This window comes from Meleagris gallopavo, chromosome 1, assembly GCF_905368555.1.
Source record: "Meleagris gallopavo chromosome 1, MGAL_WU_HG_1.1, whole genome shotgun sequence".
NCBI lineage: Eukaryota > Metazoa > Chordata > Aves > Galliformes > Phasianidae > Meleagris > Meleagris gallopavo.
The window spans coordinates 53,128,493-53,260,518 of record NC_139404.1 but is presented as its reverse complement, the minus strand read 5'-3'; the positions used below and the strand labels follow the sequence as shown (position 1 = coordinate 53,260,518).

Here is a 132,026-nt window from a genome sequence, read left to right as displayed (position 1 = left end):
GCCGATTCTTTGAGAAATAAGCTGGCTGCATCACCTCAACCATCAGCACATCAAGCCATATGTGCACTGCTGGATCTCATCTGGGGTCATTGTGCCCACAGCCTGATCTCGCATGTGGGACGACATCAGCATCTCTTATGGCACACAGATTCTCCAAAGCAGCACCACAAGCAGTTGTCCCCCCAGCACCATTATCACAATGCCTCTGTCACCAACTTCCCCAGCACAGCAGTGCAGGTGGTGAAGCGAGTAAACCATCTCAGCCTCGCTTGTTGGTACTGCAACCCCAAGCTCAGACCACAGCGGTGCCTGTGGGTTGTGGCGGAAAAGGGTGGAGATGTGTGGCCAGGAGGCAGCTGAAACGGTGAAGGCGGAAGCAGTAAGCAAAATGCACCCACCCCAACTTGGGGGCATCCTGCAACCGGTCCCCAGCCCACGCAATAGGAGCCTTCACCCAGAGACATTTGTACAGGAACATAATGGAGAGACATGAACTTTTGCCATTTTGACCTCTTCGTCCTGGATGACTCATGGATGAGATGGGGCAGATACATCCCTCCAGGACTTTGGGATTTCCTGCCCAGTCTGATCGCCACTCGACAGATCCTATGAGAAGCGGCATTTTAGCTTCAGATGTGGCTTCTGTGTAGTGTTCTTTGCTCTGTGCCTGCGATGAGGAAAACCAAATGCATGTTTTGCACAAGATATTTGTTCTGATGTTGAGGTCTTGGGGGTCTGTGTCTGAATTGTAGATCTTTTCAAGCTGTTCTTAGATGCACAAATAGTTTTCTTGGAAACACGAGGGTAAGGCTAATAATGTGTGGAGTAAAAAAAATATAGATTTCTTTTTGTCTTTCAAATATATATATACATTTTAGATTGAAGAAGCTTAAGCATAAGATGTTATGCCAAAAGTAGCATCAGTTTTTGGATGATAGCACCTTTGGATGCACTCATCCGAACAAGCTTTCCCAAAGACTGGGATAATGACAGCAAATCCTTCCCTATTGCTGAAAATCAACCCCACAGCACCTAAAACATATCATTTGCTGTATTATGGGGGATGCATACCATACCTTCAGAAAGAACAGCATCTGTTGTATTCAGTTGATAACACATACCACATATTGGTTAATGTGTGTGCCTTCCCCAGGCAAAGCCTTTCCTCTTCCTTGAGATGTTTCAGATGGCAGCACAGAACTGCTGCCCTCACCACCATCTCCACACTAGGAACTCTGAGAAACCACCTCCCTGTCCTTTCATTCCTCAAAATTCCCACTGAAATACTGGAATTCAGCACTAGCCCTGCATCATGGCTCCCCTTCATAGCTGTGATTCTGTCCGTGTTTTTTTTTCACTGATAATTATTTTGTTAAAGTTGAGACAATACTAAATTAGAAAATACACTCTGTACAGGGGCTGCCAGCTTCCTTTGGTTTTATTTTGTTTACTTTTCATTTGTCTGCAGCCGCTTCCTGGCTTTGGACAACAGTGTTGTCTATGACTTGTAAATAAAATTAGGTCAAATAATAAAAGCCATTAATGGCAGACTAATCATTTTATGGTAAGCAATTACAAAGATGAAAGCAGAATATTACAACTTTAGGATGTGTACCAATGATATAACATGATTTCCACAGGAAAGGACATACCCAGAAATCTGGGGCAGCAAAGCACAGAGCACAGTTAAATTGAAAATGATTCTGTTCATGCAAGATGCCCAAGGATCTAATATGATCTTCCATTACATCTTTTTAAAAGCACATCCTTTATGTCTTTTCTAGCAGAGAGAGCTCTTTAAGTCAATAACAAATTGGCTAAGTGACAAACACGATCAAAGACTTATTCTGCATGAAAATTTCATTATGCTGACTAGGGAATTGCAAGGGGAGAGGTTTCATTGCTCCCTGTGCATCTTTTGTGCTTCCAAGGCTGTATAAAGGGAATAGCAAATGTCAAAATCCCCATGGCAAACAGGGGATGCCACCTTCCACGTCTTGTGCCTAGGAAGGCAGCAGTGACTCCAACACTATCCCTACCACTGAGCCTACACCAGGGCAGGCACAGAGCTGAGCTGGGCCCTCAGGGTGGGGAAGAGTTGTGCTTACTCTGCTGAGATGTCAGCAGTTTTTATATGGTGTTAGCTGCTCCACACAGCACCCTTCTCCAACACATCAGCTAGGGCACCAACAGCCAGAGTGAACAGCCCTAAGATGAGAGGTAATGGCCACAGTTCGTTTCAGATTGGGTATTGGGAAAAAAACTCTTCTCAGAAAGTGTGGATGTGCTGGAACAGGCTGCCCAGGGAGGTGGTGGAGTCACTGCCCCTGGAGGTGTTCCAGAACTGTGTGGATGTGGCACTGAGGGACATGGTCAGTGGGCATGGTAAGGGTGGGTTGGTGGCTGGACCAGGTGATCTTAGAAATCTTTTCCAACCTTAATGATTCTGTGATTCTAAGACAACACAAGTCTTAAGAGAACTACAGGAGGAATCCTACAGGAAGAATCAAAGCAACATGTGGATGCCACCATTTCTTCTACATCAATTCAAAGCACATGACATTCTAGCAAATGCTGATAGAAGGAAGAGCTACCTTCCCCAACACATCTATAGAGACTTGGAGAGATTCCTCTCTGTCTTCCATCAGCCATGGCGAACACTTGGCCCAGTGCCTAAAAACACTTCTAAGCTTCTGTCTCCTTATCTCTCCTGCAGAACTGGAATACTCTTTCCTGCCTCCCAAGAATTATACAAAAATAAATCTCCTCGGATCTGCAGAATGCTTTGCTGACATTAATTGTATTATAAGAAAGAAACAGATTTATTTTTAATGGAATAGGACACTTATTTCTAAAGAACATTCTTAAAGGCCTGTTACCAAGATGAAAAAAGCATCCGATTTTAATAAGAGGAGCAATGTGACCTCCGCATACTTCCCATTGCTTTAGCAAGGCCGGATGCTTCTCACTTTACCTCAGCTTGCACTAATCTCTGTGAGGGCTCCATGCACAGGAGGCTTTTCTGGCACTGAAGCCTACAGAGATTTCATACACCACTTCGACTGCTTGGAATCAACAGATGCTTCTGCAAAACCTCTGGAAATGATGGACCTTCTCCCTGCACACTCATCCCCCATCAGCACGATGACACCTGAATTCTACCTGCCTCTGCTCCCTTCCTACTGTGGGCAGATGCGTCAGCTTTGCTGTAGGCTTTCCGCCTTAGGACCTGGATTGGAAGCTTCAGAACGCACTGCCTCAGGGCCTCTCATCACCCTCCTGCTATTATTTGAAGGAAGATTTTTACCTTTCATCCCCTCGTGCCAGCTGACACCCACAGGGTGTGACAGAATTTTCCAGAGAACAGGGGTTGTTGGTGACCATCTCTTGCTGACTTTGTGCCAAGCAAAGGTGCATCCTCTGCTCCGAGAGCTCTTTTTGCGTGTGCAATCCAAAAGCTTTCTGTGAGCAATGCTGCCAAAGAAAACTAAACACTGGTGCTGGACCACTGGGGAAAGCAAGCAAACGGTGGCATGGAACAGGTTCATGTTCAGACAGGACAGTTCTCCTGCAGTGCCCCTGCAATGTTCAGCCCCACTGGCAATGTGTAGATCAAATACCTGACAGTTAGAAAAGATTTAAACTAGCATTTAATGGAGAAATGAGATAGCTAGATTTCTAAAGTTTCAACTTGAACAATGCAAAGGCAATACTTGTATTGGAGAAGTGAAGGGAAAAAGGGTGTTTCTCATCACTGCTTTATCTAACGATAGACGTCTCCCGATAGCATTCATTGAGAGAGAAGAAACCTGCTTTGCTTTTGAAAGCAGAGTAGCACTTTCTGTAGCACCACCCAGTGGCTGCAGAAAAATTCATCTGCAAAACAGAATCATCCAGCAGTGCTACCCAGAAACGCTTTTCAATTAGTTTTTAGTGGTAAATACAATTTTTGGCATGCAAACCTGGGTGTAAGCTGGGCTTAGCATCACTGAAGCTAGACAGAGTGTGGGTGAGGATAGTATTAGGCATACTGCACTCAAAGCAGTCATAAAGAGACAGACCAAACCTGAATGCTTATGTGTTGGTACTGTGGCTGCACTTTTGGGAGCGCAGCGAAAGACCCATCATTCCTGATGGCAGAGAGATACTGACAAAAACACACATTTTTGCATGAAAGGTAAAGCTCAAAGCAGCCTTTTCAGTCTGAGGCAAAGCTTTAAAGTCACATTTCAAGATCAACAGCTGCCAGAGGTGCTCTGGTGGGACACAACCTCCAATGTTTCAAGATACTGTGGAAGTCTAATGCACATATATTTACTTGAAGCTACAACAGCAGCAGACCATTGCAAGCAACCTCATGAGAGCAAAATAGGATTTTCAGAGAAGGAGATTATGCATGACTGCCACAGTGCTTGATGGGAGCAGTGGGTATGCAGCACTGCTCAAAAGAAGGCTACACTGACCATGAGGGAAAGGAGTCAAAATGCACACCAGTGTCTGATTTCCAAGAGATTGTTGTAATCAATAAAAACTGCATGTCTATGTGCACGGGTGAGTCTATGGTATAGCCAACAGCAGTGAACATACATATGAGTGTGTATATAAATAACAATATCTCCACGTATGCGTGTACATACGTGTGATTGCATTCCTTAAATGGCCACATAAGAAATCCTGTCAGCATTAAACATCCTCTTATACTTGCTTTGATGCCTGAGGGTCTGCAAACCATCCCCAAGCTGAAGGTGACAAGGAGCTGAAATATTGCTCACTGCTAGCTCCAAATGCAATCATGGCAGAGCGCGTCACTGTGCTCAAGCCGACGTCAAGCTGCCTGCTGTAATACAAAGCCATGCAGCCCACTGTAGTCCCAGCCATCTGCGTGTGTGCTATATTTAAAATGGAAAAAGGCCTCTGGGGAAACTGAACCAAATTCACCATGGGTACAAACAGACAGGGCACCTTTGATGTCTGTGAAATGCGTTTGCGTACACCAGCAATTTCATCCAGGGGCTTTGTTCTTTGTGAGACCTTGTTGCTCTCTGTGCTTATGCTAGTGTAACCCCACTCACTTTGGTAGAAATAATATTAATTTATGCCAGTGTAAGTCACGGGAAATTTTTATTTTTCTTTTTAAAACACAGGTACAAGATAACAACATCCATAGCTGGTTTCTTTTCCTGCTTTGTTCTAATTTTTCTGGAGGTGCAGTTTCTCGGATTTTCTACATTTACTTCAGATATAGTTCAGCCCAACAAGAAAGCAGGTGTGCCCTCAGTGCCCTCACCTGACACCTGCTCTGTAGCAGAGATGTTTTTCCCCATTGCACAGCCCATCAATGGTGTTAGGAATTGTCCTGTTCCCTTCACAGGCATTGTGCTCCCTCAGCCACTAACATCCAGGCTGGGAAGGGCTGCATCCTTCAGTCGTTCATCAGTGCTGCTTGCTAACTGCCCAAAGACTGGAGGCAGAGGGGTCATGCACATAGGGCATTCCTTTTCTTCCTTGTGAGTCGGCCGGACAGCCTAATTTTCCCCAAGAAAGTAGCTTGCCATTGGTAGCCCAGGCTGCATCAATAAAATCAGGTAGGAAATGAGAATGTGCAAAATAGCAGGTGCATTGTGGAGCATCAGAACCAACCAAAGGAATGAATATTTAGTGGTCTGGAGAGCAGACCAGAAGGAAGATACCCTTAGCTGCCCTGTGATACAGCCAGCAAGAAGCATACATGTGTCTCTGCCCCTTTTACTGTTGGACTCGGCCTTGCTGGACCCAGCTTTGCATTGAATTCCACCAAAAACAATTTTCCATTTTTTAAGTTTTGCATTCCTGAAAACCATTGCCAGAACAGGTAAAAACATTTCAACTGTCAGGTTTACACAGGCTTCTAAAAGAGGTCACAGCAGAAGAGGCTCCGTAATAACAATACCCAGGACGTGGTAGGAAAGGTTCGAGTCCCCACTGTCTTCCTCGGATAGCTGTCTCCCTACTGACTGATGCTGTTTTCCCCAGTGTCCCCAGCATTGCCCCCTCTTTGGCTGAAAGACAAGGCCCTGAGTTGAAGACACCCATACTGAAGATCAGGGCCCAACTTTGGAGGTGGTGCCAGGGCCGGCATCGATCCATCACTCTGCTCCACTGGGCAGCCAGAGGATTTGTTTGGATTTATATGGTTAGAATCTGGCACCAAGTTTAAAGGAGAAAAATGAAGATTTGCATTGAAAAGGAGCAGTGGCAAGCAGCATATAGAGGCTATATAGTCCCAAGTTTTGAAAGGAAAAGAAACATAAAGCTAATGGAAAATCTTTGTGGCTACTGAATGCATTTTATTCCTGAATGCCCTGTGGAACCACGTCTTATAAAAACAGACACAAAAAGTGCTAGTGTGAAGACTTTTTGCCTCACATTAAGGAGACTAATGGGAAGTTTATGGGCAGTGAAACCCAGAGGAGAAAGCAGGTTTACAGAAGCAAAGCTCAGCCCCACTAGAGCAGGACCATTGGCCAAGGGGATTTAAATCTACACCTCAAAAGCCTCACATGCCTGGTCATCCTTTATATTAACACTAGATGGCCTCTTGCTTGACTCAGTGGGTGGCTGCTCCTTCCACCCTCAGCATCCAATTTATTTCTTCAAGAGGCACAAAGAACCTGGTTAACAGCAGCCTGTCTCTCCATGCATCACTGAGGCAGCAAATGGGAAACTCTTCCCAGCTTGAGAATGTTACAGGATTTAGGGCAGCAGCAGACAGCAGATCAGTCAGCCCAGAAATGGGCACTACCAGATTTATTCTGCACAACACGTGAAGTAAGGCATATTTCTTGACAGATTATGGATTTATTTTTTTATAACATATACATTCACACTGCCAGGGTGATGAGGAAGGGCTCTCATGTTTCCACAAATGAAGCTGTTGGACAACCTATCCTAGAGACACTCAACACAACATCCCATCCTAAGGACACTGTGCTCCTCTTTTGCACGGGGGCAAGCAGGCACTGCTGCAGCTTTGTACCCAGCTGCTCCAGATGTGCTGTGTGGCCTCTCACACAGCTCCTTGCTCTTGATGTTTTACATCTTTAGACAGTCATAACAAAGTGCTGTTTTCCTCTTGCTAGCAGGTATGGGTGGGATAACAAATCTGCTTTAGTTTTGTCCTTGAAAAGAGTGAATTGAGTGAACTGCCTTGAAGGGCAGCATTTGCAACAAATACTCCCAAGGAAAGGAGCAGGAGGAGGCAGGGAATGAATAGATAGACCTTATACTTCCTTACTAGGTGCTTAATACAACAGTGTAAGATTCCCTATAACGTCAAGACTCAATAGTCATATTGAATAAACCTACTGGTAGAAGCCAATGTCTACCAACACACCCAACCCTTTTCTTTGTTAGCTGCAAAGGAGATTCAAAATGCAGCCAGCAAGAGAAATGTGCTTATGATGACTAAGACCAAAAGGCACAAAGAGAATTTCAGCTGCACTTTACCGTTAGTTTTGAAGGCAAGCTAACTGCTGGCCTTGAGTCTCTCACTGCTCTCCGGGGTTTTCCCCAGGAGTTTCCCTTCACTGCAACATGCTCTGCTTTACTTACTGAAGATAATGTGGAAAGAGGATTTCTCCTGCAGTAAAATCATTTCAGTAGGTGAATTAGTGAGGAATGCTCAGGACTTAAATGCAGGGAAACATATAAGCAGCAGCATGGAGCAGAGGGAGATGTAAGGGTGGAACCTCAAGAAAAAAAAAAAAGGAGGGCTCCAGTGGCAGTGACTGATGGTGAGCCTGTGCCCAAAGCTCTAGGTTGCATCCCACACATCACCTATTGAGGAGAGTTCCTCATTTGCAGTGGGGAATTCCTCTTTCCAGTAGGCCTGAATATCAAAGCCACCCCTACAAAGCACTGCAGCGTGTGTCTTGTCATTAGAGGGTACAGCCTTCAGAGGGGTGCAGGCCCTGTGAACTGAGTTGTTGGGAGGGACCTCTGAAGATCATCCAGTCCAGGCCCAGGCTAAAGCAGGTTCCCTACAGTAGGTTCCACAGGCAAGTGTCCAGGCAGGTTTTGAGTTTCTCCATACAAGGAGACTCCATCACTTCTCTGGGCAGCCTGTTCCACTGTCTGTCACCCTCACAGTAAAAAAGTTATGAGTTTCTATGGAGCTTTGTGTTCCAGTCTATGTCCCTTGTCCCGTGTTCTGTCACTGGGCACCACTGAAAAGAGCCTGGCCCAATCACCTGATTCCAACCCATGAGATATTTACAAGCATTGATAAGATTCTCTCTTACCCCCTATGTGCAACAAGTCACTCACCACACGCTCAAAAGAGACATTTCTTATTTATTTCAGGATTGCAAACCTGGGTGCTGGGTGGGTTCCCATAGATCACACACAAGCACAAAATGATCTGCACAATTGTTATACACCAAAGTTATAGAGTCTGTATTTTTCCAGTCTGTTCTCCACGTGATAATGGCTCAGCACTTTCCATACAATGACAATATTGCTGACTCTGTAATTCCGTGGCTACATACGCTCAGGGGAAAGGTCTGCATGTGGGCTGGGGGCCGTGTGACCTGCGGGTGTGATGATCTGTGACCTGGTTGAGATCTGTGGGTTAAAACCGGGGACCAGACAAACAAAGGACATCTGGTGGTTGGGATTTGCTATGGCCACCTAAACCAGGGGGAGCAGTTGAGGAGCCTTCTCTCATCTGCTACTTGAGGTGCCAAATCGCAGGGCTCATCCTGATGGGGAAAGAGCTCTCCAGCATAAGGAATTCCGCAGAGGAGGCAGGAAACCGCCATGGCTGAGCAAAGGCCTGTTGGTCAGTGACATCACCGAGCAACGGGCTGTGATGTCACCAAGTGATGTTCTGTGACTGCAGCACCCTCGCTGCTCAGCTTTGGGTGCAAGCAGAGCCTGGCACAGTCAGTCTTATGCCTGGACTCCTGCCAAGTGTGTGTGTGCGAGGCTTGGAGATGGAGCGAGCATTTGTCTTGGGTGCTGGGCTGTGCTGTGAGCACTGCTGGCAGTGGCTTTTGGTGCCCATCCCTACAGCCGTCACTCGCATTTCCCTGACCTGTCTGGCTCAGGCAGCTGGAGCCCCACGGAGTGCACGTGCAGCAGCAGAGGTGAGCTGGGTGGTGACACATTCCGAAGGGTGGCAATGGGGTGAGCGCTGGAACGCGGGGAGCTGCCAGTAATACATATAATGATTACACAGAATCACAGTCTTATGTGTTGAAAGGGATCTCTAAGGAACATCTAGTCCAATCCCCGGCTAAGTAAGATTCCCTATGGTAGGTTCCACTGGAAAGCATTTGTGGAATCCCCAAGCAAGGAAAATCCACAGGCTCTATGTGCAGTCTGGTCCAGTGCTCTGAGTTTTTCCTCATGTTTGTGCAGAACTTCCCACGTTCCAGTTTTTGCCCATTGCCCCTTGTCCCATTGCTGGACACTGTTCAAAAGAGCCTGTCCCCATGCACCTGACTCACTCCCATGAGATATTTATAAGCACTGATAAGATCCCCCCTCAGCCTTCTCCTGGCTGAGTAGTCCCAGGGCTCTCAGCCATTCCTCATAAGGGAGATGCTCCAGGCCCCTCATCATCTAAGTGGCCCTCCATTGGGCTCTCTCTAGAAGTTCCCTGTCTTTCTTAAACCCAGACCTGAACACAGCACTCCAGATGTGGCCTCTGCAGGGCAGAGGGATCATCTCCCTCAATCTGATGGCCACTCTCTGGCTTATGACCAACCTGTTGCCCACCAGGACACCCAGTTCCTTCTCTGTAGATCTTGGATGTGTCTTATTGCTCTTCAGGATCAGGGTAATTTTTTGTTACTGTGAGATGAGAGTACTTGAGAAGAACAACAAGCAACACTTAATAAAGGCTTTTTAACAGTTGTGCTTTTCTTTAAATACTTTCATTAATAGGGGTTTAGCCCTGTACCATCATTTGAAACAGTAGCTCTGTTACTGAATTAATTTCGTAGCTAAAGTGATTAACCAAATCTGTTCTAATAAATGCTAAATAGCAAGCCTACAGAAAAGCTTTATGTAAGCAAATAAAGGCAAACTAGGATCTAAACAAAAGCTAATGCAATGGGACTCTTGGATAGATGAAGCTTTTTCTGCAAGTTTAATGCTTGGATACAACTCCACATCCATAAGAGTTGCATTACCCAGACATGCCCAGCAGGCGGTCAGCACTTGTGCTTAGAGGCCCAGGGACCCTAGGCATTACCGCAACACACATATTTTTCTTCCAAAACTATTTGCAGAACTTCTACTAAAACAGCAAAGTTATATATGAGTAGTGATCCCCCAAACTGGATGAACAGATGAATGAAGCCTAAAAGCAAACCTCCAGCCAATCCTTGGTGATCTCTGTGGTGGACTTTGTGTGTGGACTTGGGTCTGATTCCTGAAAGTTCAAACACAAGATTTCTCTTACTGTGTAATGCAGCTGCCCAGCATTTCTGGAGCACTTCATTGCAATGCTTAAAGTCCTTGATCCTTGAATATGTCCTGAACCAAAAACTACTTTTGAGGATGATATTTATGAAATAATACTGGAGTTCCACTATCTACTGTCAACTGCATTTTTAAGTACTCCCTGTCCATACTGAGAGGCGAACTGAAGAAACAGAAGACTCTTTGTTTCGGAAAAAAAGTTAGAAACTAATAATAAAGCTCCCCAAACACTGGAAAATACATAGTGGGACTGGAGGCTGTAAAGCAGTAGTTATCCATCCTATTCAGCCCTTGCAAATTTTGCTTTGTCATTGAAGTCTTCACCTTTCTCTGTCCACTTCGTAGAACCATAGAATCATTAAAGTTGGAAAAGACCTCTATGATCACCTAGTGCAAATGCCAGCCCATCCCCACCATGCCCACTATGTCCCTCAATCCCACATTCACATGGTTCTGGAATGCCTCCAGGGATGGTGACTCCACCACTTCCCTGGGCAGCCTGTGCCACCAGTCCTTCTGAAAATAATTTTTTCACAATATCCTGCACCTCCAGAAAGTATGGAAATCAACAGAGAACAATTCCTCAATGTCCATGGGCCTTGGATCACGTTGCATGAGAGGTAAGACCCCAGAAAGGCAGGGAAGGGAAAGAATGGTAGTCTTCATCTTGAAAGCCTTAAGATACTTTATCCTTGCCTTGAGCAGAGGAGGCTGCCCTGCACCCAAATGGGATGTGAGCTGTCATGCTGCTACACCCTACAGCTGCTGTGGCTGCAAACACCCAACGGCCAAGGGTTGAGGAGGTCAGGACTTTCTCCAGTCCTGCTACCACCCTGCCTGCAGTCACTGGGAGGCTGCGACATAGTTCTGAGATGCTGTAATGATGCTTGAGCACTGAATGCACTCAAGTACAGAGGATTTCTCAAGGGTCTAGGAGGTTATTATCACCTCAATTAAGGGTCACTTCTCTTTAAGGATTCAGACTCCAGCAAATGTTAATTATCCTTTCATCAGTCTCATGTTCATGAAAGCTTAGTAAGGACTATCTGTACAACTATCTCCTTCCTGAATGGAAAAGCTGTTCTTCCTCTTGCATATCTTATTTTTAAATGTTAAGTACATTAGACAAAACTGAGTTTCTTTTCCTTCTCAGAAACCATCCCAAGAATGTACAATACTTAATGAAATCACTAAGAACAATACCATCTTCAGACCAGAATATATGATGTTAGAAATCTGGAATGAGGATGAGACTAAGACAATCATAGCAGGGTGCTTGAAGTCCATGTTTAATCCTACAAAATATGCTACTGAGAGAGCTGTTTGGTGCCCAGAGCATTCCAGCAGACAGGTGCCCCTAAATAAGCCTTCTCAACCAGGACTGTTGGGAGAGGGCCGAACCCTCTGGGGTGGGAGTAACAATAGCTCCATTCATTTGGGGCAATACCTGTGATGCCTCAGTGTCACTTTTGTTCCTACTAATGGGATCTCTGAACCCACAGCTGAGTGGTACCTGTGTAACATGCTCTGCTCACAGATCCAGGCAGCTGGTGAGATACTAGTACAGGCTGCCCAGGGAGGTGGTGGAGTCACCATCCCTGGAGGTGTTCCAGAACCATATGGATGTGGCACTGAGGGATGTGGTTAGTGGGCATGGTGGGGATGGACTAACGGACTAGATGGTCTTAGAAGTCTTTTCTAAGCTTAATAATTGTGTGATTCTGTGAAACAACAGTGAAGGAAAGGCTCACTCTCGGTGAGTTATTTACTCTGGAGTGTAATAATGAGCATTGGACCATCTCTATTTCTTATATTTGCAATCTTTTGAATACAGATAGTTAGTAAATGTGCCCTGGGGCCCAGTCTGCTTCCCTAAGAGCATAAGCCATATTTGTTTAAACCATAAATCATAGAAATCTGTATTCCACACTTTGATAATATTCTTCTGCGTTTATGTCCAGACACGGAGAAGCAGACTTCAGAAAGCAAAGCCTTGCTCAGTATGGAAAGTTCTGGTAACTATTAGGTATTTTGGTAAGCTGCTCTGACACACTTGTAGGGGAAGAAAGGATTTTTGGAGTTTTAGGTACTGGAAATCATTGCTGGGTTTATTACACATTTTCTGCATGGCTTTGGGCAAAGTGCTTTGGCCTTAATTTTATACCAGAGAAGGAAGAGGAATATAGCTATTGACTTCAGAGGGATCTGGATTGGGACCCTTGCCTCACCAGAACTTCTAAGTTTCTCATTTATATGTAGGAACTATAAAGGAGTGGTTTGCAAATCTTCATTGAAGACCTGCTATTTTCCATTTACAGACCTTGAGCAACAGGGTCATCCAGGTGAGGCATCTTGGGCTGTACAGCTCAGATACAGACTGATGTCCAGCCTAGGGGTCTGGCTCCCAGGCAGACCACTTGCAGGCTGGGTCCTGTTTCCTTTTGCAGAGCTTTTGGTGTTTCCAGGGCTGGGAAACTCTTGGCATGATTTTTTTTTTATTTTTTGCCTGAGTGACACCAAAATGAGAAATATCCTGGGAACTGCATTCTTTCCTTTTCATCTGCCATTAACAGCTGTCAATTCACTTGTTTAGATAATGCCTCTTGCAGTGCTCTCCATAAAGGTGTGGCTCTGTAGTGGCTGACATTTAAAGAGCTAATCCAGCTTGAAGCTTCAAATTATTACTGCAGAGCAAATAACATTTAAGCATTACATTCTGTATCTCTTGGCACATATATATTTATGGGAATTTTGGTTGAAAGGGAGAAAGGAAAAAAAAAAAAAACCACAAAATTATTAGAACCTTGTTTGAAAGCCAGAGCACTAAAAATTTGCAAGAGAGTTTCAAGGTAAGCCTGATTCTTTCTGTGCTTGTTATGTTTTCCATCCTTACTCATCACTGTAGGACTCCATCCCAGCCCCAGCCTAAGTAGTATTGACAGGAAAGGATTATCCACAGGAATCTGACATATTTACATCTAGAGAGTGCCAAGGGAAAGTCTTTCTGAGTGGAACAAAGCCGGCCTTATTTGAACCAGCTTCTTCCTCTGCAACAATGATGGACATCAGGGTGGGGCACAGGAGTTAACTGGCTGATAAATATTTCATACACTAATTTCTTCTCAAGAGGATATGTAAGAAAATGAGAAATTGCTTCTTTGGTTTTTATTCCTCTCAAAATGAAACTGAAATCACTTGACAAAAGATCTGTGGCAAAATGCTGAGCTGAGCTACTAGGCAACATCACTGCGGAATAGATTTTGGGATGCATCATTTGCAGTTCCTTATCAGCCAAAGGAACACCTGTTCCATATGTTCTCATACTTAAAAAACAGAGCTCTGGGATCTCTTTGTCTTAGGTCTAGCAGGCTAAAACTGTGATGTTGCATTAACTTCAAATACCTCTGGGTTTTAGCACTTGCATTATAAATGTCAGAATCATCAAATTCTGCTCTTATGAACAGATTCTTGAGTTTCCTCTCCCAGTGTGTGAGTGAGCTCCAACTACTGAAAAGACATTATTTTGGGAGCTTCCAAAATGATTTACACCAAAAGATTCTGGAGAGGTTTTGTTACGTGAGCCAACAGAAAATACACATGTTGCTTTGGTGTGCAGGATAGAATTATTCTGAGCATCTCTGGTCACCATTGGAGCAAAGGGACTGTTTGAAAAAGGAATGGATTTGCATGTTCTTTGAGCATTTCCTACCAGGATTTGGAAATAAATGTTGTGTAAATATTGTGACCCCACACCTCTGATGTCCGTGAACACCTGCTCACTGCTGGCAGAGGATGGCAAGGGCTAACATGCATGCAGGAAGGGCAGGATAGCAGCAACGCAGGGTACTTTGAGAACCAACAGGGATAAGCATCTTGCAGTGCTAAATATCATATTCTGGTTAACATTAAAAGCAAAATGACTACAGGTTTCCCATTCTGAAACACCTATCAACAAAGCAGCTGATGGCACAACAAACACATCAGGGACGTTATTAGCAAAATGGGCAGAATAAGTACCAGTGGAGAGAGAACTGCAGACCATAGGGGAAGAGAAACGCACTGCACATCTGCCCTGTGCTATTCCCAGCATGAGCCCTTAAAGTTGCAGCCTGGGAAGGTTCACCAGAAAGCGGTGATGGCCCTGCAGCTCTCTGCTGCCCCTGTAATGTCCTTATCTCTGCCTTGCTGCATTTCAGTCCCACCTCACCCTCTCCACAATAAGCAAACGGGTCCTTTCTTTCTTCAGAACTTTTTCTTACATATTTGAGAACTGTACTATTTGTTTCCTCCCTTTTTTTCCCCTTCAGCCCCTCCACTGTTTTCAAATTTAGATGAGCACAGCTGTTCAATCTCTTTTCACAAAACATTTTACCTCTGATCATCACTATCTTTCTCTGCCAGAGCCTCTCCAGCTGAGCCACACCTTTCCTCAGTCTCTGCACAGGAGAGAGGATATCCTTAGCAGTGCCGAGTACAGCAGAGGGCTTACACTACAAGTTTTTTAGGCAGTTCTGGTGTTTGCACATCTCAGTAAGCCTTTTTTTCCTGTAGTTGTTTAACTTTTCTACAACTTTGTTTATACTACCAGCTGAGTTATGTCAAATAAAATGGTGAAAAGATTAAACCACTAATCTGTGTTTCAACAAAACCTCTAACATACACATCCATGCCACCAGCAATTCTTTTTGCTGCTATAGGTTATTTCACTTGAGACAGTGGTCTAATCCCCACTGGGAGAAGTCCAAGCACCACTAAGTTCCACGTTTACCTCTACCCAGCTTGCCAGGCAGAATACAGGTAAGCCCTTTCAAGCGTAACCAAATCCTCAGTGCCCGGGTCTAATGGCTTCCCCATTTGTAAGATCAGAGATGAAAATAAAGATAAATGTTAGTGAGCCGACTTGATCAATAATACCTCATCAATCAGCTGGACAGTTTCAGCTGAAATTTGTTACTGAAACAGCAGTTTATACACGAACATCTATTAATGTAAAATAACATTGGCGACTGACTATGGATTGCTGGAGGCCGCCTTCTCTTTCATTGGAAAGTGTAAAAATGATGGTAAAAAGCAGTGCTAAGACTCACTGTGCTCTTTCAGCATTTATTAGGACATTAGTAAGTGTTTATGCTGTGTGAAGCTAAGTCAAATACAAAAGCTGGATGGGAGGTATGCAAAGGGATCTTTGCAGCTGTGCCTGCCTCCAGCCACATTATTATTTATGAACAGTTATTCTTACTGAGTGAAATAAATCATTTCAAAAGTTTGCCACAGAATTGAAGTTACTAGACATATAACTAGTTGTTTATCATTTAACCTCTGAGGTTCCATGTGGCCTGGCCATGTGGCTGGCTTTAAAGTGTCATTATGCTCCCTCATTATGAGGATACTACCCTTCAAAGCCATTACATGGACTTGAGTGCCTTCCTGTCAACAGGCTGTGCTGATTCTCCTTTAGCAGGAAGGGTTTGGGTGCTCCCGTTTTGTTGAACACACATGTAGTCTAATAACATGCATTACCAATCTCTGTGAAGTGGGCCTTGGGAACTATCAGGACATGATGATGCCCACACTGATAGAATCATCATGGAATCATTTGACTTGGAAAGGACCATTAAAAGCCATCTAGTCCAACTCCCCTGCAACGAATAGGGACACCCCCACAGGGAGATCAGGGTGATCAGAGCCTCTCCAGCCTGACCTTGGGTGTCTCCATAGATGGGGGATCCACCTCCTCACTGAGCAACCTATGCCAGTGCCTCACCAACTTGATTGTAAAAATCATCTCCCTTACGTCCAATCTAAATTTTCCCTCTTGTAGTTTGAAACTATTTTCCCTTGTCTTCTCACAACAGACCTTGCTAATCAGTCTGTCCCTTGCCTTCTTATAGCCCCCTTTTAGATATTCTCTCAGGCCACTCTCAGGTCTCCCTGGATCCTTCTTTTTTCTGGGCTGAACAGCCCCAGTTCTATCAGCCTTGTCCTCACAGGAGAGATGTTCCATCCCTCGGATCATTTTTGTGGCCCTCTGGATGGACACCCTCTGGATGTCCATGGCTCTCCCGTACTGAGGACTCCACATCTGAACGCAGTACTCCAGGCAAGGTCTCACCAGCACAGAGTTGAGGGGCAGGATCACCTCCCTCACTCTGCTGCCCATGCTTCCTTCGATGCTGCCAAGGATACAGTTGGCTTTCTGGGCTTTGAAGGCACATTACTGGCTCATGTCCAGCTTGCTGTCCACCAGCACCCACAAGCCTTTTCTGGCAGGGCTGCGATCAATCCTTTCATCCCCCAGCTCATACAGATAATGGGGGTTGCCATCACCCAGGTGCAGATCTTGCACTTGGATTTGTTGAACTTCATGAGGTTCTCCCCTGCCCCCTGTCAAGGTCTCTCTGAATGGCATTCCATCCCTCAGGCATGTCAATCATAGCACATAGCTTGGTGTCATCTGCAAATTTGTCTACTGCCAATGTCATTGATGAAGATACTAAAGAGCACTGGTTCCAGTGCTGACCCCTGAGAGACACCATCCGTCACTGGTCTCCGTCTGGACATTGAGCCATTGACCACTACTTTCCAGGTATGATTTTGCAACCAGATTCTTGTCCATCAAAAAGTCCACTTGTCAAATCCATGTCTTTTCATCCATGGAGAGAAGGATGCTATAGGTGAGACTATATCAAATGTCTTACTGAAGTCCAGACAGATGACATTAGTGGCTCTCCTCCTTTGTCCACTGGTGCAGTTACACCATCATAGGCCAAATTCTTTGCCAACACTGTAAGCAGAACTGGAGAAATAAGATTTGGCCCTTACCACAGCAAAGCTACTTACGCAGCAGGCTTGCATTCATCTTTAGGGTAATCAAAATTATATTCACCTTTCCTAAACTTCTTTAAGTCAGGCTCCCTTCATGGAGATGTTGTCAGCTTCAGACCTTGCAGTCCAGTGTTCAAAGCTACCCGCAAGGTGCAGCCATTTCACAAAGGTTATGCAGCTCCTTTCTGTACATTATTTCTGTTCTACATACTTTGGGCATTGAGAAAGTCTCACCAATGGCACTGCTGGTGGCATCCAGCCTCGTATGCATTCATTGCATTCATACCATACTTCTCACCTTGCAACTATCATCCTAAGCTCCTGAGCATTCTAGACAACGCTGCAGCACTGATGAGGCTCAAAATCCATCAAGAGTTCCTCTGTAAGCACAGCAGCTAAACTACCTCCAGTGAAAGCTGAAAAGTCAATGGCTGTGTCCCTCCTCAGTATAAAGCTCTGGTGCTTCCCTCAGGCTCTTTCCTCTACCCAATGGAAACCTCTTGGCAAACACTACATTAAGTAAGCAGCAAAAAAAAAAAAAAAAAAAAAAAAAAAGTGCAAAGAATATTCCAAACATTTATTATGCATTAAAAATACTGCAAACAAGCCATACAATTCATTTCACAGTAACCTAAACAACATTGTTCAAGAACTTGAGAACAGTGCAGTTCAAACAGTGACAACAGTTATCTTAATGCCATGGGTCCCTTTCTTTGCCAGCAGTTCTTTCCTGTTTACAGTGTGAACAACACAAGATATAGCTTGCTATCTTATTTAACTAAGAGAACTCCCTATCACCTGTGCTGTTCCCACAAACACACCACTTTAGAGAAGTGCTATTTCTAGGAATGATTTTCCTAATGTAGCCAAAGTGCAGGCTGAGGTGGGCACAATGCACAAAAGCCAGCGGTGGTCCCTATTTTCAAGATATCTATGTGCAGAACCCTGTACCAAATCTTCGGATTAAGTTCAAAAGTAAACTTGAAACAGAGGGATATCCTTTCAGGCAGAAAACCAAAAAAATTCAGTGTGAAAGTGATTTTGAAATGAACATAAACACCTGGAGCACTGTGACACATTTTCCTCTCTCTCAACCAGTTACAGGAAGAATCCTTCACTACTGGTGCCCCAGGCAGATACAAAGGGAAACAAGTCATAACGAATTGGCCCTAAGTTCAGGTCATTGTCAGTTGTGTGACAACTTGGAAATGTATACACCTTAGAAGCAATTCTACTGATTTCATGCTGATTTCCCCCCTTTTGTGTTGTGAAGTGTATTATTATTATCATGATTGCTATACAGAAAACATGACAGCTGCAATTTTAGTCCTTCTTCCTCATTTGTGATCATTTTTACAGAAAATTCTGTGTCATGGAGTCTTAGATCTCTATGAGAAAGAAACAGCCTTGTCATGTAAAAATAGCCCAAAAATACAACAGGAATTACTGTACCCACTTTGCATACATTCCTTCTGAGCACCAGTCTTCTGCACCAACAGCTAAAGTTGCCGGTACAGAAACCCACAAGCAATTGACCTCTCCAGCCATATGGTGGAGCACCTCTCTTAGATCTCATGCCCAAGCAATACCACTTCAAACCTCTCTTTACTGGAGGTCCAGCTTTCCCATTAGTTCCGTGTTTAAGGGCACAACAAAATGGACTGTAACTCAGCTGGTAGCTGGTAAACTGACCCCATGGCTGAGCCACAATTGCAGAAATGGGTGATTTGCTTCAGAGCTGATCAGGATGATAGGTCTCTTCATTTGACAGGGTGACAGGTTTGTTCATCTGCTTTTTAAACCACACTCACGAGTAAAATCCTCAGTGCATATGGCAGTACACTTTTCATACCAGAATAGCTGTGGTCCTTTGGTGTGGGATTTCTAATGTCATAGTGTGAAACCTTCATACCGTTAAATATGTGCCCACGCTGATGAGGCTGTAGTGCCTTAGTTACACCACTACAATTGCAGTGGTACAACTTTACAGAGAACAGAAGCGCTTAGAAACTCAACCCATAATTAGACTCATGCTTTCTCAAAATAAAACAGAAAAAAAAAAAAAAACAACTACACAAAAAGAGAAATAAAGGAAATAAGCAGAACTGTCTCTATTATTAAAGTATTCTCTTTGGAGGTATCAAATTGCTTTTAAAAAGAGTAAAAAACTGGGCATACAAAAGCTATTTTCTTTAATCCAATATATGCACAAGGAGCAATGCTGCCTAAACTTTTTCGTGTATTTTTTCAACTTTCACAAACAATCTTTCCAGATCATTCCTCAGGTCGTCTATGGAGCTCTTGACAGACTCCAAGTTGTTCTCATTATTCTCAATTTTCACAGAGTAGGAGACTAAACTATCCACTGCAGTTCTGATCATTTTCAAATCAGAATCAACCTGGCTGACAGAAGATCTCAGTTCATCCACAGAGCCTTCCACAGAATTAAATTTTTCAAGATATCCTTGAGAATGTGCTTGACCCATCTGAAGACTTCCTTGATCCAACAAAATACTAATTTGCTTCTGGACATCCTGAAGGACACCTGAGGATGGCAAGTCACTGATACTTCTTCTTAAGTCCTCTACATCATTGTACAGCGAAGTCTGTGATTCACCAAGATTTTTCAGAACATCTGAGACTGAAGTTATGTCCATATCTGTGATTCCCTGAAGACCACTCATGCTTTGTTCTAGAGTACTGAGCTTGTTGTCATACTCGGCCTCCTTAGAAAGGAATGATTGTAACTTTTCGTCATGCTGAGAAGCAACAGAACTTACAGACTTCAAGCTCTCCTCTATGTGCCTCAATCGAGACTCTAGTCCTTCGCTGTTACTTTCAAAAGTTTCTAATGCTTTTCTAAAGAGTTCATTTTCTTCCCATTTACTGAGCTCAGCTTTAATATGCAGTAAATCTTCATCAAGTCTTTTAATGTCATCAGGGAGCTGCATAATAGACTCCTCTGCTCTCAAAACTTTCTCTTGTAAAGCTTTTATTGAGAGGTGCTCAGTGTCTGCAGCCTCTTTGAATTTCTCATGCTCCTGTTTGAGATTGACTAACTCTTTCACTTCAGTATAAACATCAGACTCCATGGAGTTTATTGTATTCTTTAAGGTCTCTATGTCTTTTTCTTTGGTTTTCATGGATGCTTGCAACTCACCAAATGCATCCTTTAGCACCTTTATTTCATGCTTATATTCATCTGCTTTTTCTAGTGAATCAACTTTTGCTTTCATATTTTTTATTTCATCTTGGCTCCTTTGCTGGACTTCAGTGAATACAGCAATGTTATCATTGATAGACTTGGTTAGCTCCGTTAGTCTCTCTTCCACTGTGTTTTCCAGTGATGTAAAGTCTCGTTCCCTAGCATCCTTCACCATGTGGATGCCATCAGACAAGTCTTTCAAAATTTCATTTTGCAGCTTCTGAAGCACTTCACTGATCCGATTAATTTCGTTCTCCCCTTGCTTAACCGCCTTCTCAGTAACCTCCTGCTTCTGCTGAGCAATTTTCATCATGGATTCAAAATCTCCAAATGTGGCTTGAAGGGAACGCACCTAAAACAAAAATCCAGATGGTTAACACAATTTTATCTTTACCTGCATCCTTACTAAGATCCTGATGGCCCTTGCTCCCTCATGTATTCCTCTCATGCTCCCTACCTGAAATCAGCCTATGGCACATAGATCAGCATCTAGAGCCTTACAGATCTATATACATACCCTCCAGTGAGGACCCTTGACCTCACTGACCTGCCTTAGATTATCCAGGAAATGCATGGCAGTGAAAAATCAAGCTCAAGCCGAGAGAGTTTGCATCTGTAACCCTGAGCCACTCCAGCTCTATATAGATTCCTGTGGGCTGCAAGTCTTTACTAAGGAAAAAAACAAAACAAAGAACAAACACTATCCTGCATACTTCTGAATACAGAACAGCTGAGATTACACTCTACCAGGAGATTAAACCTGAGGTCAGCACCCAAACATGAAGTATAACTGGGAAAAACTAGGGGAAAAGGAGAGCTGGGAATGGCTGGGGAATGGAAGCATTAATCATGACATCCTGCTGTTCCTGAAGACCAGTTTTTCTTGATAACTAGTTTTTAACATAAAAACATAGAAAGGCTTCATTGTTCTAAATTACCAGTACCTGATTATGCATATACAAACATGCTGTTAGTGAGCAGGGATGCATGCACGCAAATGGGCTGAGAACAAAGCTGTAGCAGCAGTCAAAGGGACTGACTGACTTCTGTCTCAGGTTAACACAGGTTATTACCACTGGCTCAGGAGTGCTATGAAGCTTCTCAACTACAAAAACTATCTTTATTGATGTTCTAATGGCAGCAACAGGGAGAAGGGCAAGGGGTGAGTGGCCATCAAGCTCATCTGCTCTTGTATTTGCTCAGGCACACTAATGGAAATAATGTGTTACTTAATTTTGGGGCCAAATAGCATTCTGGTCTCAAGACTGCTGAGAAGTCTTTTTTTTTTTTGTGCATGTGTGGGTTGTACTTTTTTAAAGTTTGTAAAGTAGAGTAAGCACTCCCACTGGCTGCAACAGGAATTCATCATGAACAAAATACCTCAAGGCTTTGGCAGGATGGCAAGTGCTGAGTAATGTGTGCTGCCCTGCCTCATGCCTATGGCTGAAGGGCATATTAATCAGTCATGCCACATGTGCTGCCATGTTTACTGATTAGATACACAGCTGGAAAGGTGGTTTTATTTTATAAATAAGAGGAAATTTATTTTCTGTATTAGAAAGAAATACATGTATTAGAAAGAAAATTTTCTTTTCAACTGACAATGGCTCTAGCAGTTCCCAGTCAGCCTCTGAGCCTAGAAATTCATCTCAAAACACTTAATAGACTTACTAACAAGAAAATAAATTATTCATTTGTATTTTTGCAAAACTAAACCCCTGGCCAAGATTTTAAGGGAAGTCTGCACAAAGAAAGGACTGTAGGCTTCAGCCATGTAACCTACTCTTCCTCCACAGGATCCCTGACGTTTTAAGAACATCCATAAAGATTACTTCCTTTATCCTCTCTTCTGTAAAAACATTTGCAAGAACTTTACATTCCTTACGCTTGTACTGTCTCATGCTCATACATGAAACAAGAAATGAATGAAAGAGGGGGAAAAATGCAGGTGATACTGCCACACTTATTGCAGCTAGGCAAGAGCCATTCCTCTGACTCACCAACCTCGCTTTCATTATGTCCTGACTGTCATTCATTCTGACTTTTTTCCACACGGAGAGTGTTTTCCATATCACTATAGATGGAGTTCAGAAATCTGGGAGGAGAGCATACCGAAGTTCTCTTCTCCATCTTATGAGGGAATTTATTTTCTCTGACAAAGCCAAAGTGCCAAATTCATATTTTTAATTAACCATCTTCACACATCAGCCTGAGAAAAGCCATCAGAAACAGGTAGGGGAGGTCTCTCTGAAAACTGTTATATTAGTCCAGACTTCCACATCATTTCCTTTTTCCTCCTCCTGCTGATTTGTAAAGCAGATGAGTTTATATAACACTCCTGACAAAAGCTTTCTGCAGTAGAAGACTGAAGAGGAGATAGCTCCACCCAGCACCATCTAAGTACAGTGCGGGACCCCACACGTATGTATAATGGCAAAATAAAGCCTGGGCTCCTCTTCTTCAAGTACACTCTTCAGTAAACGCAGCACAAAGCCACAGAGCTTTCAAGGGTTACATCGAAACTGTGTGTTACCTCCGTCTCCCACCTCTTACTCTTGTATTAGTGTCTTATCTCAGCCATCTGTTATGAACAGGCAAGCGAAGTTTTGGTTCTCTTTCAAAGCAACTATTTATAAACCCACTCTATACACCTATCTCACAGAATATGCAAAAGATATCTGAAGTTATCTGCAACAATGCAGAGACAGAGGCAGCAAATAGCACCCTTTCGTGAACTTGATGGGCTTACTTACAGTCTGCTTCTGAAACACTGCTAAGGCCCTGCACTCTTACATCCCTTTCCCCCCTCACAGGAGTCTTCTGTTCCCTTTCTGTGACAGAGCTATGGCCAAGGCTCATCCTAAAAGTTCTTGGCCCACAAGGAGTCGGGCACCCGCAGGAGGCAGCTCCCAGCAGTTAAGCTCAGACAGGAATTTCCCCTGCCTTGATCTTGGCTCTAACTTCAAACACTGCCTGCAAGCCCACTGCACTACACCCCAGACAGAAGACTGATATATATTTTAATTTGATTATATGCTTTCACATTCACCGTGTTATTAAGGTTTTAACAACCCAGGGACATATCCAGATGGGCAGTGCATTTGTGAAGCTCTGGCTCGAGGGCTAGTAAGGCTCAAGAGAAAAAATTCAGGGGTGTTTCCTTTGCGTCCCTCGAGCCACACCCTTTGTCAACCACTCCACATCTCTGCTGCGATGCTGGCCATCCCAGCCCCGCTCTCCGGGCTGCAGACGGCAGGAGCCGGGCAGGCCCTGTAGCTGGAGCTGTGCTCGTGGCACGGCTCTGCAGCTCCACTGTCGACCTAGGTCTGTGCGCAGCATCACAGCAACTCCTGCCACGTCCACATCCACGCTCAGCCGTAGTACTGACACCTCCGCCTTGGCGCACATCGGACGCGTCCAGAAAGCTCCCTTTTAACTTCGCGATGGTGAAAATCCCGGCGGCACGGTCTGCTCTCCCACCACGTCAGCGTGCCGGCCGTTTTACATAAAATGGCTTCGCACCGAGCGAGCCCAGCGGGGCGGACTCCTCGGGAGGCCCGGCGGCCCACGACAGCATCCTCACGGACGCGGCCCGGCGGCGCACCCCCTTCCCGCACGTCCGCCTCGGGGCGCTCTCCCCCCGCCCGCCGCCCCCGCTACCTTCTGCACCACGGCGTCCAGCGTGGCGGCCAGCTCTTGCCGCTGCCGCCCCGAGGCCTCCCTCTCGCGGGCGCTCCGCCCGACCTCCTCCCGCAGCTGCCGCACGTACCAGCCGGCGGGCAACGCGGCGCCCAGCACCACGGCGGCGCCCAGCAGCAGCGCCCAGCCGCGCCGCGGGCCGGCTCCGGAGCGGCCCCCTCCGCCCCCCGCCCCGGATCGGCCGCCCCGGCCGTGAGACGTCGCCGCCGCCGCCGGCTTCTTGGCCGCCGCCTCCTCGGAGCCGCCCGGCTGCGCGCCCCGCTCGTTGGCGGCGGCGGCGGGCGGGCTGCCCCCCTTGGGGCCCCGGTGCTTGGCGGCCGACATGGCGGGACGGGGCCGACCCCGTGCGCCAAGCGGGAGCGGCGGGAGCGAAGGAGGCAGGAGGGGAGCGAAGGCGGGAGGAAAGGAGGGAGGGAGGAAAGGAAGGAGGGAAGCCGCCGCCGCCGCGCGATGGGGCGGGGGCGGCGGCCCGGGCAGCGCCCGCTCCCCGCCCCGCCCCGCGAAACCGCCACGCACGCGGGGCCGGGCCTGGGCCCCCGCGGGGCAGCCTGCCGCCACGCAGACGGGGACCGAGCCGTCCCCAGCCGCGAGGGGAACGCGGCGTTGCACCGCGCGGCACCAAAGCCCTGTGCGGACTATAGGACAGACCACGCTGCAGGAAAACGTACGCGTGTCAAAAACACGCCTTCAGTTCATCAGCATCGTACCTCTTTTTAATTTCTTTTGCACTGGTGGCAGCAGTTAGCATAGTGACTGTTGGCTGATAGGCACCCAACTTCTCTGCCAGCTCACTGAAAGATGTAAGGATGTTCTGTGCACAGACCCCTTAGTGAGTGATGGATTAAAGGATGGGGGATTGGTGACCTTTCAGGTAACAATGCCCCTTAACATAAAAGTGTCCACACATCAGGTTGTATATTAGGAAAAAAATTCTTCTCAGTAAGAGTGGTGCTGCACTGGCACAGGCTGGCCAGGGAGGTGGTGGAGTCACTGTCCCTGGAAGTGTTCCAGAAAAGAGAAGCTGTCATGCTGGGTTGCCTAAGGAGGCTGTGGATGCCCCATCCCTGGAGGCATTCAAGGCCAGGCTGGATGTGGCTCTGGGCAGCCTGGTCTGGTGGTTGGCGACCCTGCACATAGCAGGGGGGTTGAAACTAGGTGATCATTGTGGTCCTTTTCAACCCAGGCCATTCTATGATTCTGTGAGTGACATGGTCTAGAGCAGTCACAGACATGGGCTGATGGTTGGACTAGATGAGCTTAGTGGTCTTTCCAACCTTAATGATTCTATGATCACGCACAGTGCAAGGCAAAGGTGGTCACAGCATCTGACTTTTGTAACTGTGAGCTGTAGTTCTGGAAGTGAGTCCTAACTGACAAAAAGCAACTAAGGAATGCTTTCTTTTAACCTCAACATCCAGGCAGCAGCAATACAGACTTCTTCGTATATGCTGATGTAATACATTGCACTTGCAGTTGCTTGTCTTTCTTCAGTTCTTGAACCCCCTGTGCTGAACAGTACTTCACTTTTCCCTTTGAAAGTGGAAGCAAAGTTTATTCTGTCCACAGAATCACAGAATCATCTCAGTTGGAAGAGACCCCCAAAGGTCATCTAGTCCAACTCCCCTGCAATGAACCAGGACACCCACAGCTAGATCAGGGTGCTCAGAGCCCCTCCACTGACCTTAGATGTCTCCCGGGATGGGGATCCACCACCGCTCTGGGCAACTTGTGCCAGTGTCTCACCACTCTTACCAAAAAACTTTTTTTCTGTTTAGTGAGGTGCCTGAAAATTCAGAGCAAAATGCGTATTGGAAGATGCTATTACAGAGCTGGTTAGGGACAGTTTGCAGTCAGGCGGTGTCTGCATAAATCTGGCAGCTTCCAATCCTTGGAGCCAGGATTCTTGACTTGGAACAGTGTTGTGATAAAGCATCCAATATGACAGAGTTTGGAATTGGAGAATCCTAAATAGCAAAACATGCAAAAATGTCTTCTCTGCTGCTTTGTCCCAATGCTTACCTTTACTTCAGACAGAAATGAGGCCACTCAGTTCTTAATGCCTCCTTCTTTCTTCCTGATAGACATGCTGAGTAACTAGGTCACCAGGATGGACTCTCAAGGATTCTTTTTTATTTTATCATTTAATCACCAGATGGTGAACAATGTAAGCTGATTCTTTATTGCCCCTTTCTTTCACAGCTATTAGGGAAGAGGCTTACCTGGTAGACTTGTATCAATGCTTCTGCCTTGAGTTTTCTCAGGAGGTTCATAAGGAGTAACATGCAAAGCAGTCATGGAGTTAGACCTGGGCTAAGAGCAAACAACTATAAAACAGTAAGTAGTACTGGTGTTGATTTCAAAACAATTTGCTGGTTTGTTTTTAAAAGAATAATGCAACAAAAAGCTCTTGGCAGTTGGTTACTCCTTCAGATCTTGCTCTTTTTCCCTGCATTTTAATATGTATCTTTCTATGTAAAGCTAACTTTGAAAAAGTCTGTGTTCATGTCTGTATCTGTTATTTGCCTGTATTAAAGAAATGTGTGGGATGAAAGTGAAGAGCAATTCTGTGCAAGACATACATTCAATCAATGAAAATAACCCTTCAAAGCTCTACTCAGGCTTCTGGGCAGAGATCTTTCATACATAGTTTTGGTGTCTCAAAGACATAACAAAATGTTACAAGCAAGAAGTTTTTTCCAGTTCTGTACCTAGGCTGCTGAACTACTAGTGCGAATTTGATTTATTTCCTTCTTGTGCTTTTGTGTTATGCTGAAATGCATTTGTTTGCCAAGAATCATTCCATGAGTGGAAGTTCTTTACGCATACATGCAAGCCATAACTCCTTACAAGAGAAGAACTTGGGGTGCTAATGCATCTATTCCTCTATTTGATTACAGCAAGAAATTCGACCAAGTCTTGTCTTGGAAGACATTTTCTTGTTTGTTTGTTTTCACTTTGATTTCCAGAACATTCTTCTTTTTTTTTTTTTTAATAAAGTTTGGATTGAGCATTCCTCAGAGACGTGAATCCTAAACCTAGGCAGGATCACACAGCCCCAGATTTCAGACATCTGATCTTTATGTCAAGAATTTGTATGAACCAAAGTGCCCAGCCTGTACACGGTATTCCACTTAGTAACTTCTGGCATGGGTCATGAAAGGAAAACATAACAGTTAAATGTGTTGGGCATGTGTCACCATAATTCTGTCACATACACAGATATGAGGTCAAAAGCTTCTCCCTGGAAAGGATGCTGGAGTGACTACAGGTTACAGATACCACAACAGAACTTGGTTAGCTGACTGCCCTGACCCCAGCGAGGAACTAAGCACTCACACAAGGTCAGTTTTGCCAGTGTATTAAATTTGAATAGTTCAGTGGGAAAAAGCAGCAGTCCTGTTTCCTTCTCACAGGACTGACTTCTCCCTGGAACACCTAATTGAAGCGCAGGTGGAGATAGCATTTTTACACCTGTTTTGCAGACTTTCTGTCTTGCCCTTGAGCCTATTATGAAATGTGGGCCTGATGGTCTCAGGCAACTCAGAGTCTTAACATCCATCTGTTAGCAGTAAAGCCAGTCTCCCTGGCTCAGTTATTAGGATTAGGGCAAAATATCTTGTGACTTTAAGATATGTTCTCAACTTTGTTGTCATGAGCCCTGGTGTAAATAACAACACGCCTTGCCCTTTCCCTCTCCTCCCACTGTAGCCATCACTCAGTCTCACACTGGGACATTTCTGACCTGCAGAGCCAGATGCAGCTGCACTTATCATTCAGTAGTCATGTTGCCTTGGGCAGGATAAAACAGTGCATTAAATGTAAGCTTTATTGTCTCTGCCAGTTTTACTAATAAGGAAAAGTTATGAGCTAGCTTGCTGCAAAGACTGAGCACAAATTATTCTTCCATTTCAATTAACAGTGGTTCTCTAATGAAAGGCCAATAATTAAGGCCAACCTGAGATACCAGTCAAACTTAAATTGTGCCTGTATGTCCTATATGAGACATGGACATTGATCTTCTTAATTGACTAGAACAAATGTAAAGGCTGTACAATTATTTTCCTGGCTAACATTGCAGAAGAAACAGATGATGAGAAATGAGTGACATTTCTCCATGGTGAAAATCTCTACAGTAAATAATTTACCTCAAGATCTGCAGAGTGGACTATAGCTTCATGTTCTCTGGACAGTGAAGGAACTCAACTAAAAAGGTGGTTAACTGCTAAGTATTACAGTAGTACTGTAGGTACAGTAGTAAAGTAGGCCTGTACACTGGAATCTTCAAGCAAGAATTTGGTGCCTCATTGCCTTGGTCTCTCTAGAGAGAGCAATAAAGAAAGCTGGGTACTTTAGATAGCTTTCAATCAGCCAGTGTGCTATGGGGAAGGGCAGTGCTGTAAATAAAAAGAAAATACTGTTTTAAAGCCATCCCTTTCAGGAATACTTAGAAGCTAGTTTACTTGGTGGGGCATCCCTTTCCCCTGTCTAAGCTGGTCCTGAGCACCAGAGGCTTCTTCAGTTGCTTGCCTGTGCAGAAAACAACAAAATGGTCCCTGAGCCACTGGCCCTAGTGCTTGTTTCAAGCACTGTTTGTGCAAGTTTATATGATACAGCTGGTTAATTAACAAAGGGCAACAGCAGCCATCACAGCAAAGATCAGAGTTTGTGTTTTCTTCATTCCCATCCAAAATGGATGAAATATATAATAAATAAAGTATTTGTAAGTGAAAACAGTCCTGTACATGGCAGTCCAGCTGTAGCCTGTCAGTCTTCTCCAAAGCTCTTCTGAGCTTCTCTGAGATGATCGTCGCCATGCGTCATACAAAAACTAGGACAAAGTAGCGCAAACATTGTTATTTAAAATGCTGTCTTCTTTATGGAAGCAAGCGGATTAGGCTGTTGCACTTAATCTCATTTAATGTCTCCAAAGGCTGGACTGGAGTATCAGGGCTGACAGGTGCTTTGCTTCTCTGGGAGCCAGTATTGCTGCCTGAACAGAACCTCTGGCTCTTGCAAGGGCAAACTGTGCACCCTGCATTCATCAGAGGCTGCATTCGTAGAACCTACTGCAGGCTTTGGTCTTTGAGAATGCAACAACTGTCTGCATGGTTCTTGTCACGAGTGTCGCTGTCCACAGGAAGAGAAGCTCTCTGTCTCCCTAAGCAGCAGGGCTTGGTTTCACCTCTGAGGCAGCTACTAATGAATGCCAGCACTTGCCCTCCGTGCTTCCTGGGAGGCAAGGCGAGGGCAGCATGCAGCTCCTGTGGCAGGAAGCGATGGCAGCCCTGTCAGGTACAGCTGCCCAGCAGGTATGTGAGCCTGTCCGTTGGTAAGGCCACGCAGCAATGAGCAAGGCATCGGTAATAACAGTGCTTCAGCGCCGCGTTCCTCAGCAGGTGCTAACCGGGCCTCGTAATGCCACAGGTACTCAATGTCTCATACTTGCCCTGAGGCCAAGATGGCGGCGGGGGGCAGTGGGGGAGCCAAGATGGCGGCGGGGAGAGTCTCACCCCCATCACTGAGCAGGGAACCGGAGCTAGGACCATAATTAAAGCTTCCTCATCAGCAGAACAAACAAAAGACAAACCCGCCATCACGTGCTGCCCCTACCAACCTCATTCATCCCCATCCCCTCACCCGCAGGGGCCCACGCCCAGCCCTGGGGGCGGCTCGGGGGCGGGGCTTTGTGAGGAGGCCGCGCCCATCGCCGCGGATGGGGCGGGGTCAGCTCGGCTCGACGCCGCTCTTCCGTAAACACCACCCAGCCCTCTGGCCGGCCTTCCCTCGGCCGGGCCCATACCGCACGGGGGGGGCGCGACAGGGTTTTTCCTCTGTCGCCTCCTTTTGCTCCTCACCTAGTGCTTGGCTCCGGGAACACCGAGGGGACACACACTGTTTCTGTGGGGATGAGGAGGAGCTGACCTGAATCTCTCAGGATAGCTGACAGCTGACGGGCAGAAGCTACTTCCCCCCCACCCACCTCCCTGTTCCCGTCGGAGATGGGCGCGCCCGAGGAAGGCACTCATAGTCCGGGCTGCTACATAAACCCGGGGGGTGTTTAAAGCCCCGGCGAGCGCTGCATGGGGAGCTGGGCTGCTCGTGCTGCGGTAAGTGAGCGGGGACGGGCAGTTGTGCCGTGTGGTGACTACGGGGCGGGGGGCTGTGGGGCGAGTCCTGCTCCGAGGGTCGCTGCCCTCCGGTGTGGTGCGGGGGGGCGGCTGTCTCGCTGCCCGACGGGGGGTTTCCCCTCTCACGGGTATAGCCGCGGAGTTCCGTTGGCAGCGAGTAACGAGGGCACCTGGGGACGGACACTGAGGTCAGAACAGCCGGGCTGGCGGAGCGGCTCCCCCTTCCCCGTCTTTTCTCCCCCCCATCCGCCCCCGGGCCCGTCCTTGGTAACGCTGTTTGTTTTGGTCAGGCTGTGCCAAACTCTTAAAAAACATGGGGCCGGGGGAGGAGACAAGCCGGGGAGGAAGAGGAGGAGCCGGCGGCGGGAGGAGAGCTGCGGTCTGTGCGGGTCGGAGGGCTCTGTACGGCCCCGTGTGCGGCCCTCGGGATGAAGGGAAAGCTCCGCGGGCGGAGAGTCGAAACTGTCCGGAATAACGCTCAACAAAGGCGCTTTTCTGCTCCTTTGCCCTGCGGCAGAGGGCTGACAGGCAGCGAGAAGGGAAACCCGAGCCGATGCCGCCTCGCTGATAGGACATCAGCCCGGCGGAATGAGCGAGATAAAACCCGTGCAGCGGTCCAGCTGGACAGAGCTGGACTGAGAGGGGAGTGCATATGGATGAAGGGCTCTGTTGAACAAAGCAGCACTGTGGAAAGGCAGTCTGTGAAGCTGTTATCTGAAGGAAAAAAAGCTTTCTGAATTTTTTTTTCCTCAGGTGCCTCCTAAGATAACGGCTAAAGCAAGCCCTCGGGAATAAAAAGTGTGTGTTATTGAGAGCTAATCACACCTTGTGATCTTGGGCACATCCACAGCGGTCAGGTGGGGTGAAGGGTAACTGCAGGCGCACAGCTATACCATACCTTTGTACAGTGCACTTCTTTCCTGTATGGAGTAATCCAGAGCTGCCTCAACAGCAGGGCCATCTATGCTAGTTTGGTTATTCCGTGTTACTTTAGCTGGAAATTTGCAGGTAGAAAAATGAACTAAAGCTTTATACCTGTAGAAGGTATTTTTAACTTGACATCACATTTAGGGTTTATCTCTGTGGAAAACCTACTGTAGGGAACATGTTTTAGCAGTGGGTTGGGCAGGTGATCTCCAGAGTTTCTTTCCAACCTGTCAGATTGTGTGGGAAGAGGTAAGTAAAAGCAGCAAACAAAATGGGACTGATCAAAAGAAAGCACTCTATAATAATATCCAATGCCAAACATATCATACCTAGAGTGAAAGTGTTGTTTTTTAAAGCAGGAGGAGCAGAGCAGGTTGTAAGCACAGACAGAGCCTTTGATAGAAAGGTGGAATATCAATCTTTGTGTTAAAACAAGACCCTAATATGTAATGCTTAATGAACATTTTAAAAATTAGAAGATGGTGTTGTTTATTCAGGATAGACAGTTAAAAAGCTCCTGGAAGGCTTTTTGAAATATGTAGGTCACTCTGAAAGCAATGCCCTCTGTTTATTTCTAAGGAAACTACAACAGCTACAAAGAGCACAATAAAATCAGTGAACAGAGTACATTCTCAATAACGTGTTTGCTGTCATTAACTGTGTCTTCATCAGCAATAAACAAGCGTGCTGCATTTGTAATATTCTGCACCAGTAGAGGACGCACAGTATTTTACTACCCACTGCCTTACTGTGCTTGCATCCACTGTTTGGTTTCTGTAAACATTCAGCAAATGTTGATGAATGTTAGTGGGTGCCATTTCTGTGCATGGAGGAATTCGGTGACACACCTCTGTTTCGCACATACTTCTGTGTCAGGTGCTGTTCTGTCAGACTGCCCCTCTGCTGCCATCTGTCACATAGCAACAAAATGTAATGGAATATTAATGGGAAGGTTTGACCTCTAGTGCCATACCACCAACAGCCGCCTCTGGTGTTGTGAGCCAACATAAAACAGGAGGCGTTTCTTTCAGAGCAGCCCTTGTATTTCTTACTTGGAAACTGCATTAATATAAATTTAAAACTACTTGTGAACTTGGCCCTTAGTAACTTATGAGAAGCTCTGAACAAAAGCATTAGGACAAGAAGCTCTTTGCAGTATGTTATAAAGAATAGACCAGGTAGCTTGATCCTTTATTGTAACTAATTAAAAAAGCCCTTTTTGATTTGTATTTTAATGTTCTCAATGAATGTTCTTTCCTTTATCCTTTAGTTGTTGGGTAACATTAAAACCTAGATGACATTTATGGATCCTGCTTGCATATTCATTTGTTTTCTTTGATGTGCTTGTTGCCTTCTCTATCTTATAAACTTCAGGTTTAGCAGTAATGTTCTGAATGTGCAGAGTACACCCACTTTCTTCCTCACCACTTGAGGCGTTCTACTAGGGAATATACTTATTACAGCAAAAATTGCAGTGCTTTTTTTTTTTTTTGATGTGCCATCTCATGTTAGTTTGGGACTTAAGTCTTCTAAAACACTCTTAACAGCTTCTCTGCTGTGTGTGTGTTTGTAAGCATGAATTGTAGGAGCAGGTATGTTCTCAGTGCATCAAAATAAGTCATGGCTCTCTTTCAGATGCAACTATTTGTTGCTGAAAGATCCTTTACTTTGGAGTACTGTGTAAATACTTAATGTATATAGAAATCTAATTTTTGCCTTAACTGTTTGAATTATCTTGAGCATAAGGTTGTGATAGGAAATGGCCATGCTGTCTTGCTTCTTGTGGGTGGTTTGGTACTGCGTAATGTTAGAAATGCTTTGCAAGTCTGAATATTTGATTATTTGAATATGTTGTTAAAACTATCATATGGCTAAGAGGAAGTTCTTGAGGTATAAATGCTGTGATATTTAATTTCTTTCCTTTTTAATATCTGTTTGATCTCTTTCATGTTCTTTTAATACCAAGATTGAAGCAATAGACGCACTGTGAAGGCAGGAGATTTACAAGACCTCTTGGGCCAGTACACATCTAACAACGCACAGCAATTTCTTCCATGGACCACATGCAACATTGACCTTCTGGAGGTTAGTTATTTGAATATGAAAAAAGAGGCTTTAGGCATGATTCTAGCTAGGAAATTCAGTTCTGTGTTGATGCAGAAGCAATAGAAGGGTGAGTAACACATGCTTTGCAGGCTCAGAAGGGTTACTGTAAGCAAGCAGTTCCACATCAGTAACCTGCTGTGTATTTCTACAGTGGGGTTACTTGTCACAGCTAGTTTCTAGTCAGGTTTAGCTTTGAGATATGTAACACAAGTATAGTAGAGTTAATCTACTTCTGCATAACATGAATGAGTGACTCATTTCTAATTGTAACTTAAACGAATATCATTTCCACTGAAAATATTTCTGAGCCTTTTGGCTTGCCAAGTTTTCTTGCAGCTCGTTATTTTGCCTAGGCAGTACTATAAATATATATTTCAGTTTTGTTAGGTGTGATAAAATTACTGTTTTATTAAAGACTTCTAATATTATGTGCCACAGGTAGAGGCTCTGAAGTGACCTGATAGTGATATTTCAGTATCTAAAGGGGAGCTGCAGGAAAGAAGGGGGCAGACTCTTCAACGGGGTCTGTGGTGACAGAATAAGGGGAGATGGCCTCAAGCTTAAAGAGGGGAGATCTAGGTTATATATAAGGAAAAAAATCTTTTACAGTGAGGGTGGTGAGGCTCTACAGTAGAGTTGTGGTGAACGCCCTGTTGCTGGAAACTTTCAAGACAAGGCTGGGTCAGGCACTGGGCAGCCTGATTTATCTGTGGTGTCCCTGTTCAGGGAGTTGGACTTGATGGCCTTCAGAAGTCCCTTCCAATTCTAAGGATTCTATGATTGCATGAACTAGAGCTGAAAGCCTTGAACCTATGACCTTGTATACACTGATGTAAAGTCTCTTAGTGACTTCTCCAGTAAGTTAATAAACAGTTAAATGTCCTTGTTGATGTGATCCCCTTCAAAAAACAGAGCAGAAAGTCACTCATGCATCATCTTTCCTCTTGGGGGCGGAGGAGGAAACAAACACCAAACAACTATTAATCAACACAATTAACAGGGGAGTATTCATCAGTGGAATAACTCAAGTTGTAAAGGTCTGTTCAGCATGAGCTGGTACCTGAGAAATCACTCTAAGCTGTAATTAAGAGCTAACATAAGGAGATCATAGTCCTCGTCCTCTTTTGTCTACCTCACAACCCCACAATAATGGATTCGTATAACTAAATACAACGATCATCCTTTTGCTGCCATAAGTGGCTTTTTCCAGGTTCAGTGGAGTTGCAAAGTGCAGTATCCTTTGCCTGCTTATGCTGATGCTGCTTAATCGTAAGTGAAGTCATGTTAGTTGCTGGCTGTGTCTCTTCATAAAGTCTACTACAGAGTACTTTGTGGCCTTAGTCAATGATGGTCCGCTCCTTTTGGTATCTGGGCCAAATTCCTCTGGGAGTAGTTATGACAGACTTCCAATTTCTCATTTTAATGCGATGATTAACATATTTTTACTTCCTGACTTAGAACTATTAATCATCTTCATTGAACTATGCAACTGTCCAAGTTCTGTGTAGTTGCAGATTATCTGCCTGGGTGGCAGTTGCCTTACATAGACAGTACAATGAAGCATAAAAGTTCATAGGATGTTATTTGTCACGTACACTGAAAGTAGTGCTAGAGGCTTAGAGTTACTGTTTAAATTAAAGCGTAAAGACCTACCTGCCCTCTCACCCCTAGAGCAGTATTTTTGGGGTCTCTGCCATTTTCAGTCTATTTTGGGCAAAGTCTCGCACTAAAGCAGCAGGCTAGGCTTCTTGAGGCATCATGTCAGAAATTTAGCACTCTGAACTACTTGCCCATTCTTCCCCAGCAACTTCTCTGCTCGCTTCAGTTGTTGCTCTCAGTGTCAGTCTGTGGCAGGAAGCTAATTGCTAAACATCACTTGATGGTGAAGTCAGGTGGGGGATGGTAACACCCTGGTAAATGTCTTCATATTTTGAGATTGAGAGCTTCCAAAATTCTGACAGTGAGCAATCGGGGGAGCTGCTATCAGTAGTTTGTTGATTTTTTTTGTTTGTTTGTTTGTTTTTTTTAATTTAATCAATTTAAAGATTATGTTAGAGTTGGTAAAATATGGAATGGCAAAAGGGTATAAAAAGTTCATACAGGATAGATACATTTTACTAATAACTGCATGATATGTCAAGCCAGGTTGCTTTTGTAGCACTTTTGATAAGGAAGACATCTACTTGTTCCTTGTTCATACTGTAATCTGTATTCAACTTTGAAAACCAAAAAACATAGAAAGTGTGTTTGTCTTTTCAGATCTTGTTTAGTTCACCAGCTAAAGGGAAGCACAATGCCTCTCAACGATGACCAGAACAGTGATTCAGATTCTTCTCGCCTTTCTGAAAGCACAGCTTCTTCTAGCGACTCTGAATATTCAAGACAGAGCTTTAACAGCGATTCTTCAAGCAAACCCAGTTCCCCAGCTTGTAAGCCTATTTCAACCTTACCTGTGCTGTACATCAACACTTAAGGATAACCTATCCTCTGTCTCTTTCATGTAGTGGTTAGAGCCTGGGAGTTGGAATTTGTATTTAAGGGTATTAAATGTAATGTGTGACATTCTAATGGCCGTGGAGCAGCACATCTCTTTTTGTGTGGGGTATCACTGATAGCTGTGTCTGTGGGGGTGTCTCTGTTGGCTTCTTTCCTTTAGAAAATGCAAGTCAAGCGTGCCACTTGTATCCTAGTCTAGAGTTAATCTTGGTGTTGATAGCAATCTCTCACTCAACCAAACTCACTTTGCCCTTTATGTGCAAAGGGTGGATTTGGGGCCACACTGTTTGAAATTAAATCTTTTACAACATAAAATTAACTGAGTGTTACCTGAAGTTGTGTGAGTTTAACCTATGATTTTAATATTTATCTGGTAAACACTATGATTGAACACTCATTTGCACAAGGAAGATATTTCAGTACTGTGTCCAGGCCTGGAGCCCTCAGCACAAGAAAGATGCAGAGCTGTTGGAGCGGGTCCAGAGGAGGGCCACTAGGATGATCAGAGGGCTGGAACACCTCTCCTGTGAGGAAAGGTTGAGGGAACTGGGCTTGTTTAGCTTGGAGAAGAGAAGGCTCTGAGGAAACCTCATTGTGGCCTTCCAGTGCTTGAAGAGAGCATATAAACAGGAGAGGGAACAATTGTTTACAAGGGTGATAGTGATAGGACAAGGGGGAATGGTTCTAAACTGAGACGGGGAGGTGGGGAGGGTTAGGTTAGATACTAGGAGGAAATTTTTCACCCAGAGTGTGGTGACACACTGGAACAGGTTGCCCAAGGAGGCTGTGGATGCCCCATCCCTGGAGGCATTCAAGGCCAGGCTGGATGTGACTCTGGGCAGCCTGGTCTGGTGGTTGGTGACCCTGCACATAGCAGGGGGGTTGAAACTAGGTGATCATTGTGGTCCTTTTCAACCCAGGCCATTCTATGATATTTCCTGGATGAGTACTGATAAATAAAACCTTAATTAAATGTGCTTAGTGTTGGTATCTGTAAGCATTCTCAAACCATGCATACCTGGTTAGTGTCCAAATAAGTGAAATCTTGCATTAAAACAGGCTTGTTAGTGGAGCAATTAGCAATTAGCTCTAGACTCCTAACGAGTAGTAATGACAGAACAATAATCACAAATATTAAATGGGAGAACTTGGATCTTAGAAACACTCCTGCTTTCAAATATACTTTAGACATGTTTACATTCTTAATACATATTTGTTTAAGAAAGGGACTAACTTGTGATGCATTTGCTATGATTCTTAAGTAGGGGTTTATTAAATGGGTAATATTAAAACCTTCTCTGCAGGCAAGAAAAGCATTATTATGTGCTCCAGATTATAGTGCAAGTCTGGTATCTGTTATTGCCTGTGCTTTTCTTCTGGTGAATCCTATAGAACAACTGGCAGGAAGTCTGTGGACTATAAGGTCCCTTTTGAAGGAAAGAAAACTATCTCTGTTAAGATGCAAAAATATAGAACTGCTTTTAAAAATGTGATGTTACCCAGCCATCCACACACACAAACACACACACGCCCCCGATAAGCTGGGAGTTTCCTGAGTTAGTGTTTTAAGAAGATATAAAGGTCTGGTAATCCTACCTTCTTTCTTCTAAAGCACTGGAGTCCAATTAGCAAGAAGCAAAATTTCTTGCCTTACTTGTGTGCAAGGCTGCTAATTTTGAATAATACTTTGAATTGCACTTACCTACCATAGTGCTTTGTCTTGATTTTGTTTGATCCAGCAGCAAGTCCTCCCAAGATGGTTACATTTGATGAACTGATGGCAGCTGCGAGAAATTTATCCAACTTGACATTAGCTCATGAAATTGCTGTAAATGCAAATTTCTGTATAAAACACGAAGACCACCCACAGAACAGGTAAGGGCATGAATTTTGCACAAAGCAAGATTGAGACTAAGAAGAGAGGAGAAATACAGCAGCATTAAAGCACACAAGCAACACTACGTTTTGAAAGGCTATGGATGTTTCTAACACAACTCCAAGAGTCATTGTCAAAGCTAAGACAGCTCAGAGCAAGTATTGCCATCCAACTGGCTTGATACACGTAGAGCATCTTATGCTCTGTCTTACACATCATGTGGAAGGTAAAAGGCTGATGTCACGTGAATTCACATAGTTAAAATGATGAATATGGGTCTGTTCTGTGTTTAAGTCTTGTGGAGAAGATGAAATAGTGGGCTTCTGTGTAGCTGTTTGTATAGCAATTTGGTCTCATGATGATAAGGAATATGAGGCTCATCATTAATTTATCTCTAATTTTATACCAAAGGAGATGTAAAAAGATCTGGAGATCCAGAGGAAGTGAGAAATAGCTTCCTCATTGTAGGTGATTAAAATGTTCTTGATTACAGATGACTTTTTAAGTTTAAAAACCTCATCTCTTGAAAAAATAAACATGAAAGAAAAGTTTTTAGTTGCAGAAATCCCTTAAGTGATAATTATATGATGGATGCATTTTTAAGAAAGCTGAGCACATAACACACAAGGTTAGGACAGACAGTATAAATTTGGTAAGGAAAAAGCAAAGGCAGTATCTCTATAACTGCATTTGAATTACCAGCAGCACTTTTAATACAGTGTTTTGGGAAAGGCTTTTTGGCGTAGGTCGTGTTTTAGGAGCTGATAGTCCAGCACAAGAAAAATACTTTTTCAGGTCATGTGATAGCTGGCAATGTGTTGTATGTTTCCAGCAAGTCACTGGGTTAACCCTAAAACACTTCTAGCAAGAATGAAGGCTGTTTAGTAGTCTTTTTCTCTGTCTGTAATTGACTTCTTCCACAGCTTAGCAGGCACAGTGAAACAAATAGTACACAAGGCATTTTGGGATCACCTGGAATCGGAACTGAATGAAGACCCTCCCGAATATGAACATGCTATCAAGCTCTTTGAGGAAATTAAGGAGGTAACTCTTTTTTCCCTCTCCAGTAATTTTGTCAGGTCTGAGTCTAGTAATTCACTGAAGGTTCTATTAGTTCATAGTCAAACCAACGTTTTGAGTTCCTGCTTTTAAAATGAAGCCATGATTATACAGAATATTTATAATAAATGTATATTAATTGTGATTATGGCCACACACAGGTGTCTAATAAGCTTTCAGTGTAGGATGGTTAGCTGCAAGTCAAAACTCTTCTGAAAGCTTAACATTTCCACTGGTTTCTGTCTGATTACACAGCCTTTTTCTTGCTACCTTAGATTGTGTCCAGTCTTAATCTATCCTGTTACAGCTAAATACACTTGACACTAATACTGATCTTATTTTAACATGTTTACAAAGTACTTTTTTATTGATAAGCTTTTCTTTTTTTTTTTTTTCTCCCTACTTTAGATTCTTCTTTCCTTCCTGGCTCCAGGAGCAAACAGGATTCAAAATCAAATTTGTGAAGTTCTGGACACAGATCTTATAAGGCAGCAGGCAGAACACAATGCTGTTGATATTCATGGGCTAGCTAACTATATCATCAACACTATGGGAAAATTATGTGCTCCAATAAGAGACAACGATATAAAACAGTTAAAAGCAACTGAAAATATTGTAGAATTACTGAGGTTGGTATTTGGGTGGTTTTTACACAGGAAAAAAATATCTCTAATCTCATAGAGCATCTGGGCAGTGAAAGATGGTGGGGCAGGTCTTAAATAGCATTTTTAATTGTTCTCAAATTGTGAGAAAACTTGTGCAGCAGAAGCATTAAAGGCAAGAGGCAATTGCTGTAACGTTCTGTGACTGGAATGTAATGTCTATCCTAATGCACCGAATAGAGTGCCTGAATTAAAACTACTGACTGAGTAGTTAAACACTGAACAGCAACAACAACACCACTTGAAATATGTTTGAGACTGCTGTTTCAGTCTTGTTCATTCTTTCAAAATTCAGAGGGCATATTCATTCTACCTTGAACTTTTTATTGCATGCTTCAGTATTCAGACAAAAAAAAAAAGTAACATTGTGACTGCTACATTTAAATAACAAGGAAGGAGAATCCTTCACCAAAATGGGAATTAAAGTGCTAGTGAAGGTGTGCCTCACTTCTACTGATTAAAATCAATGGACTGTTGTAGCTGTCTTATTTCACAGTCTCTCTTATTTCAGGCAAATATTCCATGTCCTGGACCTGATGAAAATGGATGTAGCAAATTACACAATTCAGAGCCTTAGACCATACCTTCGGCGTAATTTGGTGGACTATGAAAGAACAAAGTTCCAGGAAATTCTTGAAGAAACACCAAGTAGGTGTTCTTGAAGCTGTATTTCATTTTGTATGTGTATTTCATAAACCTTTAAAATATATATATTTAAGGATGTGTTAGAGAATCTCTCAGTTGCGGTTAACTTAAAAGAAAGACTCCAGTAAGCAGATGCTGATTTATTGTTAAGCATCTTTTGTCTATTGAGTGTTTTCTGACTAATGTGTATTTGTCTAATTGAGTAGTATCTGAAAAACAAACAGTGACTCTTAGTGTCTTGAGGCAGAAGCCTGGTGTTATATATTGAAAGATGAGACTTGTTTTCTACCCAGCAAGTCTGTTAGTCTGAAGTACATGTGGAAAACCAGTTAATGTGCCTGAAAAGTCAGAGGGGCAGAAGTTTTGAAATTTTTTTAATGCAGACTTTGACAAGTTTCTTTTGGTCATCTTGATCCACTGGTACACATTTTCCTTAATGTTGCAAAGCAGCCTATAAAAGAATATTTTTAAAAGGAGAGGAAAAAAGTAAACTTGCATCTTAAGTATTGGCTTCTAAAATGGGAACCCTAAGCCATTGATACAGCCAGCTGTGTTTATAAATGCAGCCTGTCAAGTAACTTAAAAAGGATTCATTTGCTGTTCATGCAGTTTCTCCTTCCACCTCGTCTTTCCAATCCTGTGACCCAACTACTTAGTGGCCTCCCTGAAAGAGGAAAAAATGAATTGGGTCCTTTTGAGGGTTTTTATCATTAAAAATCTTGGCTGAAGTCCAACAGTTTCTTACTGGGTTTGTGCAAAGTAGTTAGAATATTAAGATGATCAGCTGAGATGGTCATGAAAAAAGCAAGGGAGAGATTGACTTCTCTGAAGGCATAGTGACCACCGTGTTTTCTCAGTTTTCAGAAGTACATATTAACCTTGCTTATGTTATATATCTTCAGCTCTCTTCCTCATGTTACTGCTTTGATGGAAGTATGCAATAAATCTGTGCTGATTTGCAATGCTTAGGTGCTCTGGATCTCACCACAGAATGGATAAAGGAATCGATAGAAGATGAATTGTCATCCATTTCCAATGAATCATCCTCATCCCCTGGTGCTGATCATAGTTCTAAATCAAGTATTAGTCCTACACTGGTGCTAAACAATGGCTACTTGAAACTATTACAGTGGGACTACCACAAAACAATTCCAGAGGTCAGTGTGTTCCAGTGTCTTCAGATTTCTAGCCGTATGAAAATATTGATGCAGTACGATAATCGTGCTATTAATGACAACAAATGAAACATTCCCTTGTGGTTCTTAATCTTCTGAGTAGTAAACTTGGAAATTGACTAGTCTTGTTTTCTGAACTGAGATGGGGCAAGTTCAACAACCAGAAAAGCTTGTTTTCTCTCTCCAGTCATAGCTCACCAGCTCCACCCTAAGAACAGTCATGCCCATGGTCAAAAGCTGGACCTTGTACTGATGATGCTTGGCTTTCTTTATATATGTATACTTTTTTTTTTTTTTTGAGAGAGAGAAATCTGTCTGTAGTACCTTGTTTTCAAAAACAAATGGCAGAAACAGGAATTGATGGGATTGGGTTGTGAATCTCTTACTCTATAACAGAATCATTAAGAAATTGAAGCTCACTATAGTGGATATTCATAGTTTCTCTGTGTGTAAACTATTGCTTAAGAATCACTGATATTTCCCTCCTGATTACTGATCTCTGCCACTTTAAATTAAGCCAGTGTGAAATTGTCTTATCAGTCAGGGATAAAATTAGCAACTGCAGCAAGCATCTTAGCTGCTATACTTAGTAGCTTGGCAGAGAATTCCTGGACTACACGGGGGTGCTCTTAGCGCTCCCAGTCAACAGCAGAAAAGGAAAATACCTTACCATTCTTCTACCAAGCTTGAATAAGAGCTCCACACAGGCATCTTCTGGTGAATCTAGACTGTTGAAGTATGAAATTACTATTAATCAGTTGAATATTAATGCCCAGCTTGTCAGTGGGGGAATTTGATTATTGTGAGCTTTTAAACTTAAAACTGATTTTAAAAAAAACTACATTTAGCTGTGGTAATCACATTCTTGGTGTGATCTGCTGGCTTTTTGCCTGCAGCGTTATAGGTGACTCACAGGACCTGCTCAGGTGGTTGAACTGATTCTTGTCGTGCACAGTTGTTGATCACTGCCCATCAACTGCAGATGATGGCACTTTTCAAAAGACAGACTGTTCTGTCTAATCCTAACCATTAGCGTCTTTTGGATCTCTGAAACATGCCACATCATGGTCTGAATTGTTGGCCGCAGATAACTGTCAGCAATGAAGAGAAATAAGATGCAGTTTCTTTGGTGTTCTTTTCACTGGAGGCCTCATCTTTCTTCCCTACCACAGTCTGACTTTGGTACTTGTGCCAATGCCATTTTGTGCAATACTGCATGTTCAGAATGTTTTAACTGCTGTCTCTTCTGACTTTGCATATTTGTTAGTTAAAAGCATTAATGTTTCATGGTTAAATCCTATTTATCCTCCTCCTTGCTTTTCTCCCTCTGTATCCCTAAACTGGTGTTACTGTTTTGTTTCTAGACTCTAATAACAGATGAAGTTCGTCTTCAGGAGTTGAGAGAAAAGCTGAATCAATTAAAAATCATAGCTTGTGTTTGTCTCATAACAAACAATATGGTGGGTGCAGCGATTGTAAACATGCCTGATTTTGCCAACCAACTGAAAAGAATCTCTGTTCCCCTTCTTGAAGGCATGAGCAAGAAGTAAGACCTTGTTTATCCCTCTTCATACTTTTTACTTTTTAACAGGGAATACCAAACGGGTCTAAAAACTCAGGGGAAAACAGTTCAAATGTTAAAGCCATTTGTTGATCGTGAATGGCAAAAGGAGGCATTGGATAATACTCTAATGCTTTAACTTCTGGTTAGTCCTAAAGTCAGGCAGGCAGTTGGGCTTTGGTGATTGTAGATCCTTTCAAACTGAAATGTTCTAATACTAGAAGGGCTGTAGCAGTTGATTTCCCCAAGTCATTTTTACCAGTTGATTCAAGTTTACTTTAGGTAACTTAAGTTACACAGCTTCTAATGTTGCTACAGCTTGTGCTACAAGCATGATGCAATCTCAGTGTCTCAAAAAAAAAAAAAAAAAAAAAACCCCAATAACTTCCATTTTACTTTCTCCTCATGAAATGCTATGAATTGAGCCCCAAGGAATGCATAAGCTCAGGTCAGTGTGAGTCGGTGTCATTGCTGCATGCTAAAAAATGATTTTTTTTTTCCAATTAGCATCCTTATCTTACAGATGCTAACTTGTCTTGTATCTGTAGAAGTGCAGAAATCTGCTGATAATGTTTTTATATTCTACCATTGCAGAGGGCAGGTTGAAAATGAAGGAGAAGAGAGTAAGTTCACTTGAAACTGTTGCAGAAACTGTAAATCTTGTTAATGCTTTTCTATTTTTTTTTTTTTCTTCCAGAACTTTTGATTTGAAAGAAGCTCTAAATGCTATTGGTGTTCAGATTTGCATCAAAGTGAATGAGTCTCTCACTGAAAGAGATCTTCCCACTCTTAATGCAGAAATGCAGAGTAATTTAATGGGTCAAATCGCAAGTATTGTTGAGGAGAATAACCCCGTCAGTTCCTTGATTGGTTAGTAAGAAAATACATCATTGTCTTACTGTATGTGTCTATCTAGAAGCTGTTAGATACATTTTAAAACTTCCAGCAAGCTTAATTAGCTGTTTTTAAAGCACTTTCTTACTGCAGTAAAATACTAGATTAGCCAAGAGTAAAGAAATGTTGCTTACCTGTAGTCTGTGCTCTGGGTATGCTGCAGGGTGTGATTTGGTGTAGTTGAGGAAACATTCTAAAAATGTCCTTAAAGGCCAAGAGGTAACAGAGCTTTGAAGGATGCTCAGTCTCTGTCATTTTTCAGTTTAAACTGAGAGGGTTTTCAGTTAGTATCTACTACCTTTTAGTTAAAGTACTTTGTTGCAACAGGGTAATGCTCTGTCTGCCTCTCAGGAGCCAGGTGCAAAAATCTTCTGGTATTGCTTCCCTCTGCAAGATGAGCTTGGGAAAATGTAGTTACCTCTATTACTGAATTTCTTGTACTGATGTACAGAGCACTTGGGAAGTGTGTCTTCATCTTGGATTTACATTGTTCTGAGCATGCTTGATATTATGTTTCAGATAAACGGATCCAGTTGTTCATGAAAAGCTTGCTTGCTCTTCCAAGTTTTCAAAAATGTATGCCTGCACTGCCAGGAGGCCTTTCTGTGATTCAGCCAGAGATGGAACTTGTTGGATCTCAATTTGCAAGCATTGTAGAATTTAATAAACAAGTGTATGGACCATTCTATGCAAACATACTTAAAAAACTACTTTTTCCTGAGGCAGCAATAGGGAAAGCAGGAATAGAAGTACCCAGTAACTGAAAAAGAAAAAAAAAAAAGAAAAAAAAAAAAGAAAAAAAAAAAAAAATCTGTTTCTGTACCCCTTTCTTTTACCTTTTGTCTTTTTTTTAATTGTGTTCTGGCTCCCCCACTAAGAACTCCAGTGACTATTACTGAGAGCAGTCTTGTAAATTGTGTATGGATAGTTTCTGAAATCCACTGGAAGAAAATGAATTTCTATTACATATATATTTTATTGAACTAAGTCTGCTTAATGGATTGTGGCACTTGTATTTCACCTTTTGAGACAAGCAATTATTTGTATTTGTGGTGGATAAGAGATGAAGTACTTACTGTTTTGCCACCATTAAAACATAATATTTTTTAAAATATATATTTACATATGCTATTTTGAGATGACAATAATTGTAGATAAAATGCACTATGCTTACATTGTATTTTTTAGAGCAGCATCTAATAAAAAAAAAAAATCATGATTCTGAAAAGACTTTGAAGTATAAAAAGAAATATAGCATAACTGCTTTTGTAACCAAATCCAGGTTTATAGTAGGCCAACTTCTGGTGCTCCTGCAAATACTGGAACTAAACTTAGCCCATGTTATGTTAAGGAATGCCAGTATTGCAAGTTGTTCTGGTATGGAAGTTGCAGAAGAAGCATTCATTATTTAAAATAAGAATCATTCAGTAGTTGTCAACTGGACAAGATAGAGAGATGAAACACTTCAGAAACGTGATGCCAGGCATGGGGTGGGAATGCAAATATCTGTATGATACCCATCTAGTGAATGTCATACAGATCCCAAGTCTAACCTCTAATATATATACTTATTGATCTTAATGGGTATTAAGTATTTTTGAGGTTGGGCTTTCTGACCTTTATTCTTGAAAGCACTTGACTTTGGGAGAGATCTTAAAGAGTACAACAGAGAGCCTTCACCTTCTGTAATCTGTTGGATAAGGCCTAGAATGTTCAAAATGTATTTTGGGTACTCTTGTGTCAGAAAGCAGATAACCAGACCCCTTGCAATGCTTGAAAATGTGATTACGCTCACTCTCAGTAGGTATCTGAGAGAAGTACATCTTCACTTTCAGATTTATATTGTTCTGAATTTGTTTTCTCAAAATCCCTGCAGATTCAGCCCCAATACTTGGTTCCCATTTAAGACAGCAAAAATCTTAGATACAGAAATAGAGTAGGCTTGGAACTGAGAGATATGGAAGTAAACTTCTGTAAGTTTACATGTTTTATTTTGCATATTTCAGATTACTGGGAATAGATACTGCTGCAATACTTGATATACATGTGTTCTTATCTATGAAAATAAATCATAATTTACTTGAAAATGATCCTTTAGTATATTATCATACAATGGTCCTTTTAAAGTGTCAGATATATATATAAATTCCATGTGGTACAAGTTAAATACCTTGTTTTTAATATTTTATACTACAGTCTATTCTTATTGATGTGAAGAGTTGCCCATAAAAGCTAAAGGTGCCACACATTGTATATATATATTACTATGTCTATCGTAACAAAACTGGGCATTATTACCACTGTGGTTTTGTAGTAAATTTTTACAGAATTGTGTACTCTTTTTAATAAGGGAAATGACTTCATGAGCTGTTCCTCAGTGTCTGAGGACTTTGGCCACACATACATGGTATGAAAATCATTTTTTGAAAGGCCTTTTAGAAAACAAATGGCTATAGTGCACTTCTGTTCTATCCTTTGTTTAAAAAAAACAAAACAAAAACATTTGTAAAAACTGAGTGTGTATTCTGAAGGGAACTTCTATGGAAGCCTGAAAAACCTGAGAAAGGAACTCTTAGAATACAGTAACTGTGCCAGGAGATGAAATGGATTTATTCAAACAGATATGGAACGTTGTCATGCAATTCAAAGTCAGCGAGAGAAGAATGCATTTCAGAAGCACTTATGGGAAATTAATTCTCTGTGATTTGCTACACCCTTGGAAATATCTTTTGGCTGAAACTCGAAGTATATGATTTTTTTTTTAATGGGTATTGGAAGAACATTTATAATGTGACTATGAACTTTATCATAATGCAATATATACATTCTACTGTTTAAAGAAAAAAAATTTTTGGTGACTTGAAAAGGGCATTTTATAGCATGGCCTATGTTTCAAGTGCTTGTTTAATGTATCTTAATTTTTATTTAATGTTTTAACCATCAGGATTGCATCTGTTTAATGTCATGTTACTGCATGCTGTTGATGCTACTCTGGCTGAAAAGCACTTGCCTCTGCTCTGAAACTGTCCTCATGAAACAAGATGCCATTCTGTTAGAGCTGATTTTGTTGAAATACAAATCTTTGAAGCTTTGTATGCGTTCAATTGTTTGTGATACCATTGTGCTGGAAAGTCTCTTATGCAAATTGTTTCTGAAATGTAATGGATCATGTTAAATGCTGAAGATAAAGGACTGCACTAATATGTTGTGGCTCTTTCCTTTTTCTGTAACTTTTCAGTTTCAGCTGGAGCATAGAGCAAAAGATATTACACATTTGGAACTGTCCTTGACATCTGGCTCTTGATGAAATTAATGTACTCTTTGTGTGATCATAGGTCACATTGAGGCCCTGGAGCATGTGTATCCAGAGATGGGTAATAGAGTTGTGAAGGGTCTGGAGCACAAGTCTTACAGGGAGCAGCTGAGGGAACTGGAGTTGTTCAGTCTGGAGGAGGGAGGCTCGGGACATTTCGTTGCTCTCTACAGTGACCTGAAAGGAGGTTGTATGGAGATGGGGGACAGCTTCTTCTCTCAGGTAACAGTGATAGGTTGAGAGGGATTGGCCTTCATTTGTACTGGGGGAGGTTTGATTGGATATCAAAAAAAATTTCTTCTCAGAAAGAGTGGTGCTGCAGGGGCAGAAGCTGCCCAGGGAGGTTGTGGAGTCACTGTCCCTGGAGGTGTTTGAAGAAATGTGTGAGTGTGGCACTGAGGTACATGATCATGAGGTACATTGGGGATGGGCTAACAGTTGGACTAAGTGATCTTAGCAGCATTTTCCCACCTTATTGATTCTGTAGCTACACTCTATGGGGAGTATGTTAATCGTAACAGGCTTCAGGACTGGTGGATGAGTGGGGATAATTAAAAGTTTGTTTTGATTGCTAAGGATTTGTATTAATGTAACGGGGGCTGGTGGAGTATTCATAAATGAAGTTTTTTATTAAAGGTGGTTAACGTATCAATATTGCTTTTTTCCCTTACCTCTATCTTGATCATCTGCCCATGTTGGCTAGTTTTGATGGACTTGAGGTATGGCCTGCGCACAGATACAATGTGCTGAGACTATGCTGAAAGCAGGATGGTTGTTGGATTCTCTTAATAATGCAAAAATAATTCCTGCCCCTCCGTCAGGGCTGCATTTGATGATTCCTATTCTTACATTTTGTAAGCCCAAATTCCGAGATAGTACGTTGTTGCACTTCTAATTCAGCGCTCCACTGCTTGTGTCTTTTTAATTAAGGATGAATGATAGTGGGCTTTTGCCCCATATTGCAATGCATACTAACCACACACTGCGGAATAAAGAGGCTCAACAGGCAGAATGGGGTTACATCAAGGTATGAAACAATTACTTGAAACCTTGAAGTACAGAGCATGGACTGAATATGGTTAAGGCCAGGCTGGGAGTTATTTCTACGTGTGCGGTGTGTGTGCTACGGTGGGGGAGGCTGTGAAGGGTGCAGTGAAGACTGGCAGCTCTACTGGTTTAAGGGTTTGTAAAAATGAAGCCTTTGGTTATTGATTTAATCCATTCCTCCCACCACTACTGGTGAGGAATTGGTTAAGAAGAAGAGAGAGAAGAACATTAAACTTCAGTTTGCTGCGTGGATTTGCTCAGATCCTGATTGCAAATATTTGTTGACAGAGCTTGTTGTGCCTCAGCTCTGTTCTGTGTAAAACCGAGACTCTGCGGAAAACTAAGGTTGGAGAATTGAGATGACGTTCATCCCCATGCTCCACACACAGAGAGCCCTCAGGATGCAGCCCTAGCAGCTCCTCATGTCCCAGCATTCATTGCCACCCTGGAGGACGTGTCCCCACCCAGTTCACTTCTGCTGCTGCACATGCACCCTGTGGGGCTCCAGCTGCCTGAGCCAGACAGGTCAGGGAAATGCAAGTGACGGCTGTAGGGATGGGCACCAAGAGCCACTGCCAGCAGTGCTCACAGCACAGCCCAGCACCCAAGACAAATACTCGCTCCATCTCCAAGCCTCGCACACACACACACTTGGCAGGAGTCCAGGCATAAGACTGACTGTGCCAGGCTCTGCTTGCACCCAAAGCTGAGCAGTGAGGGTGCTGCAGTCACAGAACATCACTTGGTGACATCATAGCCCGTTGCTCGGTGATGTCACTGACCAACAGGCCTTTGCTCAGCCATGGCGGTTTCCTGCCTCCTCTGCGGAATTCCTTATGCTGGAGAGCTCTTTCCCCATCAGGATGAGCCCTGCGATTTGGCACCTCAAGTAGCAGATGAGAGAAGGCTCCTCAACTGCTCCCCCTGGTTTAGGTGGCCATAGCAGATCCCAACCACCAGACGTCCTTTGTTTGTCTGGCCCCCGGTTTTAGCCCACAGATCTCAACCAGGTCACAGATCATCACACCCGCAGGTCACACAGCCCCCAGCCCACATGCAGACCTTTCCCCTGAGCGTGTGTAGCCACGGAATTACGGAGTCAGCAATATTGTCATTGTATGGAAAGTGCTGAGCCATTATCACGAGGAGAACAGACTGGAAAAATACAGACTCTATAACTTTGGTGTATAACAATTGTGCAGATCATTTTGTGCTTGTGTGTGATCTATGAGAACCCACCCAGCACCCAGGTTTGCAATCATGAAATAAAAATACAATATCTCCTCTGAGAGTGTGATGAGGGACTCGTTGCACACAGGGCGGCGAATGTGCTTTTAGGACAACAAAACTAGAAAAAAAAAAAACAAAAACAAAAACAAGCCGGAGGATTCAAGCAGAGCTTGAATTACTTGGGGCATTTGTGCGCTAGGAACAAAACAATCAGCCGGCCGAGGCCGGACCGCTTCGGAACTGCCCGTGCCCGGAACGTTCGGGCTCTGCGAGGAGGAGCAGGGACGCTTTTAGTCGCTACACCACGTCACGCTCCGCCGGGTCCGCCGGGTGGGATGGAGGCGCTGGCGGCGGAGTTGGGCGCCCTGACGGCGGAGCGGGCGGCGGCACCCGTGAGCGCGGTGGAGGTGAGGGCAGGAGGCGGGGGGAAGCCGCGGGTGGAGGGGCGAGGAGTGGCGATTCTTCTGCGGCAGTAGGGAGACCTGAGAGTGCTGCTGGCGCCTGGGTGTTGCCCCTAGTCGGTGTTGCGCAGCACGTGGGGCTGCTGAGGTGGTCCCAGTCATCCTCCGGGAGTTTCTGCTCTTCTGAGCTGACTTTGGGCCGTCTTTTGTTCTTTCGTAAGTGACGTGAAATGTAACTACTGTCAAAAAACATTACCAGCTGTCACACATGTTTGGTCACCCTTTGGAAACCAACTTTCCCACTGTGTGTTTTGGTTGCAGGAGAAATGGAGGCTCCTACCCGCGTTCCTGAAGGTCAGTGGATGCACCGCCCCAGGCGGGAACACCCCGAGCCCTTTGTGCTTCACAGTTCAGCCAGGGCAGTGCAGCTGTTTAGGCTCCCACTACACCCCAACGCCCTCCTCCTGGTCTTTATATCAGCTCCCTACAAACACTGCTGTTGGATCTGCAGTCGTCTTTGTTGCAGGGAAACCCGGATCTGCATTCTGCAGAGGCTGCAGTGTGCGGATATCTCTGCTCACAAATATCAGAGCTTGGTTGAGCTTGGAGATTGCTTGATTTCAGTGCTACTCTCATAATCTGGTATGAGGTAAAGGCACAGTTCTACTTAAAATGAATTGGCTGCAATAACAGGTAGTTGGCAGCTGGAAGTGAGAATGGAAGGGGGCAGTGTGGTGAAAGAACTGTGTGTGAAGGTGAAGCCTATGACATACACGGGTACCTCTGCAGAATAGCGGCCACCTCTGCACCTCTAATCAGTTTCTGGAAGTGTTGCCCCCTTCAACCAGGCATCTTTCAGCCTGATTTCGTTAATTCCCTTCCTTCTCAGTGTACAGTCCCTGCAACCTTTTTTTTTTTGTTGTTGTTGTGGCAGCGTGATCTTGCAGGAAAACAGGGTGCTGTTGGTTCTGTGATACTACATATGAGCAAGTGCTCTCTTTTCCTACCTACAAAGCAAATTCAGATTTATTATGAGAGTCTGTCTTGTCCTTGTGTGGCTGTTCCCTTCTTTATTAACTTCCTTAACAACCCACTTCTCTTCTCTCACTGACTCTGTCTCATTCTGGCAGCTGCCTTTCCCAGGATGCAGATCACTGCTTTCTCAAGTAACACGAATGGTTAGCTGTGCTACAAAAAGACAAAAGATTGACAAAATATTTTGACATGCAGTCCCTATCTTCCGTTATATAACTTCAAAATCTGCTAGGTGCTCGCTTTGTGCATTTTCTGAGTTACTTCTCTGTCTCAGCTCTGGTGTAGACTTGGAAACATATAGTGTGGAACCAGACAGATTGTTCAGGCAGCTCTAAGAAATTTGTCCACTGAAAAAATTTAACGATCCAAAAGCACTTATAAATTCTTATATTTCAATGTCTGCCTTATATGATCAGTGTTATTAAAGCTGATGCTATTTGCTGCATGCATGTATTTTTCAGGTGAAAGGACTTGTGAAGCAGCACATAGACTCATTCAACTATTTTATCAATGTGGAGGTATGTTTTCCTGGTGGGAAGGGACTGGCTGTTCGTAGTCAGAAAAAAAGAAATGGTTCAGTTCTTTTTCTTTTTTTCAGATTAAGAAAATCATGAAAGCCAATGAAAAAGTGACAAGTGATGCTGATCCAATGTGGTACTTGAAGTAAGCATAAAGCTGGTTTCCCTGTCAGGAGTAGCTTGCATAAAGTTACACGGGTTTATTATTGACTGTGAAGTGTTTACAAGCATCAGCCTGGGCATAAATGAAGCAAAGGTCTTGCGTACTTTCCTCTTACTTGGACCACATACACACAGATGCTTAAAGAATAATCCTGATAAATAGACTTAACTGTTGTTAACAATGTTTTATGTCACTATCTTTCCGTAACTTAGCAGTTTCAGATGATGGAGGGGAATCTCCATTTCCCTTCTTGCAAAGGTGGTGTGGGTTTATTTTTGTATGTGCAGTTTAAGTTTTAACTAACTATAACACTGTTCAAATACAGTGGGTTACTTTGGGAAGAATCATTGCTTATTGTTAATCAATCTACTTTCACATCAAAGCAAATTCATTTTCTACTTGTTGTAGAACTCCTTTTCCTTCAGGTTGCCTGGAAGACATTTGGCTCATTTTGAGATTGTTTTGTGTTACAGATACCTCAACATCTATGTGGGTACTCCAGATGTGGAAGAAAGTTTCAATGTGACACGACCTGTATCGCCTCATGAGGTACTGATATTTGTGTCTGTGAGGGGTTCTTGGTTTGACCTTGGTTTGACCTGCTGCATCTGATTTTACTTCAAGCACAGGCGTGCCACATTTTATGATACAACACATGCTACCATGCTTGTAAAAAGAAGCTTCATATTTAAACATCGCATAGTAAATCTTCCTTCTGTTATTGCCCTGACATGTGTGAATAGCTGTGTTCAGTGTTTCATGGCAGCTACGTTTTGCACTGTAGATCACTTCAGACCCAGTCGTCTTTGGAAGTACATCCCTTGCAGTTTTTAAGTCTCAGTCAGATAGAGAGCAAACACAGAAACTTTGAGCAGTTGGAAGTTGATAATAATATTACAAACTGCTGCAGACCATTAGTCTTATGGACTGCATATAAAGCTGTTTTCCCTGTTGTGAGAATGTAGCCTAACAGATAGATTGTGTGTGTCTGAAATAAAGACTCTTGAAGAACAAGTGATGCTGCTCTGGAATTAGAAAGTCTTCTGGTTTTGGTAGAAAGTAAGCTAGCTTCTTTACATATAAGGAAGAAGAAAAACAGAGCTTGGAACATGCATCTCTTTTTCCCATTTATCTACATGCAGCCTATTGTCAACCTGATAGATCAGTTGTCATTTTGGATGTTTTCTTTTTTATTGTATATATTTCACACTTGAAATTGGATCTTATTTATTTATTTATTATTATTATTATATGTGTATTTTTTTCTTCCATGTAATGTATGTGGTACACTTTAGGCTTTCACAGAGATGTTCTGCGGTTGGGAGATATTCTGTAAAAAAGCCCTCTACTGGTCGTTGCCTCTTGCGCATGGCCACGTTGCTGTATTCTACAATCTGGCTCAGCTCTCATTTAGCTCAATGGAACTGTTTTAAGTAAAGCCAATAACTCAGTATCAACATCAACAGTAAACTAAATGTAGTAGAGTCCAGCTCACGGTTCACAATTTTTTGCCAACGTTAAATCAGTACATTTGAACGTGCACAAAATGAGATGAGAAGGATTTTCTGTATGTGAATGAAATTGCATGTGAGAAATAGTAGCTAGCAACTCAGGCCTAAGAATAAGGTAATCAAAATCCTTGTCTGTTGTAAAGCGAGGTGATTGTACAAGCACAAGAAGGCAAAATAAATGCTTCAAGGAGCATGTTCACCCTGAATTTAGAATAACCAACTCTTGTATCTCAAGTATTCTCACTGATGCTTATTGCTAGATATTGTTTCTTTTTTCTTTCAATGGGTTATAGTGTGTTTTATGTGGACAAAGCACACGCAAAGAATACTGAAGCCTTGTTTTGCTCAGGTAATATTGATGAAGTGATCTAACTCTCCTTACACAGTTCTTACGTGAGTTTTGTCAACTGTTTGTACAGATGAATTTGAAGTAATTAGAAATGAATATGTTGTCAATTACTTTTAAATTCAACGAAGTTGCCAGGAGCACAGTGGGATCCAGTTTCCTACAAGTCACAATTTTATATCTGCTTGTACGCATCGGTATTTTATTACTAGAGAAATTGTTTACTTTTTTGTGTGGTGAGAAGGGGTAACCAGTTTGCAGTGATTCTTGAGGCATGTTTTACCTTACAGATGCATCCTCAGTGCGCAGTACAGTCTTAATTCCCTTATACTAATGCATAATCAATACTCAGAAAAGCCGTATAGAACCGTAAGTTTAACCATCTGGATCCTGATAAATCTGCAATTCTGGAGATCAGAGGTATAAAATGTGCAATGAGGTCACAAACGACCTTCTGTCAGTTGCTCTGTTGTGTTCTGCAGATGCGGTAAACCTTGTCCTGCATGAAGATACAGAAGTACTTAAGGGTTAGCAACAGTCACAGAGCAAATCTGAGGAGAGCAGACCAGAAGGATCAGTATAGCAGTGATTGAGTCTTGTGGAAGAGAGAGACAAAGAGAACATGAGAACGCTGTTCAGCCACCTAACCATAGGACTGTTCTGTTTTTAGTGCCGCCTGAGAGACATGACTTACTCTGCCCCGATTACAGTGGACATTGAATATACCCGAGGTAGCCAGAGGATCATCCGTAATGCATTACCTATTGGCAGGTAAGATATCAAACTTCTGGTACTCTTTTTTATTTGCTGCTGTGTTGGGAAAAGTTTGCGTTGCAAAATAAATGCAGGCTAACCTTGCTTCCTTCTTAAGAGACAATAGAGAAATCTTGATGAGTAGCTCTACACAGTATGGTTGATAGGCTCCATTACAAAATCTGATTTTTCAAAAGCTGTTGCAAATTGGTCTCCTTCCAAAGAAGGTTATTTATGAGAATTGGTATAAAGATGAATGTTGTCTATGTTTGTATTGATATAAAACTGGAGGAAACTGTGTGAAAGAATAGCAGAGCTGCAAATGATGTGTTTTGCAAAATGGGAATAATCATGTTTACTTGGTAGCCAAAGGTGTTTTGTTCACTCTTTCATACATAAAATGTAGAGATGTCTGTGGGAGCAGAGGGTGAAATGAGTAAAGCAGGCTCTGGTTCTCCCAGGTTAGACTAAACTCTACTTTAAAATCTATTTATTTTAGAGCCAAGGCAAAGTTTTTGGAGAAATGATGAGTATCTTTTACTGATAATATTTTCCTATCAACTGTCAAATGACTTAAGGGTATTAATATTGTGAAGAACATCTGGTTTCATAAAGAAATAATCACGTGCATGAGAAAGACAAGCTCTTAACCATACCAAAAAAGCAAAATAGCTGGCAGTTATAGCACAGCTCCACTTAAAGGCAACAAAGATGTCTTGTCTTTTGTAGACAAGATTTTTCAAGGCCAACCCAATGCCACTGGGTTACTGCCATTGTTTAATATGTGACTGTACCAAAGCTGGAATAGTGGCAGGAAAGAGAAGATAGGTGCTTAAGAAGTTACACTTCCTACAGTAAGTATCCATCCCATTTGTCAGTAGAACATGATACATGATAATGCAGTTAGAAAGAATCCTGTGCTTCTGTAGCTGTCGTAACGTTTATTGGTCTGAGTCATTTTTTAAAAGAACATCTAAATTTGAGTCTTTAAGTTATTTTGTGGTGTATTGCAATAGGTAACGGAAACTGCAAAAAAAGCATATATTCTCCATTAAAAAATAAAGTTATGTCATAAGTCTGTGAAATAAGGCTGGATTAAAGGAAAAAACTTGTTTGTATTTTGCTTATGTTTTAAGTACCTTAAGTGTGTTCTGTCTTATAACTGTGATTTTCTTGCAGAATGCCTATCATGCTGCGTAGCTCCAATTGTGTTCTTACTGGGAAAACTCCAGCAGAATTTGCAAAACTCAATGAATGTCCTTTAGACCCAGGTGCGTTTCCATTCAAGTTCTTTTTGAGCAGATGAATACCCCATTGCTATGGTTCTTACCACTGTGAAGCCGTCGTGGGAACTTCTTGAATATAAACCTGTAATTAAAAGAAATCATCAGGCTTTTGAAAGTAGCAGCAGGGGATGTTTGTGTTTGCAGACAGAGCTTTCAACCACAAAAACAACACTCTGCAAGTGTCAAGAAGTTGGGATGTGCATATAACATTGGACAGAGATGTATTATAAGGGAATAGCGATGGAGTTAGTTTATGGCATTGAAATAGATCAGGGAAGAGGGGAATAAAACAATATTCTCCAGAGCAGGAACCTTCATTTACTGCATTCTGTAAAGCGAGAATAAGGTGTTATATGATAACCTTTTATATGCAGAGAGGAGATGAAGGGTTCTAACAAGCAAGGTCTTGGCTTTTAATATACTGCTTTTGAAGCACATACTGGATTGTGCTTGTGCATGATGGGAAAATGCAGTGACATACTGTTCTGTGCTGGAGGAGCATTAATAGACAGCTACAATTTAAGACATCAAAGGAATCGAACATCACTTATGAGCGTATTCCTTAGATTGTCTTAGCTGCAACATTGAAATACATTTTTAAAGTAATACAAAATAAATTTCTTCCTGGAGTGCTGGAGAGTGCAAGTGAGTAAATTATGGGAGACTTATTCTTTTAATTTGATAACAAGTATCTGAAATGGCCAGCTCTCTTTTGATGTCCTTGTGATATACTCTTCTGGCAGGCAGTACTGTAAAATTAATAATTCTATAACATCCTTAAATAAACATGGTTACTTTAGAGGTTTGAGGGTTGGTTTTTTTCAACTTTACAGTGTTAAGTTTGACTGAGAGCTCTCTCTGGCCACTTTTATTCTGTCCAAGCACTTCCCAAACACATTCTTACATCTCGAAGACTGAATTTGAACCTAGCAAAAGTTCAATTTAATCTAATGGAATGTTTTCCTAGAAATCATAGCTTTTAGACAGTTTATTCTTTACTTTATTAAGAGAAAATTTGCTCTCCTGTTTTGTCCTTTAAATACTCACTGCTTGCTTTCTAATAATTTGTATTCAAAGGCGTACTGAAAGAGATGAGTAAGGTGCAGGGATACTGATACACAAAACCTTTCTTTTCTTTTGAATAGGTGGCTATTTCATTGTTAAAGGTGTAGAGAAAGTCATCCTTATCCAAGAGCAGTTATCCAAAAACAGAATAATTGTGGAAGCTGATAGAAAAGGCACAGTGGGTGCTTCTGTTACCAGGTATGGTAGATTCCTGCAATTACATAAAGAAGATAAAAATGACAATTTGAGCATTAGTTGTTGTAGTTGAAGTAGCTGAGTAGTTTTCTCTCTAAAATAGTTTAATGGAGAATAAGTGTAAGTGTTCAGTGCTCCTCTCTTGCTGCTATCATTTTGTATGGTTAGATGTCAGTCCCAGAATCTATTAGGAGAGCAGTCCTGTGAAAATCAGTGGGAGTTGCTCATATGCTTCAGTATTCATTCTAGACTAGGAAAAGTGGATTCAAATTTTTAATATAACAAGTTGAACCTTATAATTGATGATGTATGACCTCATTTCATAGCAAATAACATAAAGTCACTGCTGTGGAAATAGGGTATAACCTTTTGTCTGACTGTCTCAATCAAATTGGTGTTAAAACTTCTAAAAGCAATTGAGAAGGAAACAAAATGTTTTTATACTTCAGAAATTGTTGAAAATTGAAAAGTAGTCTAAGTCTGGCCTTTCCTCCTCAGCTGAGTTTTATTTATCTTTTTTGCCTTTTGGCTTTGTTTTAAGCTGCCTACTGGAACAGTATGGTGCTTGTCACTGTTTGATGTCAGGGCTATTTTGTCTTTTCCTCGAGGCCTCCCACATCTCCCCTAAATGATGCAAAAGTACAACTGAAAGTCTGTTTTCTTGTTACTGTTGATGTCACAGTATCTGTGCACAGACTGACTTTGCTGGTTACGTCTGATTCAGGGATAAAACCATATACAGATGCTCTTGAAAAGTGTGGGCTTGTGCATGAGTGAGCTGAATACTGGCCTTCCACATCACAGATGATAATAGCCCACTATCTTGGTGCTAAGGGATGGTATCTCACAGTTGTCATGTAATTTTTCAAAGAGAAAAACACAATGTTAGTTCAGCTAAATGATTTCTCAAGCTTGCTAAGTTTTATGCAGGAGATTCTTGGAGTGTCAGTGCAAACTTTGTTCCACATAATATGTTTGTTTTTTTTAACTTTAGTTCCACTCATGAGAAGAAGAGCAGAACAAACTTAGTTGTGAAACAAGGAAGATTTTACCTGAGGCATAACACTCTGTCAGAAGATATTCCTATTGCTATCATCTTTAAGGTAATACAACTCTTGGTTTGAAAAAATACGTATCCATACTGTAGTCAAAAATGAAGATAGACTGCAGCTCTCAAAAGTTAATATGTACAGAAGGACGTGGCATGGCTGAGAAAGAGGTTTTTTTCCCCTGGGATACTGTCTTGGTTGTCCAGCAAAAAGGAGAAAAGCACTGCTATTTTCAGTAAGAGAACATTGCTGTGCCAAGACAAACACTTCTTGCTTTGTAAAGTCTCTCTGCCTGTAGTCATGTTGCTGCAGAAAGTTGTAAAGGTTTTCTCTTTTTTTCTTGCTTTCTAATGAACTGTGTTGCAACTTATGTTAAGGGTTTCCATTTCTGGTTTTGTTCTCCCCAGAACTCATGAACTGCTGAGTAGTATAATATTTTTTAATTTCAGATGCAGTGACATGACATAGCCATGAACTGGACATATGTAACTTCCAGTCATAACCATAAAGACAACTGGTTGCTTTTGGGGAGGCCCTGCAGTTCTTAGACCTAGTCCTAAATCCTTTAAGATGACTAGAGTGGCTTTTATTTCTTGACAGGAGACTCATGGAATCTCACAGCCTTCAGAATCTCCAGTTCAGGCACGCTCTCTTCAGTGCAGTGAATGTAGACAGATATGATAGTTTTAAAGAGGTCCCTGGTGGGACCAATGAAAAGACTTGATCCAGTGGAAGAACTGGAGTGAATATGGAGTATTTGCCCTGCCAGTTGAGCTGGTGACAGTATCATGGCATGGCCCTCATTGCCTCTGAAACCACCGGAACTATCTTATTTTGCCCTCTGCTTTTCACTTTCATTTTGATTCACTCAAGGATACCTGCTGCTAGAGGGAAACTGAGGGCCTTCCCCCTGGGTTCACCAGCCAGCAGAAGTAACTTCTATACCTCTTTTACTGTCTTCACCTATAGTGCTTCCTAGCAAACAAGTGCTGGCAATGGGATAACTGCCAGAGGAAATATATTGCCAGCAGAGGTCAGCACTCGCTCACATCATCCATCAAGTTCCTGCCAGCAGTGCTGCGTGCTGAAGCTTGCAGCTACAGGCTTTGTGTTACCACAGCTCTGAGTTGTAGGAATCAGCTTCCTTGCAGGAAGTGCTTTGGGTTTGGTTCTAGAAAATACCTAGATAATTGGTTCTAGACATGGGAAGCAAATGTCTTATGTCTCTTGATGCTAATCACTTGAAACAGTTAGAGGAAATCATCTGGTCTCCATGACCAGTGTTGAAAGAGGCTGAGAGACCATTTGTGGGGAGAAATGCACATAAGAGTGTCAGAATTAAATTCATAACTTTTCTGTTACAGGAAAGTGTTAATGTAGCCCATAATCCATTTGCTCAAGCACCAAACAGCTGGGTTCCACCTTCACTAACAGACTTTTATTACATTTTGTCACGTCCTGCTGGTATAGATAAATACCTGACCACAGGCACAAGTAACTGCTCAGGGTTATTAAGTCTGAGGAGGTTATGCATTGGTTTGTGGGTTTTCTGTTTTCTTTTTAGCAGCATTATATGGTCTATTTGATCACATTCCAACAATCTGAGCTTAGTTATGTACCTGCCTTTATATACTTCTAAAATTCTAGATAAATGTTGCATATTTGTTTTATTTATTAAATAAGGGGTTGCAGTTGTTGGACACAGTCGTGCTTTTCACAGCCTTATATTGATTTGGTCCAGCAGAGAGTTAGATGCACCCCTTTTAACTGTTCTGACTGCCCCATTCTTGACTACTGCTTAATGGATTCATGAGTCATCATTCTCCTTACTTTTTCTTTTAATGGCATGTGAACTTGAGACATCTTCCTTCTACTGCTGATGGTTCTCCAGCTGGAAACTAAAAGTCCCAATAGATTTTTGAATTAATTATTAAGAAGATACCACCTTCTGATTTTTTTTTTTCTTGGTCACTATGGTAATGTGAATATAGCTTTTATTTAACTACTATGAAGACTCTAGCCCTGAAATTAGAAAATTTCTAACCAAAGGATCCCCTTGTAGCCTGAGCTCTCACACAGCTGTATTCTGCTCAGGACATTTGTTGGAAAAACAAGGAGAGTAATTCTTTTCAGTAGAAAGGGCACAGAGCATGGATCTTACTTGTTACTAGTAAGTATTCCTTCTGTAACGTAGAGGTTGTATCACAGTGTGTATCTGGAAGGGCTGAAGTTAAGTTGTATACACAGTCTTAGGTCTGAAGTTTTGATTTCCTGGGCCTCAGTTCCAAAGTGGAGGCAATAACATCCCTTAGGCATTTTCATCTCAAGAGCAAGGGCTGTGAAGTAGAGAGCATTACAGATACTAAAGAAGACCAACATAGCTGAGGCCTAAAGCTCAAAAAGTGCTTATTTTAACTAGAATCTAAGATCACTTTCCTGTTTCAGGCGTGACTCATGGTCACATCTTGACAACATTTTATGGCAAGGCCTGAACATATGATTGATGTTCAGACTGGATGATCTTTGTGGGCTTTTCCAACCTTAATGATTGTATGATTCTGTATGTTGTTCCCACCTTTTCTTTCTTGAGGAAGGAAGGAGCATGGGAATTGCTAACTCATGGATTGAACCAATGATGGAGTACCTGGTGAAGGGACACAGTGAGCCCTGGTAGCACAGGTGAAAGCAGTTCACCCGTGTGACCAGAAGGGATGGAACAAGCTTCCTTAAGCCTCAGTTAGAGGCTGGCTGCCAGAGGGAAATATTCTTTACCTAGAGATCTTTCTTTTTGAAGTATTTGGTGAGCCCTGACCTTTGGGATGGGTAAGCAGATCTTTCTTTCTTTAACTGGGTTGTGATCATCATCCTTTTTTGGGGTAATTTAGAACTGGTTATTTGTCATCACCTTTCTATGCAGAAGGAAATAGTAGTGTGGCTCTAAAGGTCCTTTAAGGTGGATAGGCAGGGGAACTGGCCTGTGTAGGGTCATCCTAGAAGGAGCATCTACCTTGCAGTTCATCCTTTACATAGTCTGTTCTAAACTGCAAGCCTGAATGAGTTCTTCTGCCATCCTGACCTGTAAGAATCTTTGTGATTGACATATTAGAAGAATCAGCAGCAAGTTGTGCTGAATGAGTACATGTAAGCCATGATTTTGTGAAGTTTAATGCATTGACCACAACTAAATGAAATATGATAAGTTGCAATAGACAAGTTCCTGAGAGTAGACTAGAACAAACTCGAAGTACCTACTCTTTGCTTTTTGGGCACTTAGTCCTTTGCTGCTGTGCTAACACAGATGTTTTTCCCTTTTTTTTTTTTTCTTGGAAGAGACAGAAGCATTTGTGCGGCACCTATATGTGTAAATGTAGTTTCTGGTTTGAAGTAGTATAAAGTGAACTATTTTGTTCCTAAAGTATGTATCTGCCAAGATTTTCAAACTCCTTGTAGTGGAAAGCATTAGACAAAAGTAACTTGCTTACTGAATAAGGTTGCTTTATTAGTTAATATACACATGTAACCAGAGCAATATTTACGGTGTTTGTTGTTCCTATTTTGAAAAACATCAGGCTACAGATGAGATGCTGCTGCCATTTTTGCATGGAATTAGAACTGTTTTAAGGTAAAGACTATCTTTGGTTTGGATGTATGGCCTGGATTGGGTAGGCTCTGAGGCTGAAGTAAACGAAGGTTGTGTGCTGCACTAAAACCAGCTGGAGAAGGAAGAGAGTTATATGTAGCCAAGGGCGGGCTTAAAAGCTAAATTTTATGTTACAAGTTCCTGGATGAATTATCTTGAGATTGTAAGGAGATGCTCTAAGACTTGCAGCAAAAGATGTAAACAGTAGGTTGAGTTTCATATTAAACAAAAATTGTGTTAGCCTTGGAGCTGTTAAGATGCAACCCTGGAGGAACAGCTGAGTGGTGGTCTTGCTGGACCCACAGAATTATGGGTTTCCATGGCTACAGTTTCATAGCTCGTATCTTTAGAATTATGAAAGCTCCAGACCAATTCTGTCTGTGATGTCAACCTTGAACTTCCCTGACATCTTTTTAATCCAGTCATCTGCCTGTCTCCGTTCTGTAATTTAGCCTGATGGACTGCAGAACTACATTCTAGGCAAGTGCCATGGAAACGCCTAGACATCATCATTAAGACACAAGCTGGGGGAGGAAGAACTGGGCTCTCACTCTTTCATGCACACTTTATCGTGTGTATGAGTGTGTGTATCCACACGTACACACACAGACTTTGTGCAACAGGATCCTCCCCAGTCCTAGGAAGCAGTTGACCCTAGTTGGAGCACTTTATCCCACTTGAACCCAGAATAATATGAGTATTGTTAATGTTTGCTTTGACTTCTATTGCATCCATTGACTGCTAGCCTTCCAACCACGCTCTTCATCAGCTTGCTGCCATCTCCTTTCTAATCCCTTCACTGCTCTTTCTAAGTCATCCCTTTGCAGCATGTCCCTTCCCTCTGTCCCCCACTTTCCTGTAAAATTATTCTTTTGCAGCATTGCCTTCCAAACAAAAACAAACAAGAGAACTTATGGCTAACTGTGCTTTAATGTTAATTCTCTTCCTATCAGCTTTGTCCTGGGATCAGTAGCACTTCACACATCCTTGGTGTTTGTCATGGTTTACCCTGTGACAGTGTTCCTGTAACACAAGTAGCAACCCAAGAATGTCATGTTACTATCCTAACAATATTATAAGTTAATTCTGGAGTGGGTTTTTGTCTGAGGGACTTGGGTTAGTTGGTGGTTTTTTCCTTCTGGTGGGGGGTGAGTGGGGAAGATAGGACAAGTGCAACGCAAGGGCTGAATTTACTAACAAAGAAAACATCTCATACCAGTATGTGCCCTTGTTTGCCCCATTCACGCTGCATGTAGGTGGATTTGTGTGTGCAGTTCTGACTGTTTTTTGAGAACGCAGAAGAGAATACATGGATTTATTTGTAGGCTACTACGTCAGCATATCTTTCTTAGTAATTTGCCTGAAATTGTAGTTATTACTACTCATGAATTAATTTCCCCAGTTTGTATTTCTGTAACAATGCAATCTACATTATGTTACAGCCTTTCCCACGTACAGCTTTTGAATTTTCAAGTGAGTTTTGCTGCTGCAAATTTGAACTAGAAAATCTGCAGTGGTATGATGGTATATCCTATTTTCATCTGTTTGTTGTCTGAATTTTAATCAGACTATTTGTCAAGTTAGAAGAAATGATCAACCTTTTCTAATTTACTGCGACTTTCTGTTTTTAAAGGGACAAAAGAACATAATAAAACTGGAGATTGATATCTTTGTTGGTTTTTTTCTTCCCTGCTTGTTCTGTTCACATTTCACATGATTCTTACTGTCTGGTTGCCTTCTTACCTTGAATCTGGTGGTGGGAAGAGGAGCAATGCTTTATCAACTTGTATTTGATGTGTTCTAGGTAAATGTGTTCCTGCTATGTGCCTGGAGTGATACGAAGAATTCCCTTCATAAAATGTTCTTCTTATTAAAACTAAATGTAACAATGGTGTCGGTCAAGTAGTGGTTCCTAAACTGATTTGCTGGTTAGCTTCTAAGTTCTAGAAGCATGGAAAATGACTATGGTAAAGCTTTCATGCTTTGATAGACTTTCATATGAGACTGACTCTCAACTTGTGATGGATTTTATTTACTTCTCTGCTGAGGGTTTTGTTTTGTTTTGTTTTGTATTTTTACTACTACTATGTGACCTTATTTGAAAGGATGAGTAGCATAGTTGTATCTGAAAAATAGTCACATAAGTTAACTACAGTCATATCACACAGGCAAATTCTGGTTCTGAGAAGTGCTTTGAGATCAGTGGTATGACTACCTAGTAGGAATGAACTGGGATGAACCACTCTTACCTGGCGCAGTTAACTGTCTTGATTTGGCACTCAAATTTGTCTGAGATAAAGGAATAGTGATCTGTGCTTCGCATCAAAACTGAACCATTCTCACAATTTTAATGGGTTGTGCTATTCTTGCGCTGCTTTTAATTTCTAATAAACCACCAGGTGAAGAGATTAAGTTCTAAGTTAAAAGAACTTCAGCCTCCTTGTTGAGAAAGAAAGAAGAAAAGAGAAAAAAGAAAAAGCTGGGTACTTCACAATTGGGGCAGCAGTTCTGCAAAGCGATAGCGTTAGGTAGGCATCAGGCAAAATAACACCCCATGAAGGCAAAAAGAAGGAAAGGTATTTGTGCATTTTTGAGGAAAATGTAGCTTTTTGGGACACTGCCAGTTTTTAATGAAAACCAGAATGCAGAGTCTACATAGGCCATTATTTACACCGGTCTTTGTGGCTGGCGGTTTGAAGAACAATATGAATGCAAACGTAACTTCCTCCCAAACTTCTGAGAAACGTATTATAAGTCAACCAGAAGAGGTTTAGTGAGATTATTCTGTTTCTTGATATGGCATAGCTCCAGACAAATGTGTGAAGGGGGAGCTTTAGCACCATCTGGAATCCACAAAGGCCTTCAGTGCTGGCTGCCACCTTGAAACACTTACTGATAGAGAGATTTTTTTAAACCTGTTAAGCGCTTTCTTAGTTTATTAAGCTTTTTCTGCGGTATAAAGCCTAACAAGGTGTCCAAGGATCACCGAAATAATAGAATGGCTTTCAAGTGGAACTGTGTAGTGAAGTCATCTTCTAAATGCAAAGGGCTGCGGAAGAGGTATTGTAAAAAAAATTCTCCAATAGGACGTGCTGTATCGTAGACAATTGCATTTGCGAAATTGCTTGTGGTAAGAGACCATGTGTAATCTTTTAAGTCATTTCACCTTCCTTTGTTGTAGATTCTGAATTGGTTTTGGTTTTACACATGTAGGGTTGTTACTTATTTTTCTCAAAAGAAGTGTGGAATTTAACTCCTGTCTAAAGAGTGTGTGTGTGTGTGTGTGTGTTCCTGCTGCTTATCAAGATTTCCATTTTGGGTTCTTCCATAGCTAAAATATGTACTGCCAGTGCCAGATGGCACAGTTTCTGAGGGAAGAACTAGCTCTTGCTTAGTAGTAATGCAGACAAACAATACCAAATTAGCATAAGCAAATGTCAGTGAGTAAACATAAAGCCTGTGCGGTTTCTGTCTTTTCTTCTTTTCCTAGGCCATGGGTGTTGAAAGTGACCAAGAGATTGTACAGATGATTGGCACAGAGGAACACGTGATGGCTGCATTTGCTCCTAGTCTGGAAGAATGCCAAAAAGCTCAAATTTTTACACAGATGCAGGTGCATCTTTTCTTTTTGCTAGTAGCTGTAAAATCTAAAGATGATGATATTGACCACTTTGCTCTGTCAGCAGTCCACATACACTTTGTTTTTTTGCAGAGATAGTTTAAGCCAGGGGCTTTTAAGCAGCAGGCCCTGTCGAAAGTTAGGCTTTGCTCTGAACTGCTCACCTGAAGCAAAGTCAATAAATTCTTTGTTTTCAGAAGCCTGGGGTTATGTTGTAATGCATGTGAAAAGTAGTGACATCTTTAAGTTCAGAGTGCACCTCACCGTTTTATACCTAGATGAAACTCAGCAAGTACACAAAAGAACTGGAGATGAAGAAGTCTAATGAGATAAACTAGATGTCTTTGGTATTTACAATCTTTTTTCTTATATCTACAATCCTCGTTGTAGTAATCATGATCTTTTAACACTTCCAATTCCAGATGTTATCAGCACAAGATAGGCAACACGTATACATGTATTATAATCATAATCATGTTCAGTTCTTGAGATTTTTTTATTAACTTCGCTTATGCAGTTTTGTATTTTGCAGCTTGCTTGAAGTTTGTATTGTCTGTAGCTTGTGGCTTTGCACTGTTTGATTAAGGAATGCAAAGATATGTGTGTTTTTATAGGTTACAGCTCTGATATTAACTAAAGTTAATTGCTTCACTTGACAGGCATTGAAGTACATTGGAAACAAAGTACGAAGGCAAAGGATGTGGGGAGGCCCAAAGAAAACAAAGATGGAAGAAGCACGAGAGCTGCTAGCATCAACTATTCTGACCCATGTTCTTGTATGTAGTGTTTTCTTTACCTGAAGTAGGTCTGTGTGGTTATTTTTAGAGATGTGGCAGTTTCTTTCTTCTAGTTTTATCCTGGTTAGTTTTGGGAATAAGACAGGTGGATTTCTGGAAAGTGTGATTTCAATCAAGGGAGAATTAAGTATTTGGTTTGTGTGGTCAAAATATGAAATAAGACAGCTGCAAATCTTCTCTGTGAGAGCAACATGCTAGAGTTTGAAAATGAGCAGTAAAAAAAAAGATCCTTATCACAGATTACCCAGATTTTGACTGTGAGAAGAAAAACTGTTCTATATGGAAAAATCAGTACAATTTGTGTGGAACAGCTTTGTTGACATGGAAGAAATGTCTTTGCTTTGTTGTTGAGATGAAGTAAATCATCCTCAAACAGAAGAAAAATATTTTAACTGAGTCAAAAGTAATCTGTCTGTTTATGAAATGCTGTACCATTGAATTATTTATTATCATATGACATTTTTCCACATAGCCAGACACTGTCAGCTGTTACTTCAGGTCCTTACCTGTACTACTTGCTCTGAAAGTAATGCCTCCTATTTATTTCCATGGAAACTACAACAAATACGAAGAGTACAATAACACTTTTTGATAGAGAACATTCTCAGCTACAGAATGCTATTTTGTAATTCTTTTGTCCAGCCAGATTCTCTTGTGTTTTAAATTGGTGTCTGAGTCAAAACTGAGGAATTGGTCCTGAAACATCAGTTTGTTCTTCATTTGTTTCATTACAGGTGAAGGAGTTCAATTTCCGTGCCAAATGCATTTATACAGCAGTAATGGTGCGCAGAGTAATTCTGGCTCAAGGAGAAAATAAAGTAGATGACAGAGACTACTATGGAAATAAACGCTTGGAGTTGGCAGGGCAGGTAGGTTTTTACTTCAGAGCTAAGGCTCTTTTGGGGTTTTGTTAGTACCTGTTTTTAATAGATTTATAATAAGGGGAATCCCTGCCTTCTAAATTGGAGCATTTTCCTCTGGTTTTATTTTCATTAGCTTTTCTGTTTTTACTCATAGATAGGTTGTTTGGACTAATAAACTGTATCCTGACTTCTGTTCTGCCCCTCCAACAAATGAAAAGGCAGAACAGTGTAAATACTGCATCAGTTTTACTTCCATTGTACCTTTGTCAGTGCCGAGGCTTCTGCAGTAAATCCATCCCCCCTTACAGAAGCATTGTGTTGAGAGAACCTATATATTAAGCCTGGGCTGAGCCACTATGGAGAACCCAGCTTCTGCAACAGCTAAGCAGAACACCTACTTGAGCCATCTGTAATTTGGAGAAGTCCCTATTATTACTTATTTATTATCAACTGCCCGTCTAGCCTCTAGAGTGACATGAATAGTATGTGGTTTAAAGCCTTACTAGATACTTCTTTTCTGGCAATAAGCTCTGTTATGAGCCTTCAAGAATGGAAGTGCAAACACTTGATTTGCTTCAGAAGCTCTTGCTGTCTTTTCTGGGTGCAGCTGTGTGCCTTCTAGTTCTGACAGAAAACGACTAGTGGGAAAAATCTTCAGCTAACTAAGGGCAGAACTAGGAGGGATTATTTGAAATATCTGAAAATAGTAGGTTAACATGACTGACTAATTAAAGTAGAGTGCGTGGGTTTCTCTGCTTGCTGAATTTATGCATGATTGGCACCATTCTTTTACAAAGAGGCTGGTGGCTTATGGCTGGCGCCAAATGAAGTTTAGAAAGTCATAGAATCTTTAAGGTTGGAAAAGACCACTAAAATCATTTAGTCCAATCATCAACCCACCATATTTCCCTAGAGCAGTAGGAATTTGCCTACTGGGTGAAGGAACAGCTTAATTACCCTGGCATGGATGTTTTCTTTAGATAACAATTGGATTTCATTGTTCTAATCTCTGTGAATTTAAATTGGAGTTATGGCAGTCAATATAATCTGTGATTATTGATCACGCATCAGAAATCCAAACAAGTATACATAATTTACCATGGGAAACTGCATTTCTGCTCCTCACGTCCTTTGCATTGGGGTTTCTGTTGCAGCACAAATAACAGTATCCATTAGTTTCTGTTCCAGTTTATGGGAATTCTCATCTTACTGTACTTTTATTTAGGAGTACAGTGCACGATGCCTCATATCCCTGTTTTCCTTCCCACTCACCCTTGTTCTCATCCACATGTGTGAACGCAAATACAGATTGCATGTGCACACAGAGTTTGCAGTCATTTCAGAATAAAAATGTACTTTGCTTCCTAGTTGTCAGCAGAACTAAGACGATGTTCTGAGTACAAATTAAACAATGAAAGCTCTTAACCGCATAGGAAAGGAATTCTTTTCTTCAAGTTAATATGTGATTGTCCATTAGGATTCTACTCTTGTAGCAAAGCAGAATAGTAAGGCATAAGTGCAATATTCTAGTGGGATAAATATTTCAATCTACAATGGATTTATTTGTTGGGTTTGTTGTTTTTTTTTGTTTGTTTTGTTTTAATTTTGCTGTAGCACTGTCGCTGCAGATCAATGTAATTACTGCTCTGCTATCATATTACTCTTACTTAACTGGACTGACAAGTAGTTATTTTTCTTGATAATTTAGAGGCAGAAAACAAAGCGGTAAGAAGTTTTTACAGGCTGTAAGTAAAAGGCTTCTGCTCACAGATGTTAACAACCAAAGTTGTTTTAAATTAACTGGGAAGGGGTCTTAAATGTAGAGGATCATCATAACAAAGGCAATGCATATTTTTTCTGCATCAAGGAGAGCTGCGCAGGGGGGAGGCTGTAACACTTGCTTAAGAGCAGTTATGGATCCCTTGTGATATTTTAAATGCTCATTTCAAGCTGAACACTTGAATTCCTCTCTGCCGTGTTATCAGTTTAATATTGTTGATTTGATTACTGACTAAGAAGTGTAGAAATCTTTTTTTGTCAGCTGCTAAATGTTTGTGTTTAGCTAAAGTTTGTGCAGATAAAATGAGCAGTGAGGGGGTTTTGTTGTTATTTTTTTCTTCTCATGCCAGCATGTTCCTGGAATAAAAATCCTGTTGATTTATAATTTGAATAAAGGAAAAAAAGAAAAGATTCCCATGTGAGGAGAAAAACATAGAGGTCTAAACAATGCAGAGACATAAAAGGCATTGTGTTTATAAAGATGTGTGAAAACAATAGCTGCTAATTTCACACCCCATGGGACAAGAGAGTACGAAATGTGCTTTAGCTTTAGATAACAGAGTTGTATCCACTAGCCAAGCTGGTTTACAGAGCTTTCTCTTAGTCTTTCTGCCACGAGAGGCTTGGCAGGCCAGGTGCCAGCTGAGGTGTTAGCAAAACCTACCGATTTCAGGCTTAATCTTTTCACCTACCTTTTCTGTTTCCTTAATGTGTTCATTATTTGCTAAGCATTACTCTGTTCTTTGTCCTCATTTTTTTTTTGTTTCTAATGCAGCTTGCTTTGTATGGGTGAGATATGGAACAGTACCAAAATCCGGCACCCTGGAAAGCAAGGGATTTCTACCCTGTGACAAAAGAATACCGCCTTGACTTCAGAGATTGCCTAATCCCAGCTGTTCTGATAATATAATTAAGGCTGCCTAATGTCTTTAATTTTGCAACCAGTTTGTGTGAAAGGGAGAATTTGGCACTCAAAAGGCTTAAACGTTAAATAGCAATCTCAAGGCGCCTAATTAGAATTCTCTGACATTAAGCTAATTGGTGAAACTGTATTTCAGCAGCTTAACTTCTTTATTAATTTTTCTTTGGATTTTCAGTGAAAATCAATTGATGAGCTGTCAGTATTTTTTTTTTTTCTGTAATATAATTTGCTCTTTAGTGATCCTGACTTAAGCAGGCTGAAAGGCCCTGGACTAACTATGAAATCCATTGAATATTATCACTGGCATTCCATCCTTTTTCTTTAATCACTCACTCTTGACCTAAATAATGTGGTTATTGTGAGACTCTGCCTTGCCAGATAGTCAGAGCTCTTACAAACTGAGAGTCCGTGAGTGAAATTAGCAAAGCATAACACTTTTCAGACTGGCGAATATTAGCAAGTTTGTGTACTTGGGGTTTGGCTTACTTTATTATTTCAGAGAGGAAGAAGGATGATGTTTATAATCCCTACAGCACATGAAACTAGAAGACTTTGTAAAGATTTTAAGATCAAGAAATCAAAAATGGAACTATTGTCTTTATATGTGACATGTTTTTGTTAAATGACCTGTGCAGAAACCTGTTGAGATTAAATGTATACCAGGATTGACTTCAAAAGAGTCTGTTTTGTGTTTAACAAGACTTTCAGACATCTTAAAACTGTGCACTTCCCTTTTCCCTCCATTTGAAACACATCTCTCATAATCTGATTTTTGGAGATGCCAGTGGGTTGTCCTTCCTAATATAAACTTCATGAAAGATGTTTTCCTTTCTTGTTGAATTTGGCTTTAAAAAAGCTGTGACACTGCAGTGAGTCGCAGGTGACTGGATTTCTTTTAACAGTAGTGAGAGGATGTTGCATTGTAAAATGGTACTACAAGGATCAGGATGGAAAAGGGTCTCCATCACCTTCCTCTTATAGCGAAACCAGGTTTAAAAAAAAAAAGTTTTTATTGAAGACTGTCTCTATTCTGAATGGAAATAGGGTTCTGTTTTTGTCAGGAGTTAACATGCAGCGTACATTATCACTGTTCTATATAAGGTTTTACAATTTAATGACTGCACAGTAAATGCTCTTTACATCTTCAGTGTAGACTGTCTTAGTCTACTCTTAATCTCTGTGAAAAGTAGTGACAATCTTCTAATGCCAAGTCATACATCTGTGTGAGTTCCTAGTAGATCTTGTTATACTTAAATGCACGTGATGCTAGTGAAAATGATGTTTTATAATCCATGTACCTGCTGTACACTGTCATTTGCCTAACACTTTGGTGAGTCCGGTTGTGACATATAAGTGGAGAAAAGCAAGTGAAATCTAATGGCCCATCGCACTGATAGAATGAAGAGTAGTTTGCATTCTTTTCAGAAGAGAAGGAGATAATAAGTCTATGTTAATGGATACAGTTATAATTCAGTTTTAATTCTTCACATACAAAAATTAAATTGTACAACTGACACCGGGACATCTTGGCTTGTGATGGCTGAATACCTAGCTTGTTCTGCCTTACAGTGCCTTCGACACTGGGAACTACCACTTCTGGGATTTGGTAGCTGCTGTGTTTTTAGTCCATTTGGAATTTAAATTGCAATGCTTCTTAAGAGATGTATTGCTGCTTGGTTTTTTTTTTTTCTGCCTGTTGGTGGGCGCATATGCAAAGATATTGTGAAGGTCAATGCAAAACAAAAAAAGATGAATAGATAAGCTTAGACTCTTCTTACTTTGCTTTCTATTTTGAAATTATTTAAGTGAAACATTTGAGAAGTTAAGGAAAAAAACTTATGAGAGTAATATCAGGTAAGAAACAAACGCTGCATTCCAGCTGACTAGAAGGGTAGAAATATCGAAACACCTGTGTTCTTCTATTTTTCCCAGACCTTAATCCAATTGTTTTGTATTTCCAGCTTCTTTCTCTTCTGTTTGAAGATTTGTTCAAAAAATTTAACTCTGAGCTGAAAAAGATTGCTGACCAGGTAATCCCCAAGCAACGTGCAGCTCAGTTTGATGTAGTGAAGCACATGCGTCAAGACCAAATCACCAATGGCATGGTCAATGCCATTTCCACAGTAAGTAATTCTGGTTTAATTCTAGTATACGAGATTTTTCCACTGTACTGAGTGCTGAAATAGTGTAAATTTTGTTCTGATGGCTCCACTGTCTTTGGTCAGATCTATCAAAAATTGCAAGCTTCTGTCATGGACATGGCTTTTGGAATTGGCTGAAAAATCGTTATTCTTCAAACCAATTTTTATTTCACCATTTAGTTAAAAGAGGTGTTTGAAGTATTTCTGATGGAACAGTAGAAACAGACAAATTTAAAATAGAGATTATTTATCCAACTTGCTGTCTTGTGCATTCTGCTTTATTATGTGGTTCGTGATATTTTTTTTTATTACCTAGTTAAGTTGAGGCTGTATCATATGTCCAAAATATGGTTGAAATATGACAGGAAAGGAACACATCGTGAAGGAAAGACAATTGCTAAAAAAGAGGTCTTTGAAGAGTGATGCCTTTTTAATTATACAAAATAGCTAGTAGAAGTAAATTTAGTGTGAGCAAATTTGTAGCTAGGAGCCAGTTTTTTTTTTTTGTTACGTCAATGATAACAATACTGAACTATTTAACTGGGAAAACTAGTAGACCAGATATTACTGTAAAATGGTTGGAATCAAGTCTAATTTGTCGTGGTTAGATTTTTGCTCATATCTGCCTTCTACTAGAGAGGATATCTTCGTTCATGCCAGTGGACAAGAGTAAAATGTAATTATTAACTTAGCTCACATATCTGCAAGAACAGTTTGTGTGATAATCCCTGAAATCTAGCTAGTAGCTTGTAAATGACTTTGAAATGCATGAATTTTTAAGAAATTAGATTAGTGAAAGTATTTTAGTTGCTGGTAGACTATGTGCAACTTGGTTCTTAATCTTTGGAACTCATGAGAGGGCTTTTCTGCCTAGTATGAAACTGAAGTTTTTCTTCATTTCTTGTAAATAAAATTAACTCCACAAATTGCATTTGAAACAACTACAGTCTGTTACTTACAAATCCCAGTGTTTAAAGCTTATCACTATTTAATTTTATGAGTGCCCCAAATGTAGTTAAATCTCTACAGTGCACGTACCCAAAACAGTTGACAGATTTGTTTCTCTAAATGCTTGTGCTTTTTTCTAGCTGGTGCCAGTTTTTCCATTTGGACTGACAGAGATAAATCTGCAAACTATTCAGTACATATTGTAAAATCTTCCTTCTTCCGCTATCTTACGACTTTTTTTTTTTTTGTTACTGTCACATAAGCAGTTAAACACCATCTGCTCTTAAGCATTGAAAATCATTTCTCAGGAACAATGCCCAGTGCATACTATTCAAGAGATTAAGCAAATACCATAAACATCGTTCTTGGAAACAGCAATCTCCAATCTCACCAGAATGCTTCAGTGATAGTCCCAAAGAGCATGAAATAACTCAACAGACTTGTAATTACACTAGTAGCATGCAGAATAATTCATAACACTGCTAAATCCTCTGTACACTGGTGTTCAGTGGTACTTAGTCTGTGTATCCTGGAAATACCAGAGGAGAGTAAGTGTGCAGAAATAGCACAGGCCTAACAGACATTTCAGAGTCTACAAAATCATCCAGTGCCATTGAAGAAGGAACTTTGATTTCACAGGAGTTTTCAGTAGGAAGTCCTCTGTCTTGCAGCAGCCCTGACCTGTTTGGGTTGTTTTCGATAGCTTTGAAGGAGTCACTCTGACACTTCCGAAGCATAAATAATTTTTTCACAATATTTCTTCAGGGAGTGTTTTACCTCCCTTTTCTGTTGCTGAGATTTCAATCATTTGGACAGTGCAGAAAAACTACGTGGTAGTTCAGGTTACAATCATTTCTAGCACGAGAATAAGCTACTGATTTATTGTATTCTTCATTCATATTCCATAATTTCCAGTCCTTTAACATTGTCATGGTGAGTGAGTGAGAAGGATGAACAAGTAGAAAGGTCTTTTGCTATTAGGTACTATGTCTTCCCCCTTTCTGCAACAAAGGAAAAAGGGAGGTTCTCATGACTACTTAACAGTCTCTGCAAGGTAGGCAAGTAAGAGAATAATTGGGATGGATAGTGGCTTCTTGCTGTTTATCAAAAGACCAGATTATACTGTTAATATATAAATAAAGAAACCTAGCCAAAAGATTTCGGTGCAGTATAGCAAGCAAACTCTAAATTCTTTGTTAGCTGTGCTGACATGAGTTTGTCAAAAGGTTACACGGATTAGCGGGTGGCAGTCCTAGAGAAAACATTCAGGCTCTTCGTTCCCTTTGGACTGACTAGTAGTGTTGTGACTAGGGCAAGTAGTAATAACTGGGACAAAAACGTGCTGTATCTACTGACTCCGGTACCAGGAACTCTCTATGCATGGAGTATGGATCTTGAAATCAAGATACATAGTATCTAAATTTAATAGCCTGCTGAAACATTAGCTTAGGTTGCAGTGAAATGCTGGATATTGGTAGAGATTATTATATCTACTTGCCATTTAAACATAATTGTATTCTAGAACTTTCTCTGAACTCCTCTGTTGTAGTTGAAACCACAAGTAACACTGGCCTTGACAGTCACAAAGCCTGAAGTCTTTGGTATATGAATGAATCTTGCATTTTCTAGTTGATGTGAACTCACTGGAGAAGTGTGGATAGACCTAAAACCTCCCACTCTTCTTTGAAGATAGGACACATGAATGAGTCTTTTTCCTCTGGATTCTAATACCCAAAGGTTTTGAAAAAGCGCACATGACTTTGATGTCAGATTGCTTCAGTATAAACATCTGTGTTTCCTACCAAAATAAATCACAAAAAAGACAGAACTGAAACAGGACCTACTGTAAAAGCATATTTCACATGCAAAAGAAGCACCCCTTTTGTTGACATACTCAAAAAGGTCAGAAAAGTTTTTAATTTTGTTAAATTTGAGCATTGATATACCTGTATGCACATGAAGATCAATCTCAATGTAATTGAAGATGTTATAGCAAAATCACCTGGAAGAGCAGTTCTTCTGTTTCAACTTCAGTTAGTAAGTGTGTCATAACCAGTAGTTTATATCCAGATGGGTACTTAGAAAGCTGTATTACATAAATGCCCAGGTTGGATGGGCCCTGGGCAGCCCCATCTAGGGAGCCCACTGCAGGGAGGTTGGACTGAATGAGTTTTAAGGTCCTGTCCAACACAAGCCATTCTGGGATTCTATGAAATGGGTAGTATTGGCTGTTTAAAGCTCCTGAGGTTGTTCAGTCTAAATCTCAAAAAAAGGAATATAATATTGAAAGACAGATAAACTGTGATGACTGTTTTTTAAATGCTCGTTGTGTTCTACAGGGAAATTGGTCTCTGAAGAGATTCAAAATGGACCGCCAAGGTGTGACTCAAGTATTGTCCCGCTTGTCTTACATATCTGCTCTGGGAATGATGACTAGAATCTCTTCTCAGTTTGAAAAAACAAGGAAAGTGAGTGGTCCTCGATCATTGCAGCCATCTCAGTGGGGGATGCTCTGCCCATCGGACACTCCTGAAGGAGAGGTAAGGGGCTTGTATGTTGCTGTCAGTATTTTTGTCCTCCTGAGCAGTGGTGGCACTGTTTGGTTTGAAGCAGTCCTCTGACAGAGGAAGAATTTTGCTGAGGAGGGTTCTGGATGAGAGAAATTATCCTTAGTCCAGTAGCACTGCTTGTTTGTCTTCTCACGTCCCATCAGTTTACGTCCTGGTCCTCTTTACTATACTGTTCTCCTTTCTGAAGGGAATGGCTAGAAGCTCTGTTCAGAAATCATTTGGTTGAATTATTTTTGCTCTCTTTGCTCTCTTTTGATCTGGACAGAGAAAGGAATCCTCAACTCTTATCCCTTTGTTCTAGAATGAGTATACTGTTTTGAAATTACAGTCAACCTACAATTTTTCTAGAATTGTATTAATTTTACAGAAACTGCTTTATCTTACTTTTAAATATGCAGCTATTTCAACCAAATTATTGATGCTGGTAGTCCTTCTTTGTACAGCTATCTTTTCATTTTCTATGTCCTGAATGGAAAGCCCTGTGAGAGCTCTGGACTTCTGGAGTAAATATGTAATCAATATGAGCTAGTCTTAAGCAGCTGAAGTGAAATTATGCTATTTAAGATACTTAAATGCTTTTTGTTACCTATTTGGCAAATTGATCTTGTATTGTTATTTTCAAGTCTTCACAAAGATGTAGTGGTAAAATTACATTAAAATTAAGAAGTTATGATGTATGGAGTTATAACAATCGATTCTAATAACTTAGAATTTATTAACCTAACTTTTTTTTAATTAACCTAAAACTGAGTTGTTTGTACTTCTTCATGTACTTTATCTTTAAAAATGGTGTACTATGACAATGAAGTGTCCAAATATTCTCATGCTGATGAATTTTATTTCCTTGATTTTTCTATGTAAATAATAAAGATGTTGCTTTAAAGAGAGAAAAATATAGAGTTATACATGTTTTGGATAACTTCATATCTACAAACTGTACTTTTTATTTTTAAATGCTAAAACATTACCTTTCTGTGCAATGTAGAAGGTGTTTACTTTTTTCTTTCCTAATTTTCAATGTACTTAATTTGTTTTGTGCTTTGAATTTCTTCTGTAGCTCAATGCAATGGCCTGAAAAGAGGCTGTTGCGAGGTGGGGTCTCCCTCTTCTCCTGTGTAACTAGCAATAGACTGAAGGGAATGGCCTAATGTTACATTACGGAAGGTTCAGGTTGGATAATAGGAACAATTTCTTCTTAGAAAGAGCGGTGCTGCAGTGGCACAGGCTGCCCAGGGAGGTGGTGGAGTCACCGTCCCTGGCGGTGTTCAAAAAACATTTAAATGTGGTATTAAGGGACATGGTTAATAGGGAAATATTGGTGGTAGGTGGAATGTTCGGACTGTATGATCTTAGAGGTCTTTTCCAACCTTAATGATTCTGTGATTCCATGAACGGATAAAAGATTAAATTGTTTTTTCTTACTTTAGGCTTGTGGTTTGGTTAAAAACCTTGCTCTGATGACTCACATTACTACGGATATGGAAGATGGCCCAATCATCAAACTAGCCAGTAATCTTGGAGTCGAAGATGTGAATTTGCTCTGTGGTGAAGAACTTTCATATCCTAATGTGTTCCTTGTTTTCCTGAATGGTATGTAACTCTTCAGCAGTCTGACTCTGATTTGTTGCCAATTTTGAGTTACTCTTCAGAAACGCTGCAGTATTTGGAGCGTGGCCAAACACAGATGTTGTATTCCCTATGAATTTCCCCCGTAATTTCATCAGCAAATATTTGATAGGGTTAAGCAGAGTACACAGGTCACATGATGGCATTTAGTTGTGTGTGAAGTTGTCCTCAGAACTCTGCAAATGGATATAGCTGGGATATTGAAGCTCTTTTGAGTTTCGGTACTGTTTGTATACAGGTTTGCATGAATGCATACAAATATACGTATACTCCATTACAGATTTTTTTTTGCTTGGTTGGTTTTCTAGTCATTCACCAATTAATCGACCTTCTTAAGGTACTTTTTAAAAAGAATAATGCTCTTAAAATGATAACTGTAATTTTATAAATCCAGAGCTTCATTCACAGAATTTATTTCTTTTTATTCTTCATATATTTTTGTATCTATTCATGCAACTGTGTTTAAAAACAGGAAGTCAGTATTAACTGTTTGCAATATTTAGCAATGCTGTTCTCTTTGAAACTGCCTTTTAAGCAGCAACTTGGTTTGCGAATGATCATAAAAAATGAGACTTAAACCAAGCTGCATTGCTTTCCTTTGTTAGAAGAATGATTTGGCACATGTGCTTTGCTTCTGCACGCTTAAGTTCCTTTTGCAACTGATCTTTCAGTATTTCTAATCAGCAGTTACTATAATACTAGATTTCAAAATAGTGACGTTTAAAAACTACAACTATGATTTTGTCAGCAGCATCCACTTCAGGGACTAGTATTTAAGGTCTGTCATCGTGAGTAAGTTCTCCGTTTACCTTCAAATTAAACAGCAGTTATTCTTCAATCCTGCCTTTTCTCAGTTACATGAAAGAAACACTTGACTAAACTGCATTCCTTAGCTCTGCTTTTCTTTAGCAATATGTTAAAGATAAGGTTCAGTGAAACCACATGCACTCCTCCTGTTTCACTTTATGGTCTAAAGGGGAGTGCTGAGCAGAAGGATTGGATTCTTCCTTCAGAGACTCCATCACAAGCAAGATCACTTATGTTCCAAAATGTAGATGATCTCGTACTAAAAGAAGCAAAACTGATCAGTATATTAGTTTCTTATTTTAATTCTAGAAGAATACTGTCTTGTGGTTGTCTGATTTGTTTCAAATTTAAATATGTGATGTAAGAGCACAGAAAGCCTTTCAAGTGCACATTCCTACATTTATATCAGGCTGTCTCCCTGTGTAAAGGGTTTTGTTCAATATGACACTGTACTAAGTTGTGTTCTATAAGTTAAGATAAACTTGGCTAGATGACTCTTTAAAAATGAGTTTTAGTCTTCTTTGCTCATCATGCATCAGAATACTTAGATATGTATTTTTAAATATGTATATAAATTGCAAGAAGTGGGGAGTACTTCTGTACATGTTAGACACGATCAGAATTTATAAGTAGAGCTTTGGATGTGCAAAGAGTGGACCATTAACTTGTTCCCTTTCTGAATAGGTAACATCCTTGGTGTTATACGTGATCATCAAAAGCTAGTCAACACATTTCGGATAATGCGACGAGCAGGTTATATCAATGAATTTGTTTCCATCTCTACAAATCTTTCTGACAGATGTGTCTACATATCCTCTGATGGAGGGAGATTGTGCAGGTAAGCATCCTATCAGAATTATCTAGTAAGCACTGTTCTTTGCACTGTAAGTATTCTGGGTGAAGGAAGTACAGGTTTAAACATAAAAACTGTTTTCAAATTCAGTGGAATTTGAGCATTTCGTTTCTCCTCATTCAAAGCAGATAGATAAGCAAAATCCACTATGTAGTCAATCGACTTCCCAAAAAAAGCCCAAATAGATTAGTTTTATCTTTAAAAAGAAGTTAGAGCAAAATATTGCTTCCAGCTTCTTAAAAAAAGGAGGAAGAAGAAATCAACTGGGTTGGCAACTGCAATGATATTCCACATCCTTGGATTGTTTCTTTACTTCTTGTGTTAAGATATCAGGGTACTTAAACAAGGTACAAGCAGCCACCTCTTGGACATGATACCACTTTGTAGAATGAGAGGCTACCCTTTGCCTTCAAGAGCCCTTACTTCTGGTACAAAGCTTCCTCAGGCATGCACGTGTTCGCTGTTGTAAAAGGAAAGTCTCAAAGTTTTGGTTTAGTTCACTGCTTACTGTTAACTAGGCAGGGAATTCATTAAATCTGTTAGGAAGGTCTCTGCCTTGAGTGCTTACACTCCTTATTGCACAGAGAGTGCCTTGATAACAGTCATATCACAAAAGCAAGCAAAAAGGAATTGATTGGTTAAAGAACAAAGTGTTACAGAACAAAAAAAGAGATTGGGAGCAGAATGACATAAGAACTATATACGTATGTTAGTTACAGTTGGCATTCCACCTTATTTGTTACTTGAAATTCAGAGCATAGTGAATGCTGTGTAAGGCATGGTAAAGACCCAGAAGTAGTACACATAAATATCAGCTAATCACACCCACTCAAGACATGCAGTGGTACTGGCATATATTCCATTAGCACAGAAATCACCTTACCAGTTAGGCTAATACAGGCTTGAAAAAGTTCTGATTTGATGTGGGGGTTTTTTATTTCCTTTTTTTTTTTTTTTTTAAGAGTGAGAAGTGAAATTGTGTATATTTCCAGGAATTAACCAAATTGCTTTGTGACATTCCCCACCCTGCAATTGTTCAGATCCCCTTATTAACCATTTAAAAGTGCTCCTTAGTCTTCAAACAGTTATTTAGACTTCAGAGTGGACTCCACAAGTATCTTGTAGCTATTTGCTGCTCTTTATAAGAGCAACTTGTCCAAATAGCAACAGCCCTTGATGTTTCATTCTTGCATGCCATCCTTTGTGCTAGGGTTTCCTTGCGGTAAGGAAGCCTTCAGAAGCCCATGTGTGGTTGAAATTTATGGATTCATGTGATGCAACCAATAGCACAGGGCAGCACTTTGTAAGTATCAGCAAAATACATTCTGCATGTGGGCATTTAAGCACAAACCGATGACTCTTTTTAAACAAAAACTACATGGAGTCCCTGAAATATCCGTAGAACTTAATGCTGTTCTTAGCTTTGTGGAGTAAGAAGGTTTAAATCTCTTAAAGCCATCGACAAAATACGTAGGTGGAACTTAGAAAATGTTAGTTTAAGGGTTTAGAGGAGAAAAAAAATGGCTTCTTTGTCAAAATTCTTTTTTTTTTGGTGCAATTTTTTGCTACTTAAAGGACAAACAGCCAGTTCAGGACACCTGTGTTTCAAACCAAGGTCTGAATAATTGTTGATTGTTTTTATTTGGCTGCATCAATTCATAAAATGGGTGATTCAGTGTACTGAAAGTACAAACTGTTACCCAAGTATTTGCTATTTTAATCCTTTCTTTTCTTTTTACTTGTAGACCCTATATAATTGTAAAGAAGCAAAAACCTGCAGTAACAAACAAGCATATGGAAGAACTGGCTCAGGGTTACAGGTACTCAGTTCAAGCACATTATTTTCATAATCTTCACATCTTTTTGTAAATACTATGTGGAAATTTTTTAGACAGTCCATCATTTCACGGTGTTGGTTAGCTGTTTAGAGGAGAGTGTTCTTCTATATGTAAGTTATGTGTATAAATCAGTGTTTTGAAGGTTTTCTGTTCAAAGTAAGTGTAGTTGTCTGGGTGTCTTTTTCTTTTTTTTTTCCTTTTTCCTTTTTTTCCTTTTTCCTTTTTTTCCTTTTTCCTTTTTTTCCTTTTTCCTTTTTCTTTTTTCCTTGGTATGAAATTTGGCAGTAAAATCTCTCAGAGCCTCCTTTTCCCAGAAGTGGAAGTCCCGGGGAGATTTCTATCTTCCTCTTGATTGAAAATGAAGCACTGCAAAAGAATATTGATCTGATCACCCTAGAGCAAGCATGTTCAGAATTAGTTATAAACTAAAATTTGAAAGTAGTTTCATATGTTTAAGAGCACTGTATTTGCACCAAAAAAACCCCACATTACATTCTTTCAATATATGCATTTTGTAATTCAATTTTTGCGGAAACATAAGAAAAGTCCATACTTCCAACGTAATTTTTTAATTTAACTACAGGAATTTTGAAGACTTTTTGCACGAAGGCCTTGTTGAATATTTGGATGTGAATGAAGAAAATGACTGCAACATTGCACTGTATGAACATACAATTAATAAGTAAGTATGCATTCAGACTAAGCACTGGTGCATAAAAAAATTTCATAGGGTGACTCTCCAAAATGCAAGAATATTAATTATGTTATTATTTTTATACATGTACACTGCTCCCTTGTTAATGATTGAAACAATTCCAGATAGAAGGTATCAGTTTCCAGACATCCTTAATTATCTGTGGGTGGGATAGTTACAAAAACTGGTTTACCTTTTGTCTTTTTTTGCAAAATCTATCCCAGCTTCTAATTCTCCATAGTATGGAATACTTAAAGGTATATAATTCATTTCTCTGGAGGTAGTTTAGATTATTTTTTTTAATCATTGAGCTGCTCATCATAAGTAGTTTTATACATTAGGATGCCAGAAGGGAAACGGTTCCATTCATTGAACAATGATATTAAGATTTTGTGATTGTCCTTTGGAAAAGTTTATTTGTCTTGATATAGGGGGATACTAGACAACCAGGTTGCATTAAATGCCTGAAGTGTCAGGAGGAGACATTCCATTTGACTTTTTGATGTACAATAGGCCCCAATGAAAATGTCTGTATCATTATAAGTATCTCTATCATATGTTAAAACCCATTCCTGGCATGTAGTTTTTGTTTAAAAAGATTCATTGATGATTTTGTGTGTGTGTGTGTTTTCTGCATACATAAAGGACCTTCTAGCTTGTGAGTGTGATTTGAAACTCCACATAAAAGGAACGTTTCTTTAAAATTTTTAAGTCCTCATATCTTTCTACTTCAGCGTTGCTCTGACAACATTCTGTCAAGTAAGGCTACACATAGGAAGATATTGGTTACTTCCATGAAATATTTGATCAGTAGGTTTATGCAGAAAATGCGTTTTCTAACTGTTCTGTCCTTGTCAAGTGCTCATGGAAGCTACTAGAAATATATCATTGGTTTCAGTGGAGCTGGATGAGACCTTCAATTGTCTGTACTGTTTGCCAGATGAAATGCATTAACTCTGCTTATTAAGTTGCATTGCTCATGCCCAGGCCTTGGAAGACTTCATCACTTCAAGAAATTACTCTTGCATGCTCTTTCTGGCTTCTGTATACATGAGCAAAGAAGAGTACATACAACTGCTGTCTTCTGTGCCAAAATTAAACAACCTCCTTACAGTGTCAGAGCTGAAAAATTTAAGTTACCCTACAGCTGACTCATCTGGGAAGGTTAATGGGAACATATCATCTGAAATTATTGATTACTCAAAAATAGGAGGAGCCTATGAGCTTCCAATGGAGAGTGTGAAGAAATGAGTCCAAGATAGCTGCCGAAAGTTTGGAAGATTCTTGTCCATCAACTTGCTTTGAGTTTAGCATAATTCCTTGTAATTAATAGGGTCATAAGTATCTGAGCATGCACCATTTAGGCACGTTGCTCCTTGGTTTTAGTAATAACATTCCCTACATCTTGAGTACCCCCTGCCCCCAACATCATCTTGCATTTTAAATGGTACAACCATGTTGGTACAACTTGTTTTGATAATACAACGGATACAATCCACTATTGTGAAGTATCCCATTAACATTCCTGCTTTTGTAATGGAGGCTTCTTTTAGTTACGGTATCTTCTCTTTGCCTTTCCAATCCAATTAAGGTTTTTTTCTATTTAGTGTGTTCAATTTCTTCCTTACTCATTTGTAACTCTTATTTTCAAGCTGACAAGTTTGCCTTCCTTTCTTGGTTCGATTTCTCGCAGAGGCATTTTGACTTGCAGAAATTGAACTCTTCTAAACTTTAAATTGTTATGAAATGCATCCTTGGACCTAGCATCTTCTGTGGATGAAATGAGGTTGACCTCCATAGAAAAATATTTGTGTTGAACTTTACCCTATCTGAAAATCTGTATGTAAATCCGCGCATTAGTATCCTCTCAAGAAATTTGGTAACTTCCTCGTCAGTACATTCTTAAGCCCCTTGTTTTATTGTTTGAGAAGCCAGTAGTTCTGTGAAGTTGCACAGAATAGGAGAGCAATCCGTGCTTGAAGTTAACTGCTGGCTCTTAAGACTACTTTACAATTCCTTGACTGCAGTTGGCATTCTACCATTCGTGTTTTTTTAAGGCAGGCTTCAATAAACATTTATATGTTTTATCAAGTGAGAAAAATAGCATCTACCCTCTGGCCAGCAGGTGATTTTTTTGGCTGCTGAAACAGATTTGTGATTTATACAGGTGCCTGGGACTGTCAGGTGTTTTCACTTGGCTTGGTCCTTAGGGTTTCCAATTCTTTCAGATTCAACTTTCCAGTGGTTTGTGTGTTGTTTCTGTAAGTTCCTGCTAGTCTTTCTCTTAAATATGCACTACCAGGTTGTGCCTCAGCCTTCTTGAGCTTGTAGTGCTTTACCTCTTTATAATGTCATTATAATAAATATTTTTCCAGTTGTTTCATTTGCAGGGTCTTAAAGTTAAGTGATCAAATTCATGTGTTCAATTCAAAAAAATTTCCAAGAGACTTTCCAGATAAGTCAGATATTAAATATGAGATTTGCAGAGTGCAGTGGATTTAGATGTGTGAGACAAGCAATGTATATATACCTATACATATGCTGTGCTTAATATCTCCAGAAATCATGAAAGATGTGCCTTGGACAGGTTTAGTTATAATTATCTTTATTTTAAAATAAAGTGTTTCCTAGTTGCTTATGTTGATTTAAAAAACACACTTGCTTCACCCAAGCTTTATTGTATACTCCATCCTCAGTTATTAGTCACTCTGTGTGCATCCTCACATACGCTAATTTAATTGTCTTCATGGAGCGTGGAATTTCTTAAGCTCATGCCAGGTAGAATGGATTTTTTTCTTTTTTCTCAGCCTTTGTACGCCGTGTCTCTGTCTTTTTATTCCTCATCAGTCGTGCCGTATAGCAACATAATTAATATCAAAATATTTGCAGAGCTTTTCAAATAGTGTTTTATTATGGCGTATCATCCATGGTACTGGATCTGGTTTGGAAGCAGATGTTTTCTTTCTAACTGATATTATATAACTGATCTTGGAAAACTAAAACTGTGCTTTGGGGTTTTCTTCAATACCTGAATCTGTCTTGCGTCTCCTTCCTCCACATCCCCTGTAGATTTTTAGATCTCTAGAATGGTAACTTGATGCAGAGGACTCTTGTTACATGAGATGACATTCCTTAAGGCATTTTGGGACTTGCTGTATAAGCTGATGTTTTATTGTCTTGCTGAGCTCCTTCAGGTTGTTGTTACCTAGAGGCTTTTTCTCTCCTTGATGAAACTTTATTCTCCTTTAATTCATTTCATGTGGAAACAGTTAAAATTAGGAAGAAAAAAAAAAAAAGCTAAAAAAAAAAATCCCACATTGAATCCATATTTTGAAGTCTTACTGGCTTACATTTTCCTGAGCAAAATTGAATTAAAGAGTTATGAGATACTACTAAATTAAATAACTGATATGTATATGTTTGTTCACAAGCCTTCTCTAACTGATACCCTTTTTTTTTTTTTTATTTTAAAGGGATACAACACATTTGGAGATTGAGCCTTTCACGCTGCTTGGTGTCTGTGCCGGTCTCATTCCATATCCTCACCACAACCAGTCCCCACGAAACACTTACCAGTGTGCCATGGGGAAACAAGCAATGGGTGAGATTATTTGATTTTTACTCCACTTTGGAATATTATGTAGTTTTTGAGGCTGTGTAGAGAAAGTGACAAAACAGAGAAATTCTTTCCTTCTCAACATTAAAGTTTCGCTAGGAAGGGAATACTTCCTTGCTGAGATGAAGTAAGGAAAAGTTACTTCTAAAAAGTTGGAAAAAATAGAAGGAAAAAAAAAACAGTTATGCTGAATGGAGAGCATATCTGCAAGTCTTAATAATTACATTTGGAGAAAATGGGTGCACTATTGCTTTTTTTGGGGGGAGGGGGGTAAATCATAATGACTTTGAAGTTTTCAACATAACGGGAGGATTGGCACTCAGGTTTTCTTTTCTCTTTCTGCTGTAATGTGCTATGGGTTTCCAGACAAAAAGAGTTTTTTTTTTTTAAAAAAAAAAGCATTCTCACAAAGAGAGACAGTGCAAAGAGAAGTGGTGAAGAGACTTTTCCTCAGTAGCTGAGCAGTTGTCTTTCAAAAGAAAAGTTACACTGACATTATAGAAATGCAACGAGCAAATTACTAAAGAGCACACTTAGTTACTTGCCCACTTCCCACAGCAGCAGTTTAGATTTGGGGCTCTTTTTTTCTTTTTAAATGAAAAAGGCAATATAATAATGACTTCCCAGGAAATGATTGGAACAAAATTAATTTCTGATCTGTTAATTATTCTTTTTACAAACGTGGCAGCTGATCATTAAATAAAAACCAAACCATTTTCTAAATATGCCATGGTGAGCAATTAACACAAGGTAAGCTCTCATTCTTCCATTCTTACATAGCTAAGCTAGCATTAAAGCATTGCAGTCATATAGGCTGTGATCAAACCAGAGTGAGTGCCGACAAGAATCTGAGCTGCAGTGCATCAGCTCAGACAGCTGCACTCAGACTTGTGCTGTACATGTGCTTGTATTGATGGTGCCTTGGAAGCTGAGTTACTGTAGAACAAAAGCACACCGCTCCTGTTAATGCTGCTCATCTGAACCTCGGCACCTTTAGTGAGGCTTCTCCAGCAGAAATAATATACTAACTGCCTGATACTGAACTGTTGTGGTCAGCCACCAAAATAGCAGAAAAAAAATGCAGATGTGTGTTATCCCCTTTAAATAAAATTTAAAAAAGAGAGAGGGGCGATGCAATCTTTTTTCTTACAGTTCTCCCCATCCCATTATCTTTCCTCCCACCCCCGAGTCTCTATTTTATGACTATTAGTCTCAGAAGGTTTGGTTAGTTACCACACACAGTTAAGCAGGATCAGTGTGTACAGAAAGCCAATTCAGTATCTGTGGAGTTCTTTTGTAGTTTTCTGTGTGAAGGTTTTTTTCCCCGTTTTGTTTTGAGTGTCATTTGCAATTCATTGTCTGTGTTTTCTGAGGTTGGTGTATTCAGCTGCTTTGACCCTAGGTCTTGCACATTTAGCTCCTTGGATACAATCCTCTGACGTTTCTGCTGACGCTAGGAACACAAAAGCCATTGAATATCTTGAGCAATAAAAAAAGCTTTTGTTTCAGTTTGTTATGACAAAACACCTGACTTTAAGAATAAGAAGCTAGATAAAAGTACATTCTAAATGTTGGCACGTGACCTGAGCTTTGTTTTGCTCTGCCTGAAGTATCTGCGAGCACCCGAACTTTTCTTTAATTACTGCTTTCTAAAAAATACACCCTCAGTGGTAGTATGTAGGGGCAGAAACTATTTTTCTATGCAGCTGTAGCTCAAATGAGATCTAAAGGATAATCCTGAAACAGGTTACACGTAGTTCAGAGTTTACTTATGAGGGCATGTAATGCTGCACTACAAACCCCAAGCTTCTCTGCAGTTCTCCACCCTTTTTTCTTTCCCCATCTCACAATTGCAGACTGGCTCCAAGGTCCATGTTACCATGTGGAGACTCACATCCAAGTGCATGGTGTCACTCCTGTCTGTCTGAAATTGGGGGGCACAACGGGAGCCCTGTGCTCAGAAGGAGGGCCCTGTGCGCTTGGTCAGCCTTGACCTTTTTTAGAAATATCAGACATAGAGAAAGATGTGGAAGCACAGATAAAGGGAGGGTGCCCGTCAGGTTAGTCAGTGAGGTCTGCAATCCAGCATCCTTGGTGAGCGTTAGGTGTTAAAATACGACCGTCTAAAACATTGAAAAATACCTCTCTTTCTGAGTGGGTCATTTTGTTGGAGGACTGGGGCTGCACTCGGTGTAGTGAGCAAAGTGGATTTCAGTGAGATGATACTGAAATGAAATCGCTGTCATAGACGATGCACCATGTGCTGTACTGCTCTGTCAGTTGTACTGTGAGACTGAGGGGAAGTTGTGCTGGCAAATACAGGAGCAGCTGCGAGGGCCTCAGTGGAAGGCTGACATTTCAGCGCAGAAGTAACAGTAACAGTAGAAGCTTAAAATCTGAGGAATATTTAGGACTAAAATACAAGAATCTGTACTGTTTGAATTCCATGTGTTAGTACAGTAACGTTTAAAATAATCAAAGGTGCCAAAGATTAGATGTGTAATTTTAAATGCGGTTTCTCTGTCACTTCAACTTGCAGGAAATGGGTCGGTTTTATATGCTGTACCTGTGTTACTGAGAAGCGTTACACAAAAGCCTAATGTAAGAAATGAGAACACCCATAGTCCTGCCAGCAGCCCACTGTATTGCACAGGCCTATCTGTGAGGGTGGCTTTACAAGTCTGCAAAGTTGTGTGTGGTGGTTCCAACCCATATGTTTGACATGAGTCTGAGCAAGGAAGGAAGGCTCTGGGTGTCAATGGTAGCTCCAGCCTGTGAAAGAACAGAGAATATTTGAGGGCAAGTTCAGGGAATGGGCAAGAACACTGATGCAACTTCTGTCGATGGGCTGAGAGCTGAAGTGCTCCCAGGTTCTGTATGGCCGGCCTGTTGGCAGGGACTAAGCCAACAACAAAGCAACACCAGCTTGTGCTGTTCTTCTGGGCTTGCTGCTCTGTGGACAGATCCAGTTCTGGAGCACTTGGGCCCTGTGAGGCAGCCCCTGTCTGGAGCTTCACTCCCTGGCACCTCTTGGGGCAGTAACAAGCCAGATTTCCCCCATAATCTTTGGGACCAATTTTTTAATCTTTCTATCATGAGGAGAATATTTCAGATGCTGAGTGTTCAGATCAGTTAACACATGTAATGTGGAAGAAAATCTGTGAGCTGAGGTGGAGTTTCTCTACAGGGTTCACTGCAGCCTTTAAAATGATTCACCTATTCTCTGTTGGTTTGTGCTCATATAAAGGACAGAGTAATAGAAAATCCATGGTGAAACTAAGGGAAGTACAGAAGTATGGAAGTTCCTGTCTGGACTCGTGCAGTAATATATCCCTTTGTGCTCATATCTCAAGTAGATTAATTTATGTATCTATGTTAATTTTGGTTGTTAAATTTAATCTTGCTTTAAGTAACACACCAGAGGATTGGATAAATGTGTATTCTAGCTGGCTATATGTTCTATCCATTTGATCATTCTCTTGCCCCTCATCTGGATGTGCTCCTACAGGTCCATGCCTCTCCTGTACTGAAGACTCCATACCTGGACACAGTGGTCCTAGTAAGGCTTCACCAGTGCAGAGCAGAGGGGCAGGATCACATCCCTTGTATTGCTGGCCACACTTCTTTTGATGTAGCCCCGAATACAGTTGGCTTTCTGAGCTGTGAGGACACATTGCTGGCTCCTGTCCAGCTTGCCATTGACTAGCACCCCCAGGTCTTTTTTGGGAGGGCTGTGCTCAATCCTTTCATCCCCCATCCTTATATGGATAGTGGGGGGTTGCACCTGGGTTGAGGCCCAGGTGTAAGTCCTTACATTTGGATTTGTTAAACCTCATGAGATTCACCTGGGCCCACTGCTCAAGCCTGTCTAGGTCCCTCTGAGTGGCATCCCATCCCTCAGGTGTTTGATCATTTTACTTGTGTTCTTGAATCATTCTCTACTAACGTTTCTTTCCTGCTAGGATATCCACTACTTGGTCTACATGTACATTTTTCATTTGATATGCTACAACATTCAGCTCTGAGAATTACCTGAATACTTTATTACCGAGGCTCAAAATCTCAGTAATGTCAGTTCTGGTCTGAGAAAGCAGTAACAGTTAGCTGAGCCTTTGAAACACATGAAGCATTGTTACTTTGGCACAGATATAATTTGAATTTGAATTACCTGAAATATGTGAGTGTGTCATCTGTAAACCCTTAGATATAAGGGGTTACTCAGATTGTTCCTAGAGTATAAAAGAAGAAATTTAGCTAAGATCCGACACGCCAGACTTCATCTTGTCTTAGCATCCCTAACCAGTGAACCGTAGTGTGGCATGTATAAGCATCCCAGAGGAGAAAAAAATTGCAAGCATTTCAAAAGAGAAAGTTGAGAAAGCTGGTGTGGCATACTCAGGAGAATATTTCTCTGAACAACAGGGAAATGTACCAGTCTAAAACTTTTAAGATGAGATGTGCAGCAGATAGCCTATCCTGAAAGCACACAGATTATTCATTCTAGGTGCAGAGAAAAAGAGTGGTCTAAAGCTCCATTTTGTTTGGCAGTAGAAATGAAAACATTGTCTTATTCTTAGGCTAGAGTAATATCAGAAGTAAGAGAACAGGTGTTGAGCCTTATTCGGGGATGACTGGGAGAGTCTTCAATGTTAGAAATTCCAGGCCCTGTGAGCTTGCTTCTTGCTGCGTGCAGAAAATACTGCTCTGGGATGAGCTATTTCTTCTTCTAAGAAAAAGACAGGAAAACAGCTGTTCAGAAGCAAGGGATGGATAAAGCCTGTCAAGCATTCTAAATTGTCCCAGGTGTTTAAGAGCATTGTGCTTGTGGCTTCACGTTTACTTCCTAGATCCAAGAAAAGTCTAGGCCTGCAAGATGGTTTATAAGATGTTTGTTTTTGATATTATTTGTTGAGGTATCTCCCTGTTCTCATCCCTGAGAATGGTGGTTCAGAACAGTGAGCCTAGCAGTAGCAGCCCAGTAGGCCTTTGGAACTGCCCGTGATGCTGCCTGCATTTAAATAATTGATATTCTAGGTGTTTAATTTAAATGCAGACAATTGGAAATTGCAAGTATCTGCATATAAAACATAAAGCCCTTAAGAGCAGCTTTGTGTTCAGCTATGTTATATGCTGGCCATGTGAAGTCTTCATTATAGTCAGGCTGCTTTGACCTTTCTTTGAAAAAAGCCACTCTTTGAAATTGCAGGAGAAATTGGAAAGGTTCTGAAAGACTTAGTTCTTCAGCACATGTACTGCAGAATATTTAGTACTTCAGCTTTTCAGGCTATAATTTCTTAATTGCTTAGAGACATAGCATAGTCCTGGTACAGCAAACTAATAACATACGATTGCCTTAACTTTTGTTCTGCTACACAACAGTTTATGTTTCCCTGCTGGGTGTTAATTATTTTTTCCTCAGATTTCAGGAGACACTCTGGCAGTCAGATGGGACAGGGCCAAAAATTTCAGTCTCAAGCTGGGAGGTCTATACAAAGGATTGAATTCTGAACTGTAAATTTAAAATTAATTTCATGTAGAAAGACAAATATATTGTGGGTGAACTTCTACTGTAGTCTTTCTAGCAACGGCGTCTCTAATTTCAGAAAGTAAATCAGTCTTGGCTGCTGCTAGCTGTATGCTTTGTTTGTGCTTTGTGATACTGTAGCACAGGCTGCTGTTAAACTAATTATTGCCAAGAAAAAGGAAGAAAATACAAAGTAGAAGACACAGAGATCGATCCAGAGTTCCCCTTGAACTCAATGGGAGTCTTTCTGTTGGTTCTGATATGACTTTTGGATCACGGCTTCAGCTCTTAAAAATTCTGTGGCTATTGCGACAGTAACAACAAACTTAATACTTGTGCTGTTATTCAGTGTCATGGTTTTAAAAGAATCTTATTTGCATTAGGTCACAAAAGACAATAGTTTGATTTCTTTTGTTGTTCTTTTTGCCTTGATGCTTAGGTTTTTCAACAAAAAAAAATAATCTTTCAGTAAGTTTAAAATAACAAAACCTCTTGGAGCTTTATCTGAGTGTAATAATGGGAAGTTGTTTTGCTTCAGTCTCTTATATGATTTTTTTTCATGAGGAATTCATCTTACTATATGAAATTTTTCAGTTTGTCAGTTTGTTTCGTTTCTATGCATGTTGGTAATTTTTTGCTAAGAAACACTTTTTTCTAGGAAACCCACTGACGTTCAGACTGTTGTTTTTCTTTTACATACAGGTACTATTGGATACAATCAAAGAAACAGGATAGATACTCTTATGTATCTTCTTGCCTATCCACAAAAGCCAATGGTAAAAACAAAAACAATTGAACTTATAGATTTTGAGAAACTGCCTGCTGGACAGAATGCCACAGTTGCTGTCATGAGCTACAGTGGTTACGATATTGAAGATGCTCTTGTCCTAAACAAAGCTTCTTTGGACAGAGGTAAGAACCACCAATTCTTCTCCACTGTGTGCTGCAATACGTATTTTAATAACCTTGTTGTCTCATGGTGTTATCATATAATACATTTTATTGCTCTTACAAACAGTTAGAAACAGTCTTCAAAACCATTTTGGGTGCTTTTGTTTTCTGCGTATACAGTGACTGTAATTCCATGGTTGTAATAGTTGGGTGAAGTTGCCAACATGTGAATAAACTCTTGAGTGTGAATATTATAAGAACCTATGACTGACTTTTGACTTCAAGTAAAAAAGGAGAAATGGTCTCTTTGGAAATATTTAGCTTGCCAAAAAAAAAAAAAAAAAAAGCATTGTATAAAATGTCTGTGGTACTTGCTTTCTAGATGGTTGCCTAAGACTTTCATCAGTGCTAACAGAGGTCTCATTTTTGTCAATAATGAAAGCAATATATAAAAATAGATTTTTGAATGTATTCAGAAAGTGTGTGTAACGCGTGGTGTTTTGTGTCACTGTGACCTTGATGCTCTGAGGGCACAGTAACAGTATTGCTTTCTGTGGAAAATAATAGTATTGCCTAAAACAAAATAATATTTATTCTGAGATAAGTTAATTTCTTCTTTCTTTAAAAATACGAAATTAAAACCAATGCACTGCATGTGTCTTTCAATGTACATAAGCACCAAATAGGAGCTAACAAAATGAAATCTGTATTTGTGCTATTCTGGCCTGTGTCATCCTCTCCACAGATCTCAGAGTTTTATGTTAATGCTGCTGGGGATAGGGCAGAGTTCCCTGAAAACTTGGTGTCTCTTCTCTCTCTCCTCAATAAATTCCCTTAAGAGGAGACGTAATGCAGTGTGATCAAATCGGTTTATTTTTGGGTGGCCAAAATCAGTTTCTTCCATGACTTTATTCCAACCCCTTACACCCTTCCTCCCTGTTGCTAGGCAGCAATAATAGTGTTCCTAGACATGTATCTTTGGCATTAATGTCTGATGCATTTAATTTATGCCTCCTTTTCTAAAACAACAACAGGCATGATTTAAAAGTGAATGTTTTCTTTTCTGGTAGACTGGTAGCATTTACAGAGCGAGCTGTGGTGCCTGTCAGGAGTTACTTGACATAATCTAACAATATAGATGTACTGTATGTGGCCACAGCCATCTTTCAAATTGACTAAAATGATGTAGGATTGTTAGAAAGCACCACTCCTGGCTGTCTATAACTCTAAGTGTGATGGAAGTTTAGTAGTATGGCTAGTTGCTGCACCTAGAGAGAAACATCCAAAGGTGCTGCTTCTCTCATCTAGATGAGCTAACTCTACATGTAATTATATTCATATACGCGTATATGTATGTGTGTGTGTACCTATAAATCTCATGTAATTCATACTTCTTGGAACTGGAAGAAAATGGACTGATAGTATGAAACACTCACTAATCGCTTTCCTGGTAAGCTAGGCTTTCTCAGCAACAAGCATGAGTAAAAGTTTGGGTCCTTTAGAACCACCAAAAGGAAGAGGGGCTGTTCTCATCCTGTTTAAACATCTCCTCTATGGTACGTCTGTGTGTGGACCACCAAAGATAAGAAAAATGGTGTATGTGTGTACAGGACTATAGGAGGGGTTGACAGAACTTCAGAATTGGTGTGCAGTCCTGTGTTTAAAAAGTAATAGCATACATGATCTGATTTTAAATTGTGAGCTACTAGGTGCCTTTGTGCAGTGGCAGGTACGCATATTCACAATGATGAATAATCTGTTAAAAATACGTTATATTTCATAGCTTAGCGTGTGTTTCAGCATTCTTTTTTGTTTTGTTCTGATAACATGTTATAAAGAATTTTTGAACTCCTGTGCAAAAGAGTTTGTGTTACGTTTTAGGTTTTGGAAGGTGTCTCGTGTACAAGAATGCCAAATGTACACTGAAGCGTTATACAAACCAGACATTTGACAAAGTGATGGGTCCGATGTTGGATGCAGCTACTCGCAAACCAATCTGGCGCCATGAAATCTTAGATGCTGATGGTATCTGCTCTCCTGGTATGTCAGACTGCATGTTTAGGCATAGCACCTACTGAATCTGAAGTAGACATGAATGTTCTGTTACAATTTCTTGTGCGCTTTGTTTTGTTCTTAGTGTATTTTTTTTCTTGTTGTGGACAGTGTTATAGTGGAAAATGTTTAAATGTTGCCTTGTGAAAGCAACATGGTACCTGATACTGTGGGTGTGTTGGTTGGTTTTTTGATGGGTAGGCATGGGAAAGAGAGGTGCTTAAGTAGAAAATTTATACTGTGAGTCCTAACCTTTTCACTGATTCACTGTTATGAAGTAGTACTCTTCTTACATCCCCAAAATGGCAGACTTCCAATATTGCAGTTTTTTACTGTTTCCATCTATCGTGTTTTTTTGTCGTTGACTTTTAAGGAGAGATTTTTAATTATTTTTCATTATTAAAATCTCCTAGCATATTGTCAGCTAATGCAACTGCCTGAGGAAGTAAGACTTTGTCATTTTAACACTTCAGAAATATATTTTGAGGGAGAGAGGAAAACAAATATGATGGGAAATGCGATTGGGCAGGGAAGGAGAGACTAAAAGTGCTCTTGCACAACTCGTTGTGGATGTTATGTAATGTCCAGACATTTAGGGGGAAATTCTAAAATTAGTTACAGTGTTGCTTGTTAATTTTCTCCTTATGGCAAATGACCTTAGATGCCTTTTCATATTTATATTTATATTTAGACCTTGGGTATATTCGACAGCTCTTTTCAGAGTGCCCTCAACACACAACTATTCTGTTTTGATTACCAAAAAAGCTGGTTTGATGATTCCCTTACCATGGGATATTCAATAGTATAACATGACCTACTTCTTGGATGTGTTCCTTACAATTTGTCTTCCAGTACTCCTTATTTTATAGCTTTGAATGTATTTCTAATATAGGTAGCCAGATGCATTTTATTTTCTGTTTGATGTAGGTGAAAAAGTAGAAAATAAACAAGTCCTTGTGAACAAATCAATGCCGACAGTGACCCAGACACCTCTGGAAGGAAGCAGTGTGCCACAGCAACCACAGTACAAAGACGTGCCAGTAACGTATGTTGCATCTTGACTTTCTACCTGGGGAAGGTAGCATAGAGGAAAGGTCCCACTGTACAAGGAACACTTCTGAAAATATGTGTATAGAGAGGAATCATTAAGAGAGTTTCCCAGGAGAATCCAAGAAAAAAGTGATGACACTGTGAGCAAGGAGTGGTGTCATACATAGCTTAAGCAATGGAGAAAAAGGAGAGAAGCAGAACAAGTGGGAGGGCAGAGAACATATGTGTGCTCAGTGAGGGGCTGCATCTCCTCCATGCAGACTCTCAGAAAACACTGACTGCTGCTCAGCCCTCATTTTTCCAGGTAGGAGTCCAGAAGATGGAGGCCTTCCTATCTTAGAGGCTGATGGTGACTGATGGTCAGCTTGTTCTGGCCACTCCAAGCAGATGTTCTTTACCAAAGCACCAAATGAATAAGAAAAGACAATTAAAAAGACTTTTTCCCTTAGCGTCCTGAAAGATCAGAAGGATTCTGAGATGAAAACTTTGAAGTAAAATACATAAATTAGAAAGCATGAAGAGTTTTTCACTATTTAGTCGGCAATAGCTTTGGCATGTTGATAAACTACTGGAGAGCAAGACAAAAATTAGCGTCTAGATCAGAAAAGCAGATATAGCCATGCTGCATTTCTCTGTGATTCAGAACCAATAGGAAGCTGAAGATTATTCCTACAAGATACTGCAAAGTTCTTCTCTTTCTGTATCCCATACTGTGTTCTGCCCATCATTCGTTTCTATACCAGTACATGATATTATGCCTTCATTCTGTTCTTAAATTATTTTAGAATATTTCTTAAGCTCCTTTCTTCAGTTATAATCCTGGCTCCATTAAGGCTGCATTTCAGCCAGAAACTTAACAATAAGCAGGTACTTGTTTTTAACTTCTTTTGTTTATAAATGTAAAATTCATGTTCTGTCTTCTTTTGCTAGTTATAAAGGTGCTACTGATTCCTATATTGAAAAAGTAATGATTTCATCAAATGCAGAGGATGCTTTCTTGATCAAAATGTTGTTGAGGCAAACAAGGCGCCCAGAAATTGGAGATAAATTTAGCAGTCGTCATGGGCAGAAAGGTAAGCTATGTATTTAATAAAAATAAATACATGTTGAGTATTCCCATCACATATGTGCATCATGCATGATTCAGATATTTTACGACTGCAGTGGTAGAAGTATTCCTTATTGGTTGAGTTTGCCTAATGTAGCAATTATGTTTCTGGAAAGTGAAGGAGGAATCAGCAAACCAAACTGTTGATATATGAACCTAGAAAGTAGGGTAGGTGTCCTTTTAAAATAAGAACAGGATTTTGTTTTTCTAAGTGTGAATTTGATTTTAGATAGATTTATCAATGAATAATCAAGAAAGGTGTTGAAGGAAAGAGTGAGAGGACCTGTTCTGAATGAACAGAAAAGACTAGAGATGGAATGTGATCTGGGGCACCTCTTGATCTTCAAACCAAGAGCTGTAAAATAGCTTCCTACTAGGAAGCTGCTCAGTGGCATGGTGATCTCCAGTGTTAAATATTAATTGTAAAATGAAAGTTAGAAACTTGTTTCCCTATCTTTTGAAGATAGTAATGAACTCCCTTTGGCATGAATGGCAATAAAACATGGCATGGAATATTCTTCTCTGAATCTCAAAGTGTTGGAGGTGCATGGGAGGAGTGTCATGAAAGAAGTGACTGAAAACAGTCTGACTGTAAATGATTTACAAACATACTTTGTTCCCTGTGGTCTCAGTATGGAACTGGATTTGACTGTTAGTCACTTTTTCATCTTTGCACGTGGAAAATCTAGAAATTTAAAAATCTAGCATGACCTTTTCCTGCATTATATGTGCTGTACTAAACCTGTGACCTGAATGTTGTATTCCTAGCATGTATTTAGATCCTACTTTGGTTTCAAATCATTGCTTAGTCTCACTGAGGGCAATGCATCTGACATGAGACTAAGCAATGGGGAAGGAAAGAAGCACATACTTTTTTTACTGGGCAAATGTGATACCACCTTAAAAACTACTGGACCAGCAACAACAGTAACAAAATCTATACTTCCCTAGTTTGATTTCTGAGGAACTGGAACCTCAGCATTCAGTGTTAGCACACCAACTTCTTCTATCTGATGACACAAGTATCTGTGAGGTCTGCGTGGAGCGAAGAGAGAGGAAACTGAGTAAACAGTAGAGAACACTCTTTAGATTTGAAACACACATACTTAAAACTAGTTGTAGTTAATGAACATTGTAGTAATAGCTCCGCTTAAAACATGGGCTGCCATCTTGAAATTAAACTGATCTTTTGCCCTTTTTCTACTATTGTTAAGAAATGGAGATGAACCCCTCTGATGAACGTTGAAATGTTTTTCCCAGTTCTGTTTTCGAGGTGACTTTTAATCTAAAAACAGAAGTGATTCCCACTGTTTCCCCAAGTGTCTGGGAAAAAATACCTATGGAACGCTTCAAAAAAGTAAAGAAGAAAGAGTGCATTCTTGACTTTCCCTTTAAAATCCAGTCCAGTTCTTCCACAACAACCATATAGGATAGTTTCTGTAAGTGAGGAGGAAGATCATTAGCTTAAGAGAGAAATAGAAAGACTTGAGCAGTTGGGATAGTTCAGCTGCTCCATTCCTTTTTTCTCTTTCATGAAGATTTCCTGTAGAATTTGTTTGAAATAATTTTACAACCTAAGACACAAAGGAGATGTGAAGTATGTTAAGCTTGAGACTGTTTTTATAGCAAAGCCCATTTCTTCATACTTTCTTAAACTTTATCTAATCAGTTCTTCTTTCAGGCGTAATGCAGCATTTTAGCCGCGTGTGACAATTTTTCTTACTGCAATTAAAAAAGTATACATTATAGTTAAGAAGCTATTATCTTAATCATGACAAATATTTATCTTGCATGAAAAATGTAAGCACGTACGGTTGTCTTCTGATTTGGGCTATGGATGTACATCAATTGAAATAGCTGGACAGCATTAAAATGGAACTGTTTCCCATACTGCTCCAAAAACCAAGACAAATTCTCCACAAATTGAGATTCAGAGAAGAGGGAGAAGTGGAAGAATGACAGGAGGAAGCAGAAGTGTCGGGCAAACTGCAATATAGCTTTAGGTGGCGGAGGGCCTTCTGTACCACTAAATGTACATAAGGCATCTCCCATTATAGGGAGCTTTTTTTAGAAGTCTTGAAGGACAGACATCTCACTGGATATTCTTGCTCCTTGTCAAGCTCTGATATCTGTGGTCAAATGCAGACACAATAATCTTGTTAGTGGTTTCATGGTATTTTCTTTAATATCCAGAAAACCTGAAAGTGTTAATAATATTTTTTTCCCCAAAGTAAAATACCTGTGTAAGTCCCATTGTAGTGAGCAACAACATCCTAAATGCTGTAGGGGGATTTGAGAGCATCCACAGTTATGCCTGACATCATATCAGGTTAGAATGACTGATGCCCACTCCATCCCTTCTTTGGACCTGTGATGATGATAAGCCAACGTCAATTATTCAGAATGCCAAATGTCCCTTTCCACTTGCTGAGGGGCATAAGAGTGGGAACATTGCAACAGTTGTGTTACAGATTTTGCAGGCATGTGCTCGTTAGCTGTCCAGTACACCAATCTGTAATAATCTCTTGTGATCTAGGGAGCTGACATGTTCTAAATATTATATCCTACTGGGATTTATGCCCTTACTGGTAGCAGGCTTTTCAGTTTATTGTCTTGTAGTACTTCAGAAGAAAAAATGTTAGGAGGAGTGGTGGAAGGGAGAAATGTGCTTGGGGAGAAGATAAATACATCAGATACGTAGAAATAAATACTGACAAGAACACTGGAGGTTACTGTTTTGTGACTTCAGCATACAGTGAAGAACTGGATACTGACAGTAATGTTAGATTACAGGCAAAACAAAAGCTTTGAAAAGGAAGGGGAAAATCTCCTGTGCTAGCTGTTTAAACATATTGCTAATGTCATCTTTCTCTGACGTCAAATCAGAGAAGGATCTGTTGTAGCAGAAGAATATAGGCAACTGTGAAACAGAAATCACAGTACCAATGGTTTAACATTTTCTATTGAGAGAATTTTTAATTAGCCTTGAATTTGTTCTCTCTTTGTCTGAATGCAGCTGATTACCTCTTCAAGTTTAATTTGTGAGTGTTAGTTTTAAGCCCATCATAGAGCCATTTAAACAAGTACCTCAATTTAGTAAGAAGGAGAGAAAGCAAATTACTGTCCTTTCTCTATTGTCAGTATTTTTTATTTTTTGGAGGGAGTGTATGAAGATGAGATTTGATTTCATGATATTGTGGTCACAGTTTTAAACTAATTAAATGTGTATTAAATACAAGATTGCACAAAGCTTTTTTCATGTTTGTTTTTTTTTCCATGTATTCCAAATTGATTTGTATTCTGAAGGTATACTTTGTCACTGGGGCAGAAGGAGGCAGAGTAACAGAATTGGAAAGTGTCCGGGATACAACAGATTAAATCTCACAAACCAGCTTTAGCCTTTTGTTACAGAAGAGCCTTTCATTAAATACGCATGTAGATTTGGTAGGCCCCTGTAATAATTTAGATCTATGCCACTGCATCTGTATTTGCTACTTTCTTTGTGTCCTCTCCCATGTCAACACTGTATGGGCAAAGGGTCACCACTTCCTGGCCCGTCCACTCTTTTCATGCAAGTCCATGCTGTAAGTGCACTTCTTCCAAACTGCCTGGAAAGCCCTCGCCTTCCCTTTGAAACTTGTCAACAAAGTACACGAGAAGAAGGAAAGCTAGGCCATCACGTTGTGTTCTGAAACCCACCGGTTAGTATTTTGTGCTATCTCAGTGTTCATCTTCAAACAGGATGTCACAATAAGATCTTGGGAATAGGGCTGTCCCTTTAGTTTGTAAAGTCCTTAAGCTTCTAATGTTTCAGGACTAAATATATGTGTACCAGAGAGGACTTATCTTAAGCTGTAGGTCTTTGCTTTAACTATGTCATATCATACATTTTCCAGAAATATAAAGAAACTTTTTTGGTGTATTGTTTTGTTTTCTAATCTTGCATTCTTCAAGTAAATTCACTTTCAAAGCACAGAAGGCTAAAGGATTGTTAAGCTAAAGAAGCTTCATCTGAGTTCCATACAAACTAAATTATTATATTTCCAGATTTCCTCTTGCTTTGCTACAAGTCACAATGAGGAAAAAGTTGGGCTCCTTTGATGTGAAAAAAAGCAATATATCACTTCTCTGAAAGAACATTTCTCAGTCTCTCATGTGAAAAAGGATTAACACCTCCAACAAAGGTCCTGTAGATCACAGAACTAAGCAGCAATACTGAACAGTATTCCTGAGGAGTGGAAAAACTGTATTTAAGCAAGAGATTGTTTGAACTGGCAAACAGAAGCTTTTTAATAGCTGAAGATCTAAGATAAAGGATTAAACCTTTCTGAAGTATCTGCACTTAAACAACTCTAAAGACAAGGAAGTGAGTTTAAATTCATGAAAGATGCTCTTTGTTTTCCTAAATGAACCGTGTTCTTTATTGTCAAAACAAAATCCATTCCACGGCATTGTCAACTACATAAATTTCATTACAATGCCATTTATATACCAAATTCTGACCTTGCTTACTTTCTAAAATTTTTACTAGTTTGAGCATCTGCCTCGTGCTTGCCTGAGTTCATAGCTAAGAACAACTTATCTTTGCCCTCTCGGTGGCTGCTTTTGCACTACACGTAGACAGTGTGTGTAAACTGAGATGCTAGCTTTAAATCGTTACTGGTGTCATTTTCCCACATTATAAATCAGACTTAGTGCATTATCTCTAACCCACATAGGTGGGTTTATAGGAATTAAATGGTTGAAGTAGTATTAAAAAGAATTTGCTGTTATTGACTGTAGGAATGCGAGATAATTAGCGTTTATTGGACGTCAGGGAAGGCAGGAATTTCTTACCTTATTTTTATCTTCAGAAGTTGGTTATGAGAAAAGGATATGTCAGAATGTTGTTAAAACTTCCCTTGCAGGCTTTGTTTGTTTATTTTTCACAATACCGCTGCTTGGCGTGCTTGCTTAAGAAGAAAATCACGGCATTTTTTTAATCTCAAACAGGTAACCTTCTGACCTCTTCAGTAAATCCTCAACTGAACCTCTGAAATTAGGGTGATTTAGCATTTTATGGCACAGAATAAAAATCTCTAATTCTGTTTCCAAATAGTGTATCCTGAACACACATTTTATTAAGCTCTTGACTCATTCAGCCATGTGTATTTTGTAAAGTTCCTATGGTTATTGTTTTACAATAGCTGCTTCCAGAAGCATTGTAAGGGTTTCAATTAATCAGCTCTTTGTGTGCTTCAGACTATGCAAATTTATCACATCAGACCATTCAGCAGCTCATGGGAAAGCAGTGTACAAACTGTATTGTCTTCTAGCACCTCCTCTCATTTAGAGTGATGTTTTTAATAAGAAAACTAATCAAGTTTACTTATGCATTATTTATCTGTTAATTTTAATTCTGTTCTTATGTCAAATGGGATCTAGGAAGTGATACGATAGATCAACGAATGATTTGATATTGAACAAAGCTCATGTGATGTGGCACTTTTCTCTCCTGGAGTTGTTTTGTGCTTAGTTAGCCATGGCAGTGTGCAGTCAGAGTTCTGATGCAGATGTACTTTTTTGCTTAACCTTATTCATAATTGCCCATCAGTTGGTCCTTTGCCCGAAATATACAGTGCTGTGTTGTAGGTACCCTTCTTCTTCATTACATGGCCTAGTCTTTTTTCTCAGGGGTATTTCCAAACTCTGTCAAACCTGGCAAATCTAAGTAGACACTTTTCAGTTAGTTCGAGCTCTTTTGCCGTTCTATCATTGGAATAAACAAACAGGGACAACTCAGTAATGCAGTTCTTTTTGTCTGGCTGATAGGAGCTGGTATTACTGCTGCTTCCATTCACTTTGTCTCCTTTGCTTGCTAATGTCCCTCCTGCTGCTAGTAATTAGTTTTCTATATTAGGTTGTTTTGACTTATTTATTATTTTTTTTTTCATTTGGCATGTGTGCATAGAGGGCACCTGACAGAGCTGGTGACAAACTTTCCCATACCATCACTGGGACCCTGCCCCCTCCCAGCACCCCCGGCCCCTCGTGGCTGTCAGCAGGGTGCAGGGCAGACACCAGTTGTGGAAATGGGAATATCTCCCATCGAGGAATGGAGCAAAAAGGTGGGAGAGCTCTGTGTCCTGTAGGGCCGTGTGGAGGCACAGGGTGCTGGGATGCAGACAGCTGTATGTAAGATGGGGCCATCGGGACTGATGAGGGCTGGCATTTACTGGCTGGCATACAACAGCACGGCGTTTGTTTTGTCTAGAAAAGTAATTGCTGCCTTTTCTGGTTGTTAGAGTTTGATTCTGGTCCTAGACAAGAACTTCACAGTGTTACGGGTGAGAAGAGATTCAGGCCCATCAGAATGCAGCATGTAGGCTAAAACCATATTGCCGGATTTCACATGCACGTGAAAATGCGTGCTGGGGAGGGGGGGAGAATGAAACCAAGTAATTTTGTGTGTTCCACAAAATTGTTTGTGTGAAAGCTGGGGAGCAGTTTTCATGTGATGTCTGAATGAATGACAGTCAGGAAATCCTAAAAACCTGTAGTAAGTTAAGTACGGGTTTGAGCATGTCCTGTTTATGGATATTGCATAAGGAACAGCCGGGCAGCTTGGCTGTGAAATGCAGTTGGTGTTGCACGGGACAGTGTTCGGAACTTGAGGCTGTCTTAAATCCAGCTTCTGCCTTTTCTCCTTTACTGTTTTATGAGCCAGTTTCAAGTGATTATTCTACTTCTAATGGATTAATTCACTCAGTCACCTTTTTGCAGCTGCCTGGCAGTGCAAAACCAGCATTTTGTTGCCCTGCTGCAAACCCTGATACAGCAATCGGGGCTGAAAGGGAGAAGCGGAGTCAGGAACTCTCAGAGCAGACCTGCAGGCATTAGCTGATCTCTGAAAGAGCCTCTGACAGAGAGGGACTACAAAATGAATCAAGTTCACATTTTGGAGTGAGTTGCAGCTGCTTGCTTTTAGAAGTTGTGTTGTATGCAGGAAGGTGCCTTTCAGGTTTGTAAATTTCTCCTTAGGAGAAAAAAATAAACTTTCGTAAAACATGGAGAGGTAGAAGCTGCTCTCCATCCCGTTCTCTGTATACAGTTGAACATGCTGTACATCTGCTACCTAAACTCAGCAACTTCTTAAAATACAAACGCTCGGGACTGAGGTTTCCCTTTCTTTCTTTCTTTCTTTTTTTTTTTTTTTTTTTTCTGGGCTATAACAGAAACTTTATAAATGGCCTAGCGAGCTTCCCATTGCTGGATTCTAAATATTTTGTTTTTAACTTCTAAGCTCATTATGCTGTCTTTGTGTTAACTTGTATTAAAATCTGTCAGCTATGACTGGTCTCATAACCACAGCCAGCGGACCAGAATAAGTTAATTATTTACTTGTGTCACTAGTGCTCTTCATCTAATGAAATGCACAGCTGTGTTAGATCTGCAGTTGGGTGTGTAGGTCCCATTGTTCCGCAAGTCAGCGGAGGGTAGAAGCCGCTATGATGGAGAGCCCTCAGTTCTTTCTGCTGTTCTGCCTTTCTGTGTCGATTTCATGGATCTTTTATCATTCACTTTCACACAAAACAAACAACACAGTGGCTGTCTGCTATGGGAACCAGCGTGGCATATAAAAGGTTTTCAGAGCCTAAAGTAATTTTAAGTTAGCTAAGATTTAATTTTTGGCTTACAGGTGCCCCGAAGTCCAGATGTAGCCTAATGCTTTCTTAGAAGTAAACAGGAATAAGGCACAACACAAGTGCCATAATATGCCTACAGTAAAGTATTTATGTGTATGAATGTAGGATAAAGAACTTGTGCTCACAAGAAAGAGTGGGTTTTGTTTTTGTTTTTTTTTTTTTTTCATTTTCAGCAAGTGGTTGCTTCTTGGTGGGGAGGGTAGAAAGGTGCTACCGCTTTATCATAATGGAACAGTAAAAATTAATTTCAGTAAGTTAAAAACTAAATGCCACCCCACCCCCCAGACGCTCTCATCCTTCCCCACCCTCCCCCCATACTTACCATTCCCACTCCGTTGACTGCTGTTGGTGCACCTCTCCCTGCCTTGCTGCTCCCTCCTGAGCTGCCGCCGCCATCCCCCTGTGTGCTGGCGGCCAGGGCTGCCTGCTTGGGGATGTGCCCAGCACCCCCAGCCCTCAGTAGCCTCCACTGCGGGGCCCTTCTCAGAGTGTGGCGGCCTCATCTCAGACAGCTTGTTGGCTTTTCCAGTTGTAAGGGCTTCTGGAAGAAATTGGCCGCTCAAACAGTAGCATTGGCTTGAAGGAGTATGGGGTTAAGCAGCTGCATTTTAGCACCTGAAGTTGTGTGTTAGATCTCTTGGTCGTTTATCACTGCAGTGTTCTGATCTGCAGCATTCGGCTGTAAGAATGGAAAGGAAAACGTCACGATGCGTGATAGACTTTTAAGTGAGTTTTTGTGCTTCTGCTTAACACGTCACAAGTAATTTTAGAGTTTGGTGTTTTGTTCTTTTGTTTTGACCCAGCGAGACAAAAAAGAAAACTTCCAAAAGTTATGATGTGCGTTCAGGGGCAGACAAAATATAAAGTACAACCCCTCCTTATACTGCCTGTAATTCGTCAAGAGCAGTCTTTGCTCAGCAAATGAACACTACCTGAAAAAATGTTGGGTTTTTGTATTTTCCCTTAATTTGCCCCCCAGCTCGTATCAAATGCTGACGTTAGTGAAGATGCATGTGATAAAGGGATTCTGAATCAGTATTAATTTTGTGTGTCCGAGGAGGTGATGCAAGAGACCTGATTTCTTCTTTTCTTTTTTTTTTTTTTTTCTTCCTCACAGACAATTATAGTATCAGCTCTAAAAAATAGGTTTCACTTGAGATGTTCCAGACTGATGGTCAAAAGCTTCTGGTTGCATCTGAAAACTGTATCTGAAGCTTTCTTCCCTAATTGCTAGCTGACACGTCACAGGGAGCATTATGCAGGGCTATGCTAATGCAGCCAGTCTGTCACAAGGGCTCTCTTCCAGTCTGCAGGTCCGAGCAGCGGTCACGGTAATGAATCTGGGTAAAAAGTGATCCATGAGAAAGAGAGGAGGAGAAAAACAGCGAAGAAAATCTGGTGATGAGGCGTCAGCCCCGCTGGTGGTTTGCTGTTGGTGAATTGAAATGTTCTCTCTTCTACAGGGGTGTGTGGACTGATTGTTCCTCAGGAGGACATGCCATTTTGTGATACAGGGATTTGTCCAGATATCATAATGAACCCTCATGGCTTCCCATCGCGTATGACGGTTAGTGGCTATGTTGTCATTAAAGAGGCAGCGTCCTTCAATAGGAAGTGAAGTTGTTAAGCTGGAAAAACAAAACTGTGTATGTGAGAGCCATACAGTTGCAGCGAGAACATTCTCCAGTCCTCGTGCCACATGCTTGCCCTCTTATGAACCTTCCTTCAGCCATCTGTTTTGAAACATCCTTCTGTAAAAGGAGTTGGGATGTGGGCTTTTTGTGTATCACAATCATTTTGTTCTGCATCAAACTATTAGAAGAGCAACCAGGTACTTCATTTAAAGCCTTTCCCTCCCAAGTGACTGTGCCCAGTAAGTCAGCTGGGCAAAAGTGAGGGGAAGAGCAGAGTTTCAGTAATAGTTCTAGGCCTTATATCACTGACATCTCCATGGAATTCATGCAAGCCTTGTTGTGGACCTGTACCACATACCTCAGAACCTGACCTTTATATGGAACCCCTACTGATTACTTTGTACACCACTGATGTTTTTCCTTTGTTAGCTGCCTTCCTCCTGTTCCCAGTGCTGCACTGTAAAGTGTCAAACTCTGCAGCAGTCTCCCACAGCAGAAAGCCACACTGGTTCGTGCTCACTTTTCAGACAAGCAGAAAAAAAAAAGGGAATGTCTGACTCTGGTACTCAAGGGATCCCAGACCCTGCCTGCTTTTCATCCCTCACTACAGGAATACCTCCTTGTTCTCCTTGGGTTTTTCCCACTGTTTCTATTGCACACAGTAACGCAGGTTGCCATCTCAGGCCCGTCACAGAATGGTTTGTGTTGGAAGGGGCCTTTGAGATCTAGTTCCATCCCCCCTGCTGTAGGCAGGGACACCTCCCACTAGACATCTGCCTTACTAACACTGTGATTGATCCAGATAGGTTCTAGCATGTGCTGGTCAGCAGGCTGTTAACTCTGCTTTTCCTTGTGCAGGTAGGAAAGTTAATTGAACTCCTGGCTGGGAAGGCTGGGGTCCTGGATGGCAGATTTCACTATGGAACAGCTTTTGGAGGCAGTAAAGTGAAGGATGTGTGTGAAGATCTCATTCGCCATGGTTATAACTACCTAGGGAAAGACTATGTAACATCTGGTATCACTGGGTAAGAATTTGCTGCGTAATTTAGCTGTCTGGGGGGAGTGGGGAAATGCTGTAATGTGACCGGCTATTGTAGGAGACATGAAAATCTTCTGAGTTCTTCTGTATGGCAAAAAAGTTAAAATCAAGGTTTTCCTTCTGAGGGATTGGAAACAATTTCAGGTTTCTTTTAGCAGCAGTTCTTGTATGTACTTGGAATCAGATGAGCATTTTCATAGTGATTCTAATAGTACTGTAAAATGTAGATTTGGAAGCAGGTGTCTGTTCCTTGGGAATATTTTTTGTGTGCTTTATTTTATTTTTCCTTTCACTTACACAATGATTCAGTCTGGCATTGCACTCTAATCTGCAACCTTCCTGCTGTGCCGATGGGACTGGCTTCTGAGGCATGGAGTTCAAAGAACACAAGATAGTTTAGGAACAGGAAAAGGCCATATGGTTCCACATGCCTGCCTTCCAAAATGTATCTTAATCCCACCTTCCTGCTAGTTTTATTGTTCTCCCAGTCCCCTTCTTCTCAAGGAATAAGTTTGGATCTCTCCTGTAAGTTGTTTTGTTTTTAAATGCTATTCTTACCAATTTATTCCATGTGTTGTTTGTCTTTTGTTTCAAGACCAAGGATTTTTTTTACACCTTACATTCTTTGTGAAGTACTTGAATGTTTGAAACACTTTTTGTTGATAACTCATGATAATTTTTAACAAACATGCCTAATCTTGTTTCCCACTGAGAATATTCTTGCCCTAGAATTCTCCTGCTCCTAAACTTCAGCTTTGTACTGATTTTTGTCCTATTTAGAAACTTTTCTTTAGGTTACTGGTATTCTCACAGGCAAAATTTCATGTGCTTCATCTATTTTATTTTATTTTTTTAATTTGGAAGCAAATATGTGTGAAAATTCCAAATACGTATGCAAATTCCAAATGTCTAGTTGCATATTACTACTGGCTTAAATGGGTGGCTTTTGGATTAACACTCTATCATGTCAGTAGGGACTGTGACTGGAAGGTTGTCTGCTGTTTGATTTTGCATCACATGCATGTTTCTAGAAAGAAGTGGTTGGCAGTGTGCTGAGTTTTTGTGTTAAATCTGGCTGCTAGTGAGTGCTGAAGGTGGTAACTGGAAATGACCAAGTGTTCTCAGCTGTTGCTTTCTGATCTCTAGTTGTTTGTGCTGTTCTTACAGTTGGGGGTATTTTAAAGACAGAAATCTTCACCTATTATTCCAGCTCCCAGAAATAAGTAACACCTTCTGTGCTGCTTCCAAATGTTCCTGAGTGGATGCAAAACTCTGCATCTTAAGTGCAGCTCTGAATGGCCCTTTTACTCTCCTTGTCTGAGCTCTCAGTGCCTGCCCAGGCAGAGTGTTGTGCTGGGGGCACGGCTGCTGAGCAGGCCCCCACTTGCTGCAGATAAAGCAGCATGTGGCAGGAGCTGAGGAGCTTGTTCCTTGCTTGTCCCTTGATGCAGCAGTACGTGGTTCTACTCTCCTGTTCAGTGCACTGCTCTTCTGTTCAGAGGGGTTCTCTGGAGCATTTTCAGACCTGGAAGCCCAAACACATTTTTCAAGAACTCGTGATTCCCGGGTTGTTTTAAGTTCTTCTTGTCTGTGGCACGCTTATCTCTCTTAAAGTAATTTGTGCTAACTGTGAACGTTGTGTTTTTTCTTAATTCATTCAGGGAGCCTCTGGAAGCGTACATCTATTTTGGCCCTGTGTATTACCAGAAGCTGAAGCACATGGTGTTGGATAAAATGCATGCAAGAGCTCGAGGACCCAGAGCAGTGCTTACCAGGTACTGTTCAAGGCTGGGTGCAGAATTCCTGACCTGCGCTCAAAAATATGCTCATCCAACAGATGCTTGTAAAGCAATTTCTTCACCTCTTGATGCTTGATGAAAGATGCTATCACCTATTGATACACTTCTACAGAGTGGAGCTCTCACAGTGCACTATGGTAGGAGGTTGTTCTGAATATCCAGGTGTGCTCTGTGCTGTACAAAAACTGAGTGCTTCTCAGACTTCTGTTAGCAATTGGTTAAAAAGCACCATGCTCTGATTCTCAGGGCGGGCTTTGGCCCTTCCCTGCTGGACTTCTTATCATAGGCATTTTGGGAGGACCGGTTTTCCCCTTTAACAACTGTACTTTTACAAAATAGGATACGAGTAGAAAGAAGAAGTTAATTTAGATATTTCAACAGTCTGTGATACTGAGCAGGTTAATACTGATGTTGCCCAACTGTAGCACAAACCAGCATTAGCATATCATGCATCCCCAGTACATTGCACTTGGCCTTGCAAAACTTCCATTCGACTCTAAAACTTAATTTAGAGTTTTATGTGGTGATCCACAGTTTTTCTACAATACTGTGCAGGAGAACTGTGCTTTCACACTAATAAATTGCAAAGTTTACAGAGACAACAACAATAAATCTCCATTTTTATTTGCCCAGTTTAAATATGTCTTCAGTTTCTGTGGAGCTGTGTTGATTGCTCCGAGCCTGAATTTGGTTTTCTCTCCAACAAAAATGTTGATTACTGCACTGATGTCCTCTTGGGTAAATTTTGAAGATACACACTGGGGTAAATGTAATAATAACACCTGGAGGTGGGCTTACATTCTCTGCACCTTTGGGGAGCTGACAGCATTCTGCTTTCATTGGTGCTACTCACCTTTTCTCCCTGGAGGCAAACAAGCTTTTTGGCTTCAGCTCGAAGGTTGCTTGTGCTCATGTGCTATATTGCTGACATCCCTGTCTCACAGAAGGTGGCTCAGTGGCACAGTCTTTGTTTTGAGGAGGCTTCTAGTGAATCCCTTAGTCTAACTCTGTCCATCACAGAGGATTATCAGCTAAATCTTGCCAGACAGCTTGCCCTGTCTGCCTGCACACCGTGTTAGCCACTCCATCCTCTTAACAGGTGCAGCTTTTGCCTCTCAAACACTGTTACAGAGTGGAGGTGCAGGTCTCTGCTCTACCTAATAAAGAAGCATCTTTCTCTATTGCTTTTTGCTGCATGTTTCCCATGCATTTTGGCTCTCTGACCTCTTTCTCTGAGGCAAATTGAAGTTGTCTCACACATTCCATACAGAAAACAATATCAATGATTAAACTGGGAGAGAAAACATGAAAAACTTTTATTTCCTTAAACTTTTTATTTCTAATAGTTTTGCTGCACTTTCCTTCTTCATTTTTGTGTCATAGCTCCTTGCCAGTATGATTTGGACAAATTGGATGATGTTTTGTATAGTGGGAGTGATATTCCCAATGGTTGGTCTGTCTGCCTCATTTTCTGTGTTAGTCATACTGTTGTCCCTTCATACAAAAATGAAAACTTAGTCTCAGCTAGAGGTGCACACAGTTGTTTCACTAGAGCTCCTAGCTTATCCAAATCCCTTCATCAGCTTTCATATTGTCTCCCCCAGCTTTCTCAGCTTTTTAGAGATACTGAATTTAAATGAAACCTAAATCCCAAGTCAAGGTAATACTTGTATGTAAAAATGAATGTGCTGTGATTTCCCCCACCCCTTGCTTTGAATCCTTTGTTCCAGTCAGTAACATCATACTATGCAGCTAGGTCTCTTTATTTGACTTTGAGGAAAGCTAGTGGATGTTCAATTTATGCTGCCACTTGACTAGCCCTTTAGGAATTTTCTTTTTTCTCCTCAACTAATTAAACTGTCCTTACTGCCATTGCCTCTGCTGAGAGAGCCTGCTCTGCCAGCTTTCGTATTCACTATTGTTTTTTCATCCATTGCACTTCCTGTTAGATTGCCTCTAACATTATTGGTTTTTTTTTTTTGCCTTTTAAGGTAATCTTGTAACAGCTTCCAACATGGAATTTAGCAGTCATCATCTTGAAATACGTTTTATTATATATCAAGTGTGCCTTGACTGATGGAGTTACATTTCCATCTGAAATAAGGCAGAAGACTTGAGTTCCCTGAACGTCACTAATGCTAAGTACTGCTCAGATTTAAACAGGACTTTGTGAAATTGCAAAGCAGCACTCTGTCAACATGATCAAAAACCACCAGGATGTTACCCTCTGAGTTGGTGTTCGCTAAATGAAATGCAAGACTTAACAATTTTTTTTCCCATAAGTAGTTAACAATTAATTTAAAACTTAGTTTTATAGAGGGTGTTGTGCAGATGCCCAGTCTTGCTAAATCTCTAATAGATAAACGGGCTTTAGTTTTGTTTATGAGAGAACAATGTAAGCTTTCTGCAGGCATGGTTATTTTGATGGGCAGTCAGAGCTGTCATCTGCACGTCCTTTGAACTTATCAGATATTGCCAGTTCCTATTGTACTGCGGAGCCATAATGTGAGAGTGGTAAGAGTTCCTCTCTGGAGAGCACGGTGCTTCCACCTCCTGTTGGGCTCTGTTTTTTTTAGGTAGTGCAACACTTCTGGGAGATCAGCGTTTCAGCCATGAGCTCTGGTGCAGGCAAGGAGTTGAGGTGAGACCCAGGAGGTGTCCTCTTACTCGTGGGAGTAGGTCACAGTTCCCTCCGCTGCCATTGAAACAAGGAATGGCACCATGAAGCTGAACCTGCTGCTCTTCCAGAAAATGTAGTTAGTACCAATAAATCCTTAATGTGATTAAACCGCTGAACTTAATTGTTTCATGGTTTTTTTTTTTCTAAATGCAACAGTTGAGTAGTATGAAGACCGCTTGGCCTGATCATTAGTTCTTTTAATTGGAAAAAATCCATTCATTTGACATAAGATTTAGGAGTTTTAAGATCTCTTAATCCTGTTTTCTTTAAAATATGAAAGATGTAATTTTTTTGTGTATTCCTCATCTTATCTTTTGAGTGTCTGCTTTGTCTTCAGAATGTTATATTCAGAATAAATAACAGCAGCAGTTACCGGAGCAACAGCTGCAGTGTATGCGTGTAGAGAAGGGGAAGCACAAATGCTTCCTAAAAACTGTCTGAATACTTTAAACAACCCTTAGTGTGAAAAATTTTCCAACTTGTGTGAGCTGAAAAAACTGTGATAAACTTAAGGAGCCAAAGACAGACTCTTTTCAGAGGCCCAATCTCGATATTGAAAGTTTTGGTACTTTAGAATTAGACCACCCTTCTCTGAAAGGGAGGGATTTATTTGTTTTATTTTGTTTTTAGTGAGATAATTCTGACATTCAGTGGGAGTGAAACGTTTAAGAGCTTAATATTGAAGTTGAAATTTTTGTTTGTGTGTGCGTGGGTTTTTTTAATGGGATTTCAGCTGCCTTAAAAATCTTTGTCCTGCATCTCTTCAAGGGCTGGAATCAAGACCCCTTGATTTTTCAAGTTTTTTCAAGTGGTTTTATCCTCCCTTAATTGGATTGTGACTTTATTTGGGGTGTGGGAGGTTGGGGGGGTCACGTTTATAAAGCTCTGTTGGCATTTTATCCTGTGGACCAACACCTGGTGAAATTCTTGAAAGTAGGCTTCCAAGTTAAACTATTAATGTACAAGTCAGTTGGTAGAAGAAAACTCGGGCACTTCTAGTGTAGTGCTGCAACAAATGTCTGTGATCAACTGGAGGCCTCAACTGCTTTTAAACCTGCCTCAAAGCACTTCACAAAACTGCATTCCCACAGGGTTAGGCCTCTAAAACTGTGTCTGAACAGTGATGGTGCCATCGCCCGAGTGGGGGGGGCTCGGGAGTTTAATCAGGATGTAAACAGCTTCTATCCATTCTCCCAACAGCAGGGAAAAATAGAAGGTTATGTGAATGAAAAGGGCAATTTGAATTACAAGCAGATTAGTCTTAAAGTTGCACTGTGGTCAGAGTAAAGGGAGCTACTTCCCCCGAAAAACAAACACAGCTTGCATCTTTGGAAGGTCAGTTTGGTCTTAGCTATACATTATTTTTTTTTTTAAACTTGAAAATAATTATTAGATGTTGAAGTCTTTTAGAAATCCTTTTCCCCAAGTTGGCAAAAACTTATTTTAAATCTATCTAATTAACATATTTAACATATTCAGTAGATTGAAATAATATTAACTAAATATACTCCAAAAGTTATGTACACATTGGATATTTTATATGTTTTACAGTGCTCTAGCAGAAAGGAACAGCACATAAACACTGGCTTTCACTGACCAACAAAGCCTCCTGTGATTGCCGATAGCAATTTTTATTCCTTCTCTTTGCTGTTGTGCTTCGGTGAATATACTAAGATTGAAGTATTTAATGACATACATGCAATATATTAGTGCTTCAGGAAGTTAAGATTGTTTTTGCTTTGTAGTTCACTCTTAATATTTGCAACCCAAGTGCTACTGCGTGTGCTAATATAGGAGAGCAGAACTAAACTGCAGCACGACAAATGAATATTGAAAATTCTGGCCCCGACCAACCAAAAATACATACATACATACATACATGCACACACACACACACACACACACACACACATATATATATACTGTTAAGTAATAGATTTTCTCTTGCTTTTTTATCTCAAAATTTTCAATGTCTGTTTCCATTGATTTGGGAGTTGGTCTTGATGATCCCCAGAGGTCACTTCCAACCCCTACGATTCTGTGATTTGTTAAAACTTCCTTCCTTCTGGCACCATGAGGATGAAGAAATCTTTCCAAACAAGTAGTGAGACTTCAATTTGCGTTGAGGAGCTAGAGAGCCCATACAGCACTGAAATTAGTTTGTTAACTATCAGATGTGAAAAAGTAAATGAGATCATTGTTACTGAAATTCCACACCTTTCTTTTTTTTAAGTAATGAGTTAGTAATAGCACACAGCAGAAGGGAGTAGTTGGTCATGCTTTTTGCTGCTTTGTTTTAATACTTTTGATTAGAACTGATCTTATTTTAACAATTTAGCCTCATTTAGTTGTAGTTCAGCTTGATGACTCATTCATTAGCTGCTGAATTTTATAGTTTTTATATATAGTTTATATAGTTTTTATATGTTTTATAGTCATTTAAATGACTATAAAATACAATAACCGTTTCAGTAAAAAAAGAGTATCTGAATCCAGGTTTGTGGTTGCTAGAGACAGAGTTTTCTTCTTGGATACTGTTTTGGTCTTGCTTGCTCAGCTGCATTCAGTGAGATAAAGACGTGGCCTGACACTGCCATTGCTGCTCACAGAACTACATCACGTTGCCAGTGCAGAAGCAAAGATGAAATTCTTCAATTTGAATAACATTTGTGAGGTCAGCAGCACTGGTTTGTAGAATGTTGTTATCTGATGCTACTATACCATTCCTGCAGTTTGAAAGCAGGTATTCTTAGAGTGGTGGAACCTGTGTTCTGGAATTCTTACTGTGTTTTTCTAATATTTATTTCCAAGGCAACCCACTGAAGGTCGATCCCGTGATGGTGGTTTACGTCTTGGAGAAATGGAACGGGATTGTCTGATAGGTTATGGAGCCAGCATGCTGTTATTGGAGAGACTGATGATTTCAAGTGATGCCTTTGAAGTGGATGTTTGTGGGCAGTGTGGCTTGCTGGGATACTCTGGCTGGTAAGTTGTCTAACTGCAGTGGTTATGACCTTTTGTAGGTCATGGTGTCCCTTCTTCACTTTGTGCATGCGGTGTCTTTCTTATGTGTTCCTGTTTTCAAGATAGCCCTCAACTCTAAGGTACATAAATCAGCATGTTATAGAGAGAGTAAATGTGCCTCTGTGTGACAGAACTTTGCCCTTGGGCAGGAGTTCCATGACTAAGGGAAGAAAATATCAACTGTGTGTGCTCAAGTTGCAAGTTACTTCAGTGCTTATTTGTTGGGAAAGATGAGGAGTTAGGGGAGGAGGATTCATTTCTAAATATTTCCTAATAACATTGGAAGTTTGTGGCATCTTGGATATCAATATCAATTAGGAAAGGCAGGACGTTGGGCTTTATTTACTTTGGTTCTCGGAGAGTAATTTTTCTGTGATATATAAGAAAGTAAGGCATGTTTTCAGTTTATAGATATAGAAGTGACAGCTACCCTTTCTTGTTGTGGTCAAATCTTTCTTCAGAAGTGTGTCTGGCCAGAAAGAAATCATCATGTTTGCTAATACCAGTAGCAGTTCAGCTCCCTATGGAGCAGATGTACAGACAAAGCCTTCTCTTTGTACGGCCTGTCTTGGTTGGTGATATTTAGTTGGACATTGCCCTACTGGCTTTTGTGCAATAAACATTTTTAGGCTCTTGTTTTTCTTGAGTGTGTATGCACTGTATGTAACAAGTGAGCCCTCTTTCTGATCCAGGTCTTTTAAAACTGCTGCAGCACAGGTAAGAGTTGAAGGCATTTGCCTGGAAAGAAGGGCATGCATGAATTCAAACAACCACTTCTCACTGTGTAATGTATTGCCTTAAAAATACCGTCATGCAGATGTAGTACAATTGAAGATTGAATTTCAGAGACTGGATTCAATGAAAGCACCTTGAAGAAATTGGGAATTTGAACATTGGAGATAGTGTTAAACTTTGTTTTTAAAGGATTGCTAATCCAAATGCTTTCTGTTTTGAAGTTTGTAACGTAACAAAGTTTAATAAGTTTTTAAAATAACTGAAAGAAACTCTCAGACAGAACGAGACATTCTTGCAGTTGAGTTCTGTGAAAAGCTGTCTGGAGTGCAGGAGAAATCAAAAAGAGGTAGATTCTGCTATGCAATACACTGTACCTACCAGTAGCCAAAGCAAGTGGCCCTATAATGAGCATCAGAGAAGAGATGGTCATTAGGAGAAACTCACGTCTTCCAAACTGGCTTTGTCATTGATGCCAGCATTAATCAGACACTGCTGTGAGAAACCTTGTAGAAACATTGTTTGGTAGATGCCATTAAGGACAATTGTCTGCAGGAAGATATGCTCTCCTCCCAGACAAGGACTAGCAGTTGGGTATGTCTTTCTGCAGCACAGTAACAGTGCATTGGTGCTGGGGTCTGAACTGGTACTTTTTGTAGGGGAAGGAGACTGTTGTGGCAGTGACATAATTTGTCTCTGTAAAAGGTACAGGCAGAAGCTTACTGTGACAAAACCAGCTGCATGCAAATCCTTCAGCTTTGCTGTGCTACAGAGTTATGTACTGAATTCCTTGAATGACATTTGGTCCTTTTTTGATGATGATAAGTTATTCTATTCCGTAGAGCCTGGGCATTTTAAAATCTTCAGATCAGCGTTGGCACTATTGCTTTTTCCTGTTCAATGTAGCATCAATCCTAATATCAAATGGTCTCTTGGATACTTAATTTCTATGACCTGTGTTTGACAGTAATTTACAATTTGGGCACACTGTATCTTGTAACCTTTCTGGATGATCTCTATGCACATACAAAACAGACCCAGGAGGGTCTAGCTTCAAGGTAGACAGTGAGTAGTCTGGACTCCTCAGCTCTTAGCTGCTGTTATCAAGCACTAGACTTCTGCTGGTAAACAGAAACCTTGTGACTCATCAAGCTTCCAGGGCTTGCAAAGTATCTTTTTTTTTTTTTTTTTTTTTTTTTTTTGAGTGCAATTGTTTGCTATTTGCTGTCATCAAAAATTGCTTCTGTTTTTGCTGCTTCACCCTCCATAAAAACACAGCTATCGCTATAAATTTGGACCAAGTTAATAGTTATGAACCTGTAATTGATGTCCGTTTTGATTTAAGGCATCATAAACTAGAGAAATGTAATTAAATCTTCTATACCATTAGTTGTCAAAACTTAGATGATTTTCAAGAGGAAAAAAAAAAAAAAAGAAATACCCCAATTATGGAGCATGAGGAGGTCAATTTTTCAGAATATCTCTTGGGGATGTTCTTTTAAGTATATCCATAAAAGAGAAGTAGCACTGTCAAGGAAGAGCAACTGTGAAAGAACTAATGGTGAGTTTCATAACCAAGAACCTTGCTTAACATCAATCAGCCTTATTAGGCCTGGCTGCAGTGACTCCCTCAGGCTCTAGATCAAGGTCACTGATAACAGAAACAAGTGACTAAGCATTGGCTTTACTGCAGATGTTGATTCTTAGACTCATTCTGTACCACAGAAGCATGTAGCTGCTTGGAACTTTAGACTGTCTTGACTTTTTGCCGAGAATACAAACATGAAACATATAAGCAGAAGGAGAGTTTTGATAGGCCATTAGGAAAGTGCTGGGACACACTGTGCCTGGCTTCATGAACTTTCCAAAGCCAGAAGATGGAGAATACAAGAGAATGAGGAAATACTGAGATAAGAAACAGAATAAAAAGGAAATATTCTCTCCCAGATTTTAATATCATTGTTTGAGTAAAGAGTGCAAAGACTATGTGTTAAAGCAGTTTTACCAGATCTCCATCTCTTCAAAAGATTTTGCTGTTTCTACTGAGGGTCCTAAGGAGAGAGATGCTCCTTTTCTGAGCTAGGAATGTGGATTGGTTTGAGGCAGCTTAGAGTAACATTATGAATAAAGGAAAAAAAAAATCCCAACTAAATGTGATCTTTCGTTCTTCCTGCCTCTTTTCTGTGACTGTCTGTAAGATGGAAACTGAATCATGAATCATGTTTCAGAAATACTTTGTTCTGTTCACCTTCTTTCTCATTATGTAATGCTGAATATTTGTTGGCAGTTGTGCAAGTGGTGAAGAAGTAGAAGTCAGTCCTGTTAATTGCTAAGCACTGTGATTCTTGTCCAAGAAAAGTGCAGGTTTAACATGAAGCTCTTGTTGACTTCAGTCAGATTTATTTAAGAGCCTGAAGTTGTGATTTCCTTAAGTGCTAATGCATCTCAAGCACTCACCTCCTTCTGGGACTGAAGGCATTGTTTAAATGCAGGTGGACAAAGAAAATGGTGGATAGTGGCAACTGCTCTTTTCTGCAGGGCTTTGTTTGTGCATAAACTCTGACTTTCTTTTTGCTTGTTTCCATAGGTGCCATTACTGCAAATCATCATGTCACGTGTCTTCTCTGCGGATACCTTATGCCTGTAAACTCTTATTCCAAGAACTGCAGTCGATGAACATCATACCTAGGCTAAAACTAGCTAAGTACAACGAATGAACAAGAAAAAGAAGGGAAAAAGTACTTTGTATAAATTGAAATCCAGCGTATCTAACTGAAAGACTTTTTGGTGTACAGGAATAATTCTACAACCTAAGTGGGCAGAAGGAGGTGCAAGCCAGTTGTAGGAAATTTTTCATGTGTATTCTACTTGTTTTAAGTTGACAGAAGACACTTCATCAGTAACATCCACTAGGAGTAGTTCTGAAAGCATTGATGTGTTGTAGTGAACAAGGCACGTGGGAATGGTGGAATGAAGTCATGGTCCAGCAAGGCACATACATCCCTTTCAAAGATGTAGCAACCCCGTACTTTGTTCTGAAAAATGTCTTGCTGGACTAGGGCATGAGCTGCCCTCAAGGCACATCCTATTCAGAGAGGTTAAAAACACATTTTACAGACTAGTGGAATATGAAAGGCTAATAAATGTTTGAAATAATTGTGCCCGAATTTGTGGTGCTGTGTTGTGTAAGGATGGTGAAGCCTTCTCATAATGTCTGAAACATTTTACTATTCCTAAAGCATGTTGTTAAAGCATTAATTAGTCAGTCTTAGAGATATGAAAGAACAGCACCTGAGAATTTGAAATAGTCATTTTTAGGTGCAATTTTTTTTTATGAGATACAAGGTCTAAAGAGAACTAAAGCAGCAGATGAACTAAGAGTTCACTTAAAACCCTAAACTCTCCTGAGTCCTTTCTTAGGAAAGCACATTTACCTTTTTAACTGAAGTCAGGAGGAAGTGTGAGCATGTTTAGGTGCTTGAGAGAAATATACCGCACTAGATCAGTCAGAATGCAGAACATTGACTGTGAAAGTCCTGAGGTGCCCTCTGCCTCTTCATACAGCTAAATTGTGGTGTTGATCCTGACATGACTATGCCGGTCATGTTGCAGCTGTTCTCTTAGCCACATAAGAAGCACAAACGAGTACCAGCTTGAATGGACTTCCTAAGCTGCTAACAAAATACGTAAACTAGCAGTTTTGTGTCTTAGGTTACAAACAAAATCTGAACGGGGAGACTTTATTCTCCTTTTTTTTTTTTTTTCAGTAGGACTGATGGCAGTGCAGATCTCAGCACAGCACATTTGGACTGGAAAAGCTCTTGAAGCACCTCTACTGAGATCTGAACAGCTCTGGGTTACTTATGATGATTTATAGCAGAATGACGTAAACCAAAAATTAATCATTTGCAAACTACTAGAAGAAGAGGTTAACCAACAGCCCCAACCATATTAACAAAGTTGTTTTGCTCCATGATTGCCAAACTGAGGCTCGGGTGCACCACCAGAGGGAGTGAGCCTCACAGGCTTTAGCATGTTGGTGGGAGAAGTGTTGACTTGGCACAAGGAAACTACTCTTAGTAGGATAAAGGCTAGCCAGTCCTCTTTTAAGTGATCTCCTGGCTTAAGAGGTCTGAACTACAGGGCATTATCAAGACTAAGCAATGCAAGCAATTACACCTGCAGAAATTTAAAGAGACACAGCAGAGAAGAGCAAAGTAGCGTGCTCCCATGTAACCTTGTTGAGAGTACAGATCTGTGTGCAGTCCTGAAGGGGGGACTTTGCAGCTGTTTTACATCATGCTGTTGAAAGCATGGTTTTTGAGAAGATCTTGAGAGAGTAAAGGAAATCCTGTGTTGTAGTTTAGGAAGCCGGGTGCAATTTTAGCATTGGGTGTGTCCAGCAGAGCATAGAGACTAGACATGTGTAGGAGCAAGGGAGAGTCATCCACTATGAACTGCTTTGGTGATATTTGATCAGTTTCATTTACACGTTGTTGTCTTGCCGAAACCTGTGAATATATAGGAGTTTATATGCCTGCAGATTTGAGCTGAAATCCCAATTTTTACTTCTTACTTCTCTTGAAGAGGATGCCTATGTTCCTTACTCACAAGTAAGTTCTTTGCAGTAGAATAAGCAGTACAAAACCAGCAGCAGAAACTGAGCAGACAGCTGTTGTTAAAGAGGCAGTTCAATGAAGGAATCCTTTTGCAGACAGGGCAAATTACGACACAGAGACTAGTGGAGTAAAATATATCCTCAGAATCCCCCAGCTGTCACACTGCTTTCCTCTGGTGAGCCTCATCTTTGCAATCCTTTCAATTATCTTCCTAGACGACCTCCCCTCCCCCCTTTTTATACAGTGAGTTCCTTCACAAAGAGGTCTCATGCCAGCTAAGGGCTGTATTGCTGTAAGTAAACTTCCCCAGATCAACCCTGCCATGAAAGACGTTTGCTGAAAGAGATACAGATTTCTGAACAACACATAACAAAATCTTAAGGCATTAGCAGGACGACTTGTGGCTAGAAAATTGCCAAAAATGTTCATTCTTTTGCAACTTTTTTATCTCTCACTAGTTAGCCTCCAGAAGAGGCTTTCTGCTCCAACTGCTATTCAACTTGAAGGTCACCGGCACTAGTCCTAACTGAACGGCAGAATACAGTCCACTTCCAGAGGTGTGTGCTGCTGTGGGAAGAGCTATCTAACTCCATCTATCATAAGTTCCCGTTTACTTTGCAGATTAAGGATTCGGCACTATCAAGTGGCAGGAGTATTTTTGGAATAGAATTCAGCAGTTGTTATTTCATTTCAAAACACAGATGTTAAAAGCTACCCCTTCAAACAGCATCCATGCCTAGCTGTACTGTTCCGGTGTGAGAAGCAGACTCAAGTCAAGGAGGGGGCAGAAAAAGCACAGCTGTTTGTGGAGTTGTGGGTAAAGTGGTGTTTAGAGTTCAGAAAGACAGCCTCACTTAGTCATTTGCATACACTTTAAGATTTTTTCTTTCTTTTTTTTTTTTTTTCCTAAAGTAAATGTTTCCAAACATATGAACAAGAAAACTATAAAGAAAAATGAAACCAGACTGGCCAATTCTGGCATTCAGAGAGGTTACAATATGAAATACAGGTATACTGGTATTTAATAATTTTAAGATATAGAACATGAATAGGTTTTGTTTGTAATGTCCATATCTTAAGAGCTTTGCTTGCAAAGAAGCTTGAGCATGCAGCAAAGAGGGCTTTGAATTCCATGGGCTCCCTAGTTACATACTTCTTTAAAAAAAAAAAAAGCAGGAAAACCAACAAAAAATAGACCACAATGATGAGAAATTACCTCTGTGACATTACTTGGGGTTTCTTGCTCATAAATAGAAAACATCTGTGGTTTATAGTAATATGGGAGTCAGTCAGAAGTCTGAAGATCGTGTCGTTGTTTAGTGATAACAAAAGGCAAACTAATAAATAGTGCTGTATTTTTGCAAAGTGGTTTGTAAACCCTGCTCAGAACGCACCTGTAGAGTCCGACTGTAGCAATAAATGTCGCTGTGCAGACTAAACTAAATACGAAGGGCTCGGAACTTACCAGTGCTTCCTCCGTGTGAGAATCTCAGAACCAGGCTGATTCAAGCCTGTGCACTCCCAAGCCCTAGAACAACCTACCTGAGCTCACATGCCTTGTGCAGGGCCCTGCAGGAGCAGCGCAGGCTCTCGGTTGTGCCCAGGACCAGCAGCTCTGAGCTGTGGCATGGAGCTACCTTGGCACTGCTGCAATGCCCCCCAGCCAACCGCTCCCCACTTGGAGCTGAGGATTGTTTTAACAGCCCGTTGCCAGTTCAGTGGGGCCATGGGGCACTTGATGAATTCCCTCCTCCGAAGAGGACGTGACTTGCCCAGGGCCACAGAAAGACTGTGCCAGAACTGGGATCAGGACTCTGCAGTCCCCAGGTGCCAGACACGTGCTTGCCTTAAAACTGAGCACTTCATCAAACCGTAAAATCCAGCCAGATGGTGACTCTTTGCTATTATCTGGACCGGTGCTGGGAAGCTTAATGTGTGCAAGGCACAGTGAAGATCTGCATTCCAGTTTCTACGTCTAAGGCTCAGAAGCCTAGGAAATTGACCCGTGTTTTAGACCTGAACGCTCCTAGAAACTTGAGCATGTTTGAACACAGGTTCTGGCTAGGGTCTGTCCTTCCCGTGGAATGTTTCTGCCTACTTTCAGTGGGGAGATTCATTCTTTGGGAAGGGGTAAGGAGCTGCATGAGCAATGACTGGCTGCTTCACTAACCTTGCTCTAGCTGGTGTCTATAGACCTGATCAGTATCTCCTTCTCAGAGTAGTAGTGGCTGCTGGAATCAGCCAGTGAATCAGTTTTGCCTCTTGGCAGTCATTTAAGAACTCACCGTACAGACTCGCAGGATGTGTGCACCATCTTTGCCACAGAAGCACATGAATGTGTGTCCCAGGGAACGCCAGAACTTGGTTAAGCTTTCTCCAAGTTCCTATCAGAGACGATACATAATTATTATTATTACTACTATTATTTGCAGCTGAGGTTTTTAAAAACCAGTTTATATTGCTTAATTCCTGTCTCATAAAAGTCAACAGCAATGATTCCTGTTAGCCACTCTGTGAGTGAATTTGGATCATTGTTCCACCTTCAGAAAAATCTGAGCTTGTAAGCAGGCCATTGCTCCTTGCATCCTGCTGCTGGGGGCGAGGGGGAGAGGGGCAGGAAAGAGTAACTATGTGTTTCTCCTAATTCCATCTATTCTTTTACTCCCCTATTTTCTGAGGCAGGTGCTTTTGAGGTGTTTGCAAAGACCAAGTATTTTTTTCTAATAGCTTCATTTTGCATGTCTTTATCCCTTCATCCCAGTCAGCGTATTAACAGTGTGTTGGTCCAAATGAAAAGCAACTTGCTGCTAACAGCAGCGGTGACTTTTTCCTTATCATGAGTTTCAGGGAGCTTGACCTAAGCATATATTTTTCAATTTCAGGCAGTGCACTCAGACTTAACAAACATCAAAACATTATGAACAGAAAAAATAGTACAAAAACTAAGGAGCAAAATAAATTAATGCACTAAACAGTACTGTAGCTAAATTGCATTCTGATAATGGAAATGGTTTTACCTTTAATTCATAGTGAATTGAAAACTTAACTCTGCATTCAAGCCTCAGCCTGCCAGTCACCAGCAGGCACTGACGGTAATGCTCTGTGCTCCAGGCGGATCAAAAGAAACTCATTATCAGTCAGTCATCTAAGAGGATATGACGGCTTCACGTCCAGTTGTTCGGCAGTCTGGAATGGATCTTTTCTGTGTCTGTTGTCTATAATAGCTTTTAGGGCTGGCTCTTCTTCCAACGCACAGTACAAATCCTCTGGTAACTAGTACCAGCCACGCTCAACAAAAGCCAGCTAAATCTGGTGTAAGCTCAGAAATTGATGACTCCTTGCCCTTTCCTCATACTGAATCAGCAAGGGACTCCTAGGGCAGCAGCCCTAGATGCAGGAGTTCTTCTGGACTCCTACAGACACTGATGTTGCCCAGATCTGCAAAAGCAAAAGAGTGAATTCCTCCTTCTGTGCAGGTTGAAGCTGACCAGTGTGAACAAGTTGTTTCGCACAGTCCCGTCTGGAAACTCTGGCACTGCTGTTCTCCCTGAACCCAGGAACTGCAGCCGAGCAGAATTCCTTTCACAGCCATTAATAAAAGCAGATCAGTTAAGGTGGACCTACACTTGTCTTCAACAAAAGTTGGCTTTGGACATCTCTACAGTTCCAGCAAGCCAGCTGCAATTAACATTATTTTTCATTCAGTCTAAAAAGAAGGTACCCCCTTGCCCAATGCATGTGCAATCCATCATTTGCATGCCTCAGCTCTTCTGATAGTTCTCTCCCAAATACTTGCATATGTGCCTGCCCCAGCCACTTTCTCTCAGTGCTTGTGTCAGTGAAAGCCTTTTGAAGGATCAGTGTGTGCGTGTTTACCTAGGATGCCTTCTGATGTTCTTCAGTTCCTGCATCTGTCAGCATCACACTCCCAAGCACGCACACACAGTTGATTCCAGAAGCCTTCTGTCAGTTTACTCTATATCCTGTCCTTCACCTACGTGTATAGCTTCCTAAGGAGTGTTAATATATGTAAAATAAAGTTAACATTTCCTGTATGGATAAGAAAGGTAATTGGGAAAGGGGAACCAGTACATAAACAAGATTCTTCTCTTTTTTCTTCTGTGGGATTTTCCTAGTAGGTAAAGAAAGAAATAAAACAGCTGCAGAGCTGGGAAAGTGAGCAGACAGAAGTGTTTGTTCATTCTGGGACAGAAGTAGCAGGCTTAGGCAAGCAAGAAAATATGAAAAAACTCCCAGACTGCAGCTACTGCTAAAATAACAGTCTCTCTCTGTACATGCTGAGATGCTGGGGATCCAAAAGGGTCCTCTAATCCATTCGCTCCAGGTCCTTTATATTGCCAACAACATTTGATACAACTGTTCACAAGACATTCACACTCATTACTAAAATTAACACAAGTTCCTGTCCTTGCTAATCCAAGAGAAAACTTGTCTAGAACTTCAGCCTACTGAAGTTGCCTTGGGTATTATGGCTAAATTAATAGATAGCTCTTACTACCCTTTGGTTTCTTCCCCTACTGTTCATTGAAACTGCCCTCACTCCTTGGCACTTACTCCCAAAGTATTTATGCTAGGGTCTTGAACTGATGTTTTGGGGTCTAGTACCACCATGAGGAACATCTTACGACAAGGAAAGTTTGTGTGGCTGCAGCCCACTGCAACAAATGGCTGCAGAATGGAGGACACTCACGGAAACCTGTTTTTGAAAGAGTTCAAACTATTGGATTTTAAGTGGATACCCTCCCTACCCTTCGATGACCCTTCCCTTCTCTCCAAGCACCCACACTCCAAGAACCCATTCATCTTTCTTGAACGAAGGTGACAGAACAAGGGGCCTTAAATTGTGCCAGGGTAAGTTTAGGTTGGGTATCAGGAAACACTTCTTTGCAGAAAGGATTGTTAAGCACTGGAATAGGCTCCTATATAGGGTGGTGGTTGAGTCACCATCCCTGGAGGTGTTTAAAAACCGTTTGGATGTGGTGCTCAGGGACATGATTTAGTGGAGGGTTGTTTGTTAGGGTAGTATGGTTAGGTTGTGATTGGACTCAATCTTTTCCAACCTGAGCGATTCTATGATTCTCCTTTCACAACAGTGACACAGCCTCTCCCCCCTGAAAACACCTCACTGAGGCAGTAGGGTTATCCTGTTGGTTTTATGGTTTGTCTATGTTCTGCGTAGACAAGAATCTGGAGCAAAAATCCCCAATTGTAGAGTTTGTGTATTCTTGCCAAGATCTGCCCTTTACTCTGTATCGAATCCAATCCTGCAGCTGACATTATTGAAAAAAGCTAGTGCTTTGCAGTCTTCCCATCTGTAAGCTTCCAACTTGCTGCACGTTAGGTTCATCAGACTTTTGTGGGAGGAGAATGCCCCACGCTTTTAGAAGAATTATGTCCTTTGCTAAGAATCGTGTGGGAAACCCAAGAGCACTTTTTAGAAATGTAAGAACAACCCAACCAACATTGAGCTGTGAAAGGATACCAGAGTGATGTGTCACACTGAGGATTAGGTTAAGGAGGTAAGGAGGAACTAATCTGGAGAGGTGGGGAGCATACACCCTGTTGAAGAGAAAGATAAGCCTCCAGCCATGCAGTGCAGACTCCCAGTGGAATCTCACCCTAGAAAGAGCACATCCCCATGCTCACACACATTTTATTCCACTGATCAATGGGACATCAGCCCCACAGAAGCAGCTCCTTTACAGGCCGACCTCCCAGGATCTGGCAGTGCCTACAGCAGGGCCCTGGCAGCCTGCAGAAGCTAGGGCCGCGCCTGAGGGAAGCTCTGCGCTTTGCGAGGTCCCTTCCTGGGCTCAGTCCGAGCTCGCTATGCTTGCAGGTGTCTAGAGGCCTCCAGGCTGCTTCTGACTGAGCGCAGGGCGAGGCCTAGCGGGGCGGGCGGGCTGGGGCAGCCCCACGAGGGGAGGGAGAGCCGTCTCTCAGGCGGTGAAGGCGCTCCGTTCAGCCACCTCGCCGCTTGTTTTGCTGCGGGTTTGTGGTGTTAAAAAAAAAAAAAAAAAAAAAAAAAAGCTCCGCAAACCGAAGAGCAGAGGGAAGGGGGGCAGTCTGGGTGTTGGGAGGGGAGAGGGGGAGAAGAGTGGAAAATGTTGGCTCTGTCCATGGTCAAAGTAATTCAGCTATAATCCCCCTTTCTCTTCCTCTCCTGGAGCTCTATTCATATTCTAATCACAGCTTTTCCTTCCCCGGACCAGCCACTTTTATCACAGCCCCAGCTTTGCACTTTTACTTCCACTTCCAGCACACACAGCCGCCTGCAGAATCACCAACTTTTCCCAGCCTCTCCTCCCTGACCCCGGAGCGGGACGGATCCCCGCTCCCTCGGGGAGAAGGTCCGATGCCCGTGTGCCCAGCGGCACCCCGTGCTCTCCCTCCGGGAACGCGAAGCCCCGGCCCGGAGCTACCCCAGCACCGCCCGGCGGGACGCTGGCAGCTTCTCCCCCCGGCTCCTTCGCTACCCACACACATCGCCCTTTTTTCTTAACCCCCCCCGCACCCGCCCCATGAGGGACGTCGGGGAAGCCACGAGGAAGCCACGAGGAAGAGAGGAGCGGGCGCTGCCCGCCCGGCCGCGCCCCGAGGAGCGCAGCCCCGAGCCCGTTGGAATATCGGAGGCGATTTTGATCCGTGGCTGTAATGAGCCAAAGGCGCTGGGTGGGGGCCGGGGGGAAGGGAGGAGTGGAAAGGCCGCTGGAACTTTAAATAAGAAAAACGTTTCTAATGCTCTAATAGAAGAGGGAAGTCGAAGTGTTGGGATTGCGTAGATCTAAGGCCCCCCTTTTTGGAGGAAAGCTTTTCTTATTCAAAACAGCATCACAATGGGCTTCACATTGAGCCTTGCCACATCCCCATCTGAGTAGCAGCCATTCATCAGGCTGGCTGGCCTATCAATGACATTTCTCCCATCAGGGCTTCTATAAAATGATGCTTTTTCCCATGAAACATCCGCAAACATTTTGACGGGTCTGGCTTTGCCCTGCTGGATTACGGAGTGTCCCCCTCTCCCGCGCTCCCCCTCCCCACGAGCCGCCGCTGCCCTCCCTCCCGCCCCGCTCCCTCTCCCCTCGCTCCGCGCACCCCCGAGCTGGGGCTCTGCACACCCCGGCACCTTGGGGCTCCCGTCCCGTCCATGGGAAGAGCATGCATTGTGGGTTGCTGGAGGAACCCGATATGGATTCCACAGGTAAGTGCCCCCTCCCTTCCTCCCCTCGCCCCCCGGGCAGCGCTTCCCGACGTGACGCTGCAGCCCCGGGGCTGCGCTGCCCGACGCGAGGCAGCGCTGGGGTTTTCCCTTTCTTCTTTTTTTCTCTTTTTTTCCTTTTCCCTTTCTGCTCCCTGACTACCGACCGGCAAACTCGTTCCCTCTCTGCTTCTAGTTGTAGGCTTTAGGTTTTTTGGGAGCCTTTCGGCGAGGTTTATCGGGGAAGTTGCTTGCGAGGTGCTCGGCTCTTCCAACGGGCAGCGCCTCGAAGGGGAGAACTCTGGGGACTCCCGGTCCCCAAACTCCCGGCCCGGCCGCTGAGCCCGTTCACTCACGCCTCCCAAGGAGGGGAGAAGCCGGAACAGGAGCGCGACGAAGGGATGCTCCCCCGAGGGCCGCAACCCGCGCCCCGACGGTCGCCGCTGCCGCCAGGCGCGGCCCGACTCAACGCGGCGGCGCGGCGGGGCCGGGCCGGGGGCTGCCCGCGGGCAGGGCCCAGGGCCGTACGTTCCCTCTGCGGCTGTCAGCCGGGCCCTGCCGCCTCTACGGCCCCAGCTACCCGCCCGCTCCCAGCGGCCGAAACCCTCCGGAGCCCGGACACCGGCACGCAGCCGCCAAAACAACCTTTGCAGCTTGAATTTATCTGATCGGAGCCGGCACGCGAGCCCTCCTCCTTCCCCGTTTCCCTCCCTCCCTGGGCAGAACCTCCGGGACTCGCAGCCCCGTAGCGGATCGGATCCCCCGCGCCTCCCCGACGGCTCTGCGGGACGGCCCCGGCTTCCTGCGGCTCCCCGACGGATCCCGGGGCTCTTTCATCCCTCACCCGGGACGATATCCCTATAGTGTTGAGGGGAGAAAGTGCTCTGAGTGGAACTGCGCTCGGGTCCCGCCCGTGAGCGAGTTACGGACGTCGGATGGAGCTGTCCCGCTTCGCTCCGCCGCTGCCGGGACGGCGCTGAGCGCACTGCAGGCGGATTCTCGTTGTCAGGAACGGGCCTGCAACCGCCCGACCCGACAACCAAACCGAAAAACCAAAGCAGGCAATGGGTTCCCTAGTCCTGAGTTCGGCATCGCCCGTCCGCGGGCAGAGGCTCCGCAATGTCCATTCCTTAAGTTCAGCGCGGCTGTAATAAATGGCAGCATGATTGATTAAGATAATATTAATCAGAAAACGCTTCAGTCTTGCTAAACAGATGGCAAGAGAAGTGGGGCTTTGCGGTTGTCTCATTCAGACACCTTAACCTCCCTTTCAGAGGACTTAATCCAATTAGCTTTTCTCCGAGTTGCAGTTGTTATGTAAAGATCCTTTTGCATCGCGGAGAAATATGGCTTCATTGAAAAAAATCCCTCGTGTTTTAATTTCTCCCCAACGCTTAATCTCGAAATAATAATAATAATAATGTCCCGTGGCCATCGGGCAGAGGCTCCATGCTCTGCAGCATGCCATAGCCAGGCAGGAGCACCTCTGGTTTCAGAGAGCTGCCTGGATGGGATCCCTGGGATGTGGAACTGAACCTACAGAGAGGGCCCAAAAACCATGAACTCAGCAGAGAGCCCTACAGTGCCGATGGGAGGTTGGGATGAGGCCATAAGAGCTCTCCGTGCTGCCGGTCTGCCTGCAGGATATCAGCACAGTGCTGGGCTGCCATGGCCCTGCCGTTGTAACGGGTCCCAGTGTCCAGCACAGGCAGAAGGGAATGAATGGCCTTCATCGTTCTGTTTGGTTCATGAAATCACCGATACTGGTAGCATTCAGAGCTGGCAGGAAAAGCAGTTGGGACAATTTAGAATGTGTCTGTAACACTGAAGCGTGCAGCCCAAAGTCTGACTTCTATTTTTACTTTTTTTTTTTTTTTAAATCCAAATGAGTGGTTTCTTTTGCTGCTGAAAATTGTTTGCTTCACCGGTTGCAGCGTGGTTTACTAATAGATGAAGTTGCTGTTGTTTTTGTTTCCTTGGGTTGCTCTCAGGCAACCCAAACTGAGATTTGTGTTTGTTCCAGAAAATGAAGAAAGTTATTTACCGCTCCGCAGTTTGCTTACAAAGGTTCTCACCTGCTGAGCCGTTATGATGATCCTTCAATTTGTTTGAATTCTAAACTCGATATGATGCAAACACGCAGCAGAAGCACCGCTGGTTCTTAACGCAACCAAACCTGGCTATTTCTCTCATGTGATTTCACATCTTAACACGGTTTAATGTGAAAGAAATGGAACAAAACAAAATGCAGCAAAACCGTTTTGTTTCTTGCAGGCTGCAGCCGGGCCCACTCCTTGGCAGCAGGAGCAGGGCCGCAGCTCACAGCCATCCCAGTGCTGTGCTGCTCCCTGCTCCCGAGGGTGCATTCCAGACGTTGGGCAGGCTGAGGGGTTTTGTAGGGCTTTGTGAGTTGGCCGGAATTCTCTCGAGTGAAGAAGTTTGCCTTCAAAGTCTGACACAGAGAGAAGGATGATTTTATGATTTACTTATCCGAATTCTAAAATACACCGGGAGGTAGAATTGCGGGACTTTCACTGCTCCGCAGTCCGCTCTTTACCTGCCTTAAAGGAAAGCTCTGTAAAGGGATGAAAAGGAGGAACTGAAACAAGATTTTACATAAGAATAGCTGGACGGCTGCAGGAAATTATTTCATTTATTTAAGTCACAGTTTAGGGCTCACAGTCCTCAAGATTTTATTTGGGTGAAAGCTTCGTTAAAGAAGGGGCTCCAGCTTCAGGCAGATGAAACTTTTGCCCATGGGACTGCACTGAGAGCCCCACAGCCCCGGTGGTCCCACACTTCTGCAAGTGGTGAGAGGAGATCTCTGTGTGCTGTGAGATCCCTGTGCCGGGCATTAGAGCTGTCCCACAGAAAGTCACCGCGACTCTGCCCTCAGGCACAGCTCAGTGCTCCCATCAGCATTGTCAGGTTTTTTGCTGGTGGGAAACCAGGCTGCTTTCCAGCCACTGGTGCTGTCACTGAGGAGGAAGGTTTGCACACCCATACAATCAGCAGCATCCCCAAATGGAAGCGGTTTTGCGTTTTTTTGAGCTTAATTTACACGTTTTGCAAGTTGGAGCAGTCAGAAGAGACGTGTCCCCTGGGACGCCATTTCAATACGTGGGGTTTTGCCGTGGTAAAATAGATGACATCGTGGGAGCACCGGGCTGCGTGCGGTGGGGAAACATTAGTGCCTCTTCACATGGGGACTTTTGAAGAGGCGGCCTTAAATACAGCCTGGGCGTGGGGCTTTGTAACAAAGCCTTGAGAGTCGCAGCGGGCTGTCGTGTAACCAATACAAATATAGGGTCAGTCCTTTGGGGGATACTTGATGTGACATTAAAGTCTAAATAATTAGCTCACAATTCCGTGAGCCCGGAGGTCTGCGAATTTTCCGAGTTCACCCGCTTGTCCGTTTCCCTGCATCTGCGCTGGATTTTCCATTGGTTTCATTGTGTCTGGAAATGAATGCCCCGTACGATCCGGCCCTGCTGGAGCCCAGCAGCCCGGCAGCCGAGGCGATCGCATTGCTGACACTCGGGTTAGGAGGATGGATAGCATAAAGGGTATTTGATGGCTGAGCGATCCCATAGATAGCAAGAGCAGGAAGAGAATGTGGTGTCGATGAAGGAATGGAGACCTCTGTAAGCTTTTTGTTATGCTTGTATGAAAACATGCTTATGCTAGATCCTGCGCACTAGTGCATACATGTGGAAGTTTTTGTGTTTAAAGCTCTGATACAATTTGCTATCAGAGATCCCAGTGCTGCAATTCCTCCCTGAGGGAAGCACCTGTTGAAAGCCCCTGCGTGGCTGCCCCAAAGGGCAGGTGCGCAGGGTCAGCTCATGACGATCCCTCCTAATGGCAGCAAATGTGTAATAACTTAATTGCCTCTATTTCACATGCATAACTAGCAGTCCTGGGCTGTCTTCCTTCCCATTTATTTTCTCTCAGGAGGCAAGCAGAAAAAAAAAAAACCAACAGTTTGTTAGAAGCAAAATGTTAGCCAGTGCTAGAGATCAAGCTTAGTAAGTGGCAGAGCTTGCTGCAAGAGCCCTGCTTCCGTGCTCTCCATGTGTAAATAATAGGTTAGAAGTACTTTTGACCCATTGTTGCTTTTCTGATAAACTTGAAATCAGAAAATGTAGAGAGGGTTAAATAGAACCTTGGCTCTCGCTGCATCCAGTAACGAAGGAAAAGCGCATTTGCAGCTTAAATTGTCTCAAGGCTGAAATGCAGGGCTCAGCGCTGTCTCATTCCCTTCAGCTACAGCTAAGCACTTTGTTCCCTTTTATTGGTAAGTGAACTTAATTTCTCTAAAATTGAATTTGTTACAGCAACCAAGTGGATGATTCACAGCTATGAATGACAGATTCACAATTAATTAGCAGCTTATCGTGAGCATTTTTTTCTCAGGATCTCAAATATTATGGTAATGGGAAACAGTACATTTTTAACAGCTGGAGCAGTTTGTGAAAGTTCTATGAAACGTACAGCATGAGTAGTTTGAAGTGATAACTTGGGAGCAGCAGACCAGACGTGTATAATGGGATACTTCTCGTGTTTTCTAGGCACGCAGTGGCTAGCGTTCTATAAATTTCCTGCTGCTTGTGAGCCCTATGGTATGAACTCAAATGCTTAGAAATACAGAATCCTTTTCTTCAGGGTTCTTCATTTACTTGTTGAGATCATATCCAGAAGATAAGGAGATTTGCCTTGGTAGTAAGGACTGCAAGTTTAGACTGTTGTCTAAATGACTCTTGTCGTTTTCTGGAATGCTGTCTCTAGACATAAAACTGCTACTTGTTGCTCAGCTTTGCTTTATTCTCTTCTAAAACTTTCCCTGCTTAGAGAATTACTGTCAGGCTCTTTTTATCCTGTTTTCTTCTTTGTAGTTATTTTTAGCTATTTTCACTGGCTTGGCTATTTGGGACAAGACCTAAAAATGCATTAGATTGAACAGAACTCATTTCATTGTATGAAAAATATCTTACATGCATGTAAGCGTGCACGTGAGACCACTAAGTCAACCAAACAGTGTATTTACCATTTTCTCTGCAGCAGGTGTGAGCTGGCTTGTGTAAAATCTGTAAAGCAGATTTAAAAAAAACAAGCAAACAAACAAAAAAACATACAATAGTAAGGGAAGTTTGAAGGTAGTGGGAAAGAAATGTAAATATGCACAAAACTAAGTGCAGTGATAACGGGTTAAATCAGAGTGCTAAAACATCCTCAGTTGCAGCTGAAGAAGGGCAGCACAGACAAGAGTGCATTTCACTGATGGGGACTCAGGAGCTGGTGGCATCCAGCACTGTGTGAAACCCCTGTGTCCTGGGTTCTGTTCCTCCCTGGTGGCAGCAATGCTTACCTCACTCAAAAGACCCCGTGTATCATCCTTTCCTCAACCCACGATGCTTTCCTACAAGACTGAAAGCTTCCCCATGTCAGAGGACCAGCAGGAAAGGCTGTGTGTTTTTTCTAACATTGTAGGATCTTGCAGAAACAGGTCATTCATTGAATAAAATTTCAGGATGGGCATAGGAAGTAGGCCCAATCTTATCCTTCAGAGGAAAAAAGAAATCATCAAGAAGCTGTCTTATGTGATTTCCACCTTATCTGACATTCAGTTTTTGTTCATAAGGCAGGATTTCCTAATTAAGCAAATGAGTATTTAATGTCAGCTTTTCCCAGTATAACCTGTAGGCACCCCACTTGTAGCTGTTGCCATCTCCAGTGCTCCAGGGAAAGTGAAATCCAACACAATGAAACAAAATCCCTGGCTGCTCCTCAAGTGACAATGACCTGATACAGGCCATAGAAGTGTGGTGCAAGCAAATGTGGACACAGAGTCCTGCTCTGCAGGTGCCCTGTCTGGGCCCAGCTATGACCTGCCACTCTGTGAGAAGAGTTTCCTGTTTGTGTGGTGGGCTTTCATAGGGTTATAGAACAGCTTGGGTCAAAAGGGAACTTAAAGCCCATCTAGTTCCACCTAATGCCTGTCCTCTGTGCAGGGCTGCCACCCACCAGACTGACCAGGGCCCATCCAACCTGGCCTTGGATGCCTCCAAGGATGGAGCTTCCTTCAGGTACACTGGCTCATGCCGTAGCTAGATGCAGCAGGCTTCTCCTTAACCTTCCTTGCCCTTGGCATGGTGCTTCAGCTCCACGCTTCTGCACACCAGACCTAGCCCAAGCAGCAAGCATGCCTGAAGTGGGTGGGATGGACATCCCATAGGTGGAAAAGGTGACATGAGAACCGAAGTAGGAATTATTGCACTAACTACAGCAGGCCTGTGGAATGTGTGCAGTGTCCATTAAAGGCTGCTTCTTCTGGGCTTTGGGGTAAGGGGTGGGAATGGATGCTGTCTGAAAAGAGGCCTCCAAGACCTGCTGCAGAGCACTGCAGCTGCCAGAGAAATTCACTCCATGCCTCCTGCAGGTGGAGAGCAGGTATACCCTCTGCTCTGCTTTCCCCTTCTCCTGAGTGGAGCAGTAACAGGTACCACTGGTCACACAGGCTGGCTAGCACAGGTTTTCCACCATCAGAGCTAACATTCCTAAGCACAGAGCCATGGGGACAATACTTGTGCAGGGGCCCCTCTAATGCAAACATTTTTTTT

General features: G+C 41.5%; 3 protein-coding genes across 4 annotated transcripts; 2 read left to right on the top strand and 1 right to left on the bottom strand.

Moving 5' to 3' along the window:
• Positions 1–17,854: 17,854 nt before the first annotated feature.
• CKAP4 (cytoskeleton associated protein 4) lies at positions 17,855–24,679 on the bottom strand. Its single transcript, XM_085227709.1, has 2 exons — positions 24,158–24,679; positions 17,855–20,849 (listed from the first exon to the last, which is right to left on the bottom strand). Exons 1-2 carry the CDS (start codon positions 24,518–24,520, stop codon positions 19,518–19,520), a joined length of 1,695 nt encoding a protein of 564 aa, XP_085083835.1. The 5' UTR covers positions 24,521–24,679; the 3' UTR covers positions 17,855–19,517.
• Positions 24,680–29,939: 5,260 nt separating this feature from the next.
• TCP11L2 (t-complex 11 like 2) lies at positions 29,940–46,928 on the top strand. Of its 2 annotated transcripts, none has more exons than XM_010712476.4 (11): positions 29,940–30,303; positions 33,218–33,336; positions 35,617–35,786; positions 37,593–37,728; positions 38,653–38,773; positions 39,197–39,417; positions 39,962–40,098; positions 41,065–41,252; positions 42,635–42,816; positions 43,529–43,701; positions 44,245–46,928. In XM_010712476.4, the coding sequence occupies exons 3-11, from the start codon at positions 35,651–35,653 to the stop codon at positions 44,487–44,489; spliced, it is 1,539 nt and encodes a 512-aa protein (XP_010710778.1). In that variant the 5' UTR covers positions 29,940–30,303; positions 33,218–33,336; positions 35,617–35,650; the 3' UTR covers positions 44,490–46,928. The 2 variants fall into 2 exon arrangements, with proteins under 2 accessions (XP_010710778.1, XP_003202407.1); XM_003202359.5 differs by having other exon boundaries at positions 29,941–30,303; positions 37,596–37,728.
• Positions 46,929–49,544: 2,616 nt separating this feature from the next.
• POLR3B (RNA polymerase III subunit B) lies at positions 49,545–116,735 on the top strand. Its single transcript, XM_010712465.4, has 28 exons — positions 49,545–49,722; positions 50,038–50,070; positions 51,213–51,269; positions 51,350–51,414; positions 51,906–51,981; positions 53,960–54,060; positions 55,222–55,313; positions 56,474–56,591; positions 57,583–57,691; positions 64,768–64,890; positions 65,556–65,672; positions 66,428–66,562; positions 71,219–71,380; positions 74,686–74,886; positions 76,344–76,506; positions 78,034–78,187; positions 79,948–80,022; positions 80,624–80,722; positions 84,208–84,335; positions 90,577–90,786; positions 92,647–92,805; positions 93,745–93,862; positions 94,798–94,940; positions 104,124–104,227; positions 105,153–105,319; positions 106,995–107,108; positions 112,624–112,797; positions 116,156–116,735. Exons 1-28 carry the CDS (start codon positions 49,651–49,653, stop codon positions 116,283–116,285), a joined length of 3,399 nt encoding a protein of 1,132 aa, XP_010710767.2. The 5' UTR covers positions 49,545–49,650; the 3' UTR covers positions 116,286–116,735.
• The last annotated feature ends 15,291 nt before the right edge of the window (positions 116,736–132,026 follow it).

Coding starts and splice junctions, on each gene's coding strand:
- TCP11L2 (XM_010712476.4), top strand. CDS start 35,651: ATGCCTCTCAACGATGACCAGAACAGTGATTCAGATTCTTCTCGCCTT. Junction 37,729..38,652: donor GAAGACCACCCACAGAACAG/GTAAGGGCATGA, acceptor CTTCTTCCACAG/CTTAGCAGGCACAGTGAAAC. Junction 41,253..42,634: donor ACCACAAAACAATTCCAGAG/GTCAGTGTGTTC, acceptor TTTTGTTTCTAG/ACTCTAATAACAGATGAAGT.
- CKAP4 (XM_085227709.1), bottom strand. CDS start 24,520: ATGTCGGCCGCCAAGCACCGGGGCCCCAAGGGGGGCAGCCCGCCCGCC. Junction 20,850..24,157: donor TGGACGCCGTGGTGCAGAAG/GTAGCGGGGGCG, acceptor TTTTTGTTTTAG/GTGCGTTCCCTTCAAGCCAC.
- POLR3B (XM_010712465.4), top strand. CDS start 49,651: ATGGAGGCGCTGGCGGCGGAGTTGGGCGCCCTGACGGCGGAGCGGGCG. Junction 50,071..51,212: donor TCCTACCCGCGTTCCTGAAG/GTCAGTGGATGC, acceptor TGTATTTTTCAG/GTGAAAGGACTTGTGAAGCA. Junction 80,023..80,623: donor GAACTGGCTCAGGGTTACAG/GTACTCAGTTCA, acceptor ATTTAACTACAG/GAATTTTGAAGACTTTTTGC.